The sequence below is a fragment of the Nyctereutes procyonoides genome, unplaced genomic scaffold (genome assembly GCF_905146905.1).
Source record: "Nyctereutes procyonoides isolate TBG_1078 unplaced genomic scaffold, NYPRO_anot_genome, whole genome shotgun sequence".
Classification (NCBI taxonomy): domain Eukaryota; kingdom Metazoa; phylum Chordata; class Mammalia; order Carnivora; family Canidae; genus Nyctereutes; species Nyctereutes procyonoides.
Window position 1 is genome coordinate 1380960 of NW_026575142.1, and position 144179 is coordinate 1525138.

General features: G+C 37.5%; 1 long non-coding RNA gene across 1 annotated transcript; it reads right to left on the reverse strand.

Annotated features, from left to right (window-relative positions):
- Positions 1 to 30610: 30610 nt before the first annotated feature.
- On the reverse strand, positions 30611 to 106294 carry LOC129498727 (uncharacterized). Its single transcript, XR_008662188.1, has 3 exons — positions 106217 to 106294; positions 85008 to 85069; positions 30611 to 30772 (listed from the first exon to the last, which is right to left on the reverse strand). It is a non-coding gene; the product is annotated as an uncharacterized LOC129498727 (long non-coding RNA).
- Between the last annotated feature and the right edge of the window lie 37885 nt (positions 106295 to 144179).

Genomic DNA, 144179 nt, shown 5'->3' on the forward strand with positions numbered 1-144179 from the left:
TTCCTTCCTTTCTTTCTATGTGCACATTATGATTAGTTTGGAATTTGCCTAAAATATCTCCTCAAATCATCAGCTGCTCCAATAATGCCCTCTTCATTTTGCTATTTTCAGTATTCATAATTGATTTTAATAATTATTGAGCAACCGGGATGTGCTAATAGTGTATCAAGCCAGCACAGTCACACGTATCAACCAATTAGAGCTGCTCCATGATTGAAACAGCTGCTTCTCCTGAATAATCAGATCATTGGATATTGATGCTTTGCCAATGGATGGTTTAAAAAGGCAGGTCTTGAAGCCACCATTTAGGAAAATACACAACCCATTTTGCACATACGGGTAAACAGAAGGACTTGCTCTTGACCAAAAAGTAGCAAAAAATAGTTTGTCGTCCCTGAAGGCACTGGATCTGTCCTCTAGTTTACTTAATCAATCTGCTCTTTGGAATTCTCCAAGAGATAAAACACTCCCAGCAGTCTGGCTCATAAGCCCCTGCTTCCGCTAAATAGCAGTGTCAGAATCCCTGAGTTATAAGGTAGCATTAAGGACAGTCATCCTCCGGAGGATGTTTCGAAATCACAATGAAGTAACAGCGATGTGTTGAGGATCCTTCCCGCGCTGCCAGAGCATTAGCATTCCATCTGCCAGGCGGCCGGATTAGCATCTCCCCAGCGAAGTTGTTATGGCAACTTTCAAAAGACTAAACTAAATCAGTACTTTGTAAAATCTTTAGGAAACCGTGTGTGAAAACTGGACTGACTCCCTTCTTTAGGTACACATTATGTTAACTCTCTTCCTTGTTGCTCATCTATTTATATTCATTTGTTTTAAAATCTACGAGATGATACATGGCAGCTCCACCAGACACTGCAGTATACGTATTTTTTCCACTTGAGCGACCGAAAGCAGCAGTCATAATAGGTGTCATCCTCCTAGAAGGAGCCCAAGGAGAATTGGCATTGCCGTAAGTCGAGTTTTTACAAAAGCTTTCCCAGAACTGAAGCATGCTGAAGGGCAGACACTGGACGTGCCTTCCCGGGCTTGCAGGTGTACGGTGCCAGATACTCCTGCATCTCCCTGGATTCCCAGCTGGGATCTTGGAAAGTTATTTGTGGTGGATACTGACTGGGAAATGTCCTTCCCCGGCGTCCTTCCTGAACGTGTCTTCTTATAAATACTTCCCAACATTGCAAACACCTGGGATTAAGCCAAGGGGCCCTTATCTCACTGGGTAGAAAGTCAAGTTGATAAAAAATAAGGTTGCCAACGGCGCACCTCTCCCAATACATTAGAAGAACGTTCCTGTGCCCGGTGCGCCCTGGGGATATTACCTTGACATAGGAAGAGAGTCCAGGGTGGTGGATTCTATAAATGATAACCCCAGGCGAGCACTGTGGGGCCTCTGTATGCGAACAGTCGGAGAGAGTTATGAGGCAGGTTTATAGTTTTAATAAAGAATTGGAAACATCTGGCAGCTTGTCAGTTCTTTTGTTTCTATGTTTTGTTTGTTTTCATCCTGCTCCATTTTTATCGTTTTGCCCAAAGCTACTTTAAATGCTCTTGATCTCACAAGGTCATGAATTTCTGTTACCTCAATCAATTTTATAAAAACAGAGGAAATGCTTGTACATTTCTTTCAAGGCAGGTACCTAATTTACACCTGAGTGAGGAAGGGGTTAAGGTTTAGGCAGGGAGGGAGAGGAGGCCCCTCTGGGAACCCTGTTACAGATGAGATACTAACTGGAGGGAAGGGAACAAACAAACCCCCCTTGTTTCTTCCAAATATAGGTGGGGTATCTTCGTGATATTCACAAACTCCCCTTGTTTGTCTCAAACGTTATAGACAAGATATTTACCATGTTCCCTGGGCAGTTTTCTGTAGAAGACAGGTGCAAGAGCTCTCATGGAGACCCTGCCGCGACCCCTCTCACCCCTGAGTGCTCTTTTCCTTTCCTTTCTGTCCCTTTCTGTTTGCACCTTCACTTAATAAACTTTCACTTCACCACTTTGTGTCTGTGAGCTTCATTCTTCAACCCCGTGAGACAAAAACCCGGCAACATAACCAACTGATTCAGCCTAATCTCTTTTAGATAGAAAAGCATGCTTATCTGTGTAGCATTTCCTTAATAAAATAATTGCAAATTATTCTATCCAGAGTAATACTCACTGCAGTGGCAAGTAAGTGTGTGATGGATTAATGAACAAGACAGTTGCTTTTTTCCTACCCTCCCGAAGTTTTGAGCAGTGGACAGCTCTCCTCTAGGACGGGCCACGTCTACCAGCATCAACACGTGGCTTTCACAACATGTTGCCCACCTCTGGTAAGCCAACTAAAACAGGAAGGTGCAAAAAGAATCCCAGATAGAAGTTCTCAAGGTCATATACTCCACTCATAGTCCATTGGCTAGAACGGAGTCATCCAGACTCCTACAGCTCAACTTTGTTGATAGATCAAAAAGGAAATGGATGTGGTAACCAGCTAGCAGTCACTCCCCAGGCTACTGTGAGGCCACTATGAAAGCAAATGACACATTCTGTGAAGTTTAAAATATGACTTTGCCACTATTGTGAAATAATGCTTCTTAATTATGCACGCTACAATTCTAAGTAAAAGAGCAAATAAGTAAATAAAGACTGCCTTCCCTTTTGTTCATAGGAAAGTAGAAAATGAATGCGTTTCCCCTGCTATCCATTCACTCATTTACTCGTTCAGCATTCCCTAATAACGGGCTTTCATACTTCGTCCTTATATTATTTTTCACCACTTTGTTTCTAATAACTGACCGTGTCTCTGCAATCTTGAAATCATTAAAGGTATATATAGAAAAACGTATTATAGTTCTGCAGGCTTAAAACACAAAATAAATTGCTTTATGCAAGAAAACGTTGTTTCTGTGTGTTTGCTTTCTTACGCGTTTCTGTTGCATCTCTAGTATACGTGGGGAGATAATGCCAACAACACTCACTAGTAAGTTACATATAGTGCCTTTAGCTGGAAACTCTTTATGGACATGTGTTCCATCGGTACATAATTTACAGGAATTTTTTAAAGGTGTCTTCTCGTTAGAGATCTGTAATATTATGAATATAAATGTAATGCTATTTCAAGTCCTGAAAGAATTTAGTATGCTAATGTCACCTTCTTAGATTGTCAGTCTTTTTTTTTAGATTGTCAGTCTTATCTGTATTTACACTAGTATGGTCTTTCTTTACTTAGCACAATATACAACATTTTCACGCACTATTAGAGAATATTGTGAAGGATAAATAAAATTATAATTTCAATGAGGAAAATTGATTACTAAGAATAGAAAGAGAATATTGATAATTTTATCTTAGGTACTAATTTAGATACTCACGATACATGGAATTCATTTCATGGTTTGAGGAAAATAACTCTCAACTATTCACTGTATTTCCTTGCTTTGTATCACTTTCTCTAAGTCAATGAATTACAGAGGTAACCAAGGATGAAACCTTTGAAACAGTCTTCCATCCATCCATATCCAACACTGGATACATATTTGACAGTTTGCATATATTTTCTTTTCTTTACTTTACTGGGTCTGTGTTTAATGAGAGGGCATTGCTCCCAATCTGAAGAACTGCTCACAGATGAATAAAATAAATATTACATAAGGAAAAGCTGGAGTAGATTTAAGTGAAAGAGTCCACTGGACAACTCTGCTCATCACTGGTTGCGGTAGGTTGAATCACGTCCCAAATATATCCATGCACTAATTCCTGGAATCCGTGAATGATACCTTACGTGGGAGAAAGGACTTTGCAAGTGTAATTCAATTGAGAATTTGATATGAGAAATTATCCTGGATTCTCTGGGTGGGCCCTAAATATAATCACAATTATTATATATATTATTATATGTAATAAATATAAGGGTTCTTAGAAGGAAGCAAAAGAAGATTTGGCTACAAGAACAATACCAGGTAATATGATTATGGAGGCACTAGAAGGGAAGGAGAGGGGTTGGAAGACGCTATGCTGCCTCTGAAGACAGAGGAAGGGGAAACACACCAAGGAAAATAGGCAGCCTGGCAAAGGCAAGGCAATGGATTGTCCCCTCCAGCCTCTAAGACAAACCACCCTACTCAGACCTGGACTTCAGAGCAGGGAGATTGACTTTGGATTCTGACTTCTAGAGTAATAGATTAAATATGTGTCATTTTAAGTCGCTAAGTTTGTAATAATTTGTTAAAGTGGCAACAGGAAACGAATACCCTGGTATATAATCAGATCACTCTGTGCTACGTGTGGAATTTTAGTGGCCAGGTTTTTGGGGAAAATTTGTCTAGGGAGGGAGGTAAAGGATTAAAGAAGAAAATCATGAGGCCCAAAAGATAAGACTAAATCATGTTTTCTTTCTGAGTGGGATTTTGTACTTAGTCTCTAATGCCCAAAGAACCATCATCTTCTTTATGAAATACACACTATTTTCCTCTAAAAGTGTCTCTGTCTCTGTGTGTATCTCTATCTCTCACACACTCTTGATATTAGGACTGAGGAACTAGATCTAATATTAGACCTCACCCCTAACACACTGGACATGGTAGTAAGTGGCACCAAATGTGCCCACAAATAAAATTTCAGAAATTCTGGAACTCATGTACATGATGGCCTCCCTCCATTTCTTGCAGATCTCTGCTCTTACAGAAGTTGAAAAACTCACAATTTCCAATGCCATGGATGATGTTCTTTAGGCATTTGCAATATCCAAGATTCGAGAACTGTGTTGTTATCATCTAGCACTAAAAAAAAAAAAAAAAAAAAATACCCATAGTACTTGGTAGGCCTCTTTTTGTTGTGAAGGCATCACATTCCACACCTAAAAATACTGGATGAAATGCAAAACTACCAGCCTTGAATTAAGTCTGGAGCAGAAAAGAGCTCAGTAGTAGGTCAAAGCTTCTGTGAAAGCACTGCTGCTGCTCGGGCCATATGATACCAGACCTGAGGTATTAGGTATGTCAGTGGTGGGAAAAGATGCTGTGTATTTTTGATGGAAAGCATTAGTTGAAAAATTACAGTCCAGTGCCCTGGAGATTTAGAGCAAGACTACACCATCCATAGTGGGGAATTATATGCTTCCTGAGAAATATTTCCTGGCCTGTCACTAGGCTTTAGTAGAGATGAACACTTCACCATGTTTCCAAAATGCCCTTTGTGAGCTCTGTTTTGTTTTATTCTCCAAGACAAAAACTTGGACAGGCCCAGCAGCAGTGTATTGTGAGATGGAAACAGTACATCCAAGATCTAATCTCAGTAGGACCAGAAGGCACAAATAAACTGCATGAATCGGTGTCAGGACTCCCATATCATCCACCATAGTTGCACAGAGTCCTTCCCTTTGCCATTACATGTATTCAGAACAGGGCTCTATACAACCAGCTAAAGGAGGAGAAAAGGCCCTGACTTGGTTTACACACATGTTAGCTGGCGATATAGATGCAAGCCAAATGGATGGCAGCTGCACCGCAGTCACAAGAGTGACTCTGACGGACAGTGAGAGGAGTTACAGTGTACCTGGTCTTCCATTTAGGATCCAAGGAGAAGTGGCCTGAGATGAGAATATATATATGTTTCAGGGAAGTCATCAATGGCCTGGCTATTTTGTGAGTGGTCTGGAAGGAAAGGGAATGGAAATTTGAGGATAAGGAATTCTGGGGTAGAGGCATGTGAATAGATACCTGGTGGTGCACAGAGAACGTAAAGATATCTGCCTCATACATTAATATTTGCCAGAAAACATAATCACCACGACAGAGGCATTGAACAGCCAAATAAACTAACTGGCTTGGCCAGTTGATATCAGCCAGCCTCACCCATCGGTCACCATGGAACTGGGACAATGGGCCCGTGAGCAGACTGATCACATTGACCGAGACGGATGCTGGACATGGCCCAGCAGCATGGAATCCTACTTACAATAGATGATCTCTGAATGTCCATTCTTTCTGCAACAGAGACCAACATTAAGCCCAAGATAAGGTACGTCACCTTGAGGAGGTCACTTGGGTGCAAGTAAAACCACAGCCTGGTTTGCACTTGAGTGCAAGGCAACTATGTCAGTCTCCTTCCATCTTGGAAGGGTCAGTGATTTGTCCTAATAAGAAAAGTTAATCTTCCCAATATGGATTTGCCCCTCTTGTCCACAGAATGTCAGCTAGCACTTATTACCAAGGGATTAAAAAATGTTTGATCCACAAACTTGGAATTGCATACAAAATGTGATTTGATCAAAAGATCTATTTCACAAAAAAGAAAAAAAAAGGCAAAGAAAAGAAAAGAATTATAGGAATGGGCCCACAAACATGGGAGCCACTATTCAGATTGTATTCTTTACCTGGGGGGGCAGACAGCCTTATAGAAGGCACAGCTGAATTGTCAGTTCAGAGACAACATTCTGCAGGGAAAGAGTGATCTGGGAATAAAAACAACTACACAGCTTACTCTACATTAACATGACGGAGGCATTCCACTATGTTCATCAATTTAGCTTTACAATCCCAGAAAACACCTGCCCAGGAAGATGAATATGGAGAATTACTTTATTGGCTATTCAAGTAATTTCCTAGAAGATCCATCAAACTCTTCAATAGAAAAGCACCAAACAACAACTTACCTCCGAAACTCTTTAGATTCCTTACCTCAATATCTTAACCTTGCTGTGTCCACTGATGCAGAATTATTATAGTTGACTTTTGAGCAACACTGGTTTGAACTGTGTGGGCCCACTTGTATGCAGATGGATTGCCATAATATGAAAAACTTGTAGACACACCTCGTATCCTAGAAATATTGAAAAAATTTTAAGAAAAAATTAGGAATGTCACAAATGCATAAAATGTATATAGATGCTAGCCCATTTTATCATTTACTATCACAAAAGATACATAAATTGAGTATAAAAGGTTAAAACTTATCAAAACTGACACACATAAATACTTGCAGACCATACATTGTGCCATTTGCAGTTGAGAGAAAGGTAAACAAATGTAAAAATGTTGTATTAAGTTATAACTGCATAAAATTAACCGTAGCACATACTGCAGCCATAATAATTCTGCAGCCATTTCTCATTGCTATTGCAGGGAGCTCAAGTGTTGTGAGTATCCACTTAAAATGCCTTGAGACACTAATCATCTCTGTGCGAGTTGTCTCACCTCTCTCTAGTAGATTGCATTTGGCACTAAAGAGTGATCTCTCATCATTCTTGCAAATTTTTTCATCATCCTAGTGCAATATTGTAAAACCTGACCAACACCATGGGACCCATAAGAAGTGTCGCTAGTGATGCTAGAAGTACTCCCAAGAAGCAGAGAAAAGTCATGACATCACAAGAAAAAAGGTGAATCGATTGATATGTCCTATGGTTGCCGACCATTTCAAGATAAATGAATCCAGCCTAAGGACCATTGTAAAAAAAAAGAAAAGGGAATTCATGAAGCCATCACTGCAGCTATGCCAGCAGGCAAAAAGCCCTTGCACTTTGTGTGAAATGCCTTTTTATCTTGTATTAAAAATGCAGCTTTTATGTGGGTGCAAGACTGCCGTAAGAAAGGCATACCTATAGACTTTAATATGATCCAAGAAAAAGTGAAGTCATGACAACTTAAAGCAAAAAGGAGGAGAAGTATCTAAAGCTGAATAATTTAATGACAGCAAAGGATAGTTTGATAATTTTAGAAAGAGGTTTGGCTTTAAAAATGTCAAGATAACAGGAGAAGCAGACTCTGCTGGCTGAGAGGCAGCAGACAAGTTCCCAGATACTATTAGGAAAACTATGGAGGAGAAAGAGTATCTGCCTGAATAGATTTTTAATACAGACAAAAGGGCAGTACTTTGGAAGAAAAGAAATGTCACAAAGGACATTTTCTAGTAAGGAAGAGAAACAAGCACCAGGATTTAAGGCAGGAAGGGATAGGCTAACTACTGTTTTGTGCAAACGCAGTTGGGTTTCTGATCAGGACGGCCCTTATCTATAAAGCTGCTAATCCCTGAATCTTAAGGGAGAAGAGAAACCCCAGTCTTTCTGGTGGTACGAGAAAAAGGCCTGGACAAGAACTCCTTTTCTGGATTGAGTCTATGGATGCCGTGTCTCTGAAGTCAAGAAATACCTTATCACGAAGGGACGGTCTTTCAAAGTTCTTTTGGTACTGGGCCATGCCCCTGGCCACCCAGAACACCAGGAATTTAACACCGAAAGCATCAAAGTGGTCTACTAACCCCCAAACATTATGTCTCTAATTTGGCCTCTAGGTTAGGGGGTCATAGGGACCTCCAAGGCCCATTACATATAGTACTCTACGGAAAGGATTGTCATTGCTGTTGAAGAGAATCTCAATAAAGAGAACATCATGAAAATCTGGAAGGATTACACCACTGAAGATGCCATCATTACAGAAAAATCCATGAAGGCCATCAAGTCAGAAACGATAAATTCCTACTGGAGAAAATCATGTCCAGATGTCATGCAATGACTTCACAGGATTTACGACAGAGACAAAGAAATCACAAAACAGATTGTAGATATGGGGGCAAAGAAGTGTGTGTGCGTGGGGTGGGGGCGGTGGTGGTGAGGCATTTCAGGATATGGATCTGGGATACATTCAAGGCTAATTAACAGAATATGACTCGATGGAGATGAATGCTTCCAAACCGACATCAGGCCATTTGGCCAAAGGGTTCCGATTATGTGTTTGACTTCTTTTATGACATGGATCCTTCTACGATATGGACATTGAAACTAAAGCGGATGGTGGGAGAAGTATTAGCAAGATATAGAAACATTTTTAGAGAAAAGAAAAAACAAAAATTTCCAAGAGAATTACACTGTATTTCTGTCCAGTCACACGAAGTGTGCCTGCGTCTCCTGCGTCCTCTTTCTGCCTCTGCTGCCCCTGAGACAGCAAGGCCTGCCCCCTACCCCCCTCCTCAGCCTACTCAGTGTGAAAATGAGCATGAAGACCTTTATGATGATCCATTTCCACTTAATGAATAAGTAATTAATCATTATGCCAAATAGTTCGTACACTTTGTTGTGTATATACGTGTCTTTGTGTGAAAACCTAATAACTGTGTAGCAAGAACTGTCACACTTTTTTGTGTCACCATCATCCCCTGAGTAGTCAGCGTTTGGAACATCGTGTCCGGATGTATATGGAAGTGGACAGCCAATCCTTACACAGGCATAAGGGAAGTGATCTTTAATAGAAAATTAATGATGTGCTCATTTACTTACTATTTTATAACTTTGCTTTCCAAGAATTACATTACTATGTACTATTTCTCTCTTCTTATAATTAGAAAAACTGTTTATCAGCTTATCATCACAGGAAAGTGGTTTTAAAAAAAACAGTAACAATGTTCCCAATACTGCATTATGAATAGGACTGGAATATTATATGCCCTGAAAATTTTATAACAAGTCCCCCATTAGTGCAGAGGCTGGGCTATCACGAAGCAATTGTACTGATCATACTACACCAGACAGCAATCATGTTTCTGCCTCTTCATTACCAGTGCGTGAGTCATTACACCCCTAAATAATAATGAACTTCTTTTCTACATTATCTTTTTAATTTTTATGGCTAGTGTTAGTAATATATGTAACATCTAGATTCATAGAAGACAGTATTTGGATTCATAGAAGACAGTACTGGTGTAGGTGCTGAGAGAGAATTCATGTTATGAACGTAAACTTACAGTATTCATAAACACAGTACCTTAAATGTATTTTCTCTATCTTAGGATGTTCCTTTTTAAAAATATTTTATTTATTTATTTATTCATGAGAGACCCAGAGAGAGAGGCAGAGACACAGGCAGAGGGAGAAGCAGGCTCCATGCGGGGAGCCCGATGCGGGACTCAATCCCAGGACCCCAGGATCATACCCTGGACTGAAGGTAGACGCTCAACCACTGAGCCCAGGTATCTCTTCCTTATGATTTTCTTAAAACATTTTCTTCTAACTTATTTTATTGTAAGAATATGGTATATAATACATAAAATGCAAAATACATGTTAATCAAGTGTTTTTGTTATTGCTGAGAAGCCTGTCCAACAGTAGGCTATGAGTAGCCCTATTTTGGGGGAATTGTACGATATACATGGATTTTTGACTATACACAGGTTAAGAGCCCTAATGTCCACATTATTCAAAGGTCAAGTGTATATTATAATTTCTACTCAATCTTAACCAAGTCTCCACATTGAAAGACCTATGTTAGAACAGATTTCCAAATCTCAGTATCTAACCCTTGTAGTCTTTTCTCTGAAATGAACCACGATTCTGTTATGGTAGTATTCTCCTTCGCTGCAATAAAGAAAAATCTCTGCTTTATCTGTTCAATGGGTTGCTTTGTTGATATTTTGAGAGTGGGCATTCAACAGATCTTTGTGCAGAAGCTCTGAATATGCTTCATAATGAAATTGAAGAATATAGTATATATAAATTTATCACATTTTCTTCCTATTCTGTGATTAAGCAGGTCAGGTATATAATGTATAGATAAATGAACCCCAGGTCTCCAGTGTTTGTGTAGATGCAAGCTCTGATTTTGCCAGATTCCTTGGCAAACTATTTGTTCGAGGACTTAGATAAAAACCTTTGGCTGTATTTATGGTGGCATATCTAAAGCAATCCGAACATACGTGTAAAATAAAAGTAAACATAAATAACAGATGTCAGATACAGCTTTTCTAGGAAGTGTTAGAAAACATGTACTTGTCACCTGCCTAATAGCTTTGCTATTTGCAGATGCATGATTTTCTTTAGAGATTTACAGGGGCGGTTTCTATTTGTTAATTTTAGTAAGAATAGATGACAAAGAGTATTATGAATTTGGTACACTGGCCATGAAAAATTCCAGAGGCAGGGCATTCTCTTCATATGCCCTGAGGTCACTTTTGCGAGGCTGTTCATTTATGCATTGCTATAACTGGCTTTGTAACTCTGAGAAAGTCCTAAGAGATACGACATTCTGTTCTATTCATAGATTTCTCCCAGTAGTGAGGAATAAAGCACTAATTTGTAAACAGTTCTGATAAGTGACTTTTACACCGACATTCTTTTTCTTTTAACGTAGGAAGGGAAATATTTTATTAAAATTGAATAAAACATTTTTAATTGCTAATGTAAGGAAAAAGAGCACCTCAACTATCATAATTGTCAAAATAGCACATGTGAATCCATTGGCCTAGTAATTCATAAGAAGAAAAGAATGTTATGTTTTATATATAATGAGTCAGGTAACCTAAAGTCAAAAATAACATAGGGCAAAGAATAAGCAATGAAAAGGTCTCTTCTTCTTTTTTATTTTTTTTTATTTATTTATGATAGTCACACACACACACACACACACACACACACAGAGTGAGGCAGAGACATAGGCAGAGGCAGAGGGAGAAGCAGGTTCCATGCACCGGGAGCCCGACGTGGGATTCGATCCCGGGTCTCCAGGATCGCGCCCTGGGACAAAGGCAGGCGCTAAACCACTGCGCCACCCAGGGATCCCCTGAAAAGGTCTCTTCAATAAATGGTATTAGGAAAACAGCCACATGCCAAAAAAACAAACAAACAAAAAAACCAAAACTGGACCACTTTCTAACACCATACAAAAAAAAGAAAGAAAGAAAGAAAGAAAGAAAGAAAGAAAGAAAGAAAGAAAGAAAGAAAGAAACCAAACAAATTCAAAACAGATTAAAGATCTAAATGTGAGACCTGAAACCATAAAAATCCTAGAAAAGAACAAGGACAGTAATTTCTCTGACATCAGTTATAGCAACATGTTTCTAGATATGTCTCCTCAGGCAAGGGAAACAAAATCAAACTATTTGGACTACATCAAAATAAGAAGCTTTTGCACAGCAAAGAAAACCACCAACCACATGACAAGAAAATCTACTGAATGAGAGACGATATCTGCAAAAGATGCATGCAGTAAGGGAGTTCATATCCAAAATATATAAAGAACTTGTACAACTCAATACCAAAAAAACTAACAATCTGATTTAAAAATGGGCAGAGGACCTCAACATTTTTCCAAAGAAGACATACTGATGTCCAACAGATACGTGAAAAGATGCTCAACATCATTAATCGTCAAGGAAATGCAAATTGAAGCCACAATGAGATATCGCCCTACACCTGTCAAAACAGCTGACGTCAAAAGGACAAGAAATAACGAGTGTTGGTGAGGATGTGGAGGGCAAGGAACCCTCTGAACAGCCACTGTGGAAAACAGTAGGGAAGTTCCTCAAACAATCAAAAATGGAAATTACTATATGACCCCGTAATTTCACTAGTAGATATTTACACAAAGTAAATGAAAACACTATTTTAGAAAGCTCCATGCACCCCTATGTTCACTGCAGCACGACTTACAATAGCGAAGCCATAGAAGCAACTTCACTGTCCCCTGGAGAGATGAATGGATTAGGAAAATGTGTTACACACACACACACACACACACACACACACACACACACCGAAACACAAATATTCTGCAGCTGCAAAAAAAAAAAAAAAAAAAAAAAAAAGATGAGCTCGTGCCATTTGTAAAAACATGGATGGACCTAAAAAGTATTATTCTAAGTGAAATAAGTGAAACTGGAAAGGCCAACACCATATGATTTCATTTATGTGTGGGATCTGAAAAATGACACAAATGAACAAACAAGCAAGCAAAAAGCAAAATCAGACCCAGAAACACAGGGAGTGACTGATGGTGCCGGAGTGAAGGGGGTTTCGGAGGCAAACCCAGGGAGGAGGAGCCGGAGACACAGGCCTCCAGTCATGGAAGGAATAAGCCGTGGGGTGAAGGGCACAGCCCAGGGGATACAGACGCTGCCCGGTGATGGCGCAAACAGGGACAGGTGCGGCCACACATGGGGAAGCAGAGCCGATCGCCCAGAGAGCTGCCTCCCTCTGTTGTACCCCTGGAGCTAAGGTGACGCTGTCCGCTACACTCAACTATGCTTTCCAGTTTTTATAATGAATAATAATAAAAAAAAACAGAAAAGAAAAAATAACAAAGAGCAGGTCTTTTTAATTTTGTCTTCCGATTTTATGCCAATTTTATTAAATTTAAAAATAAATAAAAAGGGAAAGAAATTCCCAGGACAGAGGTGCTATGCTTTTTACAACCTTTACATATATACCTTTTAAGATTTTATTTATTTATTCATGAGGAACACAGATACTCAGGCAGAGGGAGAAGCAGGCTTCCTGCGGGCCTCAATCCCAGGGCCCCGGGATCACGACCTGAGCCGAAGGCAGGCGCTGAGCCACCCAGGTGCCCCTTACCACTGTTCTATTTATCAGTGAAGAGCCTAGGCCAGTTGTTCCGAGTATGATCCCTGGATCAGCAGCTGTAATGCAAATGCGAGAACTTGTTGAAAAGACAAATTGTCAACCTTCACACCAAACCTACAGAAACTCTGGGAATGGGGTCTAGCAGGTCAACTTAACAGGTGCTCTAATATGATTCTGATGTACACTAACAAGCCTAGGAAAAAACATAAGTCCATGTTGAACAAACACTGATCAATCAATAACTGGTAACTATTATTTGCCCAGAGAGTAAAAAGAAAAAAAATAATAGAAGGTATGTATCTGGAAATGAGAGTGATGTTTAAAATATAAGCCTAGGAGATGCCTGGGTGGCTCAGTCAGTTAAGTGTCCGACTCTTTTTTTTTTTTTTTTACTGTGTATTTTTTATTTCATTTTATTTTATTTTTATTTTTTTAATAATAAATTTATTTTTTATTGGTGTTCAAATTGCCAACATACAGAATAACACCGACTCTTGATTTCAGCTCAGGTCACAACCTCAGAGTCCTAAGACTGAGCACCTCATCAGACTCCGTGCTCAACAGGGAGTCTGCTTGAGAGTCTCTCTCTGCCCTCCCTTCCCACCACTTGCACTCCTTCTCTCTCTACAATAAATAAATAAATTTTAAAAATTAAGAAAATTAAGAAAAATAAAACATATACCTAAGTATCGCCACACTGAGCAACTTAGTTCTCTCGTCTTAAACATATGTGGAACTAAACAGTCTCTTGTTTCTTATATTTCTAAGAATCTATAATCATCTGGTTGAAAAAAAATATATATAAGCATAAGGAATAGGAAACAAAAAACTATAGCTTAACAGGAAATGAATCTTGGGGGAGAGAGGTTAAATCAAGGTCTGAAGAAAAGGTAAAATTTGAATACATCAAAAGAAGAGGGGCACAGTCCAAGTGGAAAAATGCTTTGAGCAAGCGCATGCAGACCAAGGCGCGGGGCAGAAGGCGTGCTGGGAGGTGTGGGCACTGGGGTGCGGGGAGCTCTAGCTCCACAGGCTGAGGGCGGGCACGCAGCTCAGAAGCCCTGGGGTTCAAGCATGACACTGGCATGGGGCAGTGGTGCTGCAGCTCTACTATTCATCAATGGTTGGTGCAAAATAAGGAATAGGAGTTTGTTAAACCAACCAGGTGGGACATAATAAAGCCCCACATGTCATTATTTCAGTGAGGACTGAGAAATGGAAAAACGGAAAGAGAAATAAAAGGATCGACGGCAACTTCGTTATGAGCCTGGAGGACAAGGATGACTCGGGGTGGTGCCACCAGTCCCTGGGCCCCTCTCCTCCCAGCTGGTTGATTGATTTGTTGGTTACAATCTGGAAGTCAGATTTATGTGATCTGAAACATAAATTGGAAAATCTAGCACAGAAACCATATGATATCGTCTGAACATTTTTACACTCCAGGGAGTTAGAAAGTATGATTTGCGCACAGACACGATCACATCGAAAATGCACTTTTAGAGCCCCATGGTTAACTGTGCTGACGCTGAAGTCAGATTATATACATTAAACTCCCAGTTTAGTCACTAGCCAGCTATCAGATCTTGGACAAATTGCTTCATCATTTCAGGAACACTCCTGACATTTTAATACTTTATTCTCACATAATGATTCCATGCATTAATTTCATTAATTTCCACTGTTACCTGAACAAGTAGATCAATTCTGGATTTTATTTCCATTAATGCACTTTTCAAAATAAAGAGAGCAGAGGGCAGCTGCTATTGGCTTCCTGCACAAGGGTGATGTGCTCTACTAATTCCTATTTCTCCAGGAAGAGCCTGTTTCCGTGCCCCCCTAGCCCCTTGTCAGATGGCGGTAGGCCTGGTCTTCTTTAACGCGGCTTGGTTAACATGCTCACTCTTCTGAGCCTCGGCCAGCTTCCTCAGTTCTGCTAAAGCAGCTCTGACATCTCCGCCTCATTTACTTGGTGCTCCTATGCTTCAGGGAACAATTTCTTGACACATATGAAGCCTACGGCCAGTATTCTTAATGCATTAGTAATGAATACCAAACGGTGAGTGGGTGCCCCTGTAGGAACAACAAATCCATCAGCCCTTATTCCCCTCCCTGGCCCAGCACCCTCAAAATCCACTCCTCAGCATATTCCTCAGCTTCCTTCCAGCACAAGTGAGCGAGGACCCTCGGTAGAGAATCTCTCCCCAGCAAGAACGGTCCCTTTCCCCCGGAGTTGCGTTGAGACTCGATCCTATCTGTTAGTCTGGAAGCAGTGCATGGAGATGGAGACACATCAAAAGAGGCAAAGGATCATTTTAGAAGGCATTACCTTCGGTGAGGCCTTTGCATGGTCTTCAAGTAGCATGGGGCTACTCTTCTCCAACAAGGAAGGTAGCATCTTCCCATCCTGCCTAGAGTATCCAGAAACATCTGAGAGCATGGAGATCTCTAGCGTTGGAACCCAAATATCCTAGCCTCCGGGTCTCATTCCTTCCTTGTCGAGGCTCAGGCTTCAATATAAGAGATCTGCGATGGCTGTAAAGTCTCTTCTGTGGTGAGCGTCCCTGGCAACTAAGACCCTAGCTTTCCACACACTCTCGCCTCTAGCTACAGAAGATAAGGGTTTTCTAGAGTGCTGCCAGGACCCTTTCTGTGTTCCACATTGTCTTCTAAATTATCTGATTTGCTAATCTACGCCTGTTGCTATTCTGGGATGTCTACGATGTTAACAATCACAAACAGCACAATGTGTGTAATGAACCTCACATCCATGCTTCCAAGCCCTCGAGCTATAACAGGAAGCACCGCTAGCCCTCACCTGTGCGCTCCACTAGGCCATGCCCGCGATGGCACCCTGCAGGACGCTATGGACTACTGTCATCCCAGGTGCCTTCCAAGGGGATCTTTGTAGACCTCTGGGCAGCAGGTGATCCAACCCCGGAATCTCCTGCTTCACCACCTGTTCCAGAGGTTCCCTAAGGGCACACTCCCAAGAAGAAGAGTTGATTGCAAATTAACTGCAGGAAGGATCTGTAGAGGAGTAGGAAGTAAAACGGAGAAGAAATAAAAGAAGAAAATGTGCGTTAAGTAGACAGGTTTCTCTTGAAAGTCACCAGGACTCAATTTTGAGGCAAAACTATGCTCTATGCTGCTGGTTGTCTGATCCAAGATTCAGGAAAGCTAAGACATTTATCTTTCGATTGACTCCTGTCAATGAATGGGAGAGGACTGCGAAAGGCCTAGTTTAGGTCATTTTCAGGCTGCGCACTATGTGGGTGTGAGAGAGCTCTCAGGCAGAAAGGACACCACTGACTCATCCCCAGCGCCGCTGCCTCTGCGGGGCCCCAGGAGCACCAGGACACCAGCGGCATCAAGTGTGGGATATGCAGTGGGCAGGTCGGTCCCCTGGTCTGATACTTCCCAACTCAGCCGAAGCTGCCTAGGAATCCCGGAGGAAAACACGGACCTCAGTGCTGAAGACTGGGAGAAAAGGCACGTGGCAATCCAGGGAACCTTCCAAGGAGGGTCACTCCAGGTGGGTGGTGTCTGCTCAGTGGGACATTTTGGGAATTTGTGGGCTCTTTTCAGGTAGTTTCAACGCCCCAGATATTCTTGCAAAATTATCTCGCCTCCTGTGGGACTTTCGAATGCCAACATGCTCCCATTCATGTAGATGAAATATGTTAATAGTCATCAAGAACATGACTTGGTAACTCAATTTTAGACATAAACACAAAGCATTTTTAATATTTTTCAATTTTCCAGAAACACAGTTACTCTATATATTGTTATCCACTGTGTTAGAAACTTTACTAAATTTCATTGTTTTGGAAAATTAAATCAATGCTGCTCTGCATGATTGGAATCAATATAATAAGGCATCTGTATCAGTCTATGTTTTAAAGTTTTAAATTCACAGTTGCTTTTGGTTTATACTTTATTCTTTATTTAGATATGTTAAGAATTTTAAAAAGCCAGCACTCTTCAGTTAAATATTATTTTGTTTTTCTCAAATCCAAATATATTAATTATAAGTGCAAAACATTTTACTAATGTAATATGTCACCTCATGAACTACTACCTGAGATTTGTATTCTGAAATATATACTATTTTATTATACAAATTGCATTTATTAGGGCATATATTTTATTTTAAATTTTATCCTACATATTTGTACAGTTTTTAGTACTCCCTCTACGATCCAGAGTGAGGATTTACTCTTTGGAGTTAAAAATTATTGCTCCAAAAGGGTGTCCATCAGTTTTACTTGAGACACTTTTTAAAAATGCTCAGAACCAAGTTCCATCTCCTGCAGATTCTGACATATAAATTCTGGACTGTGGCCTGGGAGATTGTGATAGAAATAACGCAATTGTGATTTGTGTTATTTCACAACTGTGAGGCTATAGTGTGATTGTGGCCCCAACTGTAGTATGACACATAAAATCATTAGCAATGATTTAGGCAAACGGAAATTCCAAAGTTTTTTAATCTCCTAAAATTAGTTTGCTTATAAAATCAGAACCCTCATGTTTTCAATGAATCACAAGTAGGACCAATGACTTCACTGAATTAATTATAAAAAAAAATCACAAGCGTTTCTAATATGTGCTTTTATTAGGACAGAAAAATACTTCACATCTTATTTAAGTTGTATCACCATGCAAAAAAATAGCCTAGTGAACTAAATTGGTCACTTTAAAACTAGCACAGAATGATTTTAGAATCACAATATTCCCGTAGCCTAATGCAGGAAAAGGAAATTCATTTTAAAAATTAAACTACATTATGATATTTACCTTAGCTAAAAAGAAAGTATTGGTTTCTACCACTAATGTGTAGTAGTAAAAGAACAACATGAAATGGTTCAAAAGTTCAGTCTGAATAAACATTTAAGATGTTTGATTCTTGGTTGACTCTTAGCCAAACCACCCAAACCTTTCAAGTCTGAAAAAGGCGACTGGAATTCTTATAAGAACAGTCAGTCTTGGGATATTCTTGGCAGTTTCTAAGCTCAGTTCTGTAAGGCCAGCAAAAAAAAAAAAAAAAGAGAGAGAGAGAGAGAGAGAGAGAGAGAAAAGATAAAAAGTACAAGCACAAGCACAGTTTTCTTTTAGATTCATAATTCTGATATATTTATTCTTACCAAGTTTAAAAAAAATAATTTTAGGTTAAAAGCATCGAGGTGCCTCACTGGCTCAGCCAATAGAGCGCCCAAACCTTGATTTCAGGGTGGTAAGTTTGAACCCCATGTTGAACATAGAGATTACTTAAAAGAACTTAAAAAATAAATAAAAGCAGAGACATCCATGCAAAATCTAAAATATTTGGCTCTATGTCTAAGCTAAGTTTCATTTCTCCTTTATTGGTTGTGATTTTCTACTCTCCACTAGCATTTCTAGTGCCCTGCCTCTCCCACCACTTGCACCTAAATAAGGAAAGAGAAGGATCAGAACATTTTCAGCATAATATTTTTCCCGACTATCACTTGGTGTAGTATTCTAATCAGAAGTATGCTTCTGCTTCTAATTCTGTAGTAAGTTCCAGATCATACTTCCAATTTTCTAAAATATTAATGAAAATATAATAACGCTAACACTACTAATTGTTAATATTTATAAATTCTTGCTAGTGCCAGAAATGAAGTGCTTCATACATTAAAAACAAATTTTGACATTAACCTTAGGGTTAGGCATTCGTATTCCCTCTTGTAGGGAAACACACACGTACACACATGCACACCTGTTGGGAGAACCTTCACACTTTTGTTTTTTGTTTGGTTCTCACCCATGAGCACTGTAAAAGATACGCCCTGCGCCTGACATACCTCTCCTCAACCCTTCAGCTTCCATTCAGTATCATTTTATTGATCCCGTACCCTCTCCAGATTCATTTAGGGGCTCAGTCTTTGTCATTCAAGAGCACTTCGAAGTCTTCTATGAACTCGTTCGTGGCGGACATTTCAAATGTTATCTCTGCATTCGCGGGCTCTAGGATGGGGCTGTCCTATACAACTTCCCGTGATAATAGAAATGTCCCATGTCTGTGCTTGCCCATACAACACCCCCGGCCACGTACAGTTACTGAGCACTTGAAATGTGGCTAGTGTGGCTACAGATCAGGTCACAATCTCAAAATTTCTTTCCCACAGCAAACTGATCTTCAATACGTTAGGTATGTGCATAGTCTGATTCACTCATTGCTCTTCGACACCAACCTCTCCAGCATAATCAACATCTAGCGTAACCAATCCATGTCTCAAATACTCAAGCCTTTAAGGAAGTTAAGTCTTGTCTGGCATTTTTATTGACAAAGTCATTATAAATATTATCAGCATAACTCTAATCATCGGTATCTATTTAAATGCTCACAAAGGAAATAATGTATATTGAAAATAAGCCTTTTCCAAGACAGTTTACAAAACATACTCTACGCTTAATCATTTTTTTGCTTCTCTGTAATTACTTCTTTGCTTAGTCACTTTCTAAGTTAAGATACTCTATATCTCAATTGGAAGATTAAAAGGCTTATATTTAGAAAAAGCAGGAAAGGTAAGAAATCAAACACAGGAATTTTGGTTACACAAATGGAAAACGACATACTCCTAAGTCCTGTCTGGAGTTTATCATCAGCCCGCAGGACGGTGCATACTGGTCTCGCATGCTCCAGTGCTTCGGGCCTGTGCCGCGTGGTTACTCACACCGGCCAAACGGTTGCTGCAGATCATGAATCTCAAGTCAATTCCAACTCATCAGGTGAAAAGCACAAAAATTTGGCCTCTATGTTTTTTACTTCAAAGCAGAACACTGGTATGTCTGCGACACAGAGCCTAATGTACTCATGGCTCTGCAGATGAATGACTGTCCACTTAGGATAAAGCCTATGTTGACTGAGTCACCAGCAGCCTACACAGAAGCCACCTCATCACTCATGTGGATGTTTCCTGGTCAATGAAACATGGGTGTAAACACCCAGGATAGCTAGGCCCCCACGCTGGGTGCATGCTCTCCAAGGAGGAGCATGTGGCCTGGTCCCCTGGACGTGTGTGGGGAGCTGTTGTGGCCCCCAGCCTCCTCGAGCACTACCCCAGGGCCAGGGATCTGCCAGGCCCAGGGCTGCAGCCCTCTCGGGATGGCTCACGTGCAGTCCCTGACGAAGGCCCACGCCAGAGCACCTGTACTGGGCCTCCAGCTGCAGAGCTCTGCTCGGGGCCTGCCATGGCTGGCCTCCACCCTCCACCTCACCTAGAGACCTTCCTCCACCTCATCCCGTCACGTGCACTTACCCACGGGTCTTCCCTAATGACCACCCGCGTCCTAAACTCAGAGTCTTCTGTCCAGGAATGCCCAGCCTGCAAGGACCTAAGACACTGTTATCCTTTAGGGAAACAGTGGTTTTCAGTAGGAAAGGAACCCCTATCAAGAGTTCTTAATTCCAGAGAAGGGGTAATAATGACAGAAAGAGAAAAGGAAGGAAGGAAAATGGTTATTCAGGCTAGAGTCACTGCTATTTTTTTTCACTGCTAGGCTAATAAAAACAAACATGTTTTAAGAAGTCACTGGGGTGAGAAATTTTTTAAATTACCTAAAGATACCACTAAAGCTTTATTTCTGAGGGTTTACTGCCGTTTGCTTGCCTCATTCTCTCTCTTCATTTGTGACATTTATATGCCCTCTGATCACATCCTTTCATTCCCTTCAGACTAAATGTCTAAATTGCATTGTCTTCCTTCTTTTTGTTCCACCATAATTATGGAGGATCTAAAACTACGCGGATGAGTCCTTCAATGCCATTGTTGTCAGCTCACTGGTGGGTTCATCACCAGTGACCTACAACTGCATACCCTCCAGAAACTCACTTTCAGTCACACCCCTGAAATTCCCATGACCTGACATATCTCCGCCGTAACTGATGATTTAATATCAGAAAATGTTCTGTGTCTACAACTACCTATCTTCTCAACCATCTTAGTTTTCCCCCAGATATGTGTCCATCAGCTTCATTGAGCCCCCCAGGCTTTTATTTGCTTTACCTCCCACAGCCCACTTCTCTCTTCATTTTCTTCGCTAGTATGCTCAGATTCCACTGACACATATTTAGATTTTTTTTTCCAACTCTCTCAATTTCTTTTTTCACTACCTCCATCTGGCAACTGTCATGTGTGTGTGTGTGCGTGTGCTTGTGTGCATGCTCAAAGTGATGTATATGTTGGAGAAAAATGGAATAAACATGCACATTTATAGAAACATAAAATAATCTCCAAATTTAATCCATTCTTCAACTCTCTTGTAATCCTTTCTTGTGTTCTTGGTGAGTTTTTTTTCCCTATTCTCCTCAGTGAACGTTTCAAACTTCAGCCACCCTCTTCAAATCTTGACCTCCCTTTCCTTAAAATGTTCAGTCAAATATTTCTACCGAACAAAGAAAATAGGACTTCCTCCACTTTCTGACATCATCTCACAAACATCTCTGTTATATCCCTTTTTCCTTCCTGCCCATGACAATGGAAGTAGTACTCTTTTAACATCGAGGCCACTCCATACTCTACTTGTGACCCGTATTTCACCTTGTACAGCCTTTTCAAGGAACTTAATTCCCGAGTTTATCTTCTCTTCTGTATCTTCAGCCTCTTTCCTTCATTCTTTCTCTCCCTTCTATCTTTCCTCCTCCCACACAGAAAACTTCAATTCCTCAAAATACTACCCTGTGCGAGACCATCTCACTCTTTCAATTATCATTTACTTTCCTAAATCAATATATTTTACCCTGAAAAAAACACACAAAAAAACCCAAAATATATATATTTTAGCCTGCATCTCTCCTGAATTTGTCTTATTTGTCTAAAGGTAGGTTGGCAACTCCATCCCACACACTCTTCAAAATCCAACATGTCCCAAGATGAATTTGTTTCTTATTTTAGGGAGAAATGTCATAATTTCTCTACTTGCTTAAGTTAGAAACTTAGGGTCCATTTTTCTTTATTTGAACATGTTAACCATCACTTAAAACCTATCAGTTCTATCTTTTTAAACATCACTACCATTTTAGTTGTCATTCAGCATCTGTGTCCTGGATTATTACAAGAATACTTTGTTTAACCTACTTCCAATCTATTTAATGCATTTAAACATTGCACTTCCCCCTCTTCCCTCAATAACCTCAGTGGTTGCCATCAGGATTCAGTCTAAAATCTTTAACGTGGTTCATGATCTTCCACAGAATTTGGCTCTGTTTCCCATCACATCTCAGTCTGTATTATCCAGCCCCATCTACAATTTACACTGGTCTGAATGCACTATGCTATCCTTTATCTCCCTTGGTGTTTGAACATGCTGTGTCTGCTGCTTCTCCTGGCAACTATCTATCTGTACTTTAGGTCTGAGACTGGATGTCCCTTTTTCCAAGAAATCCTCCTGTGTGTGTCTCTGTGTGTGTGTGTGTGTGTGTGTGTGCCCCAGAACTGGATACATGGCAGGCACAGAGTAATTATTTATTAAATAATGGCATAAAAAATAAAACAGAAAGAGAGGAGACTAGAGACTACCCAAATAAAAAACACATGGAAATATGCAACAAATCTCTCACCTCCTCCCCAAATGAAACGCACGATGATGTGATTATATAAGAATTAAACTAGGAGGAGTATGGTTACAAAAAGTGCACATTTTCTTTAGGATATTGATTGAAGTTTGAAACCTTTTTAAACCTTTGTCTACTGACAAACATGTGGTGGTTTTTGTGCTATGTTAAGATCAGTAAGTACTCAAACACTGTCAAAACTTGGAGCAGCATATTTACAAGTGTTTAGCTTATGAAGGGATAAAGCAATTTGGTTCCTTCATCTCAAACATAAATTGTAGTTTAACAGCAGTCACCAGGTTTGCTTTGAAGAAAAACAAGAAGCACTTCATTAAGAGCTGAGTTGTGTAATATTTTCATGTCTCCAGATAAGGTAGATGTTGTCAATTCATCTTTCTCATCGTGTCTCAGCATTATGAAATAGGGACACATAATTCACTGCTTCCTTTGATTGTTTTATTGGTAGAGAACGACATCACACAACATGGGGGCAAACCTGGTGTTGGGGTACTTCCCAACATCTCCTTTTCTTTTATTAGCTAAACATCCTCTCTCTTTTTTCCACATTGGTAAAGCTTCAGATTATTGGGATTTACTGAGCCTAACAGGATACAATGCAAAGCAAACACACACACACACACACCCAGAGAATGCATTTTCCATTATTTCTCTACTTTTATTTCTGAGAAGATGTGTTTTATGCAATAATCCATTCTTACTTCTTTCTTCTTTTCCTCTTCCTTTGTACTTTTTTATCTTTTACATATTTCCAATTATTTTAAGTTATAAACATGTCCTGTGATGGAGGTAGCAGATGGGTGGTATAAAGTATTAGAGCCAGTCAGAAATTTTGCCCCCAGATTCTAGGGATAGTGGAAATGACAAGTCTTAATGATGACACTTGTAACGAAAGTGGTGGCAACACAAAGCACTCTTTCCTCAAAATTCACAAGCCCCTCTCTTTTATTTCCTGTTAGTCTTTCCTCAAATGCCATCAGTGAGGTCTTCTCTGACCCCACCACCCTTTCAATACCCTCATTTAAGACACATAGAGTTTTATTTCTCACCACGACTCTTGTGTATTACTCTTACTGAATTTTTTACTACATAGGCACTGGCTAGTTTGTTGTGTGCCTCCCACAGTTACAAATATAATCTTTAAAGGAGGACTATTTTGTCCATAGTTGTACACCTAGTGCCTTAAACAGTTCCTGGGATATAGCAGATGTTTACTAGGTGCATATTGACTTCCGACTAAACATCTTTCTCTGAGGCTGAAAAGATCAAAAAAAGGTTAAACTGCAGTAGAGTATTACCCCCCCCCAAAAAAAAATCACTTGTCAAGAAAGAGAAATGTAAAAATTCCAAAGAGCCTTCACAATATTCCTTTTAAAAAAATCTTATTCTAAGTTCATTTCAAATGTTTATTTGAATAAAGCCATTTATTTATTCATTCAATTAACATCAGAATTATGGAAGTATGGCTAATCGTGATGGGCCAACATAAATAGTACAGACAAGTCATACTCTTAGACTTGAGTTAAATATGTGTGTGTTGCGTATTTATATAGTATGTGCATATTTCCACTTTACTGTCACTCCAATATATGCTTAGCATTCTTAACTTGAAAGCAAAGTTTGTAAAAGTACATATTTTAAAAAATATTTTACCTAAAATTTTAAAAGATTATGTTCTTGAAATTACCCTCTTGAAATTCAATGTTCATATATTTCTGAACCTTTACTGAAATTTAGAAAAAATATTAATTAAAATTTAGGGAAAACACTTTCCATTGTTTTTAGCCAACTCTTGGAAATGGAAATAAGAGAAAGTTATATTTGAATTAACTTTTAACTTTTTTTTAGTTTAAGAAATTATAATGTAAATAAACATAATATATATTAATTTATACTTAATTCCTTATAATTTTAAATTATTGATTTTTATAAGACTGAAAGGATCAGAAGATGCTATGAATTTTTGCATTTTTCTTTATTGTTATGGCTCTGCCTAAGAAGTACTTATAAATATCTTACATATCTAGGAGTGCCTGGGTGGCTCAGTTGGCTAAGTGGCCAACTCTTGGTTTCAGCTGAGGTCACGATTGCAGGGTCCTGGGATTGAGTCCTGTGTTGGGCTCTATGGTCAGCGAGGAGTCCACCTGTCCCTCTCCCTCTGCTCCCCGCCACCCATTCTCTCTCTCTTTCAAATAGATAAGTCCTTAAAAATTATCTAACGTATTTGTGAGAAAGAAAAGAAGGATATCATTAGCTACGCAAGACAGAATCTGGTCAAAAGAATCTTTGGAAATAAAATCCACTGTGATACAGTTTAAGATAAAAATGCATGTTAATCTAAAAAAATGGAAAGCATATTCAACAGTTTATTTTCTGGCAGAGTGTTTATGAAATTATTCAATATGTGAAAAGACATAATTCACAGGAGGAACTTTTTTTTGAGTAACAGAAGTGAAGTCGTTTATTGGAAGGACATAGGAAAATTCCCATAAAGAAAGGGGACACTCAGGAACTGGGCTCAAAACATACGGAAATGGGGCAGTTCAAGGCACTTTTACGGTAAAAACTAAGGAACAACTTCATAAGGAGCTATTCTGAATTTATAGAGTTTACATTCATGTAAAAGTTTTCTTCATTATAGTAGGAATATGGGACGTGTCAGTGTTAGGTCAGATGCCCGACTTCTTTGCTAACATGCAAAACCCTGTGAACATACTTCTAAATAATTTTTTTTTATTTTTTATTTTTTTAATTTTTTAAAATTTATTTATTTATGATAGTCACACACACACAGAGAGAGAGGCAGAGACACAGGCAGAGGGAGAAGCAGGCTCCATGCACCGGGAGGCCGACGTGGGATTCGATCCCGGGTCTCCAGGATCGCGCCCTGAGCCAAAGGCGGGCGCCAAACCGCTGCGCCACCCAGGGATCCCTAATTTCTTTTTTTTTAAAACATAGCATAGAAGATGAATCTTAATGCTTTTATAACTCATCAGCCCATAACATCTGCTACACTGCAAAATTACATTTTAAAAAACTATAATATCATTTTTCTTTTGAATGTGAAACTTAAATATAAGTTAAACCTAACATAATTAAAATCACACTAGTGCAGAACCCTGCCTTGGATTACTTCTGTAATGAAATATTTATTTTCTAATTCATTTGAGATTTGTCTTTAATAATAAAAAACTATCATATATCTTGAATTTTTTTTGTTTTGTTGCTCTTATTTTAGTTTGACTTTTAATATTTTGTTTAAGTATGATCTCTCTCAAGATTGCAATTTTAAAAGCACAGAGTTCAGGCAGGAAGGAAAAAGCATGAAGCAGAGTAGGTCAGTGACACAACTTATGGGACAACTGCTGCCAGAAGGGGCCCCTGAACCCAGCTCTGCTTTATGGGGGCCCTATGGAAATATTCATCCAATTTTGCCAGTTTATCAAGTTTTTACAAGAAAAGTAGTTAATTATACTTGTATTCAAAACTTTATAATGTCTAAATATTGTACACTTTTTTAAAGATTTATTTATTTGGGAGAGAGAGTGAGAAAGAATGGGGGGGTGCAGAGGGAGAGGATCCTCAAGCAGACTCCCCACAGAGCAAGGAGCAGGACATGGGGCTCAATCCCACAACCCTGAGATCATGACCTGAGCCCAAAGTAAGAGTCAGATGCTTAACCAACTGAGCCACCCAGGGGCCCCAATATTATATACTTAAAAAAAAATCTTGGAATGGTAAACAAAAATGATCTGTAGACTGATGCCTTGGCTGCCACTAACCTGTGACTTTTGGTGTCTGTCTTTAAATCTTACTCTGAAAGTAATCCCTGATCCAAGATTATGTATTTACTGATGTTTTGTTCAGTTTTAATCTTTGACATTGATGTTGTTTAGCTCATCTCTTACTGACTTCTGCAAGTGATGTGTGATAGGTATCCAACTTATTTTTTCCCATTATCTAACTTTATCATTAGCTCCATTTTCCCTAGTGCTTTATAATGGCCCATTTTTAAATACCCAAATTTGTAGAATTGTTCACTTATTTGTCTTTATACTCATTGGATATATTTGTATATTCCTCAATGAGTACCCTTCTGTAGGTTTGTAGTATAATGGTGAGTTTGGAGGTTCAATCCATTTTCTACCATTTTCAATAATATTATAATTAATGTATAACTATTCTTTAATTAAAGTAGACTAAAAATCACCTTAGTAAACCCAATAATTTAAAAATCATGTAACACTTTGGAGAAAAACAACTTTATATGAAATCTCTTCATCTCTCTGCCTTTCTGTCTCTGTCTCTCTTTCACAACACACACACACACACACACCATCTCTGATACAGTTTTGTGACTTTTTCTCAGGCGGACTCTCAGACTTCTTCTAAATTAAGGTCATAATATAATTGCTTAACTATATAATACTCAGAATTAGAAACAATTATTTTTTAAAAATTTTTTGTGAAATATTTCTATTTTTGAAGGTGGGACTTCTGGGTTTCTAAATTGCAGACTGCTATTGTACACATAGATATGCTTCGGAGACTCTGCAAATCCTTTATAAGACTTTCATAGACATTTGTATAGCCCTGAAGATAATGTCCATAGGTTTCATTGGTTTGTCAAAGAATATTATGATCTAGGAATAATTAATGCCTCACGTCAACAATTCCCAGACTTGTGACACATTAAATATCAAATACAATTAAAAGTCTTAAAGTTCTTTGATAATTAATTGAGGAAAATAATCGAATACATGAAAGGCCCTGTATTCTAAAAATGAGCAACTAATGTTTTAGTGAAATATTAGTTCACTAAATCAGATGGGAAATATAAATTACAGCCCATTTTCTCATCATGTAGGTGGTTTTATTCCCCTTCTAAAAGTAATGAATGTATTAATATAATTATAATAATAGTGTTCTTATTGCTACCAGTTACTTAGCACTCACAATGTACTAACCACCGTGACAAGAACCTTGAATGCAGTATCTCATTTCACTCTAAAAAAGTCTCAATTATGAGATATTCTTATCATCATTTTCATACAGAAAGTGATCTTAGGAAATTGCCCAGATGATTAGTAGCTGAGATAGAAATAGAACTTGACTATTTTTTTCTCTCACTCAGGTTAAAAATATAGCCTTCTCTTTCCCATTTTTTTCTCTCTCCTGTGTCTTGGACATATAGAATGAAATAAGTTCCAATAATGGATTTTTATTAAACACTCAGGCTGTTAAAATGACAAAATTTTAGCAGTTCAATCCTTCTGAGATTAATCTAACCCATTCCTAGAAATTTTAGGGCTATAATGAAATCATTACCGTTTTTCACTGACAACTGTGTTTAGCAGTAAGCATGTCAATGGCCGAAGTTGCCTTTATTAAATAGTCAAAAACAACCATTCATGATTTTTCCTATTCACTTATTACCTTAGGAAGCTTTATGATTGACAAAGCACAAATATGAAGAATCAGAGTCAATATTTGATGTCTGTCATCTAGAAACATATATATGAGAGTCTGTGGCAAGGGAATATTTTGAAAGATATTGTTGCAAAGGAAATTTTTGAAGTCCATTTCTTAAGCTCCTCTTAATATCAACAGCCACTCAAAATGGATTTAATTTTTAACCCACACGGTAGAGATAACTTAGAACATGTAAGTGAAAGCTGGAAACATCCCTTCTAGCCTCAAGAATCTGTGGAATTGGAATAAAAGACAGGGGTAAAGCATGGAGGCAAAATGCCCAAGTTCCAGCTTTCCCTTGTTCCCTTGTCTCGGGGCACAATTCCTTGGGGAAGATTAGATACACATAATCCTGGAGCTGGGATTTGAAACAAGACTATCTGAAATTGGAGGCCACTCTCCACGTGGTCTTAGCCAAAAGGCCGAGGAGCGATGGAGGCCACTCTCTAATGATGAAAATTTGTAGTCTTTTCAGATAAAGAGCGATGATGCCTGTTTTAAGTGGGTAACATGAAATTATCAAAATAATGACGTGTACAGGTGATACTTAGGAACCTAAGTGGACACAATCAATTAATTAATTTAAAAGGTAGAGCAGGTTGAAGGAATCACTGTGCATTATTAAATAACCATGTAATGTTTTTATCCACCTAATATTTTTATTCATCATGCTAAGGTCATTGCTCTGGTACTGTAGTGTCTTTTGAGCTATGTTTTTTTTTAAATAATAAATTTATTTTTTATTGGTGTTCAATTTGTCAACATACAGAATAACACCCAGTGCTTGAGCTATGTTCTACGTTCTGTACAACCAAGTGAAGAATGTGTATGGCAGGAGTTGACTTCATTAATTTGAGTTGTTGTAGGCCATTGAGGAATGGCTGGAAAAACCTGGTGATGGTAGGAGTAAAAGCAATATGTCAAATATCTAAAATAGATATAGATAAAACCCAAGTAACTCTCTCTAAAGTAGTTCTTTTTGTGGGGACAGCCTATCAGGCTGGGTTCTCTAGAGAAATGGAACTGATAAATTAAAGGTTAAGTTAACATATATAGATCTGCAAGTTGGAGAACGAGGAAAGTGAGAGGTGTAACTCAGTTTCATCTTGAAGACCTGAGAATTAAGATTACAGAAGTGTAAATCCTGGTTTGGGTCTGGAAGCCTGAGAACTAGGAGAGCCAATGTCTCAGAGCAGAGGACAGGGAAGTCCTGTCTCAAGCTGGGAGAGCAAATTGGCCCTTCCTCCACATGTTTGTTCTATTCAGGCTTTGAATGAATTGGATAAGATCTACTCTCGTTAGTGAGAACATTATTCTTCACTCAGTCTATGAATTCAAATGTGAATCTCTTCCAGAAACACCCTCATAGACATATACAGACATCGTGTCTCACCAGCTATCTGGGCATACTTCAGACCAATCCAGTGGATACATAAAATTAACTATCATAGTGGGGAAGGAGCGGATTGTTTTTTTCAATCCAGAACACAGATTATAAGTACTGGCACAAACACAGCATTTTAAAATAATGGATGGCCAGACCCCATCACAGAAAAAATTGATCAGAAAATCTGAGGTTAAATCTGAAACTTGTAGGCCTCCCTAGGTGACTCTAATGTGAGTGAATGTTATCTCTAGGAAACACGGTGACAACTCTTAGCTTTTGAAACTTTTTGAAAAATGCTAGTATGACTTTTCTCCATGGAATGTGAAGTTTGATACTGCACGAAATTTGTTTTTCTCAAATGTAACGTGTCCTTACATGCTCTCCCACTGGCATACCCCTCCTATTCCACCCCCACCAATCCTCAGCCCCATAGAAGGGTGGAATATAGCACGCTCATTTGGCTAGATTCTAAAATCATACATCTGTTTGGATAGAAATCCTGTCAGCTCTGGGTAATAAAATGTGATTTGGAAGTAATGTGTATTTTATTTAACTATTGACTACAAATTAAAAATTAAAAACAAAAAGTTGGTTTTTTTATTGTTGTCAACTTCCTTAAATAATGTCCTTAAATAGAACAGCTTAAGTGGCCAAAATAACCATCTTTTAGGTGATTTTTGAAAATTACTTTTACAAACAGGAAAAAGACACCAAGGGATTTCAGCGAATAAAGCCAAAACTGTCACAACATGATAACTCAGTTCCAAGGTTTTCAGAAAGATGCATTCTTTCTTCTAAAACTTTCACACATGGTTTTCATAATATTTACATTTCTTTCTTTCTTTCTTTCTTTCTTTCTTTCTTTCTTTCTCTTTCTTTCTTCTTTCTTTTCTTTTCTTTTCTTTTCTTTTTTTTCTTTTCTTTTCTTTTCTTTTCTTTTCTTTTCTTTTCTTTTCTTTTCTTTTCTTTCTTTCTTTCTTCCATCCTGAATCATAAACACAAATAACATATTTTTATCCTGAGAATATTCTTTAAGAAACTTTCTTATTAGTATTAAAGCTCATAAACTATAACATGCTGCTGTTAAGAAGATGCAACTTGCAAGTATATAATATTACATTTATAAAATAATTGTGTTATTTATGAGAAAAAAACTATTTTTATTTAAAGTCAGTATACCTTGTTAAAGATAGCACTGAATCTATAAATTACATGAGGTAATATTTAACATTCTTCCAATCCGTAAGTATGACATATCTTTCTATTTGTTTAACACCTCCAGTTGCAAAAAAAAAAAAAAAAACACCTCCAGTTTCATCAATGTTTTATAATTTTCAGCGTACATATCTTTTACTTTCTTAAGTTTATTCTTAGGTATTTTATTTTGGGGGGTGCAATTATAAATGAAATTATTTTCTTAATTTCTCTTTCTGCTACTTTATTATTACTGTATAGAAATGCAATCGATTTCTGTATATTAATTTTGTATCCCACAACTTTACAGAGTTCATTTATTACTTCTAAAAGTTGTTTGGTGGAGTCTGTGGGGGTTTCTTGTATAATATCATGTCATCTGCAAATAGTGACACTATCATAATATACATTGTACTCTTCACAGAACTAAAACAAATAATCATAAAATCTATAAGGAATCAGAGTAGACCCTGAGTAGCAAGAACTATCTTGAGAAAGAACAAAGCTGGAGGTACCACAATCTTAGATTTCAATGTATGCTACACCTAAGCCATAATGATCAAAACAGTAGGATACCTGTACAAAAATAGACACATAGATTTAAAAAAATAGAATATGAAGTCCAGAAATAAAATCATGCTTATCTAGTCAATTAGTTTATGACCAAGAGGGCAAAACACATATAATAAGAAAAAAAGAGTCTCCTCAGTAAATGGTGCTGGGAAAACTGTACAGCTACATGCAAAAGACTGAAGCTGGACCACTTTCTTACACCACAGACATTAAAAAAAAAACTCACCAAAATGTATTAAGGACCTAAATATGACACCTAAAACCATAAAAATTCTATAGAAAACAGACGGTAAACCCTTTGACTTCAGCCTAAACAACATTTTTCTAGATATGTCTCCTGAGTCAAGGGAAACAAAAGCAAAAATAAACCATTGGAACTGCATCAGAAAAAAAAAAAAGCTTTTGCACAATGAAAGAAGCCATCAACAAATGACAATGCAACCTACTACTGGGAGAAGACATTTGCAGGTGATATATTTGATAAAGGGTAATATCCAAAATATGTAAAGAACTTCTACAACTCAACACCATAAAAATAAATAATCTGATTTAAAAATGGGCAGATGACCTGAATAGACACCAAAGAAGACATACTGATGGACAGCAGACACATGAAAAAATGCTCAACATCATTTATCATCAGGGAAATGCAAACAAGACCACAAGAGATATCTTCTTGCACCTGTCATGATGGCTAATATCAAAAAGACAAGAAATAACACATGAGGATGTGGAAGAAAGGAACTCTCAGGTACTGTGGGAATGTATTTTGGTACATCTACTATTGAAAACAGTACGGAGTTCCTTAAAAAATTAAAAATACAAATACCATATGATCCAGTAATTCCACTACTGGAATGCAAAAACGCTAATTTAAAAGATACATCCACTTCTATGTTTACTGCAGCCTTATTTACAATAGTCAAATTATGGAAGTAACCTAATTGTCCATCAGTAGATAAATGGTTAAAGAAGATGTGGTGTACACACACACACACACACACACACACACACACACACACTGGAATACTACTCAGGCATAAAGGAGACTTAAATCTTGCCATCTGCAACAACATGGATAGACCTAGAGGATATCATGCTAAGTGAAACAAGCCAGAGAAGGACAAATATGATGATTTTACTCATGTAGAATTTAAGAAACAAAGAAAAAAGGAAAAAACAAACAAACTCAAATATCGAGAACAAAAGGGTAGGTCGTAGGAGGATGGGTGAGGTACCTGCAGGGGATAAAGGGAACCTTATCGTAGTGAGTACTGACTAATGAATGGAATTCCTGAATCATCGTATCGTACACCTGCAACTAATGTAACACTGTCAATTATGTTTAAAAGCGGTAAAAAAAAAGTTTGTCATATAAATTAAATCAAATCTGCAGGTGGGAAAAAACTGATAAATGGATAAATATGTGGTATGTATACATATACAGTGGAGTATTACTCAGCCGTAAAATAAAGACACCTTACCATTTGTGGCCATGGAGTATAGGGCTAAGTGGAATCCATCAGAGAAAGACAAATACCGTATGATTTCAAATGGAATCTAAAAACAAATACAAAAAAAGGCAGAAAGGGACCCATAAATCGGAAAACAAACTGGTGGTTGCTGGGGGCATGGGCGAAGGTTGGGCAAGAGGGTGAAGGTGGAGTGGGAGGTACAGGCATCCAGTTATAGGATGAATAAGTCGTGGGAATGAAAGGCACAGTGTAGGGGAACACAGTCAATGGTCCTGGGTAGCACTGCTTGGTGACAGCGACAGACAGCGGCTACACTCGCAGTGAGCACATCTAGACCTGTCAAATCACTGTGCTGTACACCCGGACTAATGTGACATGAGTGTCAACTATATTTCAATAATTATGTTCAAGAAATAAAAATAAAACAATTATAACGAAAAAAAAACAGTATATTTTGTGATATGATTACATTGTTTTTTACTATGGTGACTGATATTTTTCCTATTAAATAGTATCGATGTGATACAATTAAGTGTGGTAATCAGGTCATGTGATAGTATTATTTATGTGATATTAATGTATGTGGGACGTTAAAGTTTGTAATGATATATTGGGTTTGACTGAAGGATTGGTGAAGTCTACTTCAGTTTTGAAATTATTTGAGTTCCCTACCAGAACACTGATGTGGTGTGAGTGTAGCAGCATTCAAGGAGAAGACAGACAGAAACTGTTTTTCCTATTTTCCTGTCTTCATTGTGGACGTTAAACATTACCCAACAGAACAGTAAGTCTATCTCCCTGGTTTTGAATCTCCCTTTGCAAGTCTTCACATTAAAATAAAATTCAATGGGTATTTGGAAACATAATTCTGTTGTTTTAATATTGTGCCTTCTTAAATAAAGACAAATTTGAAACCTTTTTTTAAAAAAACAAGATCTGCTTTCAGTACAATTCATCATGACACAAAATGATTTTTACTTTACAAAAAAATTCAAAGTTCCATTAATTCCTAAACTTTCTTCATACAGCCAAGTATTTTCATGTCATTAATTACTGGGCAGAGATACTTGAAGAAAATTAAGATTACATTTAAAGTATCCGACACTGCCAATTGAATATTAATGTCCAGAATAGGCTTTATTCATTACAATAAAACACATGGGGGAAATAAAGATTTGATTTATAAGCATTTAATTTGCTCACAATGCTGAAGAACTTTATTCCGAGGCACACCTCTATGTCACTCTAAAGGAAATACTACTGGGACGCCTGGGTGGCTCAGTGGCTGAGCGTCTGCCTTGGGCTCAGGGCATGATCCCACGGTCCTGGAATCCAGCCCCACATCAGGGTCCCTGCAGGGACCCTGCCTCTCTCTGTGTGTTTCTCATGAATAATAAAATCTTAAAAAAAAATAAAAAATAATAAAGGAAATACTACTGATACAGGAGAGCTTGGTTCTTGTCTCACAAAGAATCTCCCAGACAACAGAGTGAGCAAAGCGATAGACGTTTATAAAGCAGAGACACAGAGACAGCTCTCAGGAGTGAGAGGGGTCCCGACAGGATTGCTGCTGAGGGCTTTTAGGGTCTGTCTTTTATAGGGCCCAACCCGGGAACTTGGTCAATTCCTTGTCGATATCAGGGTGGGTTTGTAAATATCATGTGGATCCTGAGAACAAACATGGGGGACTTGTAACAACTGAGATGTTCTTGCAAATATCATGAGCCCAAACAAGGTGTCCCCTTCTCTCTGGTTAATGTCTCCTCCATAACATTCCTCTACAGCTGGGTTTCTGTGAGCCTCGCAGGGAGCCCTGGCCTTGACATTCCTGCGCCCTCTGGGTTTGGGGGGACTATGACCACACCCTAATGACCTATGTCTTTGTAGTCTGGTGAGTTTCTATGATTACTTAGTAGACATTAAAGGGGGAGACTCTCTAATAGTTTGAAGCTAGGGAGCCAGGTTTTTCAATTTTTAGGTGTCTTATCTTTGTTTTCTTGGGATGGGTAGGAGCCTGACTCTGGGGCTTTCCCTTATCTTTCCCTGCCTAGCCCCGTCTGCCCCTAATGCATTTTTATATCACTACAACACCCAAAAAAACAAATGATCTAGTCGAGAAATGGGCAGAAGACAAGAGGAGACATTTCTGCAAAGAAAACATACAAGTGGCCAACAGACACATGAAAAAATGCTCAGCATCACTCAGCATCAGGGAAATACAAATCAAAACCACAATCAGATACCAGTCAGAATGGCTAAAGTGGACAAATCAGGAAACTGATGTTGGCAGGATGTGGGGAAAGGGGAATTTTTTTATACTGCTAGTGGGAATGCAAACTGGTGCAGCCACTCTGGAAAACAGCGTGGGGGTTCCTCAAGAAGTTAAAAATAACCAGCAATTACTGGGTATAACCACCCAGCAATTATTAAGTATTTACCCAAAGGACACAGGCATAGCGATCCAAAGGGGCACTTGTACCCTAATGTTTATAGCAGCAATGTCCACAATAGCCATATGGAAAGAGCCCAGGTGTCCATCAACAGATGAACAGATAGAGAAGATGTGGTATCTGATCTGTATACAGTGGAATAGAACCCAGCCATCGAGAGAGAGAGAGAGAGAGAGAGAGAGAGAGAGAGAGATCTTGCCATTTGCAATGACACGGATGGAATTAGAGGGTATTATGCTGAGTGAGTGAAATAAGTCACTCAGAGAAAAACAACCATCATTTGATCTCACTCACATGTGAAATTTAAGAAACAAAAGGGGATCATAGGAGAAGAGAGGCAAAAATAAAATAAGATGAAATCAGAGAGGGAGACAAAGCATAAGAGATGCTTAATCATAGGAAACAGACTGAGGGTTGCTGGAAGGGATGGGGGTGAGAGGATGGGGTCAGTGGGTGACGGACATTAAGGAGGGCGTGTGAAGTAATGAGAACTGGGAATTATATGCAACTGATGAGTATTGAACTTTACCTCTGAAACTAATAATACACTATATGTTAATTAATTCAAAATAAATTTTAAAATAAAATTTTAACATAAAATTTTAAAATTAAAATTTAACAAAATTTTAAAATAAAATTTTAAAATTAAAATTTAAAATAAAATTCAAAAATAATCATAAATATACTAAGTACAAGGCTATTGCGTAATAATAGACAATAATACAATAGTGCATGGTATTACGTTAGATATTGTGGTCATTTCAAGTAGATACAACGGCCTCATTGCCTAGAGGTTACTGCTTAGTAAAGGGACAAAATTTAGATTTTCTTAATTTCCTTCTTGTTAGGTGTCTTGTTTTGAGGACGAGTGTGAACTTCATTCTGACTGATAAAAACTGAGACAACGTGTACTGGTAGATCCTAAAGCATTTCCTTAATTTAAGAAAGGTTCACAATGAAGGAATGTGTTTTCTTTTCCTCTTCTGACTGTTGGGCATTTAATGGGAGACACTGCAATGCCTGGAAACGTTAGAGGCATTTACGTTGCAGGATAGTACAAGCTTAGAGGTTGGGACCAACATATTGAGAACAGCAAAGCAGAAAGATGAAAAAAAACTGGAACTTTGCTGGGAACTCACTGCGGCATCAAATTAACTGCAACCACACCACCTCCAGAGTTCATGTTACGTGTGATGGTGACGGTGGTGGTGAGGATGATTTGTCAGGCACTTCCTGATTGGAGATTCCATATTTCAATATTCGAGCATGCCTAGGGCAGTGTGAGGTCGTGCCCTCCCTGTCCAGGTATCTGGCACTGGGGGGCTGCCCCAACCTCCTGGTAGGGGGTCTGCCTGACAAGTGGGGGGGCTGACCCCACGCTCTCCCTTCTGGTGGACGTATATTTGACCTTGCAGCCTAAGGCACTGATCAGTGCTTTGAAATTTCGCTCTAACTCCTGCCTCATGAATTTCCTTTATAACTGACTTGTAGGTGTTCTGGGCCAGCAACTACCCTGCTTTCTTATTTTAACAGCTCAAAAATATGCTCAGCTGTTGCTGCTGTGATTTCCATTGTCCTGGGCCGCTCTGCCAACAGGTGGACACCGTGAACTGTGCCTCCAGACCCCACGGGTCAGCTCTGCGAACACCGTGTCCCTTGTCCGTCCCGCCGCCGACTCAGGCCTGGCCCCTCGTCCATGTCCTGGGCGGCCCAGGTTCTCACGATGCTTTCGCTCCTTCGCAGCATTGCTGTTTGCAGATACGTGGCTATTGTCCTTCGAGACCTGTTGTTCTGTGCATTCCTTTAAGGTTCTATACGCATGGGAGGTGATAATCTCTGGACAAGTAAAGGTTAACTTGCCCCGGGCTGACTTCCCTGTAGGCTGGACTGTCCCTAAAACCCACTGGTGGCCTGAAAATCTCCATAGAAACGTGTCACAGCCGAGGCTTCTGTGCCGCCTCTGGAGTCCACGACAGATGGCACCTGGGGTCCCCCCAGGCGTGGGAGTGTCGCCTGGGCCTGCCATGCCTTGCTGCTGCCATTCCAGGAACTGACCCCAGCCAGGAACAGCTGGTGCGTCCCCTCCTCACCAAGCCCGGGCTTCAGGGAGCTGACTTCCTTTCCCAGAGTCTGACGTCCAGTCCTCTTAGTTCTCCTGAAATGCAGTGAAAACGCTTACTGCTATTTTTTCTTGGTGAGCTTCTCCTAGGAAACCTCGCTCTTCTAGCATTCTCTCGTGTGTACTTGGCCATTTGTCTTTGATTGCTTGACGCTTTGGCACCTCCTAAATTGCACACCTGTAGAAGGAACTGGCTCCAAATAAGACAGACATCACGGCACAGAACCGTCTGAGGTCCCATTTAGAAACCTTCTCAATGTCTCTTCCTCGTCCACAGCCCACTTTTTCTTTTGGTTGCACCGACGCTGAAATCCATCTGAATCTGGAAGCGGGAAGCTCATCCCTCCTGGCACTCATTCCCACAGGACAACAGACAGCAGCTCGAGGAGAAGAAATGGTGCAGACCGACCTCCTGAAGCTACTACGGCTGCATCCCCTGGCTATGCCTCTATGCCCTGGAAGCTCAGGGCTTCCCTTCTTTTACGTTCACTTGGTTTATATCCCTTTCTTTCTGCACCTTTTTAACCACAGGACAGTCCAGTCCTGGCCGCCATCTCCAAACCCCATGTTGTGTGTATGACTAATTACATTGGAAATTAGATTATAAATAATTGTAGCTTCTCTAACCAAATGTCTGATTAACATTACTAAGGACCCACTGCCTTGTGGGTCATGACACTGACAAATAATCTGATGTTCCTGTTTTTTTTTTTTCTTTTTCACTAGACCTAACTTCGTTTTGAGGCATCATGTGAGGAGCACCCTGCCAAACTATAGTCCAAGGGCAAAATCTGGAGTGAGAGAGCTACCGGTAGCAACTCCTGCCCCAAAGGAATCCCACTTTAGCAAGTAATAAATAAGGGAAATAAGGGGAAGAGGAAAGACTCTAAGGATGCTTGGCTGCCCTGTTTACTCCAGAACAGCCATGATGCCCATAGCAAGGAGAACTCTCAGAAATGTTCATTAGTGGAAATATTTCAATGTTGAAGAATATAAAAGCTACGTGGCAAATATGTGCTGAGCAAGGAACAAAGCAACATTAGTCAAGACTAGAGATATAGGGATCTCTGGGTGGCGCAGTGGTTTGGCGCCTGCCTTTGGCCCAGGGCACGATCCTGGAGACCCGGGATCGAATCCCACGTCAGGCTCCCGGTGCATGGAGCCTGCTTCTCCTTCTGCCTGTGTCTCTGCCTCTCTCTCTCTCTCCCTCTGTGACTATCATAAATAAATAAAAATTAAAAAAAAAAGACTAGAGATATAAGCAGATGTAGTGCCTGCAGGTCAAGATAAAGTATTGGGATTGTAGTCAAAGTACAGTGAGAGCCAATAAGAAAGTTATGGTTGTTGATTTAAGTTTTGTTTCCCTACACAGGATCCAATTTTGTTTTTTTTTTTAAATAGGTGAAAAAGGGGATATACATACATATATATATATATGTATATATATATATATATATATATATATATATATATATATATATAGTTGCACGAGGAAGTAGAAGATAGGGAGAACTGATAATGCAACACACAGAAAAGATAATTGCAAAGGAATAAAACCCCCGAAGGCATAAGAGGAAAAACCTACAAGTATATGTAAAAGCATGGACGGGGCTTCAGGATGAGGAGACATACCTTCTCCATGAACACATGAGACAGAAGGAGTAGGTGGGTGCAGGTAGGTTTGCTTTTAGAATCAGCCACAGAAAAGTTGAGGGATTTCCCCTATGATTATTTTAATTTTCCAAAATTAAAATAATTGTCATGTAAGAAAGATGACAGGACTGTAGGACATCACTGAGTTTCAGGATTGCAATTATACAAAAATGCTAGTCAGCCTGGTTGTATAATTTTCTTAATCAACACTCAGCTGAATGTGTGCAAAAATAGCTAAGGGGATATATGCACATGCACAGGATCTTTTTTTTTTTCAGGCAAGTAGAGAAGTGGGTAAACAAAGAATAGAAATGATGGAACCTAAGATGAAAAGAAAAGGAAGAGAAGTAATCACGCAACAGATGCTGATTAGTAAAATGCTGGTTAAAATGAACTGACTAGAATTTTCAGCAAAGTGAAAAAAAATTTTCTTATGAGTATTTTTAAGTAGGTAAATTAGAATGATAGAAAATTACTGCTGAAAAAGTGAGATACATAAACATGTGACTTTGGGAGTAGCAAATATAAAAGTGTATTAACTTTATTTTAAAGAAATTAAGCACTTTAACAAGGGCAGAGCTGAGAGTTAGTTCCATGAAGGCTGCAACCTCTACACTATCATCATGGAGCCCCCACCCTCTAAGAAAGGGTCCGTCTTACTTTCTGTTGGGTTCCCTTCCTTCATTCTTCTCAAGATTTTCTGAATAGAATCCGCACCCCTCCCTAGAGACATCACCTCATCGCTTTGAAAGAAGAGGACAGTCTCTTGCCAGAAAGGTAACTTGGCAGGAGCTAGAAGTGGTTTGTTCTCTACCTCTGCTGTGTAGGCCTGAGAATTTATTTATATTAAATATATATGGTATTTTTGGTGGAATATCACATGTGATTTAGTGTTCCACTATGTCTCTAAAATACCCTTTTTTTGGGGGGGGGAGTGGGCAGTGGGAGAGGGGGAGAGAGAGAATCTCATGCAGGCTTTACGCCCAGTGCAGAGCCCAATGCAGGGCTCAATCCCATGACCTGAGCCGAAATCAAGAGTCAAACGCTGAACCAACTGAGCCACCCAGGCGCCCCTATTTCTAAAATATCTAAAGAGAAGTCCCCCAAAATGCTTTTAAAGCCCAAATCTATACATAAAATGCCAGTTTTTCTTGACTTAAATTATATGTTTAAAGATATTTTATTTGTTAAAGATTTTGCTCACATAGTAATAAAGACATAAAATGCATTTCAAATTTTAAACTATAGATTTAGAGAAAATGTATTTACAAGTTTCTAATGACATGAAATACCACATACATACAAAAACTTGAGTGTAAGTAGTAAAAACATAGAGATAGCAATAAAATATGGTGACCCACTACGATATATCCTGTACTCCAATAAAACTGTAAGCTTGCAAAAATATCATTTGAGTTATTTCTTTGTCCAACAGTGGATGAATATTCCAACTGGCTATTTGATATCTGAGATCTGTAGGAAAAGTTGTAACTTGATTGAAAATGCAATAATAAATAATACATAATCTCAATTCAAGTTAAAGCCATACTTCTTATATGTATAGGCAAAGTTCTATTTTTTTTTTGCCTAGTTTGCCTAATAATGAATATAATAAGTGAAAACCAGTTATTGGTCATGGATAAATATAGAGACACAGCTTAACTGTTCTACAAAATTTCAAAAAATCATCATTTTTCCAAAAAAGTCAATATCACAACTCCAGAGGCCAAATACTACCTATAAATTTTAATTATTTGTAATGACTTAACATTTATAATACCTCATTGACAATATTCAACCTGAACGACCTAATATGTGTCACAATTTACATGTTTATCCAACTGTAGTAACACGAATAGGCTGATATGCACAAAAGTTATTTCATGACACTTGAGAAACACCCTGTATTAGTTTCTCACTGCATATTGCCACAGATTTTGTGCCTTTTGTGAAACAACACGAATTTATAATCTTATAATTCTGGAGTTCAAAAGTCTAAAGCAGGTCTTCTTTGGCTAAACTTAGTGACCTTGACGGGATGTGTTACTTCCTAACGCTCCCAGGGAGAATGAGTTTCCTTGCCTTTTCCAGCTTTTGGAGGCCACCCTGTACCCCTCGGATCACGGCCCCTTTTTCCATCTTTAAAATGCTTCCAACCTCAGCTTCCATCATCACATCTTTTTCTGACTGATTTTCTTGCCTCCCTCATACGAGAGTCCGGATAATTACATGGGACCCATTTGGATAATCCAGGACAAACTCTCCCCTCATCAAACTTCTTAGCTTAATCACATCTACAAAATCATTTTTTTTTAACATGTAAGGTAATATATTTACAGGTTGCAAAGATTCGGGCATGAAAGCGTGGGGAGACATTATTCAGTCTGCCATACCTGCGCACGCATCAGAGAACATGCTTCAGGATTTAACGTTTTTATAGACTGAGTTTATGATTAATGACTACCATTAGTTGCCTGAACTGTAATTAGCGAAAATTGTTAATGCTTTCCCCTGTGTTATGAACCTTCTTCAACCTGGTATTGATTGCTAAGCAATTTCAACTCAGCTAACCCACTTTGAATACAAAATACTATTATGATTTTGTGAAATATTAGACTCAGTATTTATTCTATTGGATGTAGAATAGAATCCAATATTCTACATTTTGGGTTGGGCGTTTTGCAGGGGGATATAGATACAGAAATAAAGATCTCTGTCAAAGACGAGTAAGAAGAACCTGCAGGGCAGATAATGTAAATATAATATAAGGACGGTCACATATATTGTTATCATGTAAAAGAAATTAAAATAGTATGACAGGACAGACAGGTTTTGATAGGAATACAGGTAGAGACTTCACGGAAAATTAGTCTGTGGTCTTGATTCTAAAAGGTGAGAAGGATTTTGACTAGTGGATACAGAGGAGAGAAAGAATGCGTTCCGGGGAACGAGAACCATTTGCGAGAAGATCCAGGGACAGAAAGCATGTGGCTGGAGACATAGCAGCTGCTGGCCTGCAATAGAGCTGGGTGATGGGCGCAACCTGACGCGATGGCTTGAAAGACAGGTTAGGATGAAATTATGGGGGGATTTTAATGTCATGCCAAGGAGGTGAAATATACCCCGACAGGAAGCCACAAAAAAAAAATTTAAAATAGGATGTGATTTTTTTTTTTTGAGATGTGATTTGTTTTGAGCCCCACTCCAGTGCAGATGGTATTCTTGGTAATGGTCGTACAGTGTGGACCTTACACTCTAATGGCCAGTTAATGGGTCATGGGATCTGGTCTTTTAATTTGATGCCTGATTTTGTTTGGCTTTATCACTCAATACTCCCGACATTAACAGGTGATACTGTGTGTGTGTGTGTGTGTGTGTGTGTGTGTGTGTGTGTGTGTGTGTACGTATCTGGAGAGGGAGAACTGCAGTTTCTTAGAGGAATTTCCTTTTCTCCAGAGGGGGGCAGCACAGTCCTTATGTTAGTAGGTAGACTGGCATTTCCTGGAATGTCTCTACCAGCGTTTGGAAAATGAAAGCCTGGATTTTATATCTCTTCTTGGCCTTAAAAAGAAAATCCCTATGGAATAGTGACCCACTTGCAAATACATAATTACTTGAAACCAGGGTCCATCTAGTACTGTAGTGGCTCACGCTCGTTGCTCCATCTGAGAGCACGATGAAGGTTCTTGCCCCCCAGACTCCACGACAAAATTCTTGAGTTTCCCTTCTCCACGTGGAGTTCCTGTGGCAGTTGGCATGCGGGTCATATTTTTTCGTTCCACTTTCGATGATGCTAAATCAGCGCTGGAAGCCATTTGATCATAAATGTGTAACCAGATTCATAAACCTTTTCTCCTCTTCAGCCTCTGGCTGATGTAAAATCGTGTCTCACGACAAGAGTTTCCCCGTCACCTGCTAATACATGTTCTTTCTCCAAAATCACACCGATCAAAGCGATTCTGGACGGGAATACTGAACGTGCTCACGAGCCTCCGCGTAATCAACAGCTAAACCCTGGTAGACACGTCTGCCCTTACGTTTGCTTTAAAGTCTCTCAACTCGCCCTTGCACGTGGGTAGCCAGGAGTCAGGCCTTCCCACTGGTCCCGTCCAGGCCCCGTGCGTGACTCACCTCCTCTGGCCTCACACGGGGCTCGCTGCTATGGTGTCCAGCTCAACTTGCTTCCTTTGTGATTATCTCACATCCTGCCTTGTAAAGGCAAAAGTCACTTCGCCAGGATGAAGCCCGCGCTGGTTTTATTAAAGAATCTCCGGCAGATATGAGCGAACGTGGACAGGAGGCTATGGCTCAGTGTGAGGAGACGCCAAAGCGTTTGGGTACGTGACCTGCTCCTTGAGAGTATCTTTGTGATGCTTCTAAAGAGACTAAAAATTGGACTCTTTGGACTTTAGTTCCTTCCTTAGCATAATGATGCAGTTTGCAGACATGACCTGGGCCTGCTCCCAAATTGTGTGACTTTCGTCTAGGGCCGTGCCTCCCTGAACGCGCCCCATCTTGTCAAGTTGCGCCAGGCTCACGACGCATCTGGGCTCTGGCACGCGCAGAGAGCACTCACCGCCTCTGTATGTCCATCTGCGGATGCGGAATCAAGACACCTTCCTCAGGGCTCCACACACTCTTATTTCCAGACCACCACGATGGTGGGCCCGCAGCCTACTTTACTGGCCCTGGCCGACTTCTGCTTCCACTTCATCTTTCAGAATGGGTGATTCGTTTTCACATTTCAGAAAAACTAACATAGTTTTGCAATTGCAAATTATAGGGCATCACTGAATATCAGAATATCGGACCGTTCAGAAGGCAAGTATCAAAGGTTTATGGAACAACATGTAGAGAATGATACACTACTACATGTTTCTTCAGACTTTCATTTTCTATGTCTCATTGGTCAAATTTCATTTTTCCTTACAGACATACTTATCTAAATGAATAGTATGACACTTATCATGCAATGAAAAGTGTGTGTCTTGCCGACATTTTTCTCAAATATTAATGATAAACTTAATGTAGAATGACATCTAGAAATAATGTTGGTAATATTTAACAATGTCCTTAAACACACAGAAAAGCAATTTTGCGATTCTTATATATCCCACAAAAATGTATGGAATGTGGCTTCTATTATTATTGTTTTAGTTTTTGTTTATTTATTTGAAAGAGAGAGAAAAAGAGAGCACACGCAGGGGGAAGGGCAGAGAGACAAGGAGACTCCCCACCGAGCAAAAAAAACAGACTCTCAGGGCTTACAGGACTTGATCCCAGGACCCTGAGACAGTGACCTGAACCAAAGGCAGATGCTTAACCGACCGAGACATCCAGGTGCCCTAAAATGTGGCTTCTATTTACAGTTGGGAAAGTAGTTCGCTAAGATTCACCAGACTATTTCAACCTTTTTTTTTATTATTATTATTTTAATTTTTATTTATTTATGATAATCACACAGATAGAGAGAGAGAGGCAGAGACACAGGCAGAGGGAGAAGCAGGCTCCATGCACCCGGAGCCCGACGTGGGATTCGATCCCGGGTCTCCAGGATCGCGCCCTGGGCCAAAGGCAGGCGCCAAACCGCTGCGCCACCCAGGGATCCTTTTTTTTTTTTTTTTTTTAAGTAAGCTGTACACCCAATGTGGGGCTTGAACTCACAACCCTGAGACCAAGAGTGGCATGCTCTGCCCACTGAGCCAGCCAGGTGCCCCTCGCTAGACCATTGTAAAGTCAGCAAGTCAAAAACATAATTATAGTTGTTACAAGGAAGCATTTCTTGCAAAACACAGAATACAGATTTAATATCTGTGTATTAATTGAGTAAAAATATTATTTTTCTATCATTCAAATATATTCTAGAGAGAAATGCTTATGCATTATAATTCTATAAGAAAGTATATTATGTATAATATTCTTAATTTTTCCCTACAGTACACAAGTAGTAAATTAAGAAAAAGAACAAAATAAGTTATTTAATGTTTTATGCTTTTCTCAGCGACAGCATTAAAATTATGTCCTATGTTCTCCACACTAGCTTGAGTTGTTTAAAAAAAAAAAAACCCATAAAAATCATAATTGCCAAATCTGTCCAGTCTGTAAATCAAACTACTTTCTCAGTCATTTCACAATTTTGACTGTTTCACTTTTAATAAGTGAGCATTGTTAACCAGGCCAAAAATGAACTTCCAATTAATTTGGCTTTTTTTTTTTTGTTAATATGACAGATTAACATTGATGCATTTTTACATATTGAATAAGTTCTGCATTCTTAGAATTATTCTCACTCAATCATGCTGTATAATATAATGGATTGGATCTGAAGTTTTTATCCAGAATTTTTAGGTGCATTTTCACAAGAAAGCTGGTCTATAGTTTCTTTCACTTTTCTTTTTTTCTCCGTGTGTGTGTGTGTGTGTGTGTGTGTGTGTGTGTGTGTTGCCTTTGTTTGGTGTTGGTATTAGGATAATGCTAGCATTTTATATAAAAAACTGGTGAGTTTTCTGGGTCCTATTCTATTTTTTAGAAGAGTTTGTACAGAATTACAAATTAATTCTTTAATTCTTTAAATGTTTGGTAAAATGCTCTAACAAAATTATCTGGTCTTTATGTTTACCTTATTGTAAGCTTTTAAATCACTAATTTATTACCTTTTTGATAGTTTCAGACTATTCTGATTATCTATTTCATTTTGGGTGAGTGTTAGTAATCTGTGTTTTTTGGGGAGTTGGTTTAAGTCTTTTAACTTGTCAAATTTATTTGCATGGAGTTGTTCCCAGCATTGCCATTATCCTTCTGACGTCTACAGGGTCTGCAGTGATATTTCCTCCCTTCATTCCTAACGCTGGAAATTTAGGTCTTTCTCTTGTTTCTTTGCCTATCTTCCTAAAAGTTTATCAGCTTTCTTTTTAAACAACTCACAGTTTTGTTTCATTGTTTCCTCCACTTTTCTGTTTTCAATTTCTTTGATTTCTGCTCTTTATTACTTCTTTCTTTGTCTTGATTTGGATTTTTCTTTGTTTTTTTAATTTTTTTCTAGCTTCTGGAAGTCAAAGTACCCAGCCATGCCAAATCATACTGGAGACTGAAGCAAATGAAAAAAAATCACTAATACTGATATTCTCTTTAAGTAAAATGTGAATAATTCTTACATCGTAGATTTGTATGTTAAATATATTTCTTAAAATTATTGCATTAAGGTTTTACTTATCTTAATTATTAGGGCTTAGACGACCTTAAAATTTTGTCTCTGTGGTACTGGACTTCCTTAAATCTAACTTCTTTTATTAAGAAATACATAGGCTATGATTTTACCTCTGAAGCACCTTTAAACACCTCACTAAGGATAGTAAATTAGGGAACTGCTTTTCAATCATTTCACAACACCTATTAAGCTGAGTCCTCCAGAAAGCAGGCTCTGGGCAAATCGTTTATTTAAAAATTATTTCTAAGAGCTGCCAGAGAAGAATGTAGGAAGAAGGACAGGGGAGGGGAAGAAGCTGAGAAAGAGAGCAATTTTAGGTAAAATAACAGAGTGAGTGGCTTTAATTTGATCTTTCAGGGGATCCTGGGAGTGTAAATTATACCTCAGAGTTATGCCTATTTAAAGGAGGGAAGATGACTTCCCATATATTTGAACCCATCTAAAGTGAAGGTTGGATGGAGAGTGAAATGGAGATAAACCACATTGATTCTTCCTACCCTTGAAGGCAAAGCAGTCCCAATAGCATGAGGCCAGTCTTCAGAAAGACTCAAGATACTGGCCTGGCCATGGAAAGCAAAAGGGCCAAGCAGCAGAAGTGGCATTAAGAAAAAATGGTAAAAATGAGGGAACCTGAACAGATCTCCAAGTGTGGGCTACATCTATTATGTAAGAATATATCGGGGATGCCTGGTGGCTCAGTAGTGAGCATCTGCCTCTGCCTCAGGGCATGATCCTGTGGTCCCGGGATCGAGTCCCGCATCTGGCTCCCTGCATGGAGCCTGCTTCTCCCTCTGCCTGTGTCTCTGCCTCTCTCTGTGTGTCTCTCATGAATAAATAAATTAATAAAATCTTAAAAAAATATATCAATTATAAGTGCAAAAGGAATTTCAGGAATCTAGAGACTTAATGTAATACAAACTAAAATGACTAAGTTTGAATATTTATTAGCTTTAAATGTACATACATGTGCATATATTTACATATACACTTTCTTTATATATACATACACACTTGTACATGCACATTTACACTTCTCACTCTCCAAGGACTTTCCTTCTAGTACTAGTTCTTTAAAGTTTTGATACACTTTGGAAGAATAGATAAGTTGTCAGTGGTGTGGATAAATAAAATATTATAAAGATAGCTGGAGAAGATATTAGGAGAATTTTCTATATTTTCCTAAACACATTCTTAAAAGTATGTCAAAATTCTCTTTGTGTTGTTTTTGAAATTTTAAAATAATTTTGAAAAACTATGTAAAACCTCATGCATTTTTAAATCAGACATCTATATTTTATCATCATAAAATTTAAGAAAAATATTCTATAACACTTTTAAATAAATCCATTTCATATATATGGATAACAGCAGGTTAAATAATTGTTTATATAAATACAGTCATATGAAATACATTAGCAATTACATACTAATTTTTACATATTAATATAAGCCGCCATCATAGCTATATATAATTATGACCTGATACCCACTAACATCTATATAAAAAACAATTTAAAACTTTCCTTAAAAGTCAGGCATTTTACTTTGCTCACCTTCTCCTTTGAATTAACACTTCCTTTCCACTATTTCACTTGCCAACAGAAATTTATGCTAATAAATATTTTATTATAATTATAAAAAATTATTCAAGCAGATTTTTTGAAAAGAACATATTTAAAAACTATCTTAAAATGCATTCTATTGAATTTATCAATATTCCTTTTGAACAAAATATTTTTAGAAATACAATTACATTATTAAATTGAATCTATTATATATTTATATTATGTATAATATGTATTGTGAATAAAAATCTATTTAAAGGTTTTTAAAACAACTTTTATGCATTTTTTAAATTCTCTTGGTTGTGTTGTAAATTGTACCTACATTTTCCATTCTCAGTCCTAGAAAACAGTATTTCCATAATTGGGTAAAATCTTTGCACTTTTGACCCTATACCTTTTACTTAAAAATAAAAGCTTAAAGGGACGCCTGGGTGGCTCAGCAGTTGAATGCCTGCCTTTGGACCAGGTCATGACCCTGGGGTCCTAGGATCGAGTCCCACATCGAGCTCCCTGCATGGAGCCTGCTTCTCCCTCTGCCTGGGTCTTTGCCTCTCTTTCTGTGCCTCTCATGAATAAATAAATAAAATATTTAAATAAATAAATAAATACATACATACATACATACATAAATACATAAATACATAAATGAATATTTATGACAATATAAAATACATATGTTTATTTGTTCTTTTTCTCAAACCAACCTTCCACCAACCCAGAGATATACAATATTTTCATCATTTAAAAGAAAAAGTGGAGAGTAATGAGGATTGATACCTATAACATAGCTGATGTTGTGCTGTTTTTTTTTTTAACTCCTTGCTGAAATACACTGTTTTATTATTTTCTTTGTAAATTAGAAGTCCTCTTTACCTGTTGTGCTTCATCTCTCCTTAATTCAGTGGAGCAATTTATAATTGTATGTTCTAACCCCCCATTAATACAAATATTCCCAAAGATAATTATAATTAATAATTTTAGCATATGAAAAATTTAGTAGAGTTGTTAAACAACTTTATTGAAGAATATGTTTATAACTCAACTCTGTTAGGAAAAATCCCTCACATTTCCAAATGTTTAATAGTTGCTATTAGCAAACTAAATTAATGTGCTAAGATATAACATGAATATGATGATTGCTTTTTCATTAGAAGATTAATGCTCTCTATTTAGGTGAGTAAATGATTCACATTGTTTCAACTCTAATGTTTATCCCTTAGAATAATTGGATATATGAGAATTATCCCATTTAATCAAAATACAATTTGTTTTTTAAATATTCCTAGGATAGTAATATAGTGTTGGGAATTCATAAAAGTTAAAAATTGAAAAAAAAAAAAAAACCATGATCTTATTTTGTCATTTTGCTATCTCTAAAAATTTCAGAAACAAGGGAAAAAAGTCCATAATATCGAGAGTTATATTAGCAAATTATACTAAGGGGAAGGATGTAATGAGGTAAAATAACACAAACAATTAACTTTCAAACTCTGAGGCATTATTAGAATGCTATTTATTTTTCTGGATATAATTAAGGTGTCAAAGGAAAACACATCTTAAACTAATAGATCCTAAAATAATTTCATTTGTAATTTTGCCTTGAGAGAAAGTCCAAATGGCCTTTCCATTGGAATAACAAAACAAACATCATTAATTTGTTTCTTAATGAATTCATAAAATTACAGAAATCAATTTTTAAGAGTTCATTTAGAAATAAAGTAAAATCATAGATACTATTTGGAGATAATATATTTTTATTGCATTAGATTGTAACTTTCTGAAAAAAGTTTCTGATATATATTCAGATACTTTTCTAGATTAAAGATATCTACTTAATCTTTAAATCAGACAATTATTCTATAATCAATTATGTTATATATGAAAAACTACAAATAAATTGTGTGAGAAAAAACAGTACATAGTAGAAGAGAAATTTACACAAATATTACAGGTGAAACATGCTCTCGGCATAGTCATTCCAATGGAATAAATAAAATTAAAGGGTATATATTGTTCAAAACAAGTTAATGGAATTACAGGAAGAAATAAGATTGTACTACTGGTACTTATGAAATCAAACTTGTGCCTATTCTTTGAAAAATCTTTTCCCAGATACGTATTTGGAAATAACACATATAGAAACTTAAGTTTATACAGAAGGATATTCATTGCAATCTTGCTTACAGGAATGAGAAACTGGATGTGGAGATCCCCTACTACAAGAAAGAAATATGCGGTACATTATGGCGTATTATGTAAAGTACATTGTGGCAGCAGTCAGAACTATGGATTTATTTAGAAGACTGAAAACATGACTAAATTTTTTTAAATAAAGTTTAAAAAAACAATTATACAACATAAGTGCTATAGTGACATTTATTCAAATTAAATATTCACACACACACACACACACTCATCGTTACCACCACCATCACTACGACCATCAGTTAAAACACTGCATGTGTTTTCACAAATATGGAAATATTTAAAGACATAAAATCAGATGCATTGCAGTGGATGCACAATGCAGTAGGGGAATGGAACATGATGCCATGGGAAAAAATATATGTACAGTTTTATATATATATATATATATACACATATATATATACTATAGACATATATAAGTATGTGTATATATATATTTACATTATTTATAATTTGTAGATAGAATATAAACTTACATGTGTATTATATATGTATATGCATATGTATGTACTTATATTTAAATACTTAAGTATAAATACATCTAATATTTAAATAAGTATCTAGTGCCATACCTAATATTATATCTCATATCAAATACTTCAAATAAATATTTTATCTAATTTATAGGTATGACATAAACATATATGAATGTGTGTGTATATATATATAATTGAGAAGGAAAGAAAAATAGAATAGAGATCTTTTAATTTTTTTAGTTTTATTTTTTGAGAATAGAGATCTTTTAAAAGACTCCATTCAGGAGGAGGGGCAAGATGGCGGAAGAGCAGGGTCCCCAAATCACCTGTCCCCACCAAATTACCTAGATGACCTTCAAACCATCCTGAAAATCTACGAATTCGGCCTGAGATGTAAAGAGAGACCAGCTGGAACGCTACAGTGAGAAGAGTCCGCGCTTCTATCAAGGTAGGAAGACGGGGAAAAAGAAATAAAGGAACAAAAGGCCTCCGAGGGGGAGGGGCCCCGCGAGGAGCCGGGCTGAGGCCGGGGCGAGTGTCCCCAGGACAGGAGAGCCCCGTCCCGGAGGAGCAGGAGCTGCACCAACCTTCCCGGGCGGGCGGAAAGGGGCTCGCAGGGAGTTGGAGCAGGACCCAGGAGGGCGGGGATGCCCTCGGGCTCCCGGGGACACTCACAGACACCTGCGCCCCGGGAGAGTGCGCCGAGCTCCCTAAGGGCTGCAGCGCGCACGGCACCGGAGCAGTTCGGAGGGGCTCGGGAGCGGCTCCAGGGAGGGGGCTGCGGGGCGGGAGCGCGAATCCAACAGCGCAGGCCCCGGAGCACAGGGCGCCGGGACACAGCCCAGGATCCGGCCTCCCCCCGGGACAGGCAGAGGCCGGGAGGGCCCAGGACAGCAAGGACGCTCCTGCCCCGAACTGAGCAGATCAACGGCCCCGCCCCGGAGCCTCCAGGCCCTGCAGATGGAAAGCCGAGAGCCCCGAGCCCCGTAGTTCCTGCGGAGGCTGAATCCAGGCTTCTAGAGTTGCCATAGCAACTGCAACTGTTCCTCCTGAGACCTCACCGGGTAAACAACCCCCACTGAGCCCTGCAGCAGGCAGGGGCAGAGCAGCTCCCCCAAGTGCTAACACCTGAGAATCAGCACAGCAGGCCCCTCCCCCAGAAGACCAGCTGGACGGACCAGTTCCAGGGGAAGTCAAGGGACTTAAAGTCTACAGAAATACTCCCCCGTGTTTTTTTTTTTCTTTTCTTTTCTTTTTTCTTTTCTTTTTGATTTCTGATTGCTTCCCCCACCCCCCCTTTTTTTTCTTTTTTTTTCACCTTTCTTTCTTTTTCTTTCCCTTTTTCTTCTCTTCTTTCCTTTTTCTTTTCTTTTTCTTTTTTCTTTTTCTCTTTTCTTTCCTTCTCTCTCTTTCTCTCCTTTTCCCAATACAACTTGTTTTTGGCCACTCCGCACTGAGCAAAATGACTAGAAGGAAAACCTCACCTCAAAAGAAAGAATCAGAAACAGCCCTCTCTCCCACAGAGCTACAAAATCTGGATTACAATTCAATGTCAGAAAGCCAATTCAGAAGCACTATTATACAGCTACTGGTGGCTCTAGAAAAAAGCATTAAGGACTCACGAGACTTCATGACTGCAGAATTTAGATCCAATCAGGCAGAAATTAAAAATCAACTGAATGAGATGCAATCCAAACTAGAAGTCCTAACGACGAGGGTTAACGAGGTGGAAGAACGAGTGAGTGACATAGAAGACAAGTTAATGGCAAAGAGGGAAACTGAGGAAAAAAGAGATAAACAATTAAAGAACCATGAAGACAGATTAAGGGAAATAAATGACACTCTAAGGAAGAAAAACCTACGTTTAATTGGGGTTCCCGAGGGCGCCGAAAGGGACAGAGGGCCAGAATATGTATTTGAACAAATCCTAGCTGAAAACTTTCCCAATCTGGGAAGGGAAACAGGCATTCAGATCCAGGAAATAGAGAGATCCCCCCCTAAAATCAATAAAAACCGTTCAACACCTCGACATCTAATAGTGAAGCTTGCAAATTTCAAAGATAAAGAGAAGATCCTTAAAGCAGCAAGAGACAAGAAGTCCCTGACTTTCATGGGGAGGAATATTAGGGTAACAGCAGACCTCTCCACAGAGACGTGGCAGGCCAGAAAGGGCTGGCAGGATATATTCAGGGTCCTAAATGAGAAGAACATGCAACCAAGAATACTTTATCCAGCAAGGCTCTCATTCAAAATGGAAGGAGAGATAAAGAGCTTCCAAGACAGGCAGGAACTGAAAGAATATGTGACCTCCAAACCAGCTCTGCAAGAAATTTTAAGGGGGACTCTTAAAATTCCCCTTTAAGAAGAAGTTCAGTGGAACAATCCACAAAAACAAGGACTAAATAGATATCATGATGACACTAAACTCATATCTGTCAATAGTAACTCTGAACGTGAACGGGCTTAATGACCCCATCAAAAGGCGCAGGGTTTCAGACTGGATAAAAAAGCAGGACCCATCTATTTGCTGTCTACAAGAGACTCATTTTAGACAGAAGGACACCTACAACCTGAAAATAAAAGGTTGGAGAACCATTTACCATTCAAATGGTTCTCAAAAGAAAGCAGGGGTAGCCATCCTTATATCAGATAAACTAAAATTTACCCCGAAGACAGTAGTGAGAGATGAAGAGGGACACTATATCATACTTAAAGGATCTATCCAACAAGAGGACTTAACAATCCTCAATATATATGCCCCGAATGTGGGAGCTGCCAAATACTTAAACGAATTATTAACCAAAGTAAAGAAATACTTAGATAATAATACACTTATACTTGGTGACTTCAATCTAGCTCTCTCTACCCTTGATAGGTCTTCTAAACACAACATCTCCAAAGAAACGAGAGCTTTAAATGATACACTGGACCAGATAGATTTCACAGATATCTACAGAACTTTACATCCAAACTCAACTGAATACACATTCTTCTCAAGTGCACACGGAACTTTTTCCAGAATAGACCACATACTGGGTCACAAATCGGGTCTGAACCGATACCAAAAGATTGGGATCGTCCCCTGCATATTCTCAGACCATAACGCCTTGAAATTAGAACTCAATCACAAGAAGAAGTTTGGAAGGACCTCAAACACGTGGAGGTTAAGGACCATCCTGCTAAAAGATAAAAGGGTCAACCAGGAAATTAAGGAAGAATTAAAAAGATTCATGGAAACTAATGACAATGAAGATACAACTGTTCAAAATCTTTGGGATGCAGCAAAAGCAGTCCTGAGGGGGAAATACATCGCAATACAAGCATCCATTCAAAAACTGGAAAGAACTCAAATACAAAAGCTAACCTTACACATAAAGGAGCTAGAGAAGAAGCAGCAAATCGACCCGACGCCCAGCAGAAGAAGAGAGTTAATTAAAATTCGAGCAGAACTCAACGAAATTGAGACCAGAAGAACTGTGGAACAGATCAATAGAACCAGGAGTTGGTTCTTTGAAAGAATTAATAAGATAGATAAACCATTAGCCAACCTTATTAAAAAGAAGAGAGAGAAGACTCAAATTAATAAAATCATGAATGAGAAAGGAGATATCACTACCAACACCAAGGAAATACAAACGATTTTAAAAACATATTATGAACAGCTCTACGCCAATAAATTAGGCAATCTAGAAGAAATGGACGCATTCCTGGAAAGCCACAAACTACCAAAACTGGAGCAGGAAGAAATAGAAAACCTGAACAGGCCAATAACCAGGGAGGAAATTGAAGAAGTCATCAAAAACCTCCCAAGACACAAGAGTCCAGGGCCAGATGGCTTCCCAGGGGAATTCTATCAAACGTTTAAAGAAGAAATCATACCTATTCTACTAAAGCTGTTTGGAAAGATAGAAAGAGATGGAGTACTTCCAAATTCATTCTATGAGGCCAGCATCACCTTAATTCCAAAACCAGACAAAGACCCCACCAAAAAGGAGAATTACAGACCAATATCCCTGATGAACATGGATGCAAAAATTCTCAACAAGATACTAGCCAATAGGATCCAACAACACATTAAGAAAATTATTCACCATGACCAAGTAGGATTTATCCCCGGGATGCAAGGCTGGTTCAACACTCGTAAAACAATCAATGTGATTCATCATATCAGCAAGAGAAAAACCAAGAACCATATGATCCTCTCATTAGATGCAGAGAAAGCATTTGACAAAATACAGCATCCATTCCTGATCAAAACTCTTCAGAGTGTAGGGATAGAGGGAACTTTCCTCGATATCTTAAAAGCCATCTACGAAAAGCCCACAGCAAATATCATTCTCAATGGGGAAGCACTGGGAGCCTTCCCCCTAAGATCAGGAACCAGACAGGGATGTCCACTCTCACCACTGCTATTCAACATAGTATTGGAAGTCCTAGCCTCAGCAATCAGACAACAAAAAGACATTAAAGGCATTCAAATTGGCAAAGAAGAAGTCAAACTCTCCCTCTTCGCCGATGACATGATACTCTACATAGAAAACCCAAAAGCCTCCACCCCAAGATTGCTAGAACTCATACAGCAATTTGGTAGCGTGGCAGGATACAAAATCAATGCCCAGAAATCAATGGCATTCCTATACACTAACAATGAGACTGAAGAAAGAGAAATTAAGGAGTCAATCCCATTTACAATTGCACCCAAAAGCATAAGATACCTAGGAATAAACCTAACCAAAGAGGTAAAGGATCTATACCCTAAAAACTATAGAACACTTCTGAAAGAAATTGAGGAAGACACAAAGAGATGGAAAAATATTCCATGCTCATGGATTGGCAGAATTAATATTGTGAAAATGTCAATGCTACCCAGGGCAATTTACACGTTCAATGCAATCCCTATCAAAATACCATGGACTTTTTTCAGAGACTTAGAACAAATTATTGTAAGATTTGTGTGGAATCAGAAAAGACCCCGAATAGCCAGGGGAATTTTAAAAAAGAAAACCATAGCTGGGGGCATCACAATGCCAGATTTCAGGTTGTACTACAAAGCTGTGGTCATCAAGACAGTGTGGTACTGGCACAAAAACAGACACATAGACCAATGGAACAGAATAGAGAATCCAGAAATGGACCCTGAACTTTATGGTCAACTAATATTCGACAAAGGAGGAAAGACGATCCACTGGAAGAAAGACAGTCTCTTCAATAAATGGTGCTGGGAAAACTGGACATCCACATGCAGAAGAATGAAACTAGACCACTCTCTTGCACCATACACAAAGATAAACTCAAAATGGATGAAAGATTTAAATGTGAGACAAGACTCCATCAAAATCCTAGAGGAGAACACAGGCAACACCCTTTTTGAACTTGGCCACAGTAACTTCTTGCAAGATACATCCACGAAAACAAAAGAAACAAAAGCAAAAATGAACTATTGGGACTTCATCAAGATAAGAAGCTTTTGCACAGCAAAGGATACAGTCATCAAAACTCAAAGACAACCTACAGAATGGGAGAAGATATTTGCAAATAACATATCAGATAAAGGGCTAGTTTCCAAAATCTATAAAGAACTTATTAAACTCAACACCAAAGAAACAAACAATCCAATCATGAAATGGGCAAAAGACATGAAGAGAAATCTCACAGAGGAAGACATAGACATGGCCAACATGCACATGAGAAAATGCTCTGCATCACTTGCCATCAGGGAAATACAAATCAAAACCACAATGAGATACCACCTCACACCAGTGAGAATGGGGAAAATTAATAAGGCAGGAAACAACAAATGTTGGAGAGGATGTGGAGAAAAGGGAACCCTCTTACACTGTTGGTGGGAATGTGAACTGGTGCAGCCACTCTGGAAAACTGTGTGGAGGTTCCTCAAAGAATTAAAAATAGACCTGCCCTACGACCCAGCAATTGCACTGTTAGGGATTTACCCCGAAGATTCAGATGCAATGAAACGCCGGGGCACCTGCACCCCGATGTTTCTAGCAGCCATGTCCACAATAGCCAAACTGTGGAAGGAGCCTCGGTGTCCATCGAAAGATGAATGGATAAAGAAGATGTGGTTTATGTATACAATGGAATATTACTCAGCCATTAGAAACAACAAATACCCACCATTTGCTTCAACGTGGATGGAACTGGAGGGTATTATGCTGAGTGAAGTAAGTCAATCGGAGAAGGACAAACAGTGTATGTTCTCACTCATTTGGGGAATATGAATAATAGTGAAGGGGAATATAAGGGAAGGGAGAAGAAATGTGTGGGAGATATCAGAAAGGGACACAGAACATAAAGACTCCTAACTCTGGGAAACGAACTAGGGGTGGTGGAAGGGGAGGAGGGCGGGGGGTGGGGGTGAATGGGTGACGGGCACGGAGGGGGACACTTGACGGGATGAGCACTGGGTGTTATTCTGTATGTTGGTAAATTGAACACCAATAAAAATTAATTTATAAAATAAAAAAAAAAAAAGACTCCATTCAATATTCATTTTTCTTTCTCTCTGAAAAGCAAAATGTTTATAGCAGCAATTGCTTAAAGAAAACAGTAACAACATCAAAATCCATGGCTAGATCTAAATGTGTGACACAGTGTTAAATAACAGAATATAAATAAAGTTGAAGGAAAAAATGTCCTAGAAAGTTCTTTTTAAAAGTGTGATTTGCTTCGCCTAAAAAACTGCTCTTTCTCCTTTTCCCTTTTTTATAGCTGGAGATAGGATGTCAGCCATGGGCAGGTGATAACAGAGATGGAGCCTTGATTTCTTTTTTTTTTTAATCTTTTTTTTAATATTTTTTTAATTTTTATTTATTTATGATAGTCACAGAGAGAAAGAGAGAGAGAGAGAGAGAGAGAGAGAGGCAGAGACACAGGCAGAGGGAGAAGCAGGCTCCATGCACCGGGAGCCCGATGTGGGATTCGATCCCGGGTCTCCAGGATCGCGCCCTGGGCCAAAGGCAGGCGCTAAACCGCTGCGCCAACCAGGGATCCCGGAGCCTTGATTTCTTAAGACTTATTACAGAAATCCTTCCCCACCACACATCACTTGCATAGCCGTTAGTTCAAGGTGAAATAAGGACAATTACCTTAGTTCTCTCAATCAGAGATAGGGTGAGACTACCTTTATCACTATGATGAACATTTGAATATTTTGAGTGGTATTTGATAAAATATATACTTATGAGACACTCTAATAAATTCTCTGAAGTAATTCCAATGAATGCAGTTACAAAGGAACAAGATAGGTTTACCTATTTTATAAAACTTTTCACTGATTTTAGCTTTCAATATTGTCTGAAAGACATTAAATGAAGGAAAAATGTGCAGCTACAGCCCAGGCCTTGAGAGGAACTATTTGTTTCTACTTGCCTTCTGGTGCCTCTGTCAATACTACAAGGACTTTCTGTGAAATCCCAACAGCTCAGGCCCAGAATAATTAAACGTGAAGCAGACTAGATCCCAGTCCTCTGTGCAGCAAGAGCCAGGTTGACCCAGAGTTTGAAGCAGAGTGAGATAGCCTAGATGTGCTAAATCCTAACCAACCCAGAGATGCATGAAAAACAAACTCTGGCTCTATGCCTTTGAGATGTTGTGGTTGTCTACTATGCAGTGAAAGCTCATCGATATGGTAAAACTAATTATCCTTACATTTTTTTCCCATCAGCTGTTAGGGCTTCAGACTTCACTTCTGACATAGCTAGCTCTTTAGGGAATGCATGTGCAGAAAAGCGTGAATTTATCTGGCTAAGCCTAAGAGAAGTTCGAATGGGTGTAGTATTTAGAAGTCAGGCCAAACCTTATTTATCTTCAAAGAGGTCTTTGATATCAAAGTGTTTGGTTGCAAGCAACAGAAAGAGATTTTGAATAAACTTAAAAACAAGAAGTGTGTTGCAAGCTATCAAATAGATCAGAAAATCTGTGGAAAAGTTTGAGACTTGTTCAAAAATTGGCAAAAACCAACCAAGGAGGCTGGGCAGTAAGGAGTAGTCACTCTCACATCCGAGAAAAAGTCTTAATTATGATGTTCTTGTGAGCATCACCAATACAAAACACCGGGTGGATGGTAAAGGCTGACTCTGAAGACATAAGCCCTTTGCTTGTACATTTTTGCTGTACTCTTTTGGGATTCAAATTTCCAGACCGGATTGGTTACATTTAATTCACATGCCTACACCTGGTTTTCGTATATGTGCTGCCAAAGCAAGCGGGACACATGCCTGCATTCTGGACGTCAAGAGGTAGAGAGAAGTGTCTGTGTGCATGTGTGTGTTGGAAAGGGGGACCCTAACTATGGGTTCAAAATACAGAGGATAGCCAATAACAGCAATGAATGATCTCTACACTATTCCCAGGGCATCATAGTTAAGCAAAATAAAAGAACTGAAATAAGGCATAAGGGAATCAGGAAAAGACATAAAGTGATAACACAATTTGTAAGGATAAATGGGCATGGAGTCAACAAATGAAGTCTCAAATCAGGGATGTACTGGAATAGAACTAAGGAATATTTCAGGGACTTATTTTATGAGCTCGTGGCCCATCTCCCCAAGGACCCCTCAGACAAGTGGCTTCTGTGTTCCGCACGTATCCTACCATTAAAGTGACTAAGTCACCTTCATCTCCTGTAGACTCTCCTACACTCTGCCGAGGATTATAGAACCCTGGTAATTAGACTCAACGGACAATAACATTTGGTACTTAGCAGCCAAGATGAGATCCATTCCATTCCTTCATGAGATGCTCACTTTTAATTTTTCCTCACTAAAAGACTCTTAGCATGGCAAATTGAGGTTAATAAAATACATTTAACCTTGCGCACAGATGGTGTAAATACACGCACAGCTACTCAGCATGTAAGCTTCTGCAGTACCATTTGGATGTGCTGACGGTTTCTAATAAAGGTAACATTTATCTGTTAAAGTTTTAAGAATCACTCTAAATTGAGGCTTACTCTATTTTTTTTAAAAGCTATTGATGAGGTGCTCATAGATTTCATAGCCAAAGACACATAAAAAACTCCCTTCGTTTCACAGAACAGACTTCTTAGGCCAATGGGAATTTAATGGTTTAACAAGGGTTAGATAGTAAACAGGGGGCGGATCTGGAATTAAAATCAAACTCTCCTCTTTACTTCTTCAATGAAAATATTTCATTTTCAGATAGAAAGCATATATTTTGCATGCTGTTATTGTTCAAATTATTTATACCAGGGGCTAAACACACTAAAAGGGATAATAAATTCACATAAATGAGAGAAGAGGAACAATGAAAACGTGTAGGTATGTACGGGGTGAGAGTCAGTGCAAACTAGAAAGCCAGCGCCCTCCCCAAGGACGCTCCTCCACTCGGCTCCAGCGGGCTACTCCACTGGCGGTGCATGCCCAAAGGGACCACACGTGATTTTCCATTTCAAATGAGTCAATTGTGTAAGTTGTATTTAAAATAAAAACTGAACCAGAAGAAGGCCGGATAAGACCCATCTAGGAGATGAATTTGGTTTGCAGGCTGCTAATTTGTAATGGCAATTTATACCATCTACTATGCAAGCATAGGTAATAGTATCAGTATTATTCACTGAATTTAAAAACAAGAAATATTCAGCATCACTGTCCTCAGTATGAGATCCTACTAAAAATAGTATATATACATATATATTAATTTCTAAATCAATTTGTCACTGTTAAAGCATATTCTCTTAAAGTCTACAAACACTATTACATAGGAGCACCTGGGTAGCTCAGTCGGTTGTCTACTTTTGGCTCAGGTCATGACCTCAGGGTGTTGGGACAGAGCCCCAGGACAGGTTCCCTGCTCAGCAGGGAGTCTGCTTCCCCCCACTCTGTCCCTCACCCCCTCGTTCTTTCTCTCTCTCTCTCAAATAGTCTTCTAAATTTTTTTAAAAACTAAAGTCTACAAACACCACACAAAATCTTCACTTTAATATAAAAAATAGTAGAGGTGATCTTATAAATATTCTAAGAAAATATAACTGAGAACAGGTGATCAATACACGCAAAACTTTGGTAATCAATACACTAAGCTCATGCATGAAATATAGACAAATCTCCTTGGCTCTTGATATAAATGATTATCTTGTCAATTTCTTCAGTAATAATTCAGTGTTGATTAATAGACTGGTAGATTCTCTCTGAAGTAGTCATTGATTATCAGGATACAATAATGCCATTGACAAATAATTGTCCTTTAGTAGATGTGGTTGCTTTATCGTATAAAATTTAACATTCAGTTGAAAATGGCAAAAGAAAGCCATTTCTTATTCTTTATTTAGTTGACTAATCTGCTGATGAAACCTGGTTTTGGGGGGCTCTTAAATAATTTTTAGAAAATATTTTATAATGATTTTATATAACATGCAGTTTGTACTGAAACAATGTTTTTAACTTCTTCTCCCAAAAGAAAACCTAAATTGTATGTGTTCCATAAAAAATGGAATTTATGTTTAAAAAGTTTGGGAGAGGTTGCATCCTAAATTCCTCTGGTAGAAGTTCATACTGCAAAATAATATGCTAAAAATTCTGAAGTTTTCCCACAATGAATCTATCTTATTTAACATAAGATATTTTAACATATTTTATTTTTTAAATTTTATTTTAAAAAGGTTTATTTGAACAAGCAGTCACTTTTCTCCTTGATTTTGAGCAAAAACAATTTGGAGAAGGCTGGTACAGAGAGGAAAATAAATTTCCCAAGGCCGCACAGCTGATTAAAATCCAATTTAAAATTACTTAAAAGTTTTTCTGATTCTCATAACATTTTCAAAAAGGCATTTTAGGGCAAATTATGTGGATTTATTTTCCTCAGTCTTGGTGAATATTAAAGGAGCATATTTAAATCATACTAAAATCCTTTTGTCAGAAGCATGCAAATTTCTAATATTTACCAATCAACTTATTTAAATTCATCAGGATATTCATGAGTGCTGAATATGGAATTTCTAATAATTTCAAAGGAAATAAGTTGTGGAGTGGGTGACGAAAGGAAAGATGACCTATAAATTTTCAAACGTAATCAGATTTGTATAAAAAAGGAAATGGTCCAGAAAATAGGTTTGTTTGGGTTTAAGTGAAACTATCTCTCCATGGCTTTCTCCAGCCCTGGAGGAAGGTCCTGCAAATTGCCAAGAGGGTACAGATGGCTCACAGGGGACTCCAAGACCCTCTAAAGAGCTGCCTTACTTGAGGTCACGCGTGTCTCTGCAGCTCCAAGAAGCGTGTGAGCCGTTACAGGAGACCCTCCAGCCTACGAGGGGAAATCTCTGCTACGCTTCACATTTCGCAAGGAGCAGACGGGAGCTTTTCCCACTCTCGCCATCTATTTCCCACCACCTATTCCATGGTCTTTTTACTTTTATTTCATTTTTGTTTGTTGCCTGGTCATTCGTTCATCCATGGCACAGCAAAGCATTTTCTTTTGTGATATTAGAAGACACTGGAGTCCTCTCCAGGAGGCTCTGGCCTCCGCCTCCGGCTACGACTCACAGCAAGTCAGCCTCTTCGTTTTCCTTGGACCCAAAGGGTAGGCAGGCTTCCCCTTCCTTGAAGGCTGCACTGATCCCTTCAAGGCTGGACTTGCATCAAGACCCGGCGGGGGTCATCACACACACACACACACACACACACACACACACACACACACACAACCAGGTTTTTGCTCTCTTCTTTGCAAACTTCATCGGGAAGTATGTTGTGCAGATACAAAAATTTTCACAAACTACATAAACACATTCAGGCAAACTAGCACAAGATTTCAGAGTATTATTTGCTTCAGATAAGATCCCCCCGTGTTCACTATAATCACTATTTCAAAAGTTAACTACTACAGTGATTTCTGAGTCTACGGATAAACTGTGCTTGTTTCAGAACTGGATTTAAATGGAATAAAACAGTATTATAGTCTTTTCTGATTTGTTTTATTCAACGTTATGTTTCTGTTGCACAAAATTGTACCTTGTTTATCTCATCTCTACACAGATTTTAATTTTATTAGAAAAACCTCAAATTACCCATTCTAGTGTTGATGGACACTTAGGGAGACCCAGTTATTGTTAACTATGAGCACCGCGACTATGGGTATTTCATACATGAGGGCTGGTGAACACATAAATGCAGTTCTGATGGCTTATACCAAGACATGAAATTTCTGGGTCACAACAGATATGGCATACTGGTTAGCAGTTGTTCCAATCCATGATCCTATTGGCAGTGTACAGGCGTCCGGGTCTACAGGTCCTCACAAACACTCGCTGGACAAGTCAGAAGTCCTGGGAATACCACGCGCGGCCACGTGGCTGTCCTGCAGAAGCAGCGGGCTTCATCATTAAGGTAAACACACAGAATTGTCCCAGGAGTCACAAAAGTTAAAGGAGAATCTAATGGCAGCTGGCGCATTTGCAGACCAAGTCGCTGTTCTCGATGGCAAGGTGAATCAGCAGATGAGCGACATGTGATGTCACCGCCAAAGAAATGGCTATTGCTTTATAATCAACCCCAAAACCTCACTCAAGAAGCTCTTTTATGGCCCACCTTTTCCAGAAGCAAACACGAAAGTGAACTCTGGGAGAGGAGTTTCATGCTAGACAAGTAGACACGTAACAGAGCTATGAAATTTGATAGGGTCACTTATTTTTGTTTTAGCCATTCTGATGTGCAGAATTTTTTCAAATTGTCATTTTCCCATTACACATTTTTTGTGTCATTTTTATTTTATTTTTTATATATTTGGAGCCTTATCATATTTGGAATTCAATCTCATTCTCTTCTTTTAAAAGATATATGTATAAAATATATCACTTTCTCATTCTATGTCCTGACTTTTCATATTTTTAATGGTTTCATTTGATTAATAGAAGTTTTATGAAATTCAATTTATTATTCTTTCTTTTATGTTTAGTAAATTTCTATCCCATTTAAGACACCCCCTCTTGCATATTCAACATCATTTATTGAAAAGACCATTCTTTTCAGATTGACTTTTTTCACCTGGTAATATGCATTTAAGGTTCCTACATGTCTTTTCATCGCTTGACAGCACATTGCTTTCTAGCACTAAATAATATGCCATTGCCTAAATATAATATGGTTCATCCATCTCCTTAAGGACATCTTAGTTGCTTCCAAATTTTGCCAATTTAAATAAAGCTGCTATAATCATTTGTGTGTAGGGTTTTTTATTTTGTTTTGTGTTGAGAGGCTATTACAACTTTATTTCAATAAATTTGAAGATTGACATGAAATAGGCAAACTCATAGAAAACATTAATATTTCAAAACACTCATTAGAGAATTATGTGCAGATTTTTGTAAGTTTCCAATGCATTTTGATATAATACCAAGTAGCGTGATTGAATCATATAGTAACAGTATGTTTAGTTTTGTAAGGAATTCTATTTTCCAAAGTGGCTGAACCATCTTGCATTCCCACCAGCAATGAACCAAGGGTTCCAAACCCTTGCCAGGCTACCTACTGTATGATTTCAGCTACATGACATTCTGGAAAAGCCAAAACTACAAAGACACTAGAAAGATCAGTGGTGGCCAGGGTCTAGGGGAGGAAGGGATGAATAAGCAAAGAGGATTTCTAGGGCAGAGAAACTATTCTGTATGACACTACACTGTGGATTTATGTCATTAGACATTTTTCCTAATCCACAGAAAACATACGACACCAAGAATGAAGCCTAAACTGTGGACTCTGGGTGATGTGTCAATGAAGGTTCATTGATTATAACGAACACACTAGTGTGGTACAAGCTGTTGATAGTAGGGGCAGCTGTATGTGGGGTAGAGTGCAAATGTGGGAACTCCTTGTACTTTCCAATCAATTTGTCAAGAACCTGAAACTGCTCTCAAAAATAAATTCTTTTCTTTTAAAGATTTATTTACTTATTTCAGAAAGAGGAGAGGAGCAAACAGAGAGGGAGAGAGAGAATCTCAAGCAGATTTCCCGCTGAGCACAGAGCATGACTTGGACTCAATCTCGCGACCCTGAGATCATGACCTGAGCTGAAGTCGAGTCCCAGATGCTTAACCGACCAAGCCACACAGGCATTCCTCAAAAATAAATTCTATTAAAAAAATAATACCATTCTTTGTCCACTGCAAAGTAGCATCATCACAGATCATGTGACCATACATGCAAGAGTCAGGTTCTGAACTCTCAATTCTCTTAGTTTTTTTTTTAATATCATTTTATCAATTGCCCACCATTTTAATTATTATAGAATATAATAGGTCTCATTGGCTGGCGTGTAGCTTTACACATGATAGTTACTGGAGGTAATCTGGAGATGTTCTCTGTCAGCTTATTGATCACTTTTATTCTTATTTGATGAGAAACTGTTTAGTTTTTTTTAATTCTTTAATAAACGGTCGTTGAATTTTACCAAATGCTTTTCTACATATATTAAGATGTTCAAATAAGTTTTCTTTCTTTTTTTTTTTTTGTTAATGTTGTGAACTATGTTGATTGATTTTAGAAACTGAATCCTCCTTTGTATTGCTGAATTAAATCGCACTTTGTTGGTCTTTCCATTCTTCTACCTTCAAGTTTCACTTCTGTTAAATCTCCAGCTTCTGAAGTTAAGTGCTTAAATCATTGTTTTAATATATCACTGGCTTTAATTCTCTAATATTTTGCTTTTATATTCATCTATATTCATGAGAGAGAGTCCTCTAATTTAGTCTTCTTGCTAGTATCCTTGCCAGGTTTTAGGGGGTTTTTCCCCCTTAATGAGCATTTCTAGAAATATCATCTATTTTGGCTAAAAGAGAACTAAAGCTTGACTTATAAATTGTCTTCATTATACTTTTTTTTCCCAACAATTTATACTCTTGGCTGTTATTTTTTCCTTTTACATTACATTAGGTATAATTTCTGTTCTTTACCTACCTTCTTGAATTAGAAATTTAGAAAATTGCATTTTATTCTCATTTATACATTTGAAACTACAGATTTCCTTCAGAGTAATGTACTAGTTACATTCAACAAGTTTGCTATATCTTTTCTTTTTTGAGATTAAATTATTTTTAAATTTTCATTGTGATTTTTTTTTCCTGTGGCTATGGATAATTTATAAGCACATTGTTTAGTTTCTTAGTAGTTGGGGGGATATTCTAGTTATTTTGCTACTAAATTTTACCCTAATTCCACTCTATTCAGAGAACATAATCTAAATAACTTCAGCCTTTTAAAATTTTTGAGGTTTTCTTCATATGTCACCATTTGGCCAATTTTAGTAAATGATCCTTGAGCATTTGAAAATAATGTGAATTTTGAGGCCATTGGGGGCAGTAATATTATACACAGCAATTTGCTTATGTTTGTAAGCTCTTCTAATCTCATATAGCATAGAAAATTGATAACTTAGTTTTTGTCTGCTTACTGTTATGAGGTATTCAATGAAGTTTATTAATGTTTTCTACTTTAATTATAAATTTGCCCATTTTTCCTTTTAATTCCTTTGAATTGCTTCATATATTTTGAAACCACATTAGTGAATGCAAGCAGGTTTAGGAATTTTATATTGTCTTTTTCCATTGACTTGTTTAGCATTGTGCAAAATTCTTCATCTTCAGAAATTCTTTCTTATCTGAAGCCCACTTTTTCCAGAATATAAGAGCTACCCTCATGTTTGTTTCCCTTCCTCTATTTTACTAGTATATCTTCATTCATCCCTTTATTTTCAATGTTATTCGTGTCCTTATCTCGAAGATACGTCTCTTGTAGGCAATATTATGCAGCATGGAGAACTGAGAAAATTTTGTGTTTTCCTGTCTCCCGTCCACTTTGCCATCCAGCCCCATTGGGTTTCCTTTCTCCCTCAGTAGCAGACTTCTCCCTGTATCTATCCAAGAATTTTAGCTTCTAAGCAAGGCAAGGGATTAATAAATGAAGAGGGCAGCAGAAGAGATCCAGATCAACTATGAAAGACTCTAAAATTTTACTTTCTATGGCTACAGTTGTAGATTTCCATCTTTATGTATACATATATATGTATGTTTTGAGACATATATGGAAATATATATACATATGTTTTTAAAAAATATTTACTTGACTTTTCAGATTATTCTCAACAGCCACGTTATCTTCTGTGAACTACTTTATCCCACCCGAATACAGAAGTCAGCACAATTTTAAAGGTATTTCCAATTACTGCATATATGATGTCTATAAAGCATTTTAATAGTAGAACCCTCATATTAGGTTTGCAAAAGAATTTTTCATCGGAAAGACTTACAGCCAATGACAACCTAATAACTATTGGTCACTGTATTTCTGAGAAAGTAAGCATTAATTGAATCATAAGTGATCTGTTTTTATAACTGTATCATATTTTTTGACTTTTTAAGAAAAATACTACAATTGTTATTGACATAATTATTAAGAGACTTCTAAATGGTTTCTTTCAATTGCTAATATATTTTGTTCATGAAAAAATCTTGCAAAACAAACTAAACATATGTGGAATATTCTCCATGTTCCATAAATTAAAAGTTCGAAATGAATAAAAACTACTTGATATCTTTTTCAGTAGCATTAAGTGATGTTAAATATCATAAGTAATATCTAAGTGCTATCACTATTCAGAACAGTAAAAGAACCATATACTATCAGTGATAAAGTTCAGACATCACATTCCACAAGAGTTGTCAGATAAATCAATTAAAAGTTTCAGACAGGACTCGGTTGCTAAAGAAAACTCACAGGCATCAAAATGACTTATGAATGTTTATGAATCTCTGGTTTGTTCATGGAAGACTACGATATAGCAACAGCATGAAAGTAGGGATGTATATCCTGGCCAAGGCTGCTTCAGGGTAATATCTCCAAAGGTCAAATAGAGATCTACTTCCCCCTGTAGGGTCATAGCAGATGTTCTTTTTTGCTATGATCAGGAATTACCTTAGAGCCAGAAAGCACAATCTGCCATATTGGCTGGGGCTTCTTAGACTCTTCTGTTCCTGGAGGCATAGTATTGCTACGTAAACGGTCCGTAGAGAAGAACTATCCCCATCTCACTAAACAAAATGCAAACCATTAGTATCACTGCTATTGCCCAATGATCCTGATAAATTGAAACCGCTTCACGACCATATAAGACTAAAAAGATATTTAGTTACTCAAAGTTTATTAATTTTTGGTTAAATTTACATCTTTGGAGTAGACATAGGAGAGCCCTATGTTTATTTGAAAATTTGTGATTAACCACATTGTCAAACTTGTTTGTTCTTCCAATATATTTTTTTAGATGTTTAGTCTCACTTTTTAATTTTTTAAAAATTTTTCTTTATTTTTTACAGTCTTTGACTACTGGTTCTTAAAATTGTGGTAATAAATGTTTTAATCCTGCTGCTTCTTTTTAAAAGTTTTTATTTTAATTCCTATTAAATATAATATAATATTAGCTTATTAGTTCCAGAGGTACAGTATAGTGCTTTAACACCTCTACACATCACCCCGTGCTCATCACAAGTGCCCTCCTTCATCCCCATCACCTATTTAACCCATCCTCCCTGGCCCCCTTCCCTCTGGTAACCAGAGATTTGTTCTCTATTGTTAAAAGTCTGTCTCTTAAAAAAAAATAAATAAATAAAAATAAAAGTCTGTCTCTTGGTTTGTCTCTTTCTTTTTCCTTTTTTTCATTTTTCAGTAAGCCCCTTTTTATAGAAAATGCTGTATATATGTATATAATAAACATGCAAGCAAAGGATATTTATAGAAAGCATATTATCAGAATGGATTTTTTTTTTTTTACTAGAGTAGATTTGGTTACTAGAAATACAATACGGCTCATGTAGTATAATAATAATGTTAGAAAAAAACATAACATGTCTGCCAATAGTGAAATGATAAAATATTATTATTGCATGTACTATAAGGTTTACTCCATAATATTAAAGAAAAAACATGTAGTACTGCATGAAATAAGCAAACATATAGTGTTAAAAGAAAATAATTCGAATTGCTAAAACGTGCATGTGTGTGTGTGCATGTATAATGAAAAGTCCAGAAGATACGATGCATTTCTTTTTTAAACTAGTGATTGCCAGCGGAAACTGTGGGACAGGACAAAGACAAAGGTTTAGGGGGATTCTCTGGTTTTCTTTCTTCATATATGCATTGTTTACACTATTTTTTTCTTGTTCTTAAATACAATGCTGCCTACATATAAAAATGATTCAACAGTTGACGAGAACGCAAGAGGCAGAAAGGGCAGAATGCACAAACTCCAGTGAAGTTCCGAACTCGAAGGCCTCTATCAGGGAGTTGGTCCCGGGAGCATTAGGGACTATATCTCAGAATGAGCCCTGCTAGGCAAAGGGGACCCAGATGGGAGCTCCTGCCGAGGTGCTTAGACTATTTTGTAGGTGATGGAGAGTGATGACTGGATTCCGGGTAAAGAAAGAGGAGGAAGGGACTCTAACAAGTTTAACCTTCAAACTGAGTTAACTAGAGCATTACTTGGAGCTGTTAGAGAAGACAGCGAAATGGGGGTGGGTAGGGAGTTAAGAGTTGAGACAAGAAGGTCACTGAAACAGTCCAAATGAGAAGTGGTTAGGACTAGAATATGGCTGAGTAAGGAGAGTAGGTGACCAGGGTGGACCTGTTGAGTTGTGATGACGGTGCAGCCAACACTGACATGTGAGCAGGTCGTTGGATACATGTCTAAAGCGAAAAGTGAAGTTCAGTACGAGAAATAAAGATAAAAGCACTTTCTGGCCCCGTGTAGTAATTACTGTCATCTGTAGAGTACGTAAAGTCCCTCTGGGAGAGCTTTAGAGAAAGAACGGTGAAACCAGGGAAGACCCCTTAAAGTCCTAATTGTGCTCTGCTGAAGAAATAATGCCCCATTAAATGGAACAGCAAGAGAGCAAAGAGAAAATCAGGGAACGGAAGTGTCACAAAAACTAAGAATGACTAAATAGTGTACACAGTAACATTCCAGGGATAACTGGAAAATTAATAAGCACGTGAAAATAATTTTGTTCAGCAGTTAGAGTTTTAGCCACATTATTTATCCTGGCTTTACATTTTTTTTTACTATAATCTAAATAGAAGAATTTAATTACTATTTAAAATCTGGATATTGACCTTAGTAAATTTCCGCCAGAAATCTACGTTTTAACAAAATCAGTGGGTAAAGGGAAAATCAATTGCTAGATGACTAAACACACTCCATGTGAACAAGTACGTGTGATATGATCACTGCCTAAATATGTTAGGATAAGTAAGCACTTGGGATTCTCTACCTAGTTTACCCAAAAGGTAAAATCTCCCAGAGGATGATGTTTAGATTTAACAAGACCAAATAATTAAAAATTAGGTCAAGCTGCATGAGATAATCAGCATAATTAATTTAGATTTTGAAGTGCCCCAAAGGGAGACAGTATTTGTGTTATTTCTAAAGGGAGGTTTAGTAAAATAAGGAATAAGTTTTGAGTATTTAGTAAAGGGAATAGAGGAATTAGGTTTCAGTATTAGAAAAGTGACCCAAAGTAATTTGTCTTGACAAAAACTTATATATAAAACTTTATATATAAAACTTTATATATATATACTTGTTTTATATATAAAAACTTGTTTTATTAAGATTGACAAATATCTATCGAGATTATTCAGAGAAACTTTTCCCCCAAGTTCTACTCTTACGATGACTATTCTTGCCTCCTCCCCTCGTTTATCTGTAGCCTCCTACTACAAGAGTGAGAAATGTGGCCCATTATCCACTAACCATTTACTTAATTGTTCAACCTCAGTATAAATATAGAGAAGTGGTGTAATTCCTAACACACAGAATCCAGGAACACAGTGTATAGTTTCCTTTGCCTTTAATTTTATATATTCTACTAAATTTCAAAGTTACTTAAGCCAGCCTCCATTCCTCACTCCTCTCCATATGAGGTGGTTTTATAGATTTATTATACAGTTCAATTGTTTTATCACATTCTGCATTCAATCCTGGGATCCTGTGACATCCAAAGATATATATATTTTTTAATTCGTGTAAAGTTCACTCTTCCTATTGTAAAGTTCTATGGGTTTTGACAAATGCATAAAGTCACGTGTCAACCAGTAGAGTCACATACAGAATTATTTCCCTGCCCTAAACAATCCCCTGTGCTTCATGCATTCAACCCTCTCGAAGTCCCCTGAAACGCTGGCAACAACCGGTCTTTCTATCATCTCTATACTTTCGCCAATCCCAATATGTCATAGAATCAGAATCCTACCATATGTAGCCTTTTCATATTGGTTTCTTCCATATAACAATATGCACTGAAGGTCTCTCTCTTTTTGTGACTTCCTAGTTCATTTCTTTTTTTTGCTGAATAATATTCCATAATGTGGATATGCCACAGTTGGTTTATCCATTCACTGACTGAAGGACAATTATTTACTTCCAATACTTGGTAGTTATCAGGAAAGCTGCTATAAACTTTTGCATGCAGGTGTTGTGTGGCTCTGTTTTCAAATCCATTGGACAAATAGCTAACAGAGCTATTGTTGGATTGTATAGTAAGACTATGTTTAGCTTTATAAGAAACTGCCTGTCTTTAAAACAGATGGAATGAATGAGAATTCTTGTTGCTCTGCATCTTCTTAAATACTGGTAATGTCAGGTTCTTAGGGTTTTGTTTTGTTTTGTTGTCATTCTAACGGGAGATAGTGGTGTATTTCTCACCTCGTTTTCTCATCTCTCAATGCCATCCTTTTTCCTGATAATTAACAATTTGAGATATTGGTTGGGATAATACTGGGATATTCTCCATTACAACTGATGAGTTCCTGAATATGTCTCTGGTTTGGGTCTCTCCTTTTGTATCTTGCACATAACATTCTGGCAATAGAAACAGAATCATAGAAATGGTCGCTGTTATGTATAATCACCTTGAACAACAGTGCAATGGTAAAAGTTTGCTAGGTGGTCCTAAATGGATTCTATATTCTCTCTGTAAATAAAATAACATTGATGCTGTCCTATTTACATGTACAGGAATATGATGGAATGTGTCCATATCTCTTACTAATTTTGGAACGACTTTTACAAGTTTCCAGAACAAGTAGGAACACTATTGAGATGTCACAATTTTATGAGGATCAAATTGGTTAAATTTATGTTTGAATTAGCACAGAAAACATTGATGTTTTTAAATTTACAATACTGCAAAAAATTATTTCTATGGACTCTAAAATTGGCTAGTAAATTCAAATATTGTTTTTCAGTGAGGCTGAATATGCCTCTAACACTTATTACAGACACGAAAACTGATTGACTTTTAGGGGCTCTACCTGATTTAAGTTCTAATCCTAATATTTTTGTTGTTGTTTTCTCCACAAAAAGCAACACTGGTTTATAATGCTTTTTAAAGTATAATGCGTAGTTGAGAGTCAAACTTTCAAGTACAAGAAGTTGAAATGAAAAGCATCCTTATATCAAGTAGGCGTGCTACTTGATATAACACTTCCCTTTCCTATATTATCCTGCTCAGTTAAGGCTACCTTACAATCTAAAGTAAAAGTTGCAGGTACCGTTGACAATTTAATAATGCTAAGCAACACACACACCTCTACATCAAATTGACAGCACACACAAACACATATCATCCCTATTACACTTAAAGTGGTAAAATAATAGTAGAGATAAAAACTGATCACAATTTGAGTAGCTGAAGAATACTAAGCCAACATAAAACCTTCTAAAAGATTACTTTGTACAACAAGACAGCACATTATTTCTGTACACCTTTAATAATTGTGCCTGTAGGTGAGAATACACCATATATTTTTTAGAAAACTCTTCAAAAGAAGGTTGAACAATTTTTTTCAAAGTCACATCCTCAGTGTCTGAGGCTATTATTTATAGTTTAGCCTATTTTACTGTGACTTTGGTAGGATAAAGAACATCTAGTCATTGACTTCTCTGTTAATAGACTCTCTATTTGCAAGACTGTTGTAAAGTCAGACTGTAACTCCAATTTCTTTAATCTTTATAGAGTTCTTCTTCTTCTTTTTTTAATCTTTAGAGATTTCATTTCCAAATGCCAAATCATGGATTTAAGGGGAAAAGGGGAAGAAAAAAAAAAGGATATGATTCAATTTGGCAAACCTGTGTTGGATGATGAGTTTTTGACAGGGACAATAATAGCAAAGTCTACGGCTCCGCGGTGGAATGCGGTGGGCCCTAACTTACGTTCTGCTAAGTGTTATACTGGCAATTTGAACAAAGCGATTTGAAAGCAGGAAAAGACAGCAATCATTCTTTCAAATTCTTCTGGAAGTTTCATTTTGAACTTCACCTTAAAGGATGATTGGGGTTTGGTCATGCAAAGAAGAGAGACCAGAGGTATAGAATTTTGTCCTAACATTCCCCATGCTGGTGTTTTATCAGCCCGTTCCTCTCAGTCCAGGTGCTTGTGACCTATCACTTAGAATATCAGTTTAATACTGTCAGTACTAAGCAGTCCTCTGGTTTGTGCATCTCTAATTCAGTATCAGTCTTGTTCAAAGGGTTTACAATATGCCATTACCTAGAGGGGTAATTGTTAGATCAGGCCATATTTCTTTTGTTTGTTTTGTATATGTTTATTTTATTTCTACAAATATATTTCTGTCCTTTGAAAACATGAGAGAGTATGAATTTTACTTCAATTATTCTTTTTTTGTACACCATGAGGCATTCAACACTTGATTGGCTAATTGTTAATTCCGAACAGATAATACACTGTCTTTTCAAAACCTATCAAGAGTATACTACCCCAAACTTAATGTCCACAAGACGCTCAGTCCCCTTGTTTTACTTTCAAAAGAGGTTCTAAGAAAATGGTTATCATCCTCCGAGTATTGCCCCATACAAACCTAAAGGCCACTATTCAAATACAACATTCCTCTTCCTCACTTTCTTTTCCCAGCTAAAGAATCAGTTTCTCATTGGTTCTTTACAGTGGATTCAGATTTATGTACTTGCAAGACTCAGTATAATTGATTCCTTGAGTTGTACATGGAGTCTTGAACTGTGAAGGAGCATGGAATTTTAGTGGAGGCTCCATTGCTTATCGATGGCTTTGGTCAAGTGACTGAGCATTTCTACCACAGGCCACTTCTCTTATGGAACCATCAATCAAAACTAACTCAATTTCTAATACGAGCAGAACAAAAGAATAAGATAGGAAATTACCCTTTTCTTTGTGCTTTCTACAAAACTAGATCTTCAACAAGGGGTAGACATGGGGAAGAACTTTTTCTTCTCATTCTACATTATAAGGCTTTTTTCTAAACTATTTCCAGCTATAAAACAACTAATTCTAATTTGCATTTGAGCTTCAAGTCAACTATTTTTAGTAGACATTCCTCCCAGACTCTTAAAAATGATTGACATGAATTTTATATTTTCAAAGTTATTTCCATCTCAAGTTTGTTAAGATGCTTTCAAAGGAATTTTAATGAATATTTAGGAAAAGGAAGATAAAGCAAAATGTCTAGTTGCCATCTCACAGTAACATTACATCTACTTGAAGATTCCTGAATAATTTTTATAGAATTCTTATGATTTATATTTATTGACATAAAAGTCTTAAGATTTATTTGGCTAATTCTTGACCTAATTATATTTATTAGCATAAGTTAATTTCATTTATTAATTTTACTTATTAATTATCAATAAGTATCAATTATACTTATTGTCATAGAAGTCATGAGACAATTTGACTAATTTTTTTAAAGAGATGGGGGACAGAGAGAGAGAGGGAAAAGAGAATCGCAAGCAGGCTCCATGCTCAGCATGGAGTCAAACATGGGGCATGATCCCAGAACCCTGAGATCACAACCTGAGCTGAAATCAAGAGTCCCACGATCAAGCAACTGAGCCACCCAGGTTGCCCCATAATTTGGCTAATTTAGGAAGGAGAAAAAGAAGAAACAAGGAAAAAAAAATTTGAAAAAGAAAGAGGGAGGGGGAAATAGAAATAAAGTAACTAGCACTTTCATCCCAAGAGGCTTGTTATCGGTGCAGGTTTAATAATCAAAATATTATTGTGGAGATAGGCAAATGAAGATATGAATAATTTACTCCACATATCCATCAATGGATGTGGAAAATGGCCCCAAACCAATTCCACCGTGGTTGCTACTGACGGTCTCTAAAATAATGTATTCCACAATATTTTCTAACTCATAACTCATTCCACTGAAATGGCTTTCTCTTGGCTCTAATGGCTTTAGTGTAATTGGTATTTTAGTATGTTATGGCTTAAAAATACAGAGAGACCTAGCATCCCTAACATAGATTCCCTTAACAATGAAACAAAGAAACATCCAAAGGGTATAAGGCTAAAGCATTCACTACCTTGCTTAATGTTCCTAGACGCATAAAATCTTCCAGGAAGACATAAAAGTGTGACCATTGGTGAAAAAGCATGTATATATTAGTAGTTAGTGTCAATGAAACTATCTGATTCATTTTAATGGTGACTCTTTTACTTGGAGGAGTGCGACACTATATAGGATATATAGATAACAATTAAAGACAGATAAATTAGTACCAATATTTGAAATTCCCATTTAGGAATAATCTAAGAGCTGCCTCTTTCTCAGGTGAGATCACTACACCTGTCAAAGGAAAGCAATGAAGTTTTGGATACCACGATTACTTATAAGCACTCACAGATCTTTCCTAAATCAAGTCAGTTTCCATGGAAACAGGAATTATCTGCTCAAGTCTGACCTTTCCATTGCATAGTTTAGTTTTGACAGCTATGTGAGCACTGTTTTAGAAAGCACATATAATTCAGAAAACCTTATAAAAGACATACAAAGTAGAAAGTAATTAAAAATGAAAAGCTTTAAAAATGCAGTTAAGGTTATGGATTTTTTAAATGTAATTTAACACTTCTCATGTGAGATTTCTATTAAACCAGTGTTACCTTGTAATGTTCAAAAGCAAGAGATAGAACAAGGTGGAGAACTATTTTTATTATTATTATGGGGAATTTTGTTACATAAGTAAATATTAAAAAGAAAACAAAAGCTTGACAAGAAAATATCTCTAAGCATATAATGGAAACTCAATAATAACTTAAATTTGGGGACACCTGGATAGCTCAGTTAGAACAAGCAACTCTTAATCTCTGGATTGTGAGTTTAAGCCCCATGTTGGGTGTAGAGATAACTAAAAAATAAATATAAACTTAAAAAGTAACCCAAAAGGAATAAAATGACAACTTGGATGTGTAAGCAAATATAGGAGGTATATTCCATACATTTTACCATAATAATCTAACTGTTACAACTCTATGTCATTATCCTATATTTTTGGTTGCAAAAGGATCAAACATACTAAATGATTCCCCAATGTCATACATCAAGTATTTAAATTCAGGGTTTATGTCTTCAGGATTCAAAGCAAAACTTCTTTTAATTTCAGCCTTTAAGGTCATGAATGAATGAATGAAGTAATATCAAGTGGTAGCAAACTTTTTAGCCAAACTATTGAAAATCATCTTCTAAATTTAGTTAAATGTTATGATTCGAGAAATTATGGCCATATATCTATCTGTTTCTGCATTTGGGAAAGATGATTTTTAAAGTGTTTTTATTAATTTTCATATTTGCAAAGAAATTCAGGGACTATGGCTTTGGCACTGTGGTAGTAAATGAGAGAAAACCTGATAGATTAGAATTTTACAGCATAGAATCTCAGAAGCAGATAACATACTTATGGTGGTTGTCATTAGACCTTCCAATTCAATAAATAAAACTTACCCTCAAGTGTAGGTGATGAAAAGGCATAAAGTTATTTTACAAAAAAACAGTTAATTCTAGTTACTAAGTTTAACTTCCAAAGGAATGAATAGAAAAGAGCAGTCATTCCAACATTAAAAATATATATATACATATCTCATGAAGAAATAAAAGCTATCTGAGATGACTACCATGAAGGCAAAATAAGACTAATCTTTTTTTTTTCTTTTAAAGATTTTATTTACTTATTCATGAGAGACACGTAGAGAGGCAGAGACACAGGCAGAGGGAGAAGCAGGCTCCATGCAGGGAGCTGGATGTGGGACTTGATCCGGGGACCCCTGGGGTCACGACCTGAGCCAAAGGCAGACGCTCAACCACTGAGCCCCCCCAACCCTAAAGAGCCTTGAAAGACATCACAATGTAATTTCATTTATTTTAAGAAACAATTTTTAAAGTCATAAATTATAAAATAATTTTATATATAAAAAAACTTCTTTATTTTAATAATTTTAAACCTTTAAAGATTATTATCTTTTCACATTTAGGATAAAATTTAGACACTACACTGACAAATTCCCTCTCCCTTCCAGCTCTACTTTATGTGTTTATACTTTCTGATGTTATGACTTAAGTAAATATATTTATCATCTTTCTCAAGCTGAAACTTCTAAAAGAAATGAAGTTATAGACTGAATTTTCGTAGATGCAGAACATACTTTTTTTTCTGAAATGAATAAACTTACATATTTTTAAGATTCAGCTTCTATTTTCCTCCTCTTAAATTTGATACCTTAGTCCTTGAGAGGGAAACGACAACGTTATATAGGTTTGAAAACCGGCATCACAAAAAAGATACAAGTTAATGGGTGATTTTAGTTAGGACTCAGTTGAAATGCATGATGGCAAGTCTAAACTAACAGGAAAATAATCTGTTGTCAAACTCAGATAAATTTATCTGAGCCCATTCTGATTCAGAAAAATTTGGAGTGGACTTTAGGAAACAAATTTACCAAAATATTTTAATAAGAAAGAAGAGAGAGAAAGTTTCAATATCGCTCTCAGCATTTAGATTATATTTAACCTTTAAAATTGCTCTAGAAAGGAACCAGGACTCCTAGGAGAGGTGCGTGATTCCAGGACTAGGGTATAGGAAATATACGAATATAAAACATCTTTTTGGTGCTGGCGAGTGACAGGATATTCAAGGAGTGATAGAGACGCATCAGAAGGCTACAGGAGCTGGCCTGAGCGAGCAGACACTGGCCAAATCAGGGAAATTTTGAGAATCAAACGGGCTGCAAGGAACAGACTCAACCTGCACAGGGCTGAAGAGTGGAAAATGTTTGGGATGTGCCACTTTTAAAAAGGAGGCTGGTGCTGCTTTGTCTTGAATTAACTCTGTGTCCCTGGTTAAGTCAGTCTGAGGTAAATTCCTTCCTTTCCAAATGAAAATCTTTGTCTGAGTTTACATCCAGTTAAAAATCTCTAAGTAGGATCCCTGGGTGGCGCAGCGGTTTAGCACCTGCCTTTGGCCCAGGGCGCGATCCTGGAGACCCGGGATCGAATCCCACGTCGGGCTCCCGGTGCATGGAGCCTGCTTCTCTCTCTGCCTGTGTCTCTGCCTCTCTCTCTCTCTCTGTGTGTGACTATCATAAATAAATAAAAATTAAAAAATAAATAAATAAATAAAAATCTCTAAGTAGAAACAACTTCTAGAATAAAGGGGCGAGGAGTGCACTAGAAGCTCTCTCATCAACATTTTAACTAAACTAGACAAAATTATTAAAAGCCATAATTTAAAGTCTCCAGAAATTGTCCTATATAGCAAATGTAGAAACATTCATCCAAATAAATCGTCTAAATCTTAGTGGCCTATAATCTTTGAGCCATTCACCCTTCTCCGACTCCTTCCCACCCCAAGCTACATCTTACAGGAACTATTCCAGCTCTGACACAGGAAGGTGCAGCCGTGTAAGTGAGTTTTCTCTCCTTCCTCATGTCCCACTCAGGTTTGGTGTCAAACTAGGAAAACTCCTCACTCTGGGGTGAGGAGAAGGGAATGGGCAGCCTTTAAGAATGCCTCCCTCTGTGTCTCTGCCTCTCTGTGTGTGTGTGTGTGTGTCTCATGAATAAATAAATAAAAATCTGGATAGATAAAATCTTAAAAAAAAAAAAAAGAATGTCTCATCCTACTCCAAGCCCCGTGCTCCAAGAAATTCTCTTCTAAGAAGGGGTAGCTGAGAACCAGGGCAACCTTACTGCAACCACCTCTTACTCCTGGGACACAACCAGTCAGAGCAGGATGTGGAGAAGAACTGAAAACATTCCTAAGCCACAAAGAGATTGATCAACAAAAGGCAGAAGTTGCAATGGCACAAGGGACTTAGGCACGACCTTTGACCAACAACTGGCTGAGCAATGAGCTACTCTGACCTAGGCTGTAGGGACTGAATGTTTGTATTCCTCCAAAATTCCTCTGTTGAAACTCCAACCCCCAAAGAGGCTATATTTGGAGACAAGACTTATAAGGAGGTAATTAAAGTTAAGGAGGTCATAACTGTAGCGTCCTGATCCAATGAGATTGTTGTCCTTTAAAAAGAGACACCAGAGATCATTATTCTTTCTCCCTCTCTCACCACTGCGAGGACCTAGTGAGAAGTTGGTCATCTGCAAATCAGGAAAAGAGCTCCCACCAGAAAGTAGACATACAGGACCTTGACCTGGGGCTTCGAGACCCAAAACTGTACAAGAAAAAAAAAAATCTGGGATGCCTGGGTGGCTCAGTGGTTGAGCGTCTGCCTTGGGCCTAGGGTGTGACCCCGGGGTCCTGGGATCGAGTCCTGCATCGGGGTCCCTGCATGGAGCCTGCTTCTCCCTCTGCCTGTGTCTCTGCCTCTCTCTCTCTCTCTCTCTCTTTCTCTCTCTCTGTCTCATGAATAAATAAATAAAAATCTTTAAAAAAAAATCTGAGCAGGGATATCCAAGGTCACATGATCATACTCAAGAGGGAAATCAACCTCACAGAATCAGTTCAACCAAGTCACTAAGCAAATAAACAAATGACCAGCCCAAAAAACAAGATGACTCAGAAGTGGAAGAGTCAGCATCCTGTGTTGCTGAGACATGTTTTCTAAAATATCTCATTTTCAAGAGGATTATATCAAGACATGCAAAAAACAGAAAACTGTGACCATACACAGAAAACAAACAGACAACAGAAACTGCTTTTGAAGGGACCCAGATGTTGCAGTTAGCACACACAGGCTGCAAAGCAGCAATTACAACTATATTCAAAGAACAAAAACGGACCGAGTCTAAATAATTGAAAAAAGGTATGGTAACAGTATCTAATTAAATAGAACATATAAAAAAAGATATAAATTATTTTTTAAAAAAAACCAAATGGAAATTCTTTAGCTGCAAATATAATAACCAAAACGAAACATGTGGCATCAATATTAGGTTGAATTGGCAAAAAAAAAAAAAAAAAAGGGAACCGGCAAAATTAAAGATAGAGTAAAAGAGAGTAGGTAATCTGAAAAACAGAGAGAAAAAATGAAAAGGAAAAAAGAACAGAGCCACAGAGCAATGTGAGGTACCAATAAGCACCCTAACATGTATAATGGAGAACCCTAGAGGAGAGAAGGGAAAAGGGGCAGGAATTATGATAGTATAGGTATGAAGTATATTTTCATAAATTAAGAGGAAATACCTAGAACTATCACTAGGTGATAAGAGAAAAAAATAACTAAGATTATTAAAGCAATTGCAATTTTGCACTAGAATATCCACCAAATTGAACAGAAATTGGGTAAGAAAGAACAGAGAGACAAAAAAAAAAAAAAGATGTGAGACATAGAAATAAAAGGTAACACGGCAGGTATAAGTGCAACCACACCAATAATAACATGAAATGTGAATGGATTAAATATTCCAATGAAATACAAGACTTTAGACCGGATAAGGAAAAACAAGAGCCGATCTGTATATTGTCTTAAGAAGACAAACATTAGATCTAAAGATGCAAATAGGTTGGAAGGAAATGGATGAAAGACAGAGACCATGGGAAGAGCAAACCTCGGAGGCCTGGAGAGCTTGGCTAGTACCAGGAAAAGGGACTGTGGACCAGAAACGTCCCGTTTGTAAAGAGGGACGACGAAAACCTCATCCATCGGGAGCGAACATGCATGGCCCTGCAAGACGTCCCACAACCCATGAGGAACCTCGACGGAAGAGGGGGGTGACACAGCCAGTTCCAGGGTGATAACTGGAAACCTGCAGACCCTGTTCCTAGGGTTGGGTTAAACTCTAGGTGGGGGATGGAGTCCACCTAGAAACCAGCAGCGGTCTCTGCAGCGCACCTGCCGAGCATCCGTGGGGACCCCCCCCCCCCAGTGCTCAGGGAACATTCTCCCAGATAGGAAGAAAACGAGCCTTAATACATCTAGAGTAATTAAAATCATACACAGTATGTTCTCCAAGCACAAGGGAATGACCTTAAAAGTCAAAAACAAAAAGAAGTTTGGGAAGTTCACAAATTTAGGGAAATTAAACAACACACCCCCCAGTGACTAAGACAAAAGGGAAAAGATCATAAAGAAAATCAGAAAAAACTTAAGATGGGAGACAGGCAAGCTGGCAGGGAGCAGGGTCCTCGCCACACCTGCCCCCCACCCCGGCGACCTAGGGGACATCACGAAATCTGGACACCTACAAGTCTGCCCTGAGGTGTAGACAGAGGTCAGCCCCACCTACAGGGGGAAGGTGTTGGCCTCTAACAGGTAGGAAAGAGGAAAAATAGAATAGAGAAGAACCCGGGGGGGGGGAGGACCAGGCTGGTGGGGGGGACCTTGGGGACAGGAGAGCCCCAAGGGAGACGGGGCAGCCTGGGGACAGGAGAGCCATGAGGGAGATGAAGGGACTTTACTCAGCCATTAGAAATGACAAATACCCACCATTGGCTTCAAGGTGGATGGACCTGGAGGGTATGATGCTGAGTGAAGTAAGTCAATCGGAGAAGGACAAACATTCTATGGTCTCATTCATTCAGGGAATATAAAAAATAGTGAAAGGGAATAAAGGAGAAAGGAGAGAAAATGAGTGGGAGATATCAGAAAGGGAGACAGAGCATGAGAGACTCCTAACTCTGGGAAACGAACTAGGGGTGGGGGAAGGGGAGGCGGGCGGGGGTTGGGGTGACGGGGTGACGGGCAGTGAGGGGGGCACTTGATGGGATGAGCACCGGGTGTTATGCTCTATTGAACTCCAATAAAAAATTTTTCCAAAAAAAAAAAAAAGAAAGAAAGAAAAAACTTAAGATGACTAAAAATGTGAACCTGATACACCGAAACTTATAGAAAAGCTAAAACAGGCTAGGAGGAAAATCTACAACTACAAATTTCATGTTTTTTTAAGTACCTCAAATCAATAATCTTTCCATCCTGAGATATTGGGAAAAAAACAAAGAGCAAACTAAACTCAAAGCAAATAGAAGATCAGAGTAGAAATGAATGAAATATAAGCATAACTTGTTTTATTGCTGTTACTTTGTGTTTTGCAAATACTGCACTTTCTTACAAATTGAAGGTTTGTGGCAACGCTACAAGAACAAGTCTATCGGTACTCTTTTTCCGGTAGTATTTGCTCATTTCGTATCTCTGTCAACTTCATAATTATTTAAATATTTCAAACTCTCAGGCAGCCCTGGTGGCTCAGCGGTTTAGCGCCGCCTTCAGCCCAGGGCGTGATCCCGGAGTCCCGGGACCAAGTCCCATGTCGGACTCCCTGCATGGAGCCTGCTTCTCCCTCTGCCTGTGTCTCTGCCTCTCTCTCTCTCTCTCTCTCTCTCTCTCTCTCTAATAAATAAATAAAATCTTTAAAAAAAATTTCAAACTCTCTCATTACTATCGTATTTGGCATGGTGATCTGTGATCAGTGTTCGCCGATCTTACTACCATACGTACTTTGGGGCTCCGTGAACCGTGTCCAAATGAGATCGTGAACTTAATTAATAAATATTGCATGTGTCCTGACCAGTCCACTCAGTGGCGGTTCCCCTGACCCCCTCTCCTTGGGCCTCCCTATTCCCTGAGACCCAACAATACAGGAATTGAGCCAATTAGTGATCCTACAATGGGCCCTAAGTGTTCAAATAAAAGAACGACTTGCACCTCTCTCACTTTAAATCAAAAGCTAGAATTGGTTAAGCTTAGCAAGGAAATCATGCTGGAAGCCCAGATGGGCTGAAAGCTAGGCCTCTTGTACCAATCAATTCTCCAAGTTCTAAATACTAAGAGGAGGTTCTTGAAGGAAGTTGGAAAAGTGTTACTTCCGTGAACCCGGCAAATGATAATAAAGCAAAACAGCCTTTTTTGCTGATCTGGAGAAAGTTTCAGCAGCCTGGAGAGATTAAAACCACCAGAGCATTCCCTTAAATGCAAGCCACACACAAAGGAAGGTCCCTGGTCTGTTCAGATGTGGGCAGGCTGACAGAGCCGAGGAGGCTGCAGAAGGCAAGTCGGAGGCCAGCGGAGGTTGCGTCGTGAGTTTCAAGGACAGAAGCCATCTCCACAACACGAAGGAAGGTGCAAGGTGAAGTAGCAAGGGCTGACTGTAGATGCTGCAGCGAGTTATCCAGAAGATCCGAGTACACCTAATTAATGAAGGTGGCTACACTAAACAACAGTCTCAAAGTGGATGGAACCGCCTCCTATTGGAACACACGATGCAGGAATTCATACCGAAAGAAGTCGGTTCCTAACGTCAAAGTTTCAAAGTCCAGGCTGACTCCCTTAGTACGGGACGATATAATCAGCGACTTTAAGTTGAAGCCCATGTGCACTAACCATTCGGAATCCCCTATGGCTCCTAAGAATTATGCTCAACCTCCTCCACCTGTGCTCTGTGCACGGAGCAGTGAAGTCTGGGTCACAGAACATCTGTGTGTAACAGGACTTCCTGGATACTTTTTTTTTTATGGAAATATAGTTGACATAGTGTTAAGTTTCAGATGTACAATAAATATTTTAAACGCACTGCTGGAACCTACTGTTCAGAAAATAAAAGTTTGTTTCAAAATATTACCCCTAACTGACAAAGGCACCTTGTCACCCAAGCGTTCTGATGGAGACACAAGACATTAGTATCACTTTCATACCTACTAACACAACATCCACTTGGCAGGCCATGGGTCAAGAAGAAATTTCAACTTTCAAGTCTTATTTTTTTTTCTTCTTTATTCAGCTGTATAAACATGGGGACAGGGGTCCAAGCATGTATCACTTTGTGGAGACTAAAGCACCCTACATACACTGCCGAAAAGCTGCACCACCTGTGCCCCTATACCCTGGATCTGGGCCTCCTTAGCCCCTTGCCCCTCCAAGGTATCTGAATGGGACAAGTGAGGGTCAGCTGAGCATCCACAGGGAAGAAACAGGCATTGGAAGTCAAGCCTTGTTATTTAAGAAATCTGTCTCATAAAGCTATAGCTGCTATGGATAGTGATTCCTTTGATGGATCTGGGCAAAGCACATTAAAAACCTTCTAGAAAGGATTCACCATCTTAGATGCCATTAAGAAGATGTGTGTTTCATGGGACTAGGTCAAGATATCAACATTAACACGTTTGGAAGAAGTTGATTCCAACCTCATGGATGACTCTGAGGGGTTCAAGGCTTCAGTGGAGAAAGCAACTGCAGATGTGGTAGAAACAGCAAGAAAACTGGAATGAGAAGTACAACCTGATGATGAGACCCAAGTGTTGCAGTCTCATGATAAAACTTTTTTTTTTAAAGATTTTATTTATTTATTCATGAGAGACAGAGAGAGAGAAGCATAGACACAGGCAGAGGGAAAAGCAGGCTCCATGCAGGGAGCCCGACGTGGGACTCGATCCAGGGTCTCCAGGATCAGGCCCCAGGTCAAAGGTGGTGCTAAACCGCTGAGCCACCCAGGCTGCCCATGATAAAACTTTCAATAGATAAGGAGTTGCTATCTATGAATGAGCAAAGAAAGTGGTTTCTTGAGATGGAAACTACTGCAGGGGAAGATTGTGTGAAGACTGTTGAAAAGACCACAAAGGAATTAGAATATTACATGGATTCAGCTGATAAAGCAGTAGCAGAGCTTAAGAGTCCAATTTTGAAATAAGTTCTACTGTGGGTAAAATCCTGCCAAACAGTATTCCATGCTACAGAGAAACTGTTCATGAAAGGAAGAATTAATTGATGCAGCCAACGTCTTTAGTACCTTAGTTTAAGAAGTTGCCACAGCCTACCCAACCTTCAGCAACTACCACCCTGGCCAGCCCCCATCATCATCAAGGCAAGACCTTTTACCACCAAAAAGATTATGACTTGCTGAAAACTCAGATGATAGCCAGCATTTTTTTTAGCAATAAAATATTTTGTAATTAAGTTATTTACACTGTTTTTTAGACATAACACTGTTACATAATAAACTATAGTATAGTGTAAACACAGGTTTTATATGCACTGAGAAACCAGAAAATTCATTTGACTTACCTTACTGCAATATCTGCTTTATTGTAGTGCTCTGGAACCAAATCCACATCTCCATTGCACACCTGTAGAATATAGAAATACAATGAAGAAGGCCAACGAAACCAAAAGTTGGTTCTCAAAAAAGATAAAATAGAGAAAATTATAGGTAAAAATAGACAAGTTAATTAGAGTCTCAAATTACCGATCCTTTACAAACTTCCAAATTATAAAAAAGGAGAGAGCACTTCCCAATTTATCTTATGTGACCAGTATTATTATGACACCAAAATTAGGTAAATATATCAAAGAAAATAAAACTACAAGTCAGTATCCTTTTTGAATATATATGTAAAAATCCTCAATAAAATACTAGAAAATTAAATCCAGGAAAATATATAAAACATTATACACCGTGACTAAATTGGAGTTATCCAAGAAAGTGAGCTTAGTTTAAACATATGAAAATCAATCAATGTAATACATCATCTAAGTACAATAAAAGACAGTCTTCATGTGGTCATCTTAATGAGTACAGAAAAAGCATTTCATGAAATCAATGCCCTCTCTGAATAAAACACTATACAAATTAGAAATAAAAGTGAATTTTGTCAACCTGGGAGAGGATATCTATTTAACACCCCCAGCTAACATCATACCTGATGCCAAAGACTAAATGATTTATGCCCAACACTAGGAAAAAACAAGAATGTTCTCTCTTTTCACTTTTATTCACCCTTGTTCAGGAAATTCTAGCTAGGACAATTAGGTAAGCAAAAGAAGTAACAGGTATCTATATTTGCAGTAACATTTGCAGATGATAAGATTTTATTTATAGAAAACCCTAGGTAATCTGTTTAAAAGACTATTAAATAAATGAGTTCAGCAAAGTTTAAGGACACAAGGTCAATATACAAAACTCAATTATGTTTCTACACACTAGCAATGAAATTGAATGAATAATCAATTCATTTTTATCATAAAAAGGATAAAACCATTCGGCATAAACTTAACAAAGGAAATACATTTCTTGAACACTGAAAACTACAAAATATTGCTAAAAGGATTAAAGAAGATCTAAGAAAATGGGAAGTCAATGCATAGTCATGAATTGGAAGACAATATTGTTAGGATGACAATACTCCCCCAAATTTATCTATCTTCAGTATGCTTCCTATCAAAATATCTGCTTTTTTTTTTTTACAAAAATCGACAAGGTGATCTTAAAATTCATATGGAAATTCAAAAGAATCATAATAGGCTAAAGAATCTTGGAAAAAAGAACTCAACTTAGAGGAGTCACATTTATGCATTTCAAATTTTAGTAGGGAAAAATTTAGTACAGAGGTGTAGCGATCAAGATGGTGTGGTGCTGATATACAGACAGATATAGATAGGTAAGTGGAATAGAACTAAGAGTGCAGAAATAAACCCTTACATTTATGGTCAATTTATAGCATTAAAATTATTATGACTTTATAGTACTAGTAACATCTATCACCTCAAGTATGAGATCATGTTTCGCTCTACTGTAACAGAAGTAGCATAAAATAAAAGCAATCTAAGCTTTGTCACAGAAGCTTAATTTGCCATTCACAAAAGAAAATAAAATTAGAGAATATACAAGAAAGGAAAAAATAAAATGAAAATTTTAGTTAATACAAAAAAAAAGTTTGTTTAGTTAAAACAAACACAGAAAAGTGTTTGTTCTTAGAAAAGATTCGTAAAATTGAAATAAGCTAATAAGCATGACAGAGGAGAGAATAAGAAACCCCGAAATTATATTCTGCTCTGAAATTACAAGGAAGATATCACTGCAGATACTCTAGCTATTAATAAAGGGATTAAGAGAATATAATGAACATTTTAACCCAATAAATTTTTATAAATTAAATTAGATAATTTAAATAAATAAATTTACCACGTGGGCACAGGAAGAAATAGAAATAATAATCTTAGAGCCCTCCATGCAGCACCATTCCATGGGAGGATCAACAAGCCACAGGCGGAAGGCTGGTTACACTGAATGTCTTCCTCTCTGAAAAGGGCAGTGTCCCCCCAAATGGGATATATTGTGGCTGTAAGCTTCCTTCCTAGGGCCAAGGGATCCACTCTAGGGCAAGGAAGGTAAATGCGGGTAATAATTATGGTTCACTGGTTCTAATACACACAACATCGCCCACAGGCTGCTGTCCTTATAATAAGGGAACAGTTTCTGGAAATATATCTAAATATCTACTTGCCTGTGAAACCCTGAGAAGATGGTACACTATCCTTCAGTTCCATTTTGTAATAAGTAGGCCACCTATGGACAGAAAACAAGGGGTCGAAATAGGACTCCCCATGCTCTCCAACATGCCTGTTAATGTACCTGGGGAATTTGGGCTTCTTTTCCCTATAATATGAAGTTCTGTGCTTCTAGAGGATTTGGTTGGCTGAGCATTTTCATTAGGGGGTCTCAGTAATGGTCTCGTTAAATTTAAGGCTATTATGGCCTCCTCTTTACCCCAGGCTCCTCGTAACTATTGATTAGCAGGCAAAGAAAAGAGTTAACATGTTGGCAAGATTCACGGACTCTCATCATCAGAAGAGGTAGGTGTGTTACTATATAACGAGGGCAAAAAAAAAAAAAAACAAAACAAAACAAAACAGTAAGTAACTAAGTGATAAGCCAGGATCTCACTCTATATTTATATAGAATATATTCTATTCACTGTTATGGCTTTAAATGGACAGGAACACCAAAAGTGGCTCTATACAGGCATGATAACTAGGGATTTGGTCACCCCAGGTATGACTGTCAGGTTCACTCCAGCAGGCAAGGCTCTCAAACCAACAGTGATTTTCCTTGAAGAAATGGAAATGTGGAATTTGTGGTAGAGATAGAATGAGTATCAGTAACAGGCTTATTTAAAATCAGGGGTATTATGTGTTCCTAGAACACTCATCTTTAAATTTCCCCTAGAGTATGTCTGAGGAATCCTAGAGAAATTGTGCCCAGATGGAATGAATGAATGTAAGGAGCAAGATGACCTGAGCAATGTAAGCCCCAGACTACAGGGGAAGCTGTTGGGGCCCTACCCGCACAATCCCTTCGTTACCAGTGCAGCCATAGCCTAGCCACCCGCACCTGATGGCTCATAGCTTTACTCTTCTAGGAAAACTACTCATGTCCAAAGAAAATCACTTTCACAAGAAAGGCATGAAAACCCACGTCCTTTAGCTAGGAGGTGGCCTACAGACAATGAGTAACTTGATACTGAATACACACAAAGTTGTGCCTCTTGTCTCAAGTTTGGGCAATTTTATGACTGAGGGCTACTCATGTGGTCGACATAAGAGTAGAATAGACTGAAATATATGGATTATTAGCTCCCTGCCCCACTTCTATCCTGTTTCCCTCATTTCCTTAATAGGATTCTCCTAAGAACATTTCCTCAATAAACCGCTTGTATCAGAATTCATGTCAGGTTCTGCTTCCAAAGAATACGGACTAATTCCACTCAGAAGAATGAGTCTCTGACTTAGCAAAACAAAGAAATTGTAATATTTTATGTAGTAAAGAAATATTTTAAACCAATGACTAGAAAGTATTTAAAAATACGGTGATGCAAAAAGGTATATCTGATAAATATGAGCCCAAAAAAAGGATGTTTTTGTAACAATATTAAGCAATAAAAGGCCAACAGACATGAAAGGATAAACGAAGAATGGTCTATTTACACAACGTTCATTGGGCAATAAAATACTTCACAAGTGGACATGTGTATGAATAAAGAACCAGGGTAAGAACAGCTGATTCTCTGTTTATTTGTCAAACGGCTTGGCGCTAATTCTTTTATTTTACAGACTTCATTTTCTCCACTTTCACCATGTAAATCTCGGGATTTCCACATATCTCTAAGCACATACTAAAAGCAAAGAGCGGAATCTCTTCATTCTCAGTGATTCATGAATATGTTAAAACAACTGTTTCATTCCAGAGGACAATGTGAAATATGCACAGCCCTTTTTCTTACTAATTATCTCAGCTGAGGCTAATTATTTAATTTTTTGAGTCTTACTTTAATCACTCCTATAATGGGAAAAATTCCATAAATTGCAAGGCATTAAAAATCTCGAATGTCTCTCAAAGGCATATATTATAATCTCTCAACAACCCATACCTCTTTATCCTCCTTTTTTTCTTTTTTCCTTTCAAAGTAAAAAAAAAAAATCATATCATTTGATATTTTCCCCTCTCTTAGACCAATTAAATTTGAATTTCTGTGGGTGGAGCTTAGGCACTGCTGGTTTTTTTTTATGCCAAATTGTTTGTATAATTACAATGCTACTCTTCTGAAACTAATATTATACTATATGCCAACTAACGAATTTACGTAAAAACTTGAAACAGAAAACCCCACAAGGTTACATTAGGTCCAAGTGTACAATTTACTGATTCAACAATTCTATGAGTTACTCAGTGCTCACCATGATAATTGTAGTCATTATCTGTTGCCATATAACATTATTACGATATTATTGACTACATTCCTTCTTAATCCTGAAATATTTTTAACCCTAAAATGTTAATATTCTAAAATGATTTTCTAATAGGGCAATAAAAAAAGAATAAAATAATGAAATTTTATTTCAAAAAGAATCTCATTATTTAAAAATGTCTTCACTATTATTCTTACTATTTTAGATGCTCACTGAAATATGAAAGGGCAAAAATTAGATTTACGAATGGAATAGAAAAACTTCGAGTTCCACATTGTCAAAGACAATGTTTAAATTGTATTATAATATATTCAGAAAGATAATAAGTTATTTTCACATGTCAATAAGAACACAAAGGGGTATCTCTAGTCTGCTCGTACTATAATTTTGTTTCCTCCAAACTCAGTAGAGAAAGAGAGAGAATATATCACTTCATATTCCACATGAGATGGACTTATGTAAGCTAACAGAATAGAATTCCTCGTGTTGTAAAAAATGCATGATCACATTCTGGAAAAATCCTCTTAGGAGACAGTGTTTCTCACTGCCCCTGTCCCCTGTCAAAAATAGCAAGATTAGCAAATACCAGCCCTCCAGGTAATTGTAATGATAAACAGTACCAGAATTTTGATCAAGGAGTTAATTCTTACCTTGAGGAATAATGTAAGCCCCTAAAATACCAAGCTTCTGTGTTAGAAATAAGTAATGGCTACTAGGCACAGTCCTTATGTGTGCGGTTTTTATTTTTATTATTATTTTTATTTTTTAAAAGAGTTTATTTATTTATTCATGAGAGACACAGAGAGAGGCACAGAGAGAGAGGCAGAGGGAGAAGCAGGCTCCATGCAGGGAGCCCGACGTGGGACTCGATCCCAGGACCCCGGGGTCACTCCCTGGGCCGAAGGCAGGTGCTCAACCAATGAGCCACCCGGGCATCCCTGTGTGTGGTCTTTAAGATAATCAAACTTACTTGCTAGACTCTCTGAAATTGTAGGCAAGCTAAAACTTATAAAAATTAGTCATGAAGAAAATACATTCTCAGTTAGGAAGTAAATGGAAACGCTGCTCACCTCATACCACCGTTTCATCATCTGCTCCTAGAAAACAAGGGCTGCACTTCACGGTAGTCCTAGCTTCTAGGAAGGGAGGCTACTTCACCAGCTCCAGGTGGGCCCGTCCTTATCACTGTACCTGCCTCTATTCTGGAGACGATTTACTGTTACCGTTAACTCTCAGGAAGGAAGAAAAGGAAAAAAAAATACGTATTTATACCACGGGGGTATAAAGAGAATGGTTTTAATAACAAAAACCTAAGCTTGAATCCTGGTTCTGCCCCTTACAATACGAGTGATCTTAGGACAAATTTAATTAGACTTTTAAGTCCCAGTTTTTCCATGTGTGAAATGTAGTAACTAAACATACAGCATCATTGAGAAAAGAAAAAAAGTAAAACATCTAGTAGTGTTTTGCGAATAGTCTACACTCCATGACTGTGAGTCCTTATCTCCCTGTTCCATATGATACTCAAAATAGGGCACCCTACTGGAAAGAGCTCAAATGATTGATATATTATGTTAGATCATATTTGCGAAGTAAATCATTTAGACATATGTAAGATGGCATTAAAAAAACTCCCCTCTAATGACCTCTCATTAGCTAAAACCCTCTTCCAAGCTCCATACTTGGGTCTCTAACTAACTTTCCAAACTTCCACTTGGCTGTTCCTTAGATATTTCATAATTAATACAACTATGCTGAACTATTGATTTGTTCCCTTCCTCCCTTTTGTTTTTAAGAGCTTTTATTCCACAGACTTTTCTAAATCAGTGACTGGCCTCATCCACCACCCGTACACGTAAGCACTGGGCTACTCCTGACACCTCCTTTTCTTTCCCTAATCTGTCCAACCCGAGCCACTTTGATTCTATTTTGCAAAAAGTATATATCATCCATTTCTCTTCAGTTTTGGTTCAGATCACTGTCGTTTCTTCACGGAGTACTGCAGTAATCTCCTGACTACTCTCGTCTCTAATTATCTTGTCACTTTCCATTTCATTTTCCACAAAGTAGCTAAGGTGATAATTTAAAAGTACAAATTGCTTTGTTACTCGTGCCTACAGTTATCCAATGGCTTCCTTATCCACTTAAAAATTATAATATATTAAATATACCATAAATATATTCATATTTGATACATTAAATATTATATAAATATATCTAATATTATACAAAAATAACATATTAAATAATATATAAATATAATATGATAAATGTATTATAAATATATTTATATTTAATATATTCAATATATAAATATATTAAACATTATACAAATATAATATATCAAATATATAAATATATTAAATATGTTATAAATATATTTATACTTAATATATTAATATAAATATATTTTTAAAAATTATATAGACATATATATAGATAGATAGATAGATAGATAGATAGATAGATAGATATACACACACCTACCAGGCATTTTATGTTCCGACCCCTACCTCACTCCCCACACTCTTCTCATGAATGTCTTCTCCCTACTGATTGTCTCATCCTTAAGAGTCTCTCAGGTAACTTATATATGCTGTGTCTTTCCCACCAGGTGCCATTTATTTTACTTAAAAATCTTCATCACTCCAATTTTTCACATAATTAGCTTCTGCTAATTTTTTGAGTCTCACATTAAATTTCTTCTCAAAAACCTTTATGGCAACTCAAACTAATATCATATCTTCTTTTACTTCCTGTGAGGACACCTGTTCCTTTTCTGCTATTACTTTTTTGCAATATATTATTATATATACGAGGTGGGATTTTACTTCTCCTTATTTTCTCTTCTAGGCAAGGAAGGAATTCTTGGTGTAACATGGTAAAGAAAAAAAAAAAAAACAATGGCATCATATGTTCATTCATTCAACCAAACAACACATGAAGAGGTAGAAGGTAATGGTTGTGGCCAGGAGCAGTAGCTATCTGTCCAGGTTACTTGGGGAGAGACCTAAGATGCAATGACATTTAGCAGGGACAAGAATGAAGCGAGGGAGGAAGTGCCCGCGAGGGCAGGAAGCACAGGACAAAGTTCCTGGGCCGGGTACTTACCGTGTGTCTGAGGAGCAGGAGGGAGGGCAGGGTGAGAGGAGGCAGAGGGTGGAGAAGAGGGTTAAGCTGGGTCTCGACTGCATAAGGAATCACAGATCACAGCATGGGCTGTTTTATTGTAGCATCAACATCATTTTCTTATTCGAGGCAATCGATTTTGTGTTTCTTGTAGATTCTGCTGTTTGGAAAGTCCCAAGGCCTGATATCCCCCCTGCGTGGAAGGGCCGCTGCTCCTGGATGAGTCAAAAGGAGACCCAGAATAGGAGCACATCTGACCTGGAGCTGGGGGCGCAAAGGGCGAAGCCCAGAGAATAAAAGACCGAAGGGATGATCGAGGGGGGATAACAAAGGAGCAGACTGGGATCCAGAAGAGGACTTGTCAGGCACCATCTGGGTGGGCCTTAGTGGGTCTGAGAGAACCAGCGGCCACAGGGATGAGACGTTTTGCACCATCCCTCCAACTCTTTGGGGGCCCACAATCATCTGAAAGCAGTACGTCTCTCTAAGTATCCAGACAGCGCATCGCATCTAGACAATGCAAGAAAAGCCAAAGAGCTAACTTGGAAGGGAATCATCTACGTATTTATCGATCTGAGATGTGCTGTGTGACCTTGCATGACCCGTGAGAAACCCTATCACTAGAGCAGGACCCTAACACCACGCTCCCTCTCCTACATGTGGAATGTGCAATCACCTGGTGGAAGGAGGGGTGGCCTGGAGTTAGAGGCCCCCTGTCAGGTGGAGTCCAGCATGGGGCAAACAGATGGGAAATTACACTGTAAAACAAAGGACACTTGAGACACTTCCAGTTTCGGCACTGACATTGAAAGAGCTCGCTTAAAGGTTGTCCCTTCCTTCCTTACAACTAGAAAATAACTGAACAAACTGAAATGATTTTTCCTGGAAACATCAGTACATTGAGTTTGCAGCCAAACCACCATCCGCGAATCCAGAGACAAGTGAAAACAGAGAGTCACCGTCTACCGAGACTCCCCGTGCAGGGGGCCGAAGCCTCGGGAGTCACATTTTGGAAGAAACACTTGCAGAGTAATTCTGCTGAATCGCTGGAGGCACAGTGCCCATTAGAGTAAAACCCGACAAGTTTCTCACTCTCAAAAGGGAAAACCAGTGAAATCAAAAGCTGTTTTTTTTTTTTAAAAGATCAATACATTTCATAAACTTCTAGCCATGTTAACCAAGAAACAAAGAGAGAACACAAGTTATTAATATCAGAAATGAAGGAGGGGTCATCACTACTGATTGTGTAACATTAAAAAAAAAACATGATGAACTCTATACTCACAAATTTGATCGTTTAGATGAAATGGGCCCTTTCCATGAAAGGCACAAACTACGAAAAGCTCTTAAGAGGAAAAAGAGATAATCTGCGTAGGACTGTATCTATAAAAGAAATTATTTCATTGTAACATTGCAAAAAGTAAGCCGGTAAGCCTGTATGATTTTATGGTGAATTCTTCCAAACACTTAAAGAAATGACACCATTTCTCTAGCCTAGGATATAGAATAAGTGAGGTATTGAGACTTCATTATTTATTGAAGTAAAACAATAGGAAACGGAGTGGTTTCAGACAAGGAGGAGAGTTTTCTGGGAGAAGCCATGTATACTCACATTGTGATTAAACTCAGGCTTCTCCAGAGTTTCAGCATGCTCTGGGAAACTCTACACTTTTCAATTAATTTGTGCAAAAAGAGAAGAAAGAAATATATGAGGTCATCAGCAAAAAAAGCTGCTAATCAGATAGAGGTTATCTTATAATGGAAACCAGATGGCAGAGAATGACTCATATAAAGTTTAGTGGGAAAATGTGAAACTACGGTTGGTGATGAAAGAAAAGGGACAGGTCCAGGGTTAAGGTGGTTCCCTAACAGAGGAAATACATAAGCAGTTTTGCTGTTAGCGTGACTGTCGTGCACAGGAAATGACATAAATGATCACTAATAGTTGGGGAGTATGAAAGAATAATAGAAACTCACAAATTGACTGTGGATGAAACTAATATGCCCTCAGAAATCACTGAAAAATAATGTATGGTGAACTGAAAATTTGCAGAAGGAACGGGTGTTATAAAATGTTATAAAAAATGTTGATGTTATTCAATTTTGTTCAGCAAAACCACTGGCCACTAGAAGCCTATGAAGACAGGATTCAGACCTTCAAAACTAATAGCAATATGCATCAAGTCCTATACAGGATAGTCAGAACTTAGGAAACTATTTTATTGTTTATAAGAAAAAAAAAGACATTTCACATGTTTTTCTCTTAAAAGTCCTATCCGGGGCCTAGAAGCCCTGAGAGGATCCTGCAAGAGAAGCTGACCGGCAGCTCTCTACCCAACTTCAACTCTGAGCAAGAAAGAGATTTTGAAAACATACTGTTCCGGCATCAATACTGAGACAAACCAACACCATGTACCCCTCATCTGGTGCACTAGAAGGAAACAACATCGTGCCACTGTGATTCCTTCCAGAAATGCATGACTTGAATCTCATCATAAGATGCAACCCAACTGAATAAAGATCTGTAAAATACATTTCCCGCTCTTCAAAAATTAATTGGTAAGGGCAGGAAGCTTAAGAAAATCTAGATATTATTTCACAGAAAAGAAGGCTAAACAAATAACTAAATAAGTTTTGTAGCCCTAGATTGGTTCTTGAATCAGGGAAAAAATAAGTCACAAAAGATGTCACTGAGACAACTGATAACCTCTGAAATATGGAATACGGATTATACGAGGGCATATGTTAATACTAAAATTCTCTGGTTTTGATCATTGTATTGTGGTTATGGGAGAGAATTACGTTCTTTGTCTATAAAACAACACATAGTGGCAAAAAACACAGTATCTCCAACTTATTCCCAAAAATTCAGGAAAAAAATCCCATCTATTTATTTCTATGCATACAAGCAAATGGGGCAAAACGTCAACAAATTATGAATCTAAAAGAAATATGTACAAGCGGCCTGTATTATTCTTATACTTTCTCTGTTGAAATTATATAAAAATTAAAGTATAAAATTAACTTAAGCATTATATATTTCATTAACCTTAGGAATGATACGGTGCTATGAATTTTCAATAATTAGGTTCATCTTTTTTAAAGATTTCTTCATGAAAGAGTGGGGACATTTGAAAACTACAAACATAGCCTAAACTTTGTTAACAATGAAACACCATTCAGTTTATATTTTTTTTCAGTTTTACAATTTTTTGCTTTTACTTCCTGACTATACTGAAGTAATATATAAATGTTGATATGAAGCAAGGATTTTAATTTTCATCATCTCTCTATTTACCTCTCACACTTTCTTTTTCCCTGCCTTTATCAGCCTTGACATTTTTTGACAATTTACTTCCTTCTAATGAGAGATAAAAATAGGGCTTAATAAACATTGAACTTAATTTCTAGAAGTTTTGACTTAGGGTTAGGTTTTGTGTTCAAAACAGTATCCCTAGGATTCCTGTCATTACTCTTGCCTGACAGTTTTCTACTCAGATATTTTATCTGTTCATATTGCATTTTATAAAACATACGTGAAACCCCTCCTAACAAAATATTAGAAAAATTTGTTTGATATCTTGTCAAATTAATAAAAAATAGCACTTATAATTAATGTGGGAAATAGAGTAGAAGAAAAATATCATAAAACTTGATTGGAACTACATCTGCTCACCAAAAGAAAGGAATCTGAATAATTTTGATGTATAAAATCAGCTTTAAAAATCAATTAAGCTAATAAATAAAAACTAAAGACTGATTAAGCTCTTTCTTAATCAGGTTTCTATTTGAAAAACTAATATTTAAATAAGCACGTGTGATCATATTGCAAATAGAATATAACATTTTATTTGTAATATCTATGGCAAGTTATTTTTTAAAGATTTTACTTAAATTCCAGTGAGTTAACATACAGTGTGATATTAGTTCCAGGTGTACAGTAGAGTGATTCTACACCTCACACGACATCCGGTGCTCATTACAGGTGCCCTCCTTCAGCCCCATCCCCTAGTTCCCGTCACCCTACCCACCTCCCTTGGTTTTACTGTCAGTTTGTTCTCTTATTACTAATACCCAGGACGCTTCAAAAGGAAGCATCATTCCGTAAAATCTAATGACTGTAATAAAATCATCAGCTTTCATAGTGGTCATTCTGTAGTATATGCAAATATTGAGTCATTATGGTGTATGCCTGAGACTAATAGGTCAATTGCACCTCAATTTTAAAAATCAGGCTTTAGAGGTTGTTCTGAGATACACGCACCTGCACGTGTGTGTGATTTGATAACCAATGCTGTGTGAGAACTTTCAAACTACTCATTAATACATTTTCTAAGACAAGATTTTTTGGGATACTTCATCATTAGAGTGGCTGAATAAATTATGTTTTTCGTTCATCTTGCCTATTCACCTTGGAATATATCTGTTAGGATACAAAATATAGTTTTCGGCTGATAGGCTGAGGCAGAAACTTGAAAAGTAATCAACTAAATCTGCAAGAAAGTTCTCATCTTAATTGCATACTTTCAGATGTAAAAAGGAAAATTTCTGTTCATGAATATTTCTTGTAAATTATGACTTTCTTAGAATTCAGTAAACCGACATTAACATAAACTCGGTAAGCCTGGCACAGTACATGAATGAAGGTGTAGTGGACATAGACTTCATCAGACATCAGTTTGTTTTTAAACTTCTATTACTGCAGAGAAACTTGTTTAGAGACATGATGAGGATCAAAAATTATGCCTTCAAGTTAAGTCATAATTAAGTCGTAAATTAAATTAAGTCCTTATCAACTTTCACCACATCGAGGCTTACCACGGAAAACCTATCAGAGCAGTGATGACTCTGGGGCTACAGAGGGTCACTGATGGGACTCTTGAATCAACACATTGACACGGGCTCTCTTTCCATTACCTAGCCAAGAAAAAGACACCAAATCTTTCTCTAAGGGCAAATTAAATTTTTCTCCTAACTGTAACTGAATGAGCGTGTTTCCAAAAGCAAAATTAGCAGAATATCAAATAAGCTACAAGTTATATTTCTGTATCAACGGTGACTGGCTGTATTTCATATTTATGATCCTATTGTTTTGATTTAAATGCATGCATTAGATTAGATAAAAAAGAAAACGAGACTAGCTTTGTACTAGAACATGTTCACTAGCGCTTTAATCTGTCTAAACACTAAAAATAATAAAAAAATAAAAATAAATTAAAAATAAATTTAAAAACCAGACTTTTGTCTGAAGTTTCACGAACCTTAAAAAGAAAATAATTTATCAGTCGGGGGCATCATTTGATGTCCAGGTAATCTGACCACACATCACGCCGGGGCCATCAGAATCCTCTGGAGAGTTACACAACGGACTTCCCCGCTCTTGGCCTTCTCCCCTCCTGGAGGAGGCCACATGACTACAAAACCTCCTGAAGCTGCCATATTAACCGTCTACTTTCTGGCCCCCACCGAGTTTACGTTCAGTCCCCTCGTATAGGACGCATCACCTTTGCCCCCACATGGTGCCCAGTGTGGCAATGACCATGGGCTCGCGAGGGCCGCCCACAGTTATTTCCTATTACGTTACCCAGGGATGCATCCCAGCCTGCGATCATCTCATGCTTCTTTCCTTCCTTGTTTTTTTTTTTTTTTTTTCTGTTTCTTCCTCAATAATGTGAGATTCATAATTTCTCTCTGGCTCATGTGTATATATCCCTCTGTCTTAGCACAGTAACAGGTGTTCAATAAATACCTAAATAAGAATAGCAGTAGGAGTGGTAAGGCTCCAATGGTTCGCCACTGCCTGAAACACAAAATGCAAATTCCTTAATGTCAATAACGCTTTCTATGAGCTAACCGTGACCTACCTCTTGGCCTCTCTCAGTCATTAAAGCAAACTAGACACTGCTTCCCGAGCATCGCTGCATTTCTGTACCTGCAGATTCCTGGCCAGTGTTAGCTCGCCCAGGATGATCTTCAGGACGTGTCTGATGGATCATTCAAAGTTCCGAGCAAAAGTCTCCTGTTTCCTCTTTTCTTTTTTTTTGAAGAATCTCTGCATGCATCAAATAGAGTTTATCCCTCCTCACCTTGTGATCTCCCAACACGTTATTTATCTACCACCTGGCCAATAAGCATATCTGTTGTACTTGTGCATATTTCTACTCTCTTCACCAACCATGCATGGTGTGAGATCTGTGAGGACAGAGACCACGTAGTCTCACCTGCCTACATGCAGAACCGAATCCAGTAATTAATATACCATACTTTTTTGAATGGATACTTTAATTTTTACTAAGCACTTTATATTCCCTCCTAAAATAATACTATTAAAAATAAATTAAAATTTCTCAAATTCTCCGAATGCAATAGAACATAATGAAAGGGAATATCTGATGGATCTTAATGGTCAGGAACACGCGTAACTGTATGGTAGGTTTTGGTGTTTGTGGGCAGTGTGCTTACAAAGGTGGCGATGGCCGAGGACAGTGATCTTTTATGTATCACATACCACCTGCGATACTTTGCATATCAAACAGTAGACCATAGTGTTTGAGCGTTGGGTAAAGGTCACAACCACCTGAGAAATCATCTGTGCAACTGCATTAATAGAACTGAGTTGGAAGAAGACAAAGTATTTAAAATCCTCAGTTATAAGTTTATAGATGAATAACATGGGTTTTTGAAGTCGCATTTCAATCTCTTTGGTTTTTTTTCATTATAGTTAAATCAGATCTCAATTGTTCTCACCCCACACGCAAAGTATTATATAAGCTATTATTAACTAACCCTATTGTGGTAATAATTCCATATTATGTGTATCAAACGCGCATGTTACACACCTTAAATACATGCCATGTTATAATTCAATGATACCTCAATAAAGCTGGGAAAAAAGGTAGAGTATACTTAAGAAATTAGAGAGAGCAGGGTAAATTATTGGGGGGTATGTGAGGGAAACCCCGAAGCTTCCTTGTTCCTCCCGCTTCTTTTCACTGGGGGAAAAGCTGAGTTGAATTAGCAGAGTTCTTTCACACGTGTTTTTAGTTCTTGGAAAAGATTTCGTGTTCTCTAGGGGCTTGTCAAAGGACAACATTTCTCAGGAAGCTCACATTGGCCATTTTCGCTAAGGGCCTGACCAAGTCTTTCTGTCGTGCTCTAGTTGGCTTAGAACCGTTACTGGGACACATAGCTCCATGTCCACAGGAAAAGGCATCCCAGGGCCTCCTGCCAGATTCACTCCAAACCACCATTTTGACGGAAGTAGTGTATTTTGGGTGAAAAAATTAATTCGTAAAAATTTAATTTCCAGATATCATTATGGATGTACCCCCCCCCCTTTAAAGGAAATTCCTTAAAGAGAGATTTCTAATTGTTAATATTTAATTATTAAATTGCCTACTTGGGAAGAATGATCTCCTCCCAAAAAGCTAGACTGAGGTCCCAACCCCAGGTAATGGTGAACGGGACGCTATTTGGAAATAATTTCTTTGTAGAAATAATCAGGCAGGATGGGGTGGTTCAGGATGAGGGTGAGCCCTAAGTCCAGCAGCCGGTATCCTTGTGGAGACACAGCCAGGGGAGCAGAGGCCACTGGAGGAAAGCCTTGGACGCCAGAGCCAGCGGTGAGGGGGGCTCTGGACGCTGGGCACCTCCAAGCGCTGCTGGTTCCACCTACACCCAGGAAGACGCAAGGAGGCCATCTTCCCTCTGGCCTTCAGAGGAAGCTCAACACCGCCGACACCTTGATTTTAGACTTCAGCCTCTAGGACCACGGGAGGATGAATTTTTGTTTTTTAACTCAGCTTGTGGTAATTTGTTGGAGTAGCCCTAGGATCGAACATGGCGGGATGGCACCAAGCAACTGCTGTTTAGACGCTGGTCTGCCTTTCCAGGGTCTTCAAAAATTCATCCAAGGGACTTTAGTAATGACTCAGTTACCTGGGCTAACTTCTCTTTCATCTGTACCTCCTGGAAAGCCAGATCCCATTGTCTGTTTTATGATGTTTGTTATGATGGTTCACGACAGTCCCAGAAATTCTCATGCGTTCAGCTCCTTGGGCTGAGTCACAGGAACTGTGGATGCCTGTGGGACTGTCACACTGACCTCCTCCTGGGACAGGGAGAGAGCAGGTACCCACAAGAGTGGGGGGAGGAGCAGGACAGGGAACAAATCCCAAACCCGCCTCCCCCTCAGTCCAGTCCCTGGAGCCTGAGCCCAGGATCTGAGCAGAAGCCAAGGGCTGGAGGCCCAACCGGCGGAGCCACTCTAGGGCCCCTGGACCTGTGTGTAGCCTGTCAGGTGGTCGGTGGTAGTCGAACAACATCTCCACTTCCATCGCACGGGCCGTCCTGGAAACCTCAGTCTTTCTGCATCTCTAACCAAACTGAGCCATGAGAAGCAGTAATGGATATCTAACTTACATTTATTTACCATGAATTTCACTTTTTGAAATGTTGGCTGGAACGTCTCAAAAAAAAAAAATATATATATATATATATATATATATATTTTTTTTTTTTTCAATCAGGTTCCTTGATTATGCCAACTATCTTGTGTTCTGGATTCTCAAGACCTAAATCTCTAGTCTTGTGATCATAGTCAAGTTACCGAATTTCTCTGTCTCAATATCCTTATCTGTAAAACGGTGGTAGTGAGAAAATGTACCTCTAAGGGATGCCGCAGACCGGAGGACACCTGCAGAGAGTCATGGTGCGATGCAGAACAGATGCCGAAACGCCGTAGCACTGCACCGTCGGTGACGGAGAAGAACCCCCAGCGATGGTACAAACGTTGGCTTAGGATGGCAACACTTGCAATCAAAGAAACGTGTCCCTGATGTCAATCTTTGCAAGTCAAATAGAACTGAATTTAACTCTACTCTACGTGGTTTTTCACGTACATGACTTTGCCCTGCTTACGCTACCTTTTTAAACCTCAGTTCTCTCACCAATTAAAATATAACCGCAATACCTTCAGTTTAAACGACAAATTCAATCATATGCACCTGGGTTTATACCTTAGCTCTGGAACTTCATTTGGTGATTATTGACTTTTCCGTGCTTTTAATTTTTCTCATGTATGTAGACAGAAATAATACTATTAAGGTAATTCTTAGGCTGTTAGGAGGATTAAATTAAATGACTATGTACAGATGTTAATACAGCACCCGGCACACACGAGTGCTCACTGTTTGGTGACTATTACCACCGCCACTAGGGTTGGACTGCTTAACGTTCCAAGTGGATAGATAACACATGTAAGCTTTTAACAGGGTGAATGATAGCACAAGCGTTTATTAGGGGCTTCTGAGAGTGGGATGATGGTAGAACAAGGGGAGGGAGAGGCAATAATGCAGGGGTTTCATTTACGGAAACATTTCCAGATCAAAGTTGGCAATCATCCTACGTTCCGCGGAACTCGGTGGGCATGATTCTCGATCCATATACATGCTGGAAGACATCCTAAGCTTTTATTTTGTGGGGAGAAGCATCACAGGGACTATGTTTGTCCACCTGTGTGTAGATAGGCCGAGGCCTTCTGGTCAGGCACCTGCGCTCCTTAGGCTCCTGCCACTTCACAGGGGATGTTAATCTTACCTCCTGCTCCCCTGCTGGTGGCACCATATGGCCTTGCGCAGACTGGCAGCTCCCGAGAGCCGTGCTCCAAGCACTCGGCAGGGAGTGACCTTGACAGAGTGGACTGATGAAAATTGAGTTAAAACAAATATTATGGGGATCCCTGGGTGGCGCCTGCCTTTGGCTCAGGGCGTGATCCTGGAGACCCGGGATCGAATCCCACGTCGGGCTCCCGGTGCATGGAGCCTGCTTCTCCCTCTGCCTGTGTCTCTGCCTCTCTCTCTCTCTCTCTCTCTCTGTGACTATCATAAATAAATAAAATTTAAAACAAAAACAAAAACAAATATTATGTTCAATTCTTTGGGGGGACATATTGAAATCTCTCTTTAGATAGACTAAAGAGGCCTATTTTTAAAATGTTAGCATAGGATTTTGCTTCAAAACCATCCCCTCAAATCCCTTTCATATACTTTATTATTATTATTATTATTATTATTATTTTAATGAATCAGACTTAGAGTCCTTTGAAACTCATCCCCATATTTACTCCAAATTTATTGTTAGAGATAACATTCAGTACATTGCACATTTTTCTTTTCTTTTTGAGGGTGAACAAGAATTTTCTCTGTGGTCTCTGACCCAAGAATATTTGCATTACTCTGATTCATAATTCATCTTCAATTCATGAACACTGTACAACTTGTGTTTTTAATTTTGCATTTTAAATTTTGGTTGCTAAAAAGTGTTTTTTTGTTGTTGTTGTTGATTTTTGTTTTTTTGCTAAAATGTTTTAAGTCAATTTTTGCTATCCATCCCTGCCACAAATATATAAACTCAGATAACAAGCATTTTGTGTGATGCATTAACATTACTTCTGGCCTTATGTTATCTTTAATAAGCTAACCTTTTCAAAATTCTTTATGAATTTCACACTAACTTAGTCTTAAAAAATAAACCTTTTATTTAAATATGATATATACGAAGAAATATAATCCATAAATGGATAACTTAATGCATCAACACAATGGGAATGTATCTGTGGAATCACCACTCAGAATGAGAAATAAAACATCACCAGCAATACAGATGCCCCACATTCTCCTTTTCAATCCCTATCATCCTCATCGTCACGGTCAACCAGCATCCTGACTTCTAACACCATAGTTAACTAAGGCTATTTTTGAAGGGCATGTGAGTGGACCTATAGATACTGTAATTCAGAATTACATTTCAGAGATTCACCCACACTGTTGTATGTAGCAGTGCATTTACTCTTATTACTAAAAAAAAAAGTTTTTAAATTGTTTTTGGAAAGCTTTCTTTTGATTAATTTTCTTTGCATATATCTTTTCTATAGTTTTATTTTCAATTTATTTGTGTTCTTATAAACAATATATATTTAGGTCAACCTATTTCTTGACACTAATTTTTAATTGGAATGTTTAAATTTCACTTACATTTTAGGTAATTACTAATATAATTAGGTACCTCTGCTATCTTGTTATTTGTTTTCTACTTTCCCCATCTGTTCTTCCTGTATGTCTCTTTTCTTGCCATTTACATATTTTTTTTAATTTAGTATTGTCTTTTCCCTCTCTTTCTAAACTATTTTTACAGCCACATGCACCCTTTAGTCAGTAAGTCTAATATATATTAGTACTTCTATCATGCACAAAGGACATCAAAACTCTTCAACTCCATTTAATACTTTCCCATAGTTCATGCTATTATTTCCCTGTATCTTAGCTCTTTATATATTTTTAACAGCTTATTGCATTGTGTTTTGAATTTACCTTTTAGTTTCATTTTCTTTAACCCTTTCTAAATACATCATCCATAAATACTGTGTTGGAAAATGCCCTTAGTATTTCCTTTAATGTGAGTTCACTGGCAATAATATTTTTAAAATTATCACTTGCCTAAAATGGTCTCTATTTTGCCTTAATTTATGAAGGGTAATTTCTGTTCTATACAGAAGTCTATGGTGGAAGTTATTTTCTTGCCCCATTTGGAGCTATCATTCTATTTTTGCTTTCCACAGTTTAGTGTGAGAAAGAATCTGTCTGTGTTAATGGTTCTCCTTGGAAGCTTATGTTCTCATCCTTCATACTCTCTTTAAGATGGTCTCTATCTTTGGTTTTCAGCAGCTTTACTAGGGAGTAGCTAGGTGTATTTCCAGATGAATTTACAATTCTTGATGTTCATGTCATTTCTTGATATCTATCATCAGTTTGGGAAAACTCTGAACCCTTCATATTTAAATAGTGCTCTGTTCTATCCTCTATCTCCACTATTTCCGGCCCTCAGTTAAATTAAACTGAAGTAATTGTAAACGTTCAACATATATTTATTATACTATAATGTTTACCCATCAATTACTGAAGGCCATGCACTATTCTGTCTTAGTGCACCTTATGTTTAATGACTATATGACCAGAATATAAATTTTGATTCTCACAAACAACATTTACTTGCGTCTGATCCATAGAGTGTGAATGTCACTGAGAAGTCAAAGGAGAACAAAGTTACAGCTTCTAACGTTGAGAGGCTCATCATATAACATGAGACTGTAATTTTTTAATTCTTAGATATGTATTAAGAAAGGTATCCTGAAAGTAATGAGAACCATGAAGATGCAGAAACTAACTGTAACCTAGAAGAAAAAAAAAAAGACTACCTAGAGACAAAAAATATTAGATGTCCTGAAAGAAATATTGGATTTGCCCAACAGATAAGATGGAGTGGGAAAACATGCCAGGCTGAGCAAATTTCCAAAGGAAAAGAGATTTCACAAAGCAGATTGTGTTAGAAAATTGCAAATACACAATGCAAGGACAGAGATTATAAATTTTGTGTATGGGCATGTGTATATATGTGTGTGTAGCAGAGGGTGGTATGTATGCATGCTTACAGAAACTGAATGGGACCCTGAGGCAATTGAGAGATACAAGTAAAATATTTGGCCAGACTATACCATTAAATGCTAAGAGCTTCAGACTATCTTGTAAGTAATGGGAAATCTGAGAAATTTTAAGGCAAAATGTCATAAATTCATGTTTTCAGAAATCTAAATTTTCTATGATGGGATAAAGTGGAAATTTTTCTTAACATCTTACAATGCTCCTTCCCCAAATTTATCGTACAAGCCTGACAATGATGAATACTGCCTTCCACAACTATTTCAGGCAGCTTAATGATATGATTAGTATCTCTGTTTCCGTCCCATTCACATCACCAACCAACACTTCTTGTTCTGTGATCATTGTTCATAGGACCAGTTTCCCTTAAGTCTTGCTCACTCTTCAGAGATAAAATTGTCAGCAAAGAAATAGCAGCATTTATCAGATTTCCCATTTTAAGTGGAACATGGACTGTAGCACTCATCTAGATTGAGGCTCTTATATATAGTATGAGGGCACTGATACAAGGTGTTTTTCAAGCAATGTGTTATTAATGACTGTTATTTAGTATATATTAGTATTCATATATTACTTATTTATGTATGAGTTTGAGAGTTGTATACATAAAATAATTTATAATGACTAAGGGTTATCCCTCTAATCATATCAGTTTAGTCATGTTCATATATGGTTAATCATTGTAGGAGAAAACTAGCAAGCTGGGAATTTTACAATATCTGCAGCCAATTTTATTCAAGTAAGAACTAGATCCCAGAGTAATTCATCATTAGCAGATGAAATGAACACTATTATATTGTTTAACTCACCAAGACCATTCTGTGGGGTTTATTAAAATATGATAGGGTTCCCTAAATCCCTCACTACTCTTACTTTGTTACAGGAGAGTGCTTTCTCTTCTTTGAATTTATTTATTCAATAATTTTAAAATCATTTTACATGCTATAATCTGTTTATTATTATATTTTAACACTCAGAGTTCTCACAACTTGGTCACTGCCGTGTCCACTTGCTACACCTCCATCATTCTTTGAGCACTTCCTTACTTCTGGCATACAAGATTATTTCGAACTCTTTCCCAGCAGCAGGCCCAAAATCAGCAATTTTGCCAAGAAATTTACTTACTTTTAGTTGGTTTAGAAATCAAAGATGGGTTCTGAACGCCAAATACATTCCTTGCTCTGGGAATGTCAGTGATTTGAGACCCTGTAAGAGACATGAGTCAATAAATACATGTATACGTCTGTGTGTGTGTGTGTGTGTGTGTGTGTGTGTGCTCGTGTGTGCACACACAGAGGATACGTTTGATCTTCTTCCCTTTCTGTATCTGTAATTCTCTGAAAGAAGTATGGCTCCTAATACAGATTATGTCGTTCCTTGTTCTCTCAATGTTAGAACGCTCATGGGTTCAGAATTGCTTATTCGTAGCACTGTGAAAATAAACCAACTAACTAGAGTTCAATACTGTTGTATTCCTGTAAATATTTAGCCGAACGATATACATGGTTAAATACTGTTTGACAACCATCATAGTAATAATACTTTCCAGTAAAAATCATCAGTCAGAAATGAAATTTTGATGGGTTTACTGAGATATTTACATAATCTCAAAATATCTCCTGCAAGATACTTAGTATCTACAAAGGGAAAAGTAGTAACTATTAAAGTAGAGAGATCTGGCAAGCGTCGCTTTAACCAAGTGATCAAAATTAAGGCGTCCACGAACGAGAGTTAGACATGTACTTTCTTCTGGGAGCACCAGAATTCATTTCCATGGCATTTCCACCAAAGAATACGCAGCACCATTATCAAATCAAATATTCCAACAAACCAAACCTGAGGAACAATGTATGAAAAGAAACTCTTTACTTATCAGATTCAAGGGCATGGACAAACGAGAAACCCCAAGATACTGTTTAGTTTAAATGATAGGAAAAAGATAATAATAAAATGAAAAATAGGAATGGATGAAGAAAAGAAGGCATGGAAGGAGAAAGGGGGGAGGGAGGAAGGGAGGAATGGAAGGAAAAAAGAAAAGGAAAAGAAAAAGGAGGGGAAAAATGTGACAATTGAATGGAACGAGTAATCCTGGACTGATTCAAAGGTCGACTATTTTTTTTTCATTTAATATAGGACTTTTGTGGACAAGTGGAAAATTTGAATAAGGTCCGTATATTAGATAATATTGTATTAATGTTTCTAATTTTGAAAATTACAAAGTGGGTTATGTAGAAGAACACATTTGTTTTCAATAAATATACACTGAAGTTTGTAGGACTAAGGGAGCATGATGTGTGTAACTTACATTGAAAAGTCCCCCTCCAAAAATGAAAATAATAAGAGAGGTAGGGAGAGCGATAAAGCAAACAGGATAAAATATTAACACTTGGGCAATGTGGGTTGGTGGCTTTCAATATTTGTGGACAGTCTGATGCGTCTTCCTTCCAGAAGTGAAGGTAAATCCCTCGTCCTTACTTTGGGCTGGATTTAGTGATATAGTTCCATCAAAATCAGTAGGATAGAACTGGTAGAGTAGAAGTCTGACATTATGACCTCAAAGGCCTCTTTCTCCATCTTCCTCCCCCTCCCTGGAAAGCCCTGGCCCTGCTCTGTGAGCCTTGGGGAAGGAAGCCCACGTGCTGAGTCAGGGAACGAGTGTCCCACCAACTGCGGCCAGGAGTTCTTTTTTTTTTTTTTTTTTTTTTTGCTGCCATGAGTTCTAGAAGCAGATCCCAACACCTTGATGACTGCAGCCCCAGGCAACAACTTGACTACAACTGCAGGAAAAATTCCAAACCACAAACACTCCACTAAAGTGCTTCCAGATTCCTGACACTCAGACGCTATGTAAGGAAATAAATCTTTGCTGTTTTAAGGTACAAAATTCTGGGGCTGATAAACTATATTTGGTAATTAATATAATCTGTGAAGGGCTTATAGAAACTCCCTGAGCAATTTTTATCTTTTTCTCTAAGTCTGAAATTATTTCCAAATAAAATGTTGAAAAAAAAAAGAAAAGAAAAAAAACCTGGAAGAGTGTTACATATGGCAGATTTCTCCAGTCACCACGTCATGGTAGTAAAAATGGTTCATTGTGCATCTAGAGACTTGCTGCTTTCTGCCAATTTTTCCTCGGCATTTATGGCACGTCTAGCCTTTATTTCATCTGTAGAGCAGCACTGAAGAATGTCGCCTCCCATGAATGTTCTTTTTCCTTATTCAAATATATGTATACATACATTTCAATGTGTGAAAGTGAAATATGCTATAGACTTTAATTTTTAGAGTTTCAATTATTACTTTCAAAAGTATAGGAAACCATATTATTCCCTCCATACTCTGAAAAGTTTACTTAGTACACAAAGTGAGCTATTGTCTCCTGACCAAGTAAAAATGGCCCTTGAGAAAAATTCTCATACAATCTCTGTCCTGACAACATAGAACAACCAAAAGAGAAACATTCCCTTTTTAATGGATTAACGTTTGTGTCCAGGAATCGATCACAGTACACGTCTACCCGAGATGCCCAGTAAAAGTAGCTTGAATTGTTTAAATTACCTCCAAGCACCATTTCATGCTCAGTCCCTTGCTTTCAATTACAAAACTGAACTCAGAAATTACTTATGTAATTTATTATTATAATTTTGAAAACTATTTTCTTGCTATTTAAGACTCACATGGTTTCCCCAGTTTTTTGTGTTTTTTTTTTTTTTTTTTTTTTTTTTTGGATATAGTCCCATCATGAAACCCTTTATGAATTCTCCGGAACTTGAATATATCATCTTGTCCTGGCTGATTCTCCCCTTTATACTGTGGCTTTTGTTAGAAACACTCCCCTATCAACACTGTCAGGACAAATAATGTTCTGTAACTATACTTTCAGAGACTTTCCCATCTAAGTTCTGTACTGAGAAGCACTTGAACCTCTTTGATTTGTTCTTTTCTTATGGATCTTTTCCTACAGAGACCAAATAATGAGAACAGTCCTATTCCTTTTCTTTTTCTTTCTCAAAATAAACTTCTCAAAATTTAATGTTGTCTGGATCTTTAGAGATGGTTTGAAGGATCTCTATTTCTGCTGCAGTAATGATTTTATATACAACATGAGAATTATTTTTCCATTCAATTTTCACACTTTGTCACTGCCTTGAATGTCACTTACTTAAGGTCCTTCCCAGGTCCCTTGCTCAGGTACAAACATGCAGGCCAGGGTGAAGTCTAATTTACCGTCACGTTTCCAAATCCTAGCGTCTGACAAGTATCCATCCACTGAGGTCTATGCAGGACACATTGAGAGGCTTGTCAACCTTTGTAATTATGCTTCACCATATTGATGGATGAAAAGTATTTTAAAAATTGCAGTCCTCAAAAGTCAATCCTATAAAAGTCATTTATTGTATCTGAGACCATAAATACTGTTAATCGTAGAGCAGTTACACGGTATCACTTTCTCCATGTTCTCCTTTCAATTTTTTCTATTTGTTTGTTTTAGTTTATGGAATGTTATTGTAATAAATCTGTGGAAGGCTTTATATTGATGTAATTTTATCATATTTATCATTACCATTAATATTTTGTTTGTACCAGTACCCTAATCATGCTCTACTATTCACTCTTTGCTAAATGACATCGCCTCAATTCATCTTTGCTAAATGACATCTACTCAATTCATATATTTTTTTAAGATTTTATTTATTCATGAGAGACAGACACAGAGAGAGGCAGAGACACAGAAAGAGGGAGAAGCAGGCTCCCTGCGGGGAGCCCGATGTGGGCCTCAATCCCAGGACCCCGGGATCATGCCCTGGGCCACAGGCAGATGCTCCACTGTTGAGCCACCCAGACGTCCCTACTCAATTCATATTTAAAAGTATATGTGAAAATGTATATAGAAGACCTTAAAAGTCTCATTTTTTATTTTTATTTAAATTATGCTTTGAGATTTATATCAACTACAATACTTTGGTATATATTTTTTATCATTTCCCTAGTGATAAATTCTTACAGCTTTATTGATGCCCTCCTTTCACTTAGTGGGGAAAACATTCAAAATATCTAGATTTGAGTACATATTAGACCTGATGATTCTCTATTTTAACCATGCAGTTTTGCATATTTTTTGTATCAATGGACTATATTTAATTACTAAGTAAAAGAGGATTTAACGCTTACTCTGTCCTCTCATAGAAAATAGGAAGCAAATTGGTATTTTAGTACCTGATAATACTTTAGGTATATATATCCCAAAGTCAATAGTAGAAATCAGTCTATACCATTTTATTCTGGAGTGTATTGCATAAAGCCGTAAGTCATTCTCTTGTCATAAAAAAAGTTTGGGAAAAGGAGACAAAGAAAAATGCTACACTAATGTTGAAAAACACTAATGCTGAGGAAGAGCATGCTTATGCCACAACCTTGGTGTCAGGAACTTTAGCTTATAAATATCCAGAACTAAAGTAGAATATGTTCTGATCTCTGAGAATAAATTTAATAGAATTATCCTTTAACTTGCATGGTGCTTCCTGTTATTGGGTAAAAAGTACAGTTATAACCTTGTGGCTGTATTTTCTGCACCGTACTGCAGATTAATAGGAAAAAGACCTTAGTATCTATTAGTATAAGAATATGTCACTTTTATATGTGTCTGAGACCATTGTAATATAAAGTGAGTAGACTTGATTCTTCTTGAATATTATTTTAAAAGCTAGGATAATTTACCATTCTCTTTATTCCTTTAAGGTTAGGAAAGATATGGATAACATTTCAAATCCTTGCATGTTTCTTTTGGGAAAATTATGTGGGATTTAGAAAATAATTTACTCAAAACTGCCAATAACAAAACAAGAATCTTGACATCGGGACAATATTAGTGCCAAATTTGTCATTGATCTACCAAATTGGGGGCACCTGGGTCGCTCACAGTTGGTTAAGTGATCGACTTAGGTCATGATCTCAGGGCCCTGGGTTGGAGCCTCTTGTCAGGCTCCCTGCTCAGTGGGTGGTCTGCTTCTCCCTCTCCTCCCCATTCATGCTCTTTTTCGCTATCTCTGTCTCTCAAATAAATACATAAGTAAAATCTTAAAAAAAAAAAAATCTACAGGGCAGCCTGGGTGGCTCAGCAGTTTGGCACTGCCTTCCACCCAGGGCGTGACCTGGGTCCCGGGACCAAGGCCCACATCAGGCTCCCTGCAGGGAGCCTGCTTCTCCCTCTGCTTGTGTCTCTGCCTCTCTCTTTCTCTCTGTGTCTCTCATGAATAAATAAATAAAATCCTTAAAAATAATCTACAAAATTGGATATAATACATGCTATTAGCACTCAAACCCTTCTAACTACAAACTGAACTAACTTGTCTCAGTCTTTTCTAACTCTTTCCTATGGGATGAAAAGAAAATGAATAAACATAATAAGATCATATCAACATGTTCTTTGTTGCACTTATAATAATGAAACAAGTGTATCAGTGGACATTTTTTTAAGTAAGTTCCAAATATCATCTCTTTATTCTTAATACTTTGGGATTCTGGGACTCAGTTTTTATATAGGATAACCAATAATTAAAAATCAGTTTATAAAGTATTCTATTCTCAGAGAAAATAGAGTTATATAAAAAGTACTAAAAGGGGGCACCTGGGTGTCTCAGTCAGTTAAGCATCTGACTCTTGGTTTGGGCTTAGGTTGTGATCTCAGTGTTGCGAGATCGAGTCCCACCTCGGGGTCTGGCTCAGTGCCGCAAAGAATCTGCTTCAGATTCTCTCTCTCTCCCTCTATCTGTCTGCCTTCCTCCCCCTCTTCCGACTCTCCTGTGCACTCTCTCTCTCTCTAAAATAAACATTTAAAGAAAAAGAACTAAAAGAATTATAGTGTGATAACATATTGCACTGCCTGAAACACAAAGTTGTATTATTAATGAATAACTCTCATTTTTCATTCAGTATATACTCTCACAAGAAGCAAAGAGTGAAGATAGTGATGCATTTACATGAATGAGTTAATCCCCAATCCCAAACTACCCTAGTCTGTCCCCATTTGACTAATGAACTGATAAAGACCAAAAGCCAAAAGCCAACTCTTACAACAAAGTTGGATTATCATAAAGTGTATTACTGCAGGGCTTTATTGGAATTAGACAGATGCCTAGTGAATTGCACACCTAACTAAATATTTCTTCATATACTTCCAAAATGTGCTCATTGTAATTAAAATATATAAATTTCAAATGTATAAATGCAGAGCAACTTTTAAAAGGCATTCATTTGAATACAGACTTTGTGTTTTACAGTAATGAAAGCAAGCAAAGACCTGAAAGTGGTTGTTAGTTGTGTCAGTGCTAAACTCTTTGTGTAATCAGTCAGTGGTTTCAAGACTTCCAACTAGAGATAATTCCTAACTCATATATCAATGTGAAAGTCCCATTAAAGATTTTCAGAATCCAGGAAAGAAAGAAAAAATTAAATGACTAAAGGAAATAACCGTGTGAATAAAGCGCACGCACACACACACACACACACACACACACACACACACACATATATATATATCATTAGAGCTCTGACCTAGTATTGATCCTTCTTTAATTTGTTTAAAAGTTGTAAAATATTTAGGAAATAGATGGTGTCCATCTAGTATATGTATCATTGACTGTGTCGATTACTTATAATGCACCTCAATTATTTTAGAAAACATTTCAATCTAAACTCCATCAGCATGCTATAAAGATCATTTAATATGGTAAACTTTACAGATTATATATAATTTTTTGAGATGGTTATATATTAAAAGAAATGATAAACACTTACTTGTCACTAAGTTAAAACATGAGGCAGAGTCAAAGGCTTATTGGTGTTTATTATTCTTTTTTATCAACTAGCCTAATAATAAGCTTCTAAAAACTTTTTATCATAAATATCCTTACAAAAATGCATCCCTCAAAGTCTAAGGAAATGGTCTAGACAGTTTTCCTTCTTTGTTAACTTCCCTGAAAATGAAGATTTAGTCTCAATGGGTCAACACACTCCTACCTGTCAGAATGTTATACAATTCTGCGATCTAAACATGTAAATCTTCCTCCAGTCATTATAATTCTCCAATTTTTAAAGACTCAGAATACATGCATATTTTCTTAGAAAAATCAAAAGCAGAAATTAACTAAGAGCTTAAACTGATGAATTAAAGCACGATGTTCTGCAAAATTAGCTTAATCACATAAGACGCGAATATATCTTACTCATTTAAAAACTGAATCAAATTACTCCTTTTTCATCTTTAAAATAAGTCATACACAATCCTGACAACATTTTATAATGTATCCACATGGAGGCTATGCTTCTTTATTAATTTACAGAACAAAAAAACTGATTCATAAATTCAGTCTTTATTTTTAATCATGGGAGCGCTTAACATCAATACATTTCTCCTTTTAGGTGCAATTAAAAAGTAATTGCTAATTCAAAACAAATTTTTTTACATTGATTAGGAAAAATCCCAATTGTAGCACTGTTGTCTCTAAATACATGAGATACGGAGTATTTTCCTATTACCTCCAATTTTAACATAATGACTTTTTTCCTGTGCCATTATTTAGCTTCTAGGAAAATCCTTTTAATCTTAAATTATGTTCTTTATTTCAAAAACACAGGGGAACCTGGGTGGCTCAGGTGGTTAAGTGTCTGCCTTGACTTAGGTCATGATCCCAGGGTCGGTCATGCTCAGCCAGGAGCCTGCCTCTCCCTCTCGCTCTGCCCCTTCTCTGCTTGTGCTCTCTCTCTTTCTCAAAAAATAAATAAAATCTTAAAAAATATAAAAATAAAAATGTCACAAATTTTTGTCACTACTTCTGCTCTGTTTTTCCTTAATTGTGTTTAAAGTTAAAACATTAATAATAGGGACACCTGGGTGGCTCAGCAGTTGAGCGTCTGCCTTCAGCCCAGGGTGTGACCCCAAGGTACTGGGATCGAGTCCTGCATCAGCCCCCCGCAGAGAGCCTGCTTCTCCCTCGCCTGTGTCTCTGCCCCTCTCTCTGGGTCTCTCATGAATAAATAAATAAAATCTTTAAAAAATAATAATAAATAAAACATTAATAATAAATACAAATTCATGCGTATTCCCTAATGAATTCTAACAAATAAAATATAAAACTTAATTCAGAGTAAAAGCAACAGTAGTCTAGAAACAATAAGGTAAATAAGTTTACCATCACTTATGTCCTGTGTCATCGTAACAGCCTTCTCATGGTTTTCCTTGTTTCCCCGTGTCTTGCTATAGACTATTCTCTGGATACGTGATGCCATTTTGCCAGTTCTTCTTTTTCTGCACTTAAAACGTTGGCCACTTCTTTCTGGCCACCACGATTTCAGATAAGAAAAATACTCTTATTTCATTTTTTTTAATACTCTTATTTCAATTGATGTTCCTCCACATGTGTCGTTTTCTCCGGCTGTTTTTAAAATGTTTTGTCTTCAGTATTCGTGAGTTAATTAGGATACATCTTCATGAGTATTTCTTTGGATTTATTCTATTTAAATTTCTCTGGATTTCTTGAATCTACAGGTTTATGTCTTCTTCCAGATTTGGTAACGTGCGTCATTATTTATTTGTTCAGCCCCAACCTCTTACTCCTTCCTTAGGGATTCTGATAATTAAATGATCAATCTATTATTATTATTATCTTACAAGTCCCAGAGGCTCTGTTCACTTCTTCCAATCATTAAGCTCTCTGTTGTTCAGATTAAATAAACTATCGATCTGTCCTCAAGTTCACTTACTCATCCTCTGTTGTCTCCACTCTACTATTGAGCCCATCCAGCAGGGTTTTTTTTTTCTTATTATTTTGCTTTTCAGTTATAGTTGCCATTTGGCTTCTTTTATATAATTTCCTTCTTGTTGTTGAGATTTTCTTTTATTCATTTGTTCTCAGAGAACTTGTAATTATTTGTTGAAGTAATAAATAATTATAAACAAAGCCTGAGGAATACTTTAAAAATCTTGATGGGTAATTCTAACATCTAATTAATTATGGTATTAGTATGAGTTGATTATTTTTTCTTATTCAAGATGTTTTTCCCAATTCTTGATATTTTTAAAAAACATATTATATATGACATATATTATGCATGGTGTATACAAAATACATAAAAAACAAAATGCACAAAAATTGAAATATGAAATAATTTTTATTATATCCTACACATTTGGGGTATTATGAATTTTCAGTGAGAATTTCATGTATGCATGTTTTATCTGTTTATACATATACTTATTTCACTGCTAGTCAATGAAGTCTTTGATTAAAGATATTAATGAATGACATATTTCACTCACCCCTTCAGTATGTAACATATTACTTTTAACAAAAAATATACTGGAGAAAATTTAATTTGTTCTATTGAAATCTACATAATCTTTAATGAACATTTTGCTTTATAAAATCCCAAATAACCTTTTCTTTAGAAATTATTGAAAATGTTGGTTTTAAAAAAAGATTATTTGTTTATTTGCTTGTTTGTTTGTTTGTTTATTTATTTATGAGAGACAGTGCCATGAGAGGGGCAGAGAGAGAAACTTAAGCAGACTTCAGGCTCAGCAGGCTTCAATCTGACAACCCTGAGATCAGGACCTGAGCCAGAACCCAGAGTCAGACGCTTAACCGACTGCAACACTTAGGCACCCCGAAAATGTTTCATTCTGTTTTCAATTAAGTAGTAACATGATCCCACATAATGTGAAATTAAATGTAAAATCAAATTAGGTACTTCATAAAAATATGTACTTGATTTGAGTCAATATTCATCAACGAAAATGGCATTTATGATAACTATGCAGCGAGTTTACATTTGGCCCCTTTTGTATTAAAGTAGTATAAAGAGAATGTTTACTGATAATTTTTAATTGCACACCCTTGAGAGAAGTTTAATGGTGACATACGATTGTTCACCATCACAGTGAACTTGAGCACCATGACATGGACAAACTATAGTTCTGTGTTAAAGAACAACATTAAACCAAGATATGCATTTGTTTATACATATACAAATATTCACATATACATCTATACATACAAATATACACATTTTTACAGTCATATTATGTAATATATACATATATTATATATGTAATATAATATATAAAATACATGGGGAGCCTCGGTCGTGCTGCTGGTTAAGGGTCTGACTCTTGGTTTGGGCTCAGGGTCGTGAGATTAGGCCCAGAGTTGGGCTCCGTGCTCAGCATGGAGTCTGCTGGAGATTCTCTCTCTCCCCCTCTCCCTCTGGCCCTCCTGCTCATGCTCCATCTCTAAAATAAATGAATAGATCTTTAAAAAAATAAAAATATACAGAATACATATACACACGTGTGTGTACCCAGAGAAACTCCCTTTAAGAAACTAAAATAAGTAAGTTTGATTAAGTAAAGTTATATTCTAAAATGTTTTCTCTGTGCCCTATGTTAGTTTGGAAGAAAATTATGTTGTTGCCCTAATTTTTACATAGTATAGAACAGTATTTGAATAACTATTTAGCACAAGAAAACCTGTCAAGTAATTTACATGGTTGAAAAGAAAACCATTGAGAGCTCCCAAAGTCTAAAGAAAAAAAAAAGCAGAAAAATAATAATAGTCCAAGACTTTATATAATCACCTGCTTTTTAAAATCATAATCCTCTACCTGAGTTTCATGATGCATATTTATCAGTGAGGGGAAAATAAGTGTATACTAAAGGCCTACTCAGTTAGGGTTTACTTTAATTTGAATTCAAACTATTGAAAATAATTCTTTTATGTGTCATGCTTTTTTTTTTTTTTTTTTGCTGACTTACTTTAAGACATCTAACAGTTCATTTGTGACCTGCTGTGAGAAGAAAGTAAAATTTTCCTGAAGCACCTCTTAAGAGAAAGCTCGTTAACCTTCCACAGGAGCTCCTAATGAAGATAATCACCATGTAATGCCGGTATGCACTGGAACCCAGAATCCGTATCAATGGGAATTTCTGAATTTCTGTAAAAGATTAATATATACTTAGAATAGATTGAAGTGTCATAAAATTTACCATTCTTTATTATAAAATGGTATAATGATGTGCAGAGTTGTAAATCAAATATATGTGTAGATTTTTGTCCCAGCCAGACATCTATCCGCAGCAGGACAAAACAGAGCACGTTTAATAATTGATCCTTTGTTTATTCTAAAGCTGATGTATTTTTATTAGATCTCTTAGTCTCATCAGAGGCATTTATTACCTGATGTGCAGATTAGGGAAAATATGTAAAATTCAAGCATACTCTTTAAAACTTGCATTTATTAAGAAACTGCAAATAAGTTAAAACTTTTCCTTATGTAAAAAAGAATCTGAAATTTGTATTTGTTTCTTTTTTTAAAAAAATATTTATTTATTCATGGGAGACACAGAGAGAGGCAGAGACACAGGCAGAGGGAGAAGCAGGCTCCATGATGAGAGCCCGATGCGAGACTCGAACCCAGGACCCTGGGGTCACGCCCTGAGCCAAAGGCAGACCCTCAACCGCCGAGCCACCCGGGCTCCCCTGTATTTGTTTCTTATTCCTAAATCTATTCATATATCTATAAACCAACATTTCCCAAAGCATGGCTTGCAGCAAACTAATACTACTAAATCTTTGAAAAATCATTGAGTGGATGATAAATACTGAGCTAAGTCAAGCAGGTTTTCAAACTCCTGAAATTCTTGGAACCTCTAATATGCTAATGGATTTGTGAATATCGAAGAGTACATCATATTTTCCAAATGCATTTGGCCAGAGAAACATTCACTTTCTTTTTCCTCTCACACTCCCAATCATTATCTCAGTGGATGAATATTCTGGGAAACCAGTTGCAGAAATGCTGCCCTAGAAAAATAATTTCCTTTAAATTAGCAAAGGTTATTTTGTTTTGTTTCATGATTCACTTTGGACAGTGTAAGAAACCTTCCAATCACACACCACATCCCTTCATTATCCCCCAATCCTCACCGTGCCATCTTTTTTCCGGGCTTTATGTCGGGGTGTTATTGGTTTTAATCTTGTTTGGCATCCAGCAGAAAAACCTCTTCTCATTTTAGACTATCCCCTTGATCAGGAGGAAATTCAGAGCAACTGACTTCTTTTATAACTATTAGCACATTCTTTCAAAAGCAGCATTCTGAAGCTTCCTGTAGATAACTGAGTGTATAAAATTTGATGTTAACATTGAAAAGGCAAGCTAGCTCTAAAGAATAGCTGACTGGAGGTCCTGACTCCACCTCTCTTTATAACCTTGAACAAATATTTAACCTATAAAAATGTTATCTTCTTCATTTTTAAAAAGACCATCATGATCGAAACTACCTCACAGCATGAGGATTAAGGGATACGCTGCATATAAACTCTCTTTATATGGACACTGTGCAGGCCACAGAGGAAACATCTGATCCTTGGCCATTATTAGTACTGGCACTGTCAATATTTCCATTCTTTTAGGGGGTACAGCTGGATTTGTCACATAACTCCCAGTAGCAAGGCCTTCCTGCAAAGCCCTAGAAAACTTGCTCAGTCACCTGTGCATATGTGGTGTTTTATACAAGTAATATAATGCTTACCAAATGATTGTTCATATTTGTATTGATGTGGGAACCAAAGGCAGAAGAAAAATTATTGAATCTCCTTACTACTTATAGCCCATTGACAAGCCCTCAAAACAGGCAGAGGGACCTTCCTCTAGGGGCTCAACTGCCTAGAAGCTGACCCTGTGCTAAGGGCAAAGGCGATCCTGACCCCCAGGATCCTGTAGGTCTACTTTAACATATACAAATTCCTTTGGAAACTTCCCTTCTCTCTCATCCCCCAAGATACACGCTGGCAACCATCCCCCAAGTATATGGCCCACTGATACACATCTGGAGGGTCTCACTGAGCAAGGGACAGGTGAAACCCGGTAGGAAGAAATAGACAGGGGACTATGTGATTAGGCTCATAAAAAAAAAATCCCAGAAATGCTGAGGCTTAACAAAACCAGAAATAAGGGAACAAATCATCTCTGCCCTGGGCATCAGAGGTGGGTCTCTTCATGGCCGTCACCTTGTGACCAACGAAGAATGGCCAGACCCCAAGGAGAAGCAAGCCATTAAAGATGTTATCACCGTCCTCACTCAAACAGGAGGTTGAAAGAACGACAAGGCCCCAGGCTCCCTGGTCAGCTCCAAAGAAAAGCCTGTGGGTGGAGGGGAGGCGCACGTTGGCCACCTGTCGGGACCCCTCACTCCTGAGAGCCCTGCCTGTGACCTCGCTGAGTTGACTTCCATCCCTCTGCTCGCTGTCCTGTGTCCCCGAGATCCAGTCTCCGGCCCCGTGAGACGAGAGCCCTGCTCTCACACTTCAATATCGTCGGCATCTGTCACGGTACTTGCCCTACAGTAAGCGCTTAAAACTACTGGAAAAAAATAAATGACCAGTGGATATACATGCAAAAAGTGATGCAAATCTTGGAAAATATTATGCTACACATTTGCGAATGTACTATTATAAGCATATCTAATATCATTTTTTTCCTTTTTCAACCATGTAAGAAACAGGATTATCTGAAATCCAACAATTTCATAAAGTTTGGTTAAATAGAGAAACATTAAATATTTAGTGTGATATTTTCATTAGCAATAACATTTTTGCTTATGGTGAAACTCTTTTGCTTAAATGTCAAAATCATACATCTGACATTTAATTTGTAACTTACATTTTAAATTATTTTGTATTTGAATAATAAACTACAAAGGAGGCTTTGATTTCCTGATTCGTATGTTACTTGTCTTATCTGTCATCATTTTTTGATAATTTCAAGAAATCTCCCTTTTATAACATTTATGTGCTTTTTGACCCTGAAGTTAGAGTTTAAGATAGTGTTGTCTGTGCCCCTACTATTTGCTCATTATAATACAAAAAATTACAAAGGAGAGAAATATAAAACAGAAACCATGTTATTAAATAGCTAAAAAAAAATCTAGCACTTTATAAGCATTTTCATTTCAGTGTTAGTAAAACTCACCTAATAAAAACTATCAGGGACAATCTGTAGTTAGGTTTATTAATGCCTAACTCACCACCATAAATCAATATATTCATTCATATCTTTTATAGGTGATCTTATAGAGTCAAAGACTTGTGGAAGATTGGACCATTTTATAACATTTCTGAGAGAGTCATGAGGGAAAATTAGCAATGGCTTTATTTTCTGAAGTTGCTTTGTCTGAGAAATAGGTGAGAGGCCTTTGTAAGTTATGAGAAAGCTATCGTGCTAAGATACTGTAATATACATCTTTTAAAACCCTGGATCTTTGTAGTATTATTGAATTTCCAGGTTTGATTTGACGACCCCCCCACATTAATTGGAACATCTGCATTTTCTGATCAACAGCAAACATGAAAATCTTCTGTTGGTTCCTGTGTTGTTAATTTTAGCCAATCTGACAGATGCGAGGTGGTATCTCATCATGGTTTCCATTTGTGTTTCCCAGATGATAAGTGATGTTGGACAGCTTTTCATGTGTCAGTTAGCCATCTGGATGTCTTCTCTGGAAAAATGCCTATTCATGTCTTCTGCCCATTTCTTAACCGGAATAATTTTTTTTTGGGGGGGTGGTTACTGAGTTTGATGAGTTCTTCATAGATTTGGATACTAGCCCTTTATCAGATATGTCATTTGCAAATATCTTCTCCCATTCTGAGGCTTTTAGTTTTATTGATTGGTTCCTTTGCTGTGCAGAGGCTTTTTATATTAATGGAGTCTTAATAGTTTATTTTTCCTTTTTTTTTTCTCTTCCCTGAGGTGACGTATCTATTAAGAAGCTGGTATGGCCAATGTCAAAAAGGTTTCTGCCTATGTTCTCCTCTAGGATTTTGATGATTTCTTGTTTCACATTTAGGCCTTTCATCCATTTTGATTTTATTGTTGTGGATGGTGTAAGAAAGTGGTTGCTTCATTCTTTTGCCATGTTGCTGTCCAGTTGTCCCAACACCATTTTGTTGAAGAGACTTTTTTTTCCATTGGATGTTCTTTCCCACTTTCTTGAAGATTAGCTGACCACAGAGTTGTGGGTCCATTTCTGTGTTTCCTATTCAGTTATGTTGCAGGATACAAAATCAACAAACAGAAATCTGTTACTTTTTTATACACCAATAATGAAACAGCAGAAAGTGAAATCAAGGAATGGATCCCATTCATAATGGCACCAAAAACTAAGATACGTAGGAATAAACCTAATCAAAGAGGTAAAAGATCTGTTCTCTGCAAACTACAGAACACTTCTGAAAGAAAATGAAGGGGACGGAAGGAAATGGGAAAACATTCTGTGTTCATGGATTAGAAGAAAAATACTGTTAGAATGTCTGTAGTACTCAAGGCAATCTACACATTCAATGCCATTCCTGTCAAAATACCGCCAACATTTTTCACAGAGCTGGAATAAACAATCCTAAAATTTCTATGGAACCACAAAGGACCCCAAATAGCCAACACAATCTTGAAATACAAAAGCAAAGCTGGGGGCATCACAATGCCTGGCTTTAAGCTGTATTACAAAGCTGTAGTGATCAAGACAGTGTGGTACTGGCACAGAGATACATAGATCAATGGAACACAATAAATCTAGATCTAAAATGCTACACAACAGTGAAGGCAAGAACCTTCAACAGCAGTTTTTAAGATGCGTATCATCTTTTTATATTGTCTTCATTCATTTCCTAGAATTATTGAAACAAATTCTATAAATAGTCTGTAGACTGGCAGACTACTTGCCAGAAAATGACTGTTTCAATAAGCCAATTTCTCCTTAACATACAATTGTCTTACTTAAGAACATTTTATTTAGGTAGCAAAGTTCTAATAAACAATTCATAGGTATGAGCGGCAAAGATCCATTGTGAGGCAGTCTAGGCAAAGAATCTAGTTTACATATCAACAAATTTATATTGGTACATGGAATAAATGTGGAAAAAGTCCACGTTGTTGGCTTTCCACCCTAAACTTAACTCTGGAAACAATATAAAAGAAAAAGAGAGAGAAGTATTTCTAAAAAACTAATGCTAAACTCTGAGAAACCATTCTGGTGAGGAAGAAAGCACAGTCTGAAGCAGGGGCAGTACAAAGGTTATGTTAGATGCAGTTTTTGTGCATTTTTCATTTTTTTCTCCCATTACCTGGGGTATATTATCGTTTGACCTTCAGTCACTATGTAACAAAAATCAGTTATTATAGCCAAAGCCACCCAGGTTTTGTTGGAGTAACATCAAGACAGCACCAAAATCTGGCCAGGGAGGGAATACAGGTAGATCAGATAAGCCTAAAAATTCCTATCTTCTTCCCTCCATCCTTACATTCCCAAGATTGGTAGACTCAAGTAAAAGGAGATTATCACCCTGGATTGCTATATAAGCCTAAAGTTTTTGAAGTTTAAGACAGTACTCTGAGAGTGAAATTGCAGAGTTCTCTGAAGGATGAAACTGCATGTCAGGGTGGTAGTAAGGTGAGTGTCTCGCTATTGATAGCACTCTTCCCCCACTCTTCAACTTTTGTCAGGGTACAAATTCTGGTCTGGGCAATATTCTCTCTTGAGAAATCTACCCAGCTTCACCCTAAGCGATATCAAAGGGAGAATAAGCTCCTGAAAAAAAAAAATATTTCACATCTGTTTTATATCACTGCTATGGAGTGTGACAATACACAGAAATCTGCATACTGTAAAAAAAGAGAATAAATAGAACAGAGAGCTGAGGAATAATAACCACTCACAATGAAGGGGAAGATTTAGTAATTAGGAAAGATATTAGTCATATGAATTAAGATCATGAAGTCACAAAGAAGAACATGATGGCAATTACTAGTATAAAAATATAACAACAAAGATTTTATAAACAGATGGGACTGCCTCTGTCTTCAACTTTGAAATGTAAAGTACTTACAAGCTGTTACTTATCTACAACAGGAAAAAGCTAAAAAACTGAAAAATCAATGACTCTTCTTGTATCCATCAGAAAACTAAGGTCACCCAGCAAACAATCACTTTAAATCTGGAAAAGCAGTTAAATCCATGGAGGCATAACCAAGAGGCATACCTGGAGCAGAAACTGGTAGGAATGCTTAAATGCTAATTTCAATGAATTTCAGGAGCCTGATGAGGACTAGTGTGAGTGACAAACTTTTGAAGTCTATAGTCTTGGGGAAAACACACAGATTTCTGGTCTGTCCCTCGCAGAACCCCACCAGGTTCTCAAAGTTCTCTTCAGAGCTCTGACAGTGACAGAGGAGAAGCTGCCTAGAACCTTCGAGCCGTATCCCAACTGAGGAAAAGGAATTTCTCAGACTCTAAGGCCTCCTGTCTTCCTGCCCCACCGAAGAGGGAAAAAAATCACAGTCAGCAGGGGTGAGGACTTCAAGTGAACTGACTAGAACTCTGCAGCCAGGAAGGACGAGAGAAGCCTGGGAGGAAAGAAAGCTATACCAGTCGAGAAACATTTGTGAAGGTTACGTCTCCAAGGCATGGGCCCACCAAAAGACTGAGGGTTTTTTTTTTTTTTTAAGATTTTATTTATTCATTCTTGAGAGACAGATAGAGAGAGAGAGAGAGAGAGAGAGAGAGAGAGGCAGAGACACAGGCAGAGGGAGAAGCAGGCTCCATGCAGGGAACCCAACATGGGACTCGATCCCGGGACCCCAGGATCATGTCCTGGGCTGAAGGCAGGTGCTAAACCACTGAGCCACCCAGGCATCCCAAGACTGAGATTTAATGACAAGATTATCCAGTCCTCCCTCTCTTCCGTATAACAGCACATCACACCAAAATAACATAACATATGGTAGCATGTCATCTGCAAATAGGGAAAGCCTTACTTCTTACATACCAATTTGGATGCCTTTTGTTTTTGTCATATCTGATTGCTGTGGCTGGGACTTCTATACTGAATAAACGTCATGATAGTGGACAACCTCGTCTTATTCCTGATCTTAAAGGAAAAGCTCTCAGGTTGTAACTACAGAGTATAATGGTTGCTGTGGATTTTTCATATTTGGCCTTTATTATGTTGAGGTGTGTTCTCTCTAAACCTACCTTGTTGAGAGTTTTTATCATGAATGGATGTTGCACTTTGTCAAATGATTTTTCTGCATCTATTGAGATGATATGTTTTTTATCCATTCTTTTGTTAACGTGATGTATGTGCTAATTGATTTGCAAATACTGAACCACCCATGCATCCCTTGAATAAATCCCCCTTGATCATGGTGAATGAGTTTTTTGATGTATTATTGGATTTGGTTTGCTAGTATTTTGTTGAGGATTTGTTTAAACGGTAGCATTAGGACTTCTTATGCTGCGCCCTAGTAAGAAGGCTCCCCAGGGTGCTCTAATGTATAAGCTAGGGCATTTTGCCAATTCTTCATGAGCTATGACATCAGGAAACTAACAGCTAAGTGGATGTTGGACAGAAGCTCATTATCTATCATCTTCATATGGCCAGACACTGTACCTTCTTCACCGGGAATTTGACTGTAGGCTTCACTTTGACTTTGGCCACCATGTTCTCATTGCGGGTCAGCAAAGAAGGAATTTGCCAGCCCTTCATTCAGGCCTGGGCCCAGGATCCATGGGGCCTGCTTGATCAGAGATTCTAAAGGCCTCATACTTCTTGGCCAGCTTCTTGACCAATTTCGTACTCTTGTTGAGCACCTCAATGTCCATGTGGGCCATTATCCATATGGACCACATAAGCCAAGCCATATTCTTGACCTCATCACAGAGCTGCAGGTCCCCCAGAACACATATGGGGAATTGGGGGTGGGGAGAGGACTTATGCCTGACAATGCCTGAGAAGCATTTGTCCTTCTGTGGATCATAGTTCTTCTTCTAGTCAGTCTTCAGCACAAACATCTCCAAAAACTTCCAACACGATGCACTAATTCCCATGCAGGACTTCCTGCACCACCTTACAGAGAATGTCATAGGATACTTTGCTGGTCACGGTGACTAGAGCTGCAATAACTGGAAAAGAGGCTTGCTGAGAATTCTTTGCATCTATTCTTCAGATGTAAGTTTAGGTTGCTTACTTGAGATTTTTCTTTTTTCTTGAGTTAAGTCTGTACGGCTATAGACTTCCAACTTAAAACTGCTTTTGCTGCATCCCAAAGATTTTGACCATTGTGTTTTCATTTTCACCTTTCCACGTGTATTTTTTAATTTCCTCTTTGATTTATTGGTTACATTCACTCATTTTTTAAAAAGATTTTATTTCAGAGAGAAAGAGAGTATGAATGAGGGGAGGGGCAGAGGGAGAGGGAAAAGCAGACCCCCTGCTGAATAGGAAGCCCAAAGTGGGGCTAAATCTGAGGACCCTGGGATCATGACCTGAGGTGAAGGCAGATGCATAACCAAATAATCCACCCAGGCACCCCTAGATTCACTCATTCTTTAGTGCTATATTATTTAGCCTCGATGTATTTAGGTTCTTTCCAGATTTTTTTTTTTTGTGATTCATTACTATTTCATACCATTGTAGTTAGAAAAGATGCATGCTATGATTTCAATTGTTTTGACTTCACTGAGACTTGTTATGTGGCCTAACACATGATCTACTCTGGAGAATGTTTCATGTACACTTGAAAACAATGTGTAATCCACTGCTTTTGAATGGAATGCTCTGAATATATCTGTTAAGTCCATTTGGTCTAGTGTGTCATTCTATTCCACTGTTTCCTTGTTGATTTTCTGTATGGGCATATCCATTGCTATAAATGGGGTGTTAAGATCATCTACTATTATTGTATTACTGTCAATTTCTTCCTTTATGTCTGTTAGTAGTTGCTTTATGTATATAGGTGCTCCACCAAAAAACTGTGAGACTGATTAATGAATTCAGTAGAGTTGTAGGATATAAAATCAATAAAGAGAGATTTGTTACATTTCTACACACCAATAATGAAGTAACAGAAAGAGAGATTAAGAAAACAATCCCATTTAAAAGTGCACCACAAATAATAAAACACCTAGGAATAACCTTTATCAAGGAGGTAAAAGACTTATATTCCAAAAACACTATTGAAAGAAATTAAAGATAGCATAAACAAATGGAAAGATATTCCATGCTCATGGATTAGAAGAACGCTTACGTTGGAATATTAAGATACCCATACTAAGAGCAATCTACAGATTTAATACAATCTTTAACAAAATATCAACAAAATTTTTCACAGAACTAAAACAAAGGATACTAAATATGTATGGAGATAAAAAAGACCCTACATAGCTAGAGAAGTTTTGAAAAGTATGAACAAAGCTGGAGTTACTACAATTCCAAATTTCAAAATATACAACAAAGTTGTAGTAATCAAAACAATTTGATACTGGCACAAAAACAGACTAAAAAATAAAAAGAGCAGAGAAGAGAGCCCAAAAATAAACCCATAATTATATGGTCAATTAATCTATAACAGAGGATCAAGAATATAATGATACTTGTGATAAGCACTGAGTGTCATATGTAAGTGATGAATCACTAAATTCTACTCCTGAAACCAGTATTACACTATGTTTTAGCTAACTAGAATTTAAATAAAAACTTGAAGAAAAAAATAGTCAGTCATAAAAAAATTAATGAAATCTTCCCATCTACGACAACATGGATAGACCTAGAGTATATGATAATAAGTGAAATAAGTCAGAGAAAGGCAAATACCATGTGATTTCACTCATAGGCAGAATTTCAGAAACAAAAGAAATGAACAAACAAAAAAAGAGACAGAGAAAACAGACTCTTAAATGCAGAGAACAAACTGGTAGAAGCCAGAGAGGTGGTGGGGTTGGGGTATGGGTGAAGCAGATAAAGAGGATTAAGAGTATACTTATTGTGATGAGGACTGAGTAATGTATGGAATTGTTGAATCACATGGTATATGTGAAATTAGTATAAAACTCTCGTTATTTATACTTCAATACAAAGAATATACACCATAAATTCCCAAAATAGTCTTCAATAAAGACTTCTGTATAACTTTTACATTGATTAAAAAAGCGTACAGTAATAGTAGATGAAAGGGCACCTAGGTGGCACAGTCAGTTAAGTGTCTAACCTTTGGTTTCGTCTCAGGTCATATCTCAGGGTTATGAGACTAAGCCTCAAGTCAGTCTCCACATTCAGCGAGGAATCTGCTTGAGAATCTTTCTCCCCCTCCCTCCATCCCTCCCACTCATGATCTCTCTCTCTCCCTAAAATAAATTTAAAAAATAATAATAGATTAAAGCTGAAAGAAATGTATAACACAAAAATTCTCTGAGCCAGTACAAAGGGAAGCTCAAAATCAGGGAAGAGAAAAAAACAAGTCCACTACAATAATGTGAAGCTTCTAGCGTTTATAGTTTAAGAAATATTAAACAAAGTGCAATTGCTACCCAAAATTAACAAGAATCCTCACATTAAAGGCTGATTTGCCTCAATCCATAGTATCTGGTACAATATATCTGACTTTTTTTTTCTTTTTTTTTCTTTTTTTAAATTTTTTTTTAATTTATTTATGATAGTCACAGAGAGAGAAAGAGAGAGAGAGGCAGAGACATAGGCAGAGAGAGAAGCAGGCTCCATGCACTGGGAGCCCGATGTGGGATTCGATCCCGAGTCTCCAGGATCGTGCCCTGGGCCAAAGGCAGGCGCCAAACCGCTGCGCCACCCAGGGATCCCAATATATCTGACTTTTAATTAAAAATCAGAAATCATGACGAAAGGCAAAACAACAACAACAAAACACAAACAAAAAAAAACAGGCTGACTAGATAAAGCAAACAGCAGAACCAGGCTTAATAGATACTGGAATTATCAGACAGAGGATTTAAAATAATTATAATTCATACATTAATGATTTTAATGGGAAAAAAACATTAAAATGTAAGCAGAGAGATGGTAGCTCTGAAAATATTCATGAGGAAATTGTAGAAATTAAACTTACATTAGCAGAAATAAAGAACGCCTTAACAGAATCATCAGTAGACTTGAAATTACTTAGTAAAGAATCAGTGAGAGTGGTCAATAGAATATTCCCAAACTGAAAGACAAACAGAAAAAATAAAAATAAAAACAAAATAATAGAATCAAGAACCACGAAAAACAGCAACATATAAAATAGTACACAATTAGTGTACCAGAAGAGAAAGAAAGAATGGACCAAAGGAAATATTTGTAGTGATGATATCTAAAAACTGTTTCCAAGTTAAGGACAGACTCTGAACCTTAGATCTACAAAGCCCAGAGAACGCGAAGGACGAAAAATGCCAACACACACACACACACACACACACTCAAAGAAATTATATTCAAACTAGAGAAACAGAAGACAAAGAAAATCTTGGAAGATGCTGAAGAATAAAACAGCTTCCTTGAAGAGGAACAAGGGTAAAAATTACGGCAGTCGGCTTATAAGATCAGAAACCATGCATGGAAGAGGAGAGTGGATCTAAATATTTTGAGTGTTGAAAGAAAAAAAATCACCAGTCTAAAATTCAATCAATTTTGAAAGATAACTCAAAATCATCTTTCCAAACTCAAAGAGGAATGATTTCTCAGAAAAATAAGAACTGAGGGAATTCATCTTCAACAGACCAGCTCTGAAAAAAATGTTGAAAGATGTTCTACATTAAAAGAAAGTTCTATATAAAAAGAGACATAAATAAAAAGGGTTGGTGAGAGAATAATAAAAATAAAATGTTATTTTGTTTATACTTACATGATTTAAAAGATAACTCTTTAAAGCAATAATAGTAACAATCTATTGGGCAAATACAGCATAGGATTAAGTAAAATAAATGAGAGCAATGTTACAAGATCAAAGAATGGAATTGAGAATACCTTAATATGCATGATTTGGTGTAGTGCTATTTGAAAGTAGATTTAAATTTGAAGAAACTATTTTTTTTAAATGGAGTATAATTACTTTGATAAGAAAGGAGAATGAAATTGTAGACCAAACAAGTCAGAAAAAAAAGGAAAAAGGCACACAATAAACACAATGCATAAAAAATTATAAACAGTAAATATTAAGTCAAAATATATAAATAATAACTATTTTAAATGGGAATAGTCTAAATACACCAATGAAGAGACAAAGAATGTCAGAGTGAATAAAACATAAGTCCTAACAATTTGCTATCTACAAGATGAGCACTTTTTAAATATAAAGACACAGATTGGTTAAGGGCAAAGGTATGAAGATATTCAATGCTTAAAAAAAAAAAAGAAAGAAAAGGTAGAATAACGTAATCTGAGACAAAGCTGCCCATTAAGAACGGTGCACTGTATCAGGGACAAGATCAGCAGGGCGTTCCATGATGACATATCCTAAATACGTCAAAATATATGAGGAAAACTCTTAAGAGAAATAGGCAAACTGGTCAATACGGTTGGAGACATTAACACCGCCCTCGGCTAGGAGGATGTGGGAAACAAAGGCAAAAGAAAAATTACATTTCCTTACTATTTTTAGCCCATTTACAAGCCCTTGAAACAGACACAGTGACAGTCCTCTAGGAATTTAGCTGCCAAGATGTTAATACTTTGCTAAGGACAAAAGGATCCCGTGAGTCGATTTTAACACATAAGAATTCCTTTAGAAATGTCCTTTATCTCCTAGTCCCAAGATACATGTTAGGGGTCATCCCCCAAGCGTATGACCCACCAACACACATCGGAAGGTCTCATGAGGAGGGTTTTACCAGATGGGAATAAATGACCCTTTCCCAACAATAGCTCGCCCCTCAAGGCCCTGGATCCCTCACTTCCAAATTCCTGAGAGACCCAGGGTGTTCTTAACTCCTCCCAACCCCAAAGTATGTAACTGCCACCACTCACATCACCATGCAGCTCCTTCTGCCCTCGGGCTCCTGTCCCTGTACTTGAGTAAAATCACCTTTTCCTACCAAAGACATCTCAAGAATTCTCACTTGGCCACCGGGTTTAGACCCCAACTTCTCTCCTACATCAAGTAGCTGACAGACCAAGCGGACAGAAAATCATCAAGGATACAGATGACCTGATGGGCACCGTCAATCAGTGTGATATAGTTAATATCAGGGTAATACCAGCATCATAATGAACTAGGAAGTACTGCTCTGCTCTTATTTCCTGGAATAGATTATGGAGAATCTATATCATTTCTGCCTTTAATGTTTGGTGTAATTTACTAGTGAAACCATCATGGAAAAAAAAAAAAAAGAAACCATCATGGCCTAGTGATGTCTTCTTTGTAAGGTTTTGATAATTGATATAATATTTAAAATGAATATAGACTTATTAAAATTATTCTCATTTTGTGAATTTTGTATATTTTAAGGAATTTGTTCATTTTACCTAATTTATCATATTTGTAGGCATACAAATATTCCTTTATCCTTTGAATTTCCATGAATAGCCTCTTTCATTTTTTTTACACCATTGATTTGTGTCTTCTCTCTTTTTTCTTGATAAGTGTTGCTTAAGGTCTATTAATTTAATCATCCTTTCATGGAAATAGCTTTTGATTTTTAAATTTACTCTACTGTTTGCCTGTTTTCAATACTATTCACATCACATCTTTCACTATTTCTTTTCTTCTGCTTTTTTAGGTTTAAATTGTTCTCTATTCTCCTAAAACACAAGCTTAGGTCTTTGATTTTAGATTTTTTTTTCTGTTATGACATTTAGTTCTATAAACTTCCATCTACACACTGTTTTCACTATATTCCACGGATTTTTAGAAGTATTTTAAGTCGGCTCTGCACCCAGTGTGGAGCCCAACACAAGGCTTGAACTCACGCACGACTCTGAGATCAAGATCTGAGCTGAGATCAAGACTTGGATGCTTAATAGACTGAACCACCCAGGTGTCTTTGGTAAGTATTATTTTCATTTCCACTTAGTTCAAATACTACAATTTCTGTGGAGACCCCTCTGACATGTGGGTTATTTAGAAGAGCATCTTTAAAAATTTTCAACATTTGGGGATTTTCCAGCTATCTGGAATGCAGTCTATTTGGTGAACACTCCATGTAAGCTTGACAAAAATGTGTATTATTCTGAGTGAAGTGTTCTATAATGTCAATTAAATTCAGCTATGTAAAGAAGTCAATTTTATCTAATTGATACTCAAATAGACCACATTCTAGACTTTAACAAATTTAAAGGAATAGAAATCATACCAAAGATGTTCTCAGATCACAATAAAATTAAACTAAAAGTCAGTAACAGGGCAGCCCGGGTGGCTCAGCGGTTTAGCGTCGCCTTCAGCCTGGGGTGTGATCCTGGAGACTTGGGATCGAGTCCCACGTTGGGCTCCCTGCATGGAGCCTGCTTCTCCCTCTGCCTGTCTCTGCCTCTCTTTCTCTCTCTCTGTGTCTATCATGAATAAATAAATAAAACTTTAAAAAATAAAAAATTAAAAAGTAACAGAAAGACAACTGGAAAATCTTATAAACATTTATAAACATTTAAACTATATATTGCTTATTTTCTATTCTATTTTACTGCTTCATTTACTTTTTCCTTTCCAAATCCCCTAATTCTATTGAAAAAGTTGATGAGGCTCTTTTCACACTACAGTTCATGGCTCTACTGCTAAATAGTGCTTGAAAATTTCCTGAAGTGTCATTTTGAAGGATCCTGTTTATTTATTTGTAAAGATTTTATCTATTTGGGGGTTGGGGGGGGAGAGCAAGTGCTCAGGAGGTGTGAGGAGGAGCAGAGGGAGGGAAAAGAGAGAAATATAGTCTTCACTAGCAGGGAGTCCGGGAGCCCTCAGATCAGGGCCTGAGCCAAAGGTAGGCGCTTAATGGACGGAGCCACCCAGGCGCCCCTGGAGTCTCTTGTGTATTTATCTTCATTTTGTTAAAATTTTTATGCCATTTTCATGTCTACCCTTAAGAAAAAGACTTTTAAAAAAGGACTTATGCCGTTCAATTCCTACTTTTCTTCACTTTTCATGATAATTTTAAATTTCAAGGAGTTATTACTTAAATCAATCTACTTTTCCCCCTCCTGCTATTAACTATTAACCATTTTCCCTAACAAGATAAGTTAAAAATTAAGGGCAGTAGTTGTTGAAGGTCTGGCTGTTAAGGAAAATGCATGCTAGCAAAATCTAGAGATCGCTTGCATATTTCTATCACTCTACCTCTGAGAGAATCCTTAATTAAAATCTCTAACTTTGCTTTAAACCAAGGTAAGAATTCATTTTCTGTAGATCTGCTTTCTGATCTAACAGCTTTTCAATGGAATTATTTTTTTTTTCCTGAAAAAATGGCACCCACATATCCAAAGTTGGGGGAAGGAAGCAATGGAAGGAAAGGGTTATGAGCAGGTTATGGAGACAAACTGGGCATATGCAGGAAGGGTTTCCAGGGAGGGTTTATCAACTTTGAGAGAGAACACCTTTGAGTTAGAATCTGTTTTGAAATCTCATTATAGAAGTTAAAACTGGCTGACTTTTGAATGTTTGTTACTGTCTTTTCTTTCTTTCTTTTTTTTTTTTTTAACTCTTCTTACAAATGTTTGTGTGTTGATCAACACAAACGGATCCATGGAGTAGTGGACCTCTAGCAGTCAATTCACAAAACTGGTTTGTATCCATCAGATTGTGAAAGTATTGGGATCAACCCCTTTGTTGCCCATGTGACACACGATGATGCATTCCACAGAGACAAGACAGCCCGGGACAGAACAGAAACAGATGACCCGATACACTCGTCTCATCTAAATGATGCTACAGGTAACAAGGATAATTTATTTCCATACAATAGTGAATTGGAGTTTGATTCAGATATTTCATTTGGTTCACACACCAAATCCCAATCAATATAGGGCTTTGTCTTATGTTACTGTTTGTATAACACTTGCTTTAAAATATCAGTTTCTCGGGTTTGTTTTGTAGATCACTACTAATAATGTCGTACTACGGTAATAAGATATAAAGCAGCAATGTCCTATTTTAATCTTGACATTATTCAAATAACTAAATCGACAGAGGGATTGATAGAAATATAACAGAACTTTCTGGATGGAGAAAATTTCTGTATGTAGGTCACATGAAAGTATGCATTTGTAACAAATTTGTAAAAATTCATTACATGAAACATTTAAGATCTGAGCATTTCATTATAATTATACTGCAAGGATGTTCTTCTATTATATGACGTGGAAATGTTGGGATTCAGAACCGAAGGCCAAGAGAGAATTCTTGAGATGCTTCTGATGCCAAAAAAAAAAAAAAAAAGTGCTTTTTATTATAGCTTGGGGACAGGACCCTTGGGCGGAGAGAGGTGCAGTGGGTTGTAAGGAGAACTTGATTATACACTTACACACTTTAGAGTTGGGGAAGGTAAAAACAAAACAGTCTCCAAAAGGACTTTCCTCTGCTAAAGAGGACTCCCAGGAGACTGGAGGCCTGACTACGGTCAAGCTAGGTTGTTTTTCCCTCTAGCAGTGCCCTGAGATTGGGAGTTCTGGAGGAATGTTCTACTCAGCCTGCCCCAAGTATTTGACAGTGGGCTCCAGATCATAAGAAAATTTAATTTTATTTACATTTCTTTTGCTTTTGTTCTCCACATCATTATATTTTGGTAATATGAAGAAAAATAATCCTATAAAATAACTGTACTCATACCTTGGAAAGAAAACATTCTCTTCTATTTTAAATAAAAGGGAAAAGCGAAGACCTATCTGTAATGAAATTATGCAGCTGCTACTAAAACTACAACCCTCACATTTATGTCTTATTCTTGATGAGAGAGAAACAAATTTTGGAAGCTGGGTAATGCCTACATATAATAGAGTCATTGGCTTTAAAAAAAAATTCATATTAAAAATTTCATACATTCCAAGTCAAATTACAGGGTCTCTGTTAGAGAACATCTCCAAAAAATATTTTCATATCAACTCATATATCAAAAATAGATGTACAGAAGACATACTTTTGAAAAACTCTACATGTACTTTTGACTTTTCTTAGACATAAATATCTGAGGGTAACTTTAGAGAACATGTATATTTTAGACATTTCTAAAGCTTGTGGTCTCTTTGCTGTGTAAGTATTCAGAATGTACCTTTTTTTTTCAAATCATTTGAAAAGAAAATTTCATATTTGCTCTTCTGAAGAAAGCTTTCACAGCTGGTTGCTTTGAGTATTTCCAGATATGGTTTTCCAAATAAAAATATAATATTTTCTATTAAGGACATTTTCTCCTGGAGTGCATCAGCTTTTTTCCACAGTAAGTCATTATAAATTCCCATTGAAGTTCCCTCACTAGTTTCCACACAGATACAAATCAGTGCGTGGTATGATGCTATCAAAATTAACCACCACAATATCATCACCCATGTCTTTCTCAAATAATATTGTTTGCAAGTTCCGGGCAGGCATAAGAATTCTAAAAACAAACAAAGCTCCTACCCTTTTCTACTTGGACTAGATTTCAAATCATATTTGCATAGAAGGGACAGTATACATAATTGTATGTTATTCAGTGACTTAAAAATAATTCATAGTAAGAGTGATGTGGGAAACAAAGGCAGAAAAAAAAGTTAATTAAATTTCCTTACTACCTACAGCCCACTGACAAGTCCTTGAAACAGGGAGAGGGACCTTCCTCCGGGGACTCAACTGCCTCAATGTTAATACTTTGCTAAAGTCAAAAAACAATCTTAGCCTGACGAAATCCTTTAGAAATTTCCTTTATCTCTAACCACCCCCAAGGTAGATGTTGACAATCATCCCCTAAATATCCGGCCCACTGATATACATCTGAAAGGTCTCAAGGCCGAAGTTTTATTAGACGATAATAAATCATCTTTTCCCAACAATAGCTCGCCCCCTCAAGGTCCTGGAGATCTTGCTTCCAAAATCCCTTAGAGATTTATGCTATTCCCTGAACCCCTCCCAACTTGAAAGTATATTCTAGGCCCCTCCTCATGACCCCAGAGGCGCTTTCTGCCCCTAGGCCCTATTCCTGTGCTTTAATCACCTTTTTGCACCATAAATGTTTCAAGAAATTCTTTCTTGACCCTGGGCTTCGAACCTTTACCTTCTTTCCTACATCAAGAGTAAGTATAATGTGGAATGACACAACTTAACCAAAGATCTTAAAGTAATATATTGAGGTCAACCTGCAGCAAATATTTTATTATACATAAAAAAATAAAACTCAATTTCAATATTAGGAAGTATTTTAGTATTTCATTTGCTAATACTGAAATGATTATTTATTTATTCATTCATCTATATGTATTGCTCCTCCTACGAGGCTTAGTTTATAGTTATGTTTTTGATATTTTTCACTAATATTACAGTGGGCCTGGGAGAGATGAGTGACTTTTTAATAAGAAACAATTCCATCTCTCTCTTTGAGAAGACATGCTAATCCATAACAAGTCATTGGATACCCCTTCTTGGGCAGAGACCCAGGTATCTTACCATTGCATGTTTTCTGGGAAGAAATGGGCACTAAAGTTTATAGTTTGCAGAGATGGTATTTTGAGTCGTATAAATAAATGTGATCTCTACAAGCAACTGCTGTGCTTTGAAATACTGCGACAAGGAGGGATGGCCAATAAACCTTGTGGTTATCTCAATCTGTGCTATATCTGCATCTTCTTGATTTAAGCTTTCAAAGACCGAGCACTTAGTGAGAGGAGAAGGGAATGATTCATTCTCTTTCAAGCCCAAGATATGCTCACAGTGGCTACCGAAATGATCGCGAAGAAATTATTTTCCAGATTTTTACCTTTAACTCCACGCCATTATGCCAAATAATCATCAGGCTGATAAAGAATTTATTATAAATTCACTCGTGCTTTGAGACTACGCGCGTGCAGACAGTAAAGCCTTTATTAACTATTGGTCCACTCACTTTCCTCTGAAACTTTCCTATGTATTCCTTTCTCTATGACTTTACTTACATACCATTTGCCCTTATATTGAATAATTTACCTTCCCCATCGTCTGAAACAAAGCTAAATGTTACCCAGAATCAGAAACCTTATTGAGAAAATAAGAGAATTTAAAACAAACAGACTGACTTGGCCTGACGCCTACTTCTCCCAGTGAGTAAACTGGGATACATTTGGTTTTGGATTATCTCACAAGTGACTAATGTGAAGAGAGAGATGGCAATGACGGGACAGGTGACATCTTCAATGGTTCATAACCCATCTCTCCTACTTTTTCACTATAATTAAAGATATTCTTGAAAACACTATGTATTTAATTTAATAATAAGGACATGAACGCACCTTGCACCTTTCTTTACTCAGGTGTTTTTAAAGGGGATATGTATACCTCCTCTTCTCCTTAGACCCCTAACATCAAAGCCTACACCACATTCTCTCATCTGATGATGGCTCTTCTATTTTGCTGACAAAACAGGTGCAATTAAATAAGTGCTACCTCATTGTCCTAAGGTTCCAGAATTCCTTCCTATACTCTTTGATTCCTTTTTTGTTACAATGGAGACATTCTGCTGATATCAAGACCAACCCATCACTCTTGACCTTGATCCCACCCACTAACCTAGCATATGCTTTCATGCAGCCGTTATCCACCATGTTTTTTCTGCATTTTCATTTCTCTACTATTAATAGTTCATTCTTACTAGCATACATACGTGCTTCAAGAAAGAAGAAAAAGCGATCAACACATGAGTAAACCTGACACTCTGGTATTTTCCCTTAATTTGGGCTTCCAGCTTGTTGCAGATGTACTTTGCAGGACTCTTACACTGGGCATAAATTCAGTACTTTGTACTACCAACTGCCCACAGTTGGCTTTTGGACTAAAATTGTGTTAATTAGCCCCTACTCTGGCTTTCATTTGGTCAGCGTGCTACCTATGATGCCACTTCCTGTCAAAGCACCTCCAGGCAGCAGCGGTGGGGTCAGAAGTCCTTCACCTTCTATGTCTTCAGGAGCTAGCATGTAGGACATTAACCAACCCTTTCTCCATGCTCTGTGACGCATGTCAAGTATTTCTCCATGAGTGTCTGTGCCCTATTTCCTCTAAGGGTGCAAGGCCACACTGCTATACAATGCCAACCACCCTTTCTTTCTTTCTTTTTTTAAAAGATTTTACTTATTTGAGAGAGAGAGAGAGAGAGAGAGAGAGAGAGAGAGAGAGAGAGAGAAGGAGGCTCCCCACTGAGCAGAGAACCTGACACAGGCTTTGATCCCAGGACCCTGGGATCATGACCTGAGCTAAAGGAAGATGCTTAACCAACTGAGCCACTGAGCCACCCCCCAAACAGGCCTTTCTAACTGATGTCCTCTCTTGCCTCAATCACTGTATTGAAGATGTGTTCTCCCAGGTAGATTTTAAACCAGGCTGGGAGGGGGTTGTATTTTCCTTGTCTCATCTCCCTTAAGCACCCACCCAATATGATGAAATACGTGGATGTGGTCAACATTGTCGGAAATCACATTCTAGGATTAAAATAGTTCCAGCTAGACTTCAAAAGAATTTAAGGTAGGAAGATGTGTTTTGCATTTGTACTATACATGTTGAGCGATAATTCAAAATGACAAGAAAACAGATTAACATTCCTATTTTCCTGCATTCCCTAAGTAAGATGTGTTTTTGTAATCATCAACTAAGCACAACACCAATCTATGGGAGTCTTTGAAAAATAGTATTCACAAGCAACACAATGGGTGATAAAGCATCATGAGTAATAATTCTATTTCCTAACTAGCTTAAATTTTTATCAATAAGCTACTATAATTCAAAGAAGTCCATGAATTTTGCTACATATTTTTAAATGGAATTGTTTATATAAATAGGAAGCCCGCAACATAATCCTTTCCCTAAAGCCTCGCACATCCTAGAGGAACCCAGAAAGGGTGCCAATCACTACTAAATGAGGCAAAGAGTATGTGGAAGAAATAAAGTCTGGGTATTCAGTAGGTCTTAAGACAAATGATTCAAATTGGAGCAAAACAGTAATAAAATACTGGAAAATTTTATGGGAAATCATTCTATGCAAAATAATAAAATATATGAAAAAATAAAAATGGTAGTTTACCATACATGTTTGATTATATTTGAGAGGACTTTAATGGGACATTTTCGAAATTTCTTAGCAGCAACTAAGTCCATGAGGGGGACAAATACTAACTTAAGGAAAAGCACATTACACAAAAGAAATGCAATCATAATATACAATGTGACAGCTCAATTAGAAGCCACATGAACATAAATACTAGCTTTCCAAAATGCATGTATAAAACCATATCTGGAAACAAACGATGGAAAAAGAATATTTAGGGAGTACAGAGACAAGGGAGGGAAACTTCCATCTTCTGTAGTAAGAGGCCATGGATAAGGTCTAACATGGAAAAACCACAAAATGTCAGTGTACACGTAGCATTTAGCAACTTGGAGGTCGATAGAAGAGTTCAAGGGTCAATGCCATTGTCTCCAGGTATCAGAAATAAGGACTTATAAGGGATTAAAAAAGAGGTACTGTTTTTATTATTAGCCACATAGAACAACTTTATTTTGAAAATGTACATTAACTAATTTGATAATATTGACATTTAAAAAGTATTCTAAAAATAAGCATTTGATTTCAACACAAATTCATTTTTCTGATCAGTCTAGCCACCTTTTCTTTTTTTAACTTGTATTTCTAATGGGGTTTTCTATAGCTAGACATGGTAAAGTAAAAATAGATGTGTCATAAATAATTTCCTAAAGGAGCTCTTTTGCTTTTACTCCCTCCTCTAAATATAAATATCTTTGAGATAAATCCATCAATTATCCCCTTCCTGTATTTGTATTTTTAATATGTGATTTTAAGAGATATTGCTAAATTCCACAAAAAAAAAAAAGTGGCTGGTGACTGGCTATACAGAGAATTACATAAACCTCATTAGAGTCTATTTTTATTTTTCGGATAAATATAAAAAAGTGCTATAATAATATATTTTATCAGGTGCTGCCATACTATAAGTGACTGATACTCTTCTCATGAAATATCCTCCAAATCATAGGCAATATATCTGGTCAAAACACTGATACTACTGTAATTATTATCGTAACCAAATTTTCCTTTGATTTCCTTAATTCTTCAGACTGAGCATCTGATTTTAAAGTATAACCTTGACTTTTGCATTTACCTTGAATCATTTTTTCAGGTCTGCAGGCTTTATATTCCAATCTGATCTCACAAATTCATCCTTTTCTGTTTTCTCTGGAGTTTCATCTTCACGGGATGACAATTTTTTACTAAGAGAAGTACGGAACATAACAAGTCAGGTAAAGATGCCACAGCAAAAATTGGCCAAATTCTCTGAACAGTTTCATGGTTTGCTCTACACCCTAGCAGTCCAGTGCATGCAGCTCAGTCTCATGCCTCTGTAAGATTCAAATTATTTCTTCCACTGATCCTGGGATGATTGTGTTTAGTAGAAATTAGGAAGTTAAATAAATCAGCGCTAAGGGAGTCTCTTGTACTCTGCAGGGGAACCAGGTGTGCCCTAATCTCCACATGGCAGGAAATGGAAAGAGCTGATAGGCACAGAAACATTGCTTCCGTTCTTCTAACTGCTGAAGTATTTAAACAGGAAGGCCATTAGACTGAGACGGTTCTAATGCCTTGGTAACCTATGTAAGCAAACCAAAACAGAGGCCAGAGTCCATGCACTCAAAACTGAGAAAATCAAACAAGAACCACCAGTCACAAACAGCCAACCTTCCCAAATAAGCAACTGCTTAAAACTATGATTAATCAAACAATTTCCTTGCTTTGCTGCTTCATCTTCTGTATAAACCCTCCTATCACCACCCCCGCCCACCCCCCCCACCCCCACATACACCCAGCTCCTGCTACTGTTGGTGGAATTCTCCCAACTACCTTTGGCTTAGCACAGCCTGATTCAAAGGGACACACGCTCAGATGCACTCCTGTACACCTGGTGCCTTAGTCCACCTTTCAACATAACCTTTTCTAAGAATTGGCTCTTAACATAGATAGAAGGATGTATCGATAGAAACGTGCCATGTGTGCCTACAGAGGTGGATGGCTATATAAATCTACACGTATGGAACTTCTCTTCCAACAAGTAGAAAAAAATAGTAAAACATACACGTGAAGTTCTGAGTTTGCAGAAGTACAATGAGAGATCAATCATTTTCTTCCAAGACTGGGAAAACAAATCTCTTTAAGTGACGTGTTCTCCCAGAATTTTTAAATTTAGGAGCTTAAGGTTTTTTAAATTTGTCTTTTAATGTTTCTTATCTACAGGAGGGTAGAGCCATAAGGCTTTGAGGAATAATGTGGCCACATTTTAAGGAAATACTTAAATGCGACTTCTCTACTAAAATTAACCATCTTAAAGTTACTTGATATTGGAGGGGTGGTTTATGGTTAGTTTAAATCATTTCCCCAGTAAAGGAAAATCCCATGGGCATCTGGAATGTTTCTTTATTTTCTCTGGTAGCTATTTTTATTGTCTGTCTAGACTTTAAAACAGGCTTCTAGGTGTGACTAATAAGCCACACGGAAATACTTTGCATCACATTACACTTTCAGATGTTCTCACACACCTTGCCTTAAATTTGACTATACTCATTTTCACTTAGACAAGCTTTCCCAGGGTGGCTGTTCAATTTCAATTGAAGTTAATGGGTCTAATTCTGCTGCCTCTGCTGAGATGAGATCACCTTCTGATTCAATGTCAGCACCTTTTAAAAAGAATCTCTTTAAGTGCTTTGTTGGAGTCAAGTCTGAAATTAAAGTTTGCAAACAATGGATTTTCATTTCCGGTTATAGAAAATCTAAATTTTATCTGGTAATCAAGAAAAGGGAACAAATTAGAGAAAAGAACAAAATCAGCTATATTCTCACTTCTGATTAAAAATGAGCAGGAAAGGGATCCCTGGGTGGCGCAGCGGTTTGGCGCCTGCCTTTGGCCCAGGGCGGGATCCTGGAGACCCGGGATCGAGTCCCACATCGGGCTCCGGGTGCATGGAGCCTGCTTCTCCCTCTGCCTGTGTCTCTGCCCCCTCTCTCTCTCTCTCTCTCTGTGATTATCATAAATAAATAAAAATTTTAAAAAAATTAAAAAAAATGAGCAGGAAAAAAAATAAATAAATAAAAATGAGCAGGAAGGGGCTCCTGGGTGGCTCAGTCAGTTAAGCCACCAACTCTTGGTTGTGGCTCAAGTCATGATTTCATGGGTCATGTCAGGCTCTTCGCTCATTATCTCACGTGCATGCTCTCGCTCTAAAATAAATAAATACATCTTTAAAAAAATAGGACAAGAAGGCCTAGAATGTCAGAGGAGTACTCATGACACTAAAGTACGCTAGAAAAAATTATTTTCAAGTTTCCGAGGTGTTCTAAATCCTTTTAATACCCACTGCAATGTTCTTATTAGACAATTATTTTATCTAAATATTAAAATAGTATTTCCATATACATTAGATTATAATAACTTTTGTTCTTGCTGATGTGGATACTTTTTTCAAATGTTCTAATTATACATATAATGATATAATTTCTATATAAATGAGACCTGTTTATTGCCTATAATGCATTCATTTTGGATTTCAACATCTGTTACTAATTTTCTGAAAACACAATATGAATTTTTAAACTGCATTAATAGTATGCAAACAAAGCAACAAGCTCCTGGCATTCACCATAAATATATATAAGTGGGTATAAAGCTAGCCAACTGCTCTTGTGACAAAATTTTCCAAACTGTTCCATGGTATACTTTTCAAAATTGTCAACCTTCATTACATGGTGAAGGTTTTGACGGGTTAAGCATAGGAAAACTATTTGATTACATCTTAGGCAAGTAAGATTATTTTTGCCTGTGTTTATGGATAATAGAAAATTTGCCCAAAAAGCAAAATTGAAAGACTTGCAATTTATGAGACTACAATTTTGCTCTTTTCATTTTTTTTTTTCACAAGGTGGTTACATGTTGATTGGACTTAAGGCTAAACTCTCTGTCACTGATTGAAACAAGGTGTTGAGTGCCTCTTACATGGGTAGTTGGTAAAATCCTCATAACCACCCTTTGATGTGGTACTATTTTTAGCTTCATTTCACCCGTAGAAATTGAGACTCAAAAGAGATAAGACCCTTGCTAAACATCCTCAGATTAGAAATCTACAAGGCCTGGTTATAATCAGTCTGTCCATCTGATAGTCCTTAAAGCTTTAGTTCAACCAAATAAATTCAGTTACGGTGCCTGCAAGGTCCTGGCTCTGCCTCAAACACTCAGGGAATAGACAGACTTGTCCCTTCCATCAGATTACTTACAATCAAAGGTAGATAGTCCATCCACAACTGTGCTCGAGAGATTTATGTGGTGGATGAAAATTACAAGGTGTCTCCTGATTCTGTCTGGGTCTCAGAGAGGGTCTAGGAAAGGGGTCTAGGAAACAGTCGTGACCAGAGGTGGCTGCTATTCAGCTCCACTGATTTGCTAAATTGCAAAAAGGCAACTCATCCTTTTTTAAGTTAAAATGTTCAAAATAGAAAAAAATTTTTTGCATGAATGATCACAATTTTTAAATTGACAAAAAAAATTAAAATTTTAAAACCCTGTGAGGCAAATTAAAAAAAAAAATGGGCTAGGTTTGGTTTATAGGCTTCTAGTTTGCAACTTAAATGCAAGTATTTGCTCATTCCATTCCCTCCACTGAGATTCTCTTTAGTCCTTTGAGCTCAGTGAATAGCAAGCATCACTGTCTCCACTCCCACCTAAGATTATAATCAGTGACTAGAATTATTTTTCTTATCTTCTCTACTCATGATCTTCTCTACTCACCTCCCCAGTTCCGGGGAGGTGACTTCATTTCAGTTTTTACTATGTCGTGATAGCATTCTCATCATCACCATACCTCAGGCCACTCTTGCCTGAGGGATTTTTCCTAAAACATTGTGTGTGTGTGTGTGTGTGTGTGTGTAACATTCCTTGTTAGAAACTTCTGATGTTGGGGATCCCTGGGTGGTGCAGCGGTTTGGCGCCTGCCTTTGGCCCAGGGCACGATCCTGGAGACCCGGGATCGAGTCCCACGTCAGGCTCCCGGTGCATGGAGCCTGCTTCTCCCTCCGCCCGTGTCTCTGCGCCTCTCTCTCTCTCTCTCTGTGACTATCATAAATAAATAAAAATTTAAAAAAATGAAACTTCTGATGTGTTCATATTACCTAACAGAAGTAAATTATTCTGATATTAAAGGCCTTCTATGAGCTGATACAATCTACTTTTAGCATTCTGGTTCAGAATTTCCTATTCATCCTCTATTAATTTATCCTGTATTATTCAGGGTTCTCCAGAGAAACTGAACCAAGAATTGGTTTACATGATTATAGAGGCTGAAAAGTCCCAGCTTTGCAGTCAGCAAGTTGAAGACCAAAAAGAGTTGATGGTATAATTTCAGTCTTAAGTCCAAAGGCCTGAGAACCAGGAGAGTCAAAGGCTGGAAACATTTGAAAATAGCAAGTAGTGTGTGTGTGTGTGTGTGTGTGTGTGTGTGTGTGTGTGCATGCGTGTGTGCTAAACATATGGCTGAACACCTGCTAAACATATGACTGCAGCAGGAAATGGATTAGAACTAAAAGGAGGATGACAACAGAGAGAATCAAGGGAACAGGAAAAAAAAAAGAACAACAAAGCATTTAACCTGAAAACAAGCATCAAGTGTGATTTTTGTCAAAACAAGTAGAGGAAAACCACATGTGTTCTTCTATTCAAATACAGAATCAGAAGACTTTTTGCAAAAAAGAAGCTATGATTCATAGATTTCTAAGTTGAGGCTGGAAAGTGTTGCAAGTCAATCTACTACCACAAGAATAGTTACTGGTATAAAGTCAGCCGCTCTTGTATATTTGTCTTAGAATTTAATTGAAAACTGGAATTGTAATGTTTCCAAATGACAGATAGCGGGAATTGTTTCTCTTAAAGAAACATTCTTTTAATACATGTTTAATATATTAATGTCTTATTTAGATCCACAAAGAGACCTAAAGAGACACTGATTATAAGCCAAACTTTAAGAAACATAGATTTAGTGTAATCAAATATGAAAGATAATTTTG